Source organism: Cryptomeria japonica, chromosome 9 (assembly GCF_030272615.1).
Source record: "Cryptomeria japonica chromosome 9, Sugi_1.0, whole genome shotgun sequence".
In the NCBI taxonomy this organism is placed as follows: Eukaryota; Viridiplantae; Streptophyta; class Pinopsida; order Cupressales; family Cupressaceae; genus Cryptomeria; species Cryptomeria japonica.
The window spans coordinates 194060870-194205048 of NC_081413.1; positions in this window are offsets into that span (position 1 = coordinate 194060870).

Sequence of the window (144179 nt, forward strand, 5' to 3'; positions counted from 1 at the left end):
CATGAAGCAAATCTAAAAAATGATGAGAATCAAGCATTGAAACTTGAAGTATCAAGGTTGACCGATGAACTTGAAACAGAGAAGAAATCCAAAGAAACACTGAAGAAAAGTTATGAAGCATCAAAGATGTTGGTTGAGCAACTTAATACAAAAAGACCCAACAAAGTTGCAGGACTCGGTTACAAAGGAAAAGACTCTACCAAGAAGGGAATCCACACTATCGAGAGAGGAGAATCATTAAAGCAAGCTGAAAAAAAAAGAACATCAAAGGAAGGAAGCTTATTTGCAATTATTGTGGAAAACAAGGACATATTGCCAACATGTGCCAAATCAGAAAAGGTAAGAAACCAAATGTCATAAGGTCTAATGGTTATTGTTATAATTGCAATAAATATGGTCACACATCTAACCAATATAGGACAAAGTCTGCTAGCAATTATCAGAAGGCAAAATTCAAAGGGTTTTGTAAAAACTACAATAGATACGAACATGGTAGTGAGAAGTGTTGGTTTAAGCAGAAGAACTATATGTGGTCTACACACCAAGAAAATACTAGAAGCTACCGAACTCACACAGATCTTAACCGATAGTATACTGCAATACCATGGGATTACAATACAAGGATATGATGTAAATGTTGTGGAAGATATGGACATAAAAGTGCCAACTGCTCTATAAGGTTTGGAATGAACAACCAAAGATCATGGAGAAATCCTAGTATGACATGTTTTCATTGTCACAAAGTTGGACACTTGGCTAGAGATTGCAGAGATCAACCTAGAGGAGACATTGAGGAAATAAGAAGCAAATTACAGATGATTTGGAAAAAGAAGGAAATTGTGTCAAATGAAGAAAGCACCTTACCTACCGAGTTAGGTGCACCTATTCCAAATTAACTGGTGAAGGTATGAAGGGACTGCATTCTCTCAAGGTTAAATCTTAACAATTCCTATTTTAACATGTACTTAATTCGAAATCTGCATAGCTAAAGATGCATTAGGAAATTTGAAATTTTATCAAGTCTTTTGGAAGCCTGTTTAGTTGGTAAATACAAGAAGTCTCGCTACTTGGTAAAAGCATAAAAAGTAAGTGGAATTGAGTGCATTTAATGTTTTCTTACCTAACTGCACGGAGCCCGATAAGGTAAAATTGTGTACTTAAAGCTTTTACGCGGTCATTTTACACTCACCAAGTTTTCAAGAAAGCAGAGCGAAGCAATTCAAAGGTGATCAAACCTCTTCTGAAGTGAAATTCAAGGTATTTACATCAATCACAATGCATTGTCAAGCTATTTTACCGATCATATCAATTGTGAATATCTGTTTACTAAGTGGAAAGCATCTGCCGTTTAAAAGTTTTCAAACCCTAAGGATCTTTTGTTAAGTGATTATCCAAAATTTGAAATGACACCTAAGATCTAGAAGCTCGTTGTTGTTGAGAACATTAACAAGCCCTCACTAAAATACTCTCTAACTCCCAAAGTAGCATCTGAATCAGATGATAAAATTGCATTTTCACTCATTCTGGATAGGGTTTTACTAGTTGAGGATGTCAGATTCTTCACTAAGTGTCCTATTGAGGAACTAGGTCATATTGAGATCAAGGACTCATATGATGAATTGTGTACCGATGGAAAACTAGATAACAAGTTTGAACACATTAAAGTCAAGGGATTGACCAAAGCCCTAACCTAATCGCGAGTCTTCAAACCCTAGTGGGTTAAATTTTTTTTGAGTAGAGTTCATAATGACTTCATGTGGTTAGAGGAGCAACCATTCAAGATCACCAAGGAAATCATCCACTTGATCACCGGTTACCCTATTTATGACCATACCCGAGCTCAGAAAATGATTTCACAGAAGGAATTGATCACTTTAACCAGAGTTGAATCTGATTGCAGAGGTCTAAAACTGAATAATGTCATAGATGCAGAGCTGAAGTTTTCCATTAGAGTCATAGGCTATTGTTTCTTTCAATCGGCAAGGGAAAATAGTGTACCATGTACAACTATCGATTTAGCCTATAAAATTGTGAAGAAAGGTATGAAGACTTATCTATGTGAAGTGTTGTTTAAAAATTTGTTTGAAAATCTCAACACCATAAGGAAGCCAAAGAAGAACAACTCGGCAAACACATTGTAGTTTGGATCACTTTTGGTCTGCATGCTTTTCTATTTTGAGAAATTCTCTCCATCAGTCAGTAATGTAGTTTGGGAGCTACACCGACCAATCACCCATCAAATCAATGACTTCATCAAACAGCTAGGTGATAACTTCAATGAAATTATGGATGCTTATTTTAGCAAGTTTCAATAAAAGATGCATAACAGGTATAGGATTCCACCCAAGTTAGTGGAGAAATACAAGGATGATATATGCTTTGAAGTAGACACCGACTACTGCTATGTCAATGCGGTGGAATTGAGAACTCAATCTTTGCCACCTATGGGTTATGAGATTGATTTTGACATTACACAGCAACAGATAGATGCTTTTCTTGCACTACCAAGGCATGCTACCGAGATGAGATATGGTACATATGATGAAGTTAAAGAGAAAGTTAAAATGAGCATTGTAGTACCAAAGGCTACAAGAAAATCAACAAAAATGATTAAGGCATTAATAGAGAAATTTGGAGAAGGTTCTTCCTCCACACCTGTCAAGAGTGTTCAAGTCATCACCGAGGAAGAATCTGAAGCCCAAGAAGCAGCTATTACATTGAGCACCGAGTTGCCAAAAGGGAAAATTTTGTAAAGGAAGAAACGGGATACATCAAAGGTATCACTGACTCCTTCAGTAAAGTGCCCAAACACAAGATCATCTGCAGTGTCACTGAGTAAGAAACCAAAGAATGTTGCAATACCAAAGGTAACAAAAACTTATAAGAAATCTACTCGGAGACTCATTTTGACTAAAGAGTCCAGTGACACCGAATCTAAAGATGCAAGCAAATTTTAGATTGTTAAGAGTCAAAAGAAAGATGTACATAGCATTGATAATTTCTGTGCTGATCTAAAACAATATGGTGGATTTGGAGCATTTAGATATGTTAAGTATGAATCCAAAAATGATGAAGAAAAGAGACAAATAGAAGAAGTTGTAATCTGCACACTTCTGAAATTCTGATTGGTCCCATTGGAAGTAACTAATTCTCTTCCAAAAGAATTATATTTGCATATTGATAATAGGTGGAAATATGCTATGGACTTGGAAAAATAGATGAGAGAAAGAAGTTTGGTACATCTCTTCTCAGACATGTCGGTAGATGAGATCAATGAACAGCTAAAAAACTACTAGACAAACTTCCTAGTCAAACAAAGAGCCTTGAAATTGATGAATGGGCTTTATCTTGAAGTAGAGAATGAGACAAAGGAAAAGTGGCAGGAAATCTTTCAAATCAAAAATGCTGGTGAGCAAGTTGAAATTGAAATAGTTGATGTCACCGAGAAAGATCCTGATATCACCAAGAAAGACCCCGCTAATACTATACAAATTGATGAGGATATCATGGACACCGAGGTACAAGAATAGGAAATGATTGAATGGAATGCTTATGTCAAATTGGTATCTAGTGAGTCAGTTTTGGAACAAGTTCAGCCGTATCCTTTGGTCACTCAGCATCTTTCAACTAAGACACCTCAGGATATTGAACAAGGAAAAGAGGGTCACAAGTCTATAGATGGAGAAGCTACTTCTCAGGCCACCGAGGAACAGACTTCTCAAGCCCCTTTTAGCACTGAAAATGTTACAACTGAGACCCAGAGCAAGGATTCACTGAAGGCTACATCTGAGGTTAAAGAAATTGACAAAAGTGTTGCCTCTACCGAGCAACCTACCGAGGGTCAACAAGCCTCTCAAGCCATTGTATTAGTTCAACTGGTGAAAACCTCCTCATCTAAAGAAAAGAAAATGAAAAATCATAGTTTCAAGTTAGATTTGTCAAAACCAATAGTGTTTCCGAATGTAGACATATCCAAATTAAAAGGGCAAGCACTTATTGAATTTGGTGAACTATGTAAAGCCAAAGTAGAACAAGAGAAGCAAATGGCTATACAAAAGAAAAATAGAGTACTTCAGAAGGTGAAAGCACTATTAACAAATATGCTACTTGAAGCTATAGTGAAAAAAGATGTAGCCATCCATGTTCAACTGGATGAACTCCTAACTAAAATCGAGACATCTGGAGTAGACGCATCTGAATACTTGAGAAAATTGAAGGACAAAGAGCTCACTGCAAAAATGATTGAAGAGGTACAAAAAGCCATTGCTATTGGCAAAGTAAAACTTGTCAAATTTACTGTTGAGTTGTCCCCTCAACTCAAGCACATTCTTTCTTTATTTCAGAAACTCTGTAAATTTTCTTTATTCATTAAAGACATCAAAAATAAAATAGACGTGATTGAGAAAGAAATCACTGATCTCTCCCATACATTGACCACTAAGCCAAATTCTATTCAAAATTTCTGTACCAAGTTACAAAAGCTCGTGGCTCAACAATTGGAACTTAGGAATGAAGAGCACAAAATAAGGATGGACATTATGACTCTTCAAACCTTATTCATTCCACACTTGTCCTTCATCCAATAACAGATCAACAAGGCTACCTCTTTATCCACTCAGCCAGAGGGAAGCACTTTAGATGGACTAATTTCACTGTTAGCCGACATTACAACTTAGAATTCACTCATGGATAGTGTCAAGGATGCCCTCTCTACCACTCTCACTGATGCAAGGACAAAGTATAAATCCATTTTTGACCAGTTGCCTCCACCGAATGGTAACTAAGTTTTGATGTTTGTTAAAAAGGGAGAGTATAGTATATAGTGTATATAAGATAACTTTGACAGGGGGAGCAGTGAATCGAGCAGTGAACCGAGCAGTTAATACAGAATATTGATCACAGCGCATGCAATTAGAGTTTTGTATAGTATATTGATAAGGGGAGTATATCTGAGTATACTATTTATTGACAATTGTATATACTGTCAGTTTAATCAAATTTTGTAAGTATATAGATTTTTGAGTTATGACTTTGAAAGAAGTTTTGTCAAACATCTCAACTAATGTCAAAAGGGGAGATTATTACTATTTACTAAGTTGCCATTAGTTTTGTCCAAAGTCATTTTATATACTCTAGTCGGTTATTACTACCAAATCATGCATTCGGCAAGCACAAAGCAGTCAGTTATAGAAGAAAGTAGTCACAGAGCTTAGTATACACCGAGCTGTCTACCGAGCAACAAAAATGATATACCGAGTGAACACACACCAAGTAAAACGTGTTACAAGATTGAGGAACAGGGAATAATTTTCACTTAGGAAATTGCACCTTAAAGATTTTGTATGATCTTGAGTCATCTATCCAATGAAATATTTTGTATAGTTATTCATTCAATGAATCATGTTTGTAAGATCAAAGCATGAACAGATCACTGACATAAGAGATCTATTTATACAACATGAATTAAGGATCAGATATAGAGGTGTATGAAGCAAGACACATGTAATAGATAAGGAAGCACTGAGTATTGTGATTGTTAGAGACATAGAAGGTCACCGAGAAGGATTTTAGAGAGCAGTCAAGGAACAGAGTAAACATAAGGGTTTACCGAGTTAATATATGGATTACCAAGGTATGCTATAAGCAAGGTAGTCTCATTTTGAGCACATAGAATCTGCTATAACATTTCAGATGTGAAGTTGCAGATATTTTGTGATATTGTGTTGTAATATTTTGAGTTGTAAGAGAAACCTTTAATAGGGTAAAAGACTCTAACAAAGTCTATAAATTGTAAAGCCTTTAACTAGGTGCAACATTTAGAATAAGTGTTATAAAATCCTTTAGCAAGGTAGATCTAACAATCTTGATACTCCTAATAGGGTAAGCTATCAGAAATAGCTAAACATGTAACTCTAACTAAGCAACCTTTATTATTGCAGTAGTGAAGTTGTGGGTGCCATCCCCACCACAGTTTTTCTCTCTAACCAAGAGTTTTTACGTAACCAAAATATATGTGTTATGGAGTGAATCATGTATGATTGTTATTTATTTGTTTTAGCATTATATTATGTTACAACAATTTTTGGTTTATGCTTAATAGTAAAGTTATTGTTGAAGAAAAGATTTGAAGTACTGATTCACCCCTCCCCTCTCAGTACATTAGCTTTCCATATTGGGCCTAACACTTGTTTCTAGTGAAATCAACCGAAGTAAGTTTAGAACACATTACCAACATATATATGAAAGCAAAGACATCTGAGAAAGCCACATATAACTATTCTTTATATGCAAAACATATATAACCCTATAACAAATTGAAGAGGTACATATCACCTTGTTCAACCATTCATCATACAAGATGTGTAGAAAAGCCACATATAACCATTCAGAAAGCATGAAAAAGTGTACAAGAAAGAAGTCATTAACCATTCAAGTTGTTTAAGTGAAGTCAATCACATTTATTGAAAATAACCATTCATGAAGCATACAAAGTGTTTTCTTAAATGAAAGAATTGTATTTAATTCCAATATGTCTGATTACAAACAGTCTGCACCATTGCTAACATTTTATTCAACAGAGGTCAACAATATACATGTAGAAAAATTTCGTAACAATACAAGCCTCTTATAGAGGTAGAGGTTGAGTATTTAAATAAATTTTCATTCCCCCAATGGTCAGAGTAAGGGGATGCACATCCTTCTCGTCATCTTCATCGGTTATGAAGGCAGACACCTCCTCGAACCTCCATTTCCAGTACTAAGCGCGTTGCGCACAAAAATCTAGCATGCTCTGCATCTGGTCACTTATGATTTTGTTTTTTTTAGCACATGCCTCATGCACTATCTCTTGTCTCTCTTTCACCATCTATAATCTACACACTTCTAGCTCAAGGTCTGTATTCTTATCCTTGAATTCCATGACCTTGTTATTGAGTTCCATGCATTTCTTACTCAGTTCACTACATCTCCTTTTCATTTTAGTGCATCTCTATTCAAGGTCAAAAACAATCCCCTTCAACCTTTCATTTTCAACATGGGCCATTTTGACCTTCTGCATTAGCATTTCTACATGCATGGTGTCAAACTTCATTATGTCCATCCCATCGTTCCAGTTTGCAAAGGGTGGTGGTGGTTGTCTTGCAGACTTCCCTAAACCACCATCAGAGGTGAGAACATCAGGCATCTCATTCACCTGTGAAGTCATAGCAGGCGTTCTGTTCTCCAGAATAGATGTTTTAACACCCTTTCTTTTTCCTATCCCTGGTCATCCCATTGCCATCCCTGCAAACAATGCCAAAAAAGAAGTATTAGTACATAAATAGGCAAGACAACATGAAAAATGTAGGAAACAATAGTTTATGCCAACACGAAATGAACAGGTATCTATTGCAATTTTACATGAATAACATTATGTAGAATACAAAAGTTAACATGTTCACTAAACTGACAAGTGGGAGAGTACTTGGGTGACAGGTTTGTTGGCATTTGCATGAAGATTGAATTAATGTTATGTTATGTTGTCATTGATGTCAATTGAATCGATAATGATATTGCTAATATTGTTGTTATTGTTGATATTGTCTTACAATTGGTAGGAAGAGCTTTGTGAAGGTTATTATAAACTAGTATGTAAGTTTGTGAGTTGAACTGGTAGCCGGAGTAAAAGGTTAAACCCTTTCTATGTTATGTAACCGATAAACCCTACCAGTTATTTTTGTTAAACCCTAACCGACTAAGGTTGTTGAATTGGTTATGTTGGTTTATGATCTGATGTTGAGAGGTAATGATGGTGACATGTAAGGTCATTGTATGAAGACAAGTTCAAAATTTTTTGGCGCGATTGTTTGTCTAGGGAATGAGAAAAGTGTATTGCATCTAATGTAAAGTGCGTGATGTGTTACTGAGCTTGATGAAGCGGTAATCAAGGAGCAGTTGAGGTTTTCTTGAATGATGTGTAGAGATTGCTATCAAATCGAATGGTCATGCTTGAACCGACTTGTTTGTAATCTCGATGAGAGGATTAGATTTTTTGTTGTGTTACCGACCTAATTGATTTGTATTTAAGGTCGATGAAGTTGTTTTGTTAAGAGTTGGCAAGAGCTGGAAAAAATCAATTAAGTGTGTGGTTGCTGAACCAAAGAATGAGTCTGCAGTTTGAGTAAAGGCAGATAGAAAATATTAAATGGATCTGATCAAGCAAGTGTAGTGTTATTCAGACAGATCAAGAACCTCTTGTTGTTTTCTAACAATTACAACAAAATTGAAATCCCCTAACCGGGTAAGCTCTAACAAGCTTGGTTACTTATTAAATCCTCTAACAAGGTAGTCCGTTAGATTGGATTTTCAAATCCTCTACCGAGGTTACTCCTTATAGGGTATTTGCTTCTAACAAGGCATTTGTAGTCAATCCCTTAACTGGGTGATTCCTAACAAGATCAGTTCTTAACAAGACTTTTGTAAAAGCTTTAACAGACTTGGCTCCTAATAGGGAGAACTTCAAAAGAGTTCAGATATTATCTTGTGAGTCTATCTCACCGTGGTTTTTACCTATTTGGGTTTTCCACGTATAAATACTTGTGTCATGTGGTGAATCTTTTTGTAGTTATGATCTTATGGTTGATTTGATTAACTATTTAATTATTTTTGATAAGGTATGATAACCGGAAGCATTGAGAAATGAAGCATTGGCATATGATAAAGCATTTGGATGTTTACAAGTTAAATGTTGTTTACTGTTAAGTTGTTGTAATAGTCAACTTGTATTCTTATGAGTATTGATCTTGATAGTGGTATTTCATTGATAAGTTTATTTGTATGTTTGAATTTGAGTTTTAGAAGTTTGTATCAGTTTTTCTATTTACTGATTCACCCCCCATTCTCAGTAATCTACCAGATACTTATTCTTTCATCATACCATCAATTGGTATCAGAGAGTCTTAGGTCCTCTAAGGTCTAAGCCTAACAACTTGAGGAAAAGATCTGCTAGATCATGATGAAGAAGGAAGGTTTGAAGTTCAACAGAGAAAAATATAGGATATGGAGCGACAAAATGAAGATTTACATCAAGAGTCAGGGAAGTCAGTATTGGGATCATATAGATACTAAGTATATTGCACTTACTAGAATTCTGACTGATGATCAGAAGAAAGAACAACAAGATAATCATCAAGCATTGGAGGCTATTATCAGTTCCCTATCTGATGTTGAATATGTAGATGTTCATGGTCTTGAAACTACATATGAATTATGGAAAAAACTTGAAGAGATTTATAGCGGTGATGAACATGTTAAGATTGCTAAAGAGGAGAGTCTAAGAGGAAAGTTTGATGACATGAGGATGTCTGAAGGTGAGAATATCCAGCAGTATGGTCAAAGGATAAAAGAGATAGTCGGTGAAATTAAGAGTGTAGGAGGGAAAGTGGAAGATACCACAGTAATCAGTAAGGTACTGAGAACCCTAATACTGGTCTATGTTATTCGAGTTGAATCTATTTAGGAACTGAAATCCATTGACAAAACTAAGGTAACTCTTGACTCCATCATTGGCAAGCTTACTACTTTTGAATTAATGATCATGATGGTTATGAATCTGGATCCAACAAAGATGTTGATGATGAAGATATTTTAGTGGAGCTTGAAGCATTATTGGCAAAGCGATTTCCTAGAGGCTCTGGTAAATACATAGGTAAATTACCTTTAAAATGTTTTGCATGCAACAAGATTGGTCACATAGCAGCTAATTGTCCTAATGGTGAAAATGAAAACATGAGAGATAAATTCAAGAAGTATAAGGGTAAAGGCAAAAGAGATTGTCTTATTGCTATTGATAGCCAACCTTAACCACTAAACATGTGCTTTCTTTATAGACATAAACTCACATAAATAAAAACATGTGGTAAAATAAAACCATGTGACTCAAAACCATGAGTTCAGTCTTCACTTAATTAATTATCTTTCCCCAAATATTAAATAATCATCCTATATCCACCACACAAAGTAATTAACCTAATGTTGCAATAAAAATTAACAAGTGGCCCCAAATAATTACCCTAGTGTGGCCTAATTACATCTCTTAGATGTATCACAACTAAATAATTATTTAATTAAACTATAATAAATCATTTTATGCAATGGTGTACAACATCAAATCCTAAAAAAGGTTGACTATCATCACAGGGTTTTGTGAGTGGAATGGTGACCATGTTGGGTTTGACCAATTGATAAAACACTAATTCAATATGATCTCTTAGGTGTGTGATTTTTTTATCCTCTTACATTTGAGAGGTGTGGATGGAAAGAAAATAGATAAAGGTTGTTGGATGATTTGTATATATTTTGAGTTAGTGACCCCATCATCAAATACATTATTGTTCTTGCTAAAGAAACTGGGTTTAGCATTGGAAAATTTTGATTTGTCATTACAAATTTTTATTACCCATTTAATGAGCTCATAAAAAGAAGTGACACAATTCCCTTATAAATGAAATACCAATTCCATGTTGAGATTAGTGAAAAATATGTAAATGAGATAATTTTTCACTATCGACCATGGGAATATACTAGTCAAAGCCCTCCATCATTGAAGAAAAAATAAAAAATATAGATCTCTTTATTTGATATTACATATATGTACATTATGGTTAACCCATATTCCATGTTATAAGACAAGTGTTTAATACAATTTCCAACTAGGTATTCACTGGATACATGATGGACCCCTTAGGTTGGTGCAAGAACCATTTGAGTGCTACAAGTGCAATAATGTTTCTATAGGATCAATCTCCAAGTGGAAGATTTTTGGTATGTAGTGAATGATGATGTTGTTGAGCTTAAATTTTGGAGACTTTGTTAGATATTTTTTCCCCCTAGATCAATTACGAGAGAGTGCAAGGGGGTAGAGCCCCTCCTATGGGGCTCAGGGAGTCTATCCCCCAATCGGTGCTTGGATATGAAGCCCACAATAGGGGGTCAAGGGGCAACACCTTACATGGAGGTTGTTGGGGTAGCTCCCTTGAAGTAAAAATTGACAATTATTTAATAAAGGAGTGGACTAGTAATTTGGTATGTAAATTGACCTTTGTAAACCACCAAAAAGAGCTTGATAAATAAGTAGTTATGCAAAGTGAAATATCATTAGATTGTAATTTTATTTTTGTTGGATAAGAAAAAGAAAGTGGATGATTGTTTCTCTATGGATGTAGCCCTTATTGGGTGAACCATGTTAAATTTATGTGTTATTATGGATTATTATTTTTGCCTAGATTTTATTCTATATTATATTTAATATTATTTATTACTTCGGTATGCCAAACCCTAAAAAAAATGTCCAATAATTTATTTTGAGGATGATAGAATTTTTGGAGTATGATGATTTGCCACACCTTTTGCATCCTAAGGATGTTGTGTTTTTATTGACAAATTCTAGAATATACAAGCGGTTGTAGAGTTTCAAGCATAGAATTATGGTTCGTAGGATAGTTAAGGATCCTAGATGATATATTGGATGATTTTTTATCAAAAGAGATCCAACAAAAATGTTTAAAATTATCCAAGGATTATCTTTTAGGTTGATATAATTTCTTGATTATGAAGAAATGTATGGGGTATGGATTCGTTGGAATGAGGTGAATTAATGCTCAAGGACAACCTAAGGCTTACAAATGTTTTAATTTTTTTTGAAGATGACTAAGGTTGGACCAATTTGGGTAGTAGATGAGCATGATATTTGGATTAGAAATGTGATTCGTGATGAATTAATAACAAATGGGCAATCCTCTTGAACCCAAAGGTTTTATATTAATTATTTCAAAATGGAGTTGAGTTAGTATTGGGGCAATGGATAAAATACTAATGTTCCAAGGTTATGGTTAATTATTTGGGATGGAATAAAAGTTATTTTAGATGAGGGATGACTAAAAGGTCGATGGAATAAGGTAAATTTGGATAGATGAGTAGGACCAAAGTATTAAAGGTTAGGCTAATTTAATATGATGGGTAGGAATTAAGATTTAGAAGGGGTTGCCTTTGATATGGTTTAAGTGATGAAATAAAGTTTTTTTTTGGTTTGGTTTGGATGAAATAAGGATAAACCACTAGTAGAAAATATGGAAAATAAATGACCAAATTCTAGTCATTTTTTGCAACATAGCTATAGACAACTAAATAAATGACTAATTTGGTCATTGAGTAAGAAACACAACTAATTAGTCACACAAATAAAAGTGACTAAATAAATGACTATTACTTCTCTATTACAACTAAACATCAGGTTTATGCTTGGACAACAATTATATATATATATATATATATATATATATGTGTGTGTGTGTGTTTGTATGTATGTATGTATGTATATGTGTGTGTATATATGTGTGTATATATGTGTACACACACACACACATATATATGTATATGTATGTATACATATACATATACATATACACATACACACACACACATATATGTATATGTATTTATACATATACATATACATATACATATACATATACACATACACACACACACATATGTGTATACATATATATACATATATGTATGTATGTATGCATACATACATACATACATACATACACACACACACATATATATGTATATAGATATATGTATGTGTATGTGTATGTGTATGTGTATGTGTATGTGCATACATAAATATACATATACATATACATACACACACACACAGACATATACATATATGTATATGTGTATGTGTATGTGTATGTACACATACACATACACATACACATGAAGGGGTTAATTTGGAAATGGAGAAATTAAGAGTTAATGAAGGTATTACTTTTCCTTGGTAGTTTCCCTAACGAACTATTTATTTTCCTTGCTATTATAATTGGGGTTATTGAGGCATGATTTATGAGATCTTTTGGTTTGAGAGAAGTGTAAATCAACATTGGTTACTTCGAAAGAATGACATGGCTTCACATGGAACTACAATTGCATTCTATAAGATTGCAAATCTCCATTTTGGTGGTAGAGTCTGCCATCCATAAGGCCACAGAAAGGATAAAACAAAGATTACATTGGATCTCAATGTGAGCTCAATGAGTTGATTTATTGCTATAACTGAAAAGTAATTGATCAAATTCTCCAATCATATATATTTTTTTAGTCAAAGGTACAAAATGTAGGTTTGAGCATAACAGGTAGCAGATGGATGAAAGGGTTTTATCCTTTTCAACAAAATACTAAAGATCTAAAACAAACTGAAGATCTGGGTGCACATTTTAGAAACAAATCCAAAAATGTTTTGTTTGTGATTAGTTTCCATTATTAGGATATGAAGGCTATAAAGTAGTGGTTGCTTCATCAAGTCTGTGTACATAAAATGGAAAACTCCTTCGGTGTTAAGTGTTTGTGTGTATGCATGAACAATCTTAGAGATTCCCCAGAGGAGCAGATTGCCTGCCTATTCAATAAAGGGAATGAGGAGGAGAAGATGTTTGTGATAAGAAATTTAGGGATGTATTTTCGGGTTAATAGGCATGTACATGATGAAATTATTTATGAGAATATTTTCTCCCCCATCGTCCAGATTTTGGGATACGCCCTTAACGCCTATGGTATTGTACATCGCATAATAAAGGAGGATAATGTTGAAGGCGTCAAGAATGCACTGGAGACCCTTGAGATTGTGCCATAGTCAAATATCATGCTTGGTTTTTTAAATCTTAATTCAAAAGGTAGAAAGAACAAAATGGCTAAAGCATGAAAGTTATTCAAACTTGGTGTAGGCCAGAAATACAACTTGGATGAATTTGAGGCCTTCATGAGTGATAATGGTGATTTATTCCCTGAAGAGATCATAGAAAGGTTGAAAGTGATTGAAAAAGGATTGGTTATCTATATCACTAATCCCAATTGTGTCCCCCCTCTTATCATTGATCCCCCCTATATCCCAGTGGTGTCCCCCCCTCTTAATATCTATGTACTTGTAATTTATTTTTTAACAAATGGGAGCTGCCCCATATGGTAGTACTTATGTAAATTTTTTTTTATAGTTTTTTAATATATTATATTGTTGTTATAGTTCATTTTTCTCTAGTTGAGGTTTGGACATACTTGATCATGGGTATTTTTTCCAGTGTTTTTCTATTGGTATTGTTAGATATTGTAAACCATAATCAGTCTTCACTAGCTCTTGATTACTAATCAGATGATGGTTCCTCATGTGTTTTTCACCCTAGTTTACTAATTATTTTCATAGATAGAATCGTGATTTCCATGGTCGACATTACTAAGTGAAAACAAATGAATGAGAGTAATACTTCTTTTGAGGGGACAAAATTTTTCTAAATACCTGATTAAGTATTGTTCCTCAGTCCTCTTTGACTGTAAATCTTGATAATGGCTTGAAGTTGTAGGTTTCCATGAGGTTTCCTTCCACTTCACTACTTAGCCACTTCCCACCTTCTAAATGAACACTACTTGACTCGAAATGAATATTATCTGAATTAAAATATGCATTTAGTGCATCCAACTTGTCCTTTATCGTACCAATTCGTGGATATGTTGAAATTGTTCTCACTTTTTGCCCCTACTTCTGAGTGAAATATACTCAACAAAATGAATCTCATCAATGAAATTCTAAGTTCTTGCAAATTTTAAATCTCATCTTGTTGACTTGACAATGCATACGTGGATGCACACATCAGAAGGGATGGTCATTGACAAATCTTTTGTTATAGCTAAAGCTTTTAAAATACCTTAACGACCCATTGAGAAGGTTTCAAGTGACTTGGTTGTAGAAAGGGAATCTCATATGGATGTACGCATGCACAAAGTAGATGGTGAAGATGATGCTTCTCGCATGTCCCAATGGCTCAGCCATGGACGATGTTGCCTAACGATGATAGACATATGAGATCGTTATAAGAAATTTTTGACTCTCGTGACCCATCGATGATGACACATGTGGAATTCCTGTGTCTGAACCCTATTTCTTGCATTTGACAAATAAAAAATACCTTTGAATGTCCATATTTGGGATAGAAATTTATAAAGCCCCTACATCCTTAATATATCTGCAATATATTTATTTGGATTTTTGAGATATTAAACCTCCCAATATGAACACACGTGATATCATATTGCCTAGTGAGTGAAGCCCCCATGGCTCCAAATAATTTAGAGATAACTAAAAAACTAATTTCTATCAAGAACTTTTTAAGAAGTCAAGTTATAAAAAATAAAGGCTTTAAAGTGAGAGAAAAAGTGAATCGGTTAGTAATGGAGATAAATGTTCAAAATTCTTCTTTAGATAAATCAAAGAAAAATGTATAAGGAAATAGTTGGTAATATATGGTGTGATAACAAGTTTATAAGACACCTAGAGGAAGCAATAGAACAATTTTTCCTTTTGTACAAAAATATTTTTACCTCTAAAGGAAATTCAATAGAAACAAACAATTATAGAGAATTATGTAGAACCCTTATTCCATAAATAATTTTCAATGAACATGCAAAAATGTTGAGAAAAGATGTTAGAGATAGAGCTCATTATTGCTTGTTGCAAATCTAATCCATTAAAGTTGGCGTGATAAAATTCTAAAGAAATCTCATTTTGGATTGAAATTATTAAGTCTCTGTATTTTTTATCTTCTTAATAACATACTTCTAGATGTTAACAAAAATATGTGCAATAAATCTTGTAGAAATGAAAAATAGATGTCCATCCTTAATCTTTGCACGTGTTAGAAAAACTAATATCACTTGATTATTATGTGTTAACTAGAGATATGGGTATATTGTGAGGGAAGGCAAGCAACCCTCTATCTTTGTCTAATGAAATATTATTGAAAAATACTAGAGTGATGCTCCAATAAGATTATTGCATTGATTTTTTTGTACTTAAGTCTCTTTTAATATTTATAGAATATGCAAGAAAATTTGCAATTGCATCAATGGAAGTCCTTACCCTAAAAGTATTATCGATTTAATTGTTGGGTCAATGTTACCTTTGTTGCTTGAAAATTTTGCAAACTAGGAGAGTTTACAAAATTATGGTTTCAACCACAACGAATGAGATTAAATCTCTCCTAATTTCTAAGGGAAGGCTCCCCCTTTCAATTCACTGCTCTACTTTTCTAAAATATGATACAAGTTTCAACTTCTAATCTAACTTGGGTGATGCATCATCCTATCCTCTTTTTTAGGATAGATGTTATTCTCTCCTCTCTTTTTTAATGAAAGAATTTATAATATAGAGAAACAATAATTCTTACAATTCCATTGTTACAAATTAACTTAGAATGCAAGAATGATCAAAAGATTGATAAACTAAGAAGCAAAGTCTCTATAAAGGCCCAAAGTCCTTCGTTGCTTCTCCGGGACGAGAAAGAGTGCTTAAGATCAAAGTCTTAAAACTCATTGTTGTCCTATCAAGCTTTTATAATTTCTTTTGTAACCCAATGTGTTAACTAAGAAAATCAAATAAAAGGAAAAAGTCTTTAATTTGATTCCTTATTGTAAAAAGCTCAAATTCTTCAAGTTAAGGTTTTGTTTTACAAGATGGTATAATAAATCACAAAGTCTTAAAGGTGTTATCTTACTATATTTCAGCTAACTTTTATCTTGAAAACACCAAAATGAAGTACAAAGTCTTCAAAATGATATCACATTCACTAATTTCTAATTCTATTAACAAAAGATGAAATATGACACAAAGTTCACAAACCAACAATTGCCTCTACTCTTTAACAATATCTTCTCAACCACACCTTTACTTGAGCAAAATAAGAATTTACAATAAGAATGACATAAGAACAATATCACCGTAAACCACAAATGAATCCAACACAAAGTTTGGATGCCAAAGCTTTCTTCTTATTTCATCAAATTTGTAAAATAGAAATAGGAACACAAAGTCTAACTTTTTCTCTTCACTTGGGCAGAGTTTTGTTGCATATACATTAAAGATTCTAGATATAAATTACAATAAGAAACCTCATATATATAGGTGAGGTGCATTGAGAACATCTAAGAAAAACTATGACTAATTCAAATAAGAATCCTATTTGATTTTGGACTCGTGCATTGCCTAGATGCAAAAACGTAAATACAAAATGACACTTGAAGTGTCGAAGTCTTATTAAAAAATGCATCTACAAAATATAAACTATGAAAAATACTAAGTGTCACCAGACACTCCATTTTGATCCTATTTCATAAACTCTTCAAACTTTTGTAGAACTGTTTTCATCTATTCTTGATCAAGTCCTTTAGTGTGACTTGTGATGACCTTGACCTGGGTTATAGAGTCTCTGACCTCTTCACCAATTAGCAAATTGAATTCTTTGATAATGGAATATTCATGAAGAGGCTTCTAATTCTCATCAAGGAAAGTGCAAGGGAACACTGGTATCTTATCAATGATGTTTTTCCCTTTGTCATTACATTCTTTTTGTGCTTTCCTCATATCCTTGATAAGTATCTCTAGTGTGTTTATTTGATGTTCTAGTATTTCTCTATGTTCAATATACATATCCCTTGAAGAGAGCACTCCATTATCAACTAGAACATCTAATTGTAAATCTTCCAACTTCAACCAAGAGTCAAATTTATTTTCATATGTATCCAATTCCTATGAAAAAAGAATTAAAGTATTGTCAACTTTAGACCTAACACCTTCTAAATTACTTACCAAAGTAACAACAAAACCTATCAGATGAGTCCCTTGACTCAAAATCCTATCCATCCACTCACCAACTGATCCTCCACGTGAATTGATGTATTTACCTTATTGAATGATTTGTTCATCCACTAAAGAGGTGACAGACTCAACTACCTCTGAAGATTCAATTATTTTAATCAAAACTTATGTGAGTTGATCTAAATGTTTCTTCAATTTGTCTTTCTTATCCTTCTCTTCATTAAACATTACCACAAGATGTTGGAAATATGTTTGAGCATTATCCATTGTACCTTGATTTTTTTCATTACCTAAATCAATCCTATTGATAACATAATCAGAGGGTTGCACTTTATTCAAATCAGTGTCTGAAGGAGGTATTTCCATTTCTACATATGTGTGCTTTGATTTGTCTACCTTCATCGTAGATAATATTTTGACCTTCTTTGTACCCTTGGGCTAAATAGGCACCAACTAACTGAAAACAAAGTCATCTAGATAAATGACTTGCTTATTTCTCTTAGGAGTGTTAGATATTAGTCATGGTGGCAAAAATGTATCATCCTCCACTCTCATAGTCAACACTTGTGTTGCCAACTCCGGAGTCTGAATACTAGTAGTAACAATTGATGGGGTCGAGGTGACAATGGCGGGTGGATTTGGAGCACTAGAAATCCTAGGAGAAACTTGGGCTTCTGACATAAATTTATCAAAATCTTACAAAATGGAAGAAGTAACCTCAAACAAATTAGGGAGGAATATAATATCAAGATTTTCACAAGTTGTATCAAGGGTAAATTCACTAGTGGACATGGAAGGAATGATAAGAATTTTGGGAGCTTGTGATGAAAATGAAACAATGGAACCTCAAGGAATAGTGTTAGAAACTGGAACTAAAGTGGTACTGTAACATCACATGATGCAGGAGGAATACCTTCTTTCTTCTCTTAAGACTAGGAAGTACTTGGGATTTTAAGGAATCCCTCCTCATCAAATTATCCTTCTTCTTGTTCCTCTTCATTTTCAGTTTCATCTTCTTCTTCATCTTGTTTGCCATCATTTTCTTCATCCTCTTCATCAACCTCATCATGAGTTTGTGTCCCTTGAGTAGAAGACTCACCTTGATTCTTACCTTTTCCAAATTTGAACTTGAACTTTAGACCTTTAAGAGCCATAGGATCTTGTCTATTCTTGGTCCTCAATTCAGAAGTCTTTCCCTTAGGCCCTACAGTATTATCTCCAAATGATTCAGTCTAAAAAGGCTACAATTGAACACCTTGCAGATTCAACCTAACATTGGTATTATTAAGGATGTTTTGTAATTAGCTTTGATTGAATTTTTCTCCTTTTGAGACCACAGGATAAGAGGCAAAGGTGATCCAACAACTTTGTTATTCTCATACATAGTATAGAGGATGTCTCCATCCTCTTCAATATCCTCAAGAACATCAGCAAGAGCAAAACTCTCAATTTTCTCTATCGTTAGGTGATAGTGGTCAAGTCTTCGGATGTCCTCTTCAATTATACAATCAATCCATACATCTTCAATCTGATGAACATGAGTGTAGTTCTTCTTTATCTTATTCTTCATGCCCCTATAATCAAAATATTTTGTCTCCTTGAATAATTTCATGGTCACTCTCCTTGTTTCTTCCTCCATGGCACGAGCCTTGTAGATAGAGTTAATTGAGTATCTCCCTATGGTAATGGAGAACTTGAGACCTATTTTATGGGCTCTAGATTGTTTCTCATGGATTGAAATCATTTGGCGAGCCATATCCATAAGAATGATTTTATCTGATGGATACCTTGGAAGAATAAAGGGCTCTCCATCAAAGCATCCAATCTTGATATATGTAAATGTAGGAAATTGTAAGAAAATACAACCATATTCACTAACTACTTTCTAGGCCTCATTTGACACCCTCTTGTTCTGAATATCTTTATCAAACAAGAACATATAGTGGGCGAAGAAAGTGTCATTGACTCTCTTGAAATGATATAAACTCTCCTTGAGAGTTAACTAGGTGAAGTACTTATAAACAGGAACTTGGATCCTGTCACCTATGGTAGATAAACATAGAAAATGCTTGACTGAAGTGGCTACATAGAAAATATATGAAATCATATAAAATTTCAAGGTGGTGGGAACCTTGGTCAATTTCTCACACAAAGCATTCGTAATCTGCTTACCTCAATAAATTTGCTTCTTTTTTTTCTTGATGATGTGAATGTACTGATACATCCACTTGTAGTAAGTGTTAGAAGTTGGAAGGCCTTTTACTCTACTGAGAAGAGTAATGAGATCATTAACCTCCTCAATGAAGTCACTGTAAAGAAGAGTTTTAGGCCACTTTGAAATTGTAGGCCTAGAAGTTTTTAACCAATTATCATTGATGTTCCTCCTACACTTATCTGAATTGTTGTGATAATAGGTCACAACTTATTGCATATCAATATTGGTATACTAATCTATGGGTGAGAACTTGAAAATTGTGTCAAAGAAGTCCTCATCAAGCTTGACAAGCGTCTTCTTTCCATCTGTATCATTCACTGATTTGGTTGTAGGGTCATACCTATTAGCCAAGGCTAACACAAATACCAAATTTTGTGCGGACATGGGAAATGTTGCCACTAGATGAACTCCACTACTGATGGCGGGCTCCATTTTATATGACACTAATAGCTCTCTAACTCTTTTCAAGAATTATTCAAGGTCTACATGTCTAATCTCTGTATCCCTGATATTGTCAATATTGGATGATACAAAAGGAGGAAAGATTGGATGGAATTCTTTCTTTTTGAGCTTCATTGTTCTCTTACTTGGTGAGGGCTCAATCATTTGCAATAAGTACACTGCAACATGAAAAGGCTATCACCACATTAAGATGATTAGCCTCGATAGGAATCTCATTTGGTATAAAAAAACCATCAACCAATCACAAATTTGTTATAAATCACTAATTTATGAGTGTGTGTATTAGGTGCAAATTGGACTTACAAGTCTGATTTGCACTAATATAAGTGAAATCAACAAGTGCACATCAATCTTGTAAGTACAATTTGCACTTAAGAGAGGCCAAAAACAAACTAAGTGTATATCAAGTTTATATCCCTGATATACACCAAGGGAAGACCAAAAACTATCAAAAGGTGCATATCGGGTTTACAACCCCGACATGCACTTAGCAAAAAGAACCATAAGAAGGTGCGTATCGAGGTTGTAACCCTGATATATACTACATCATATTAAAAACAAAAACTTTGACTAAGTGCATATCAAACTTGTATGTCCAATTTGCTCTATTCAAAGAATAAAATTACATAAGGTGTGGATCAGGATTGTTACCCCAATTTACACCTTAAGGGACCAATTTGGTGTAAGTCCCAGATACAACCTCGATCCACACCTAAAGAAAGGAACTTAGAAAAAATTGGTGTCAGGTAGACTTATAAACTCGACCGACATTGTAGTGAATAAAGGCAATGGTGATGGTGGGCGGTGAGTTTGTAACCCCACCATGCACCATTGATCAAGGCTCTTGTGTATGGCAGGGTTACATCCCTGCCATGCACCAAGGAATGCACAAAGTGGAAAGTGTTGAAATGATGTGAGTCGGGTTTTAATTTGACACACATCGTATCCATTTGCTTGTGTGTGTTAGGTTAAAAACATAACTTCACACCATACAAAGCCACGATAAAATAAGTGGAAGGAAATAGTGATGTGGGTTAGGTTTGAAGGCCTGACACACATCAAAGTCAAAGCTTTGGTGTGTGTTGAGTCTTAAACCTAACCTTACACCAAAACTAGGGTTTCAATGCAATCAATAAAAATGATAATGTAAGCTCTAATATCAACAATATTCATCAAAGTAAAAATTTAATGTATATTATTGACGTTAAAACTTTGACAGAGATCAAGGTTGTAATAAAATATGAGGATAGGGAAAAATTATACATGTCACGGGTTGAGAAAATCGAACTTCAAAAGAAATTGCAATGCCTTATGTGTCTCCTTATGAATAATGAAAACAAATAAGGGCAAAATTTGGTAATATAGGAGGAAAGAAACACAATATGAATCGAACTCTGAAAAAATTAAATGCCAATACGTGATACATAATGATGTTGTACCATCCTAAAATTGCACCCTTTACAATTTTTTATCACTTTTGGGTCTTCACCTTAGTGTTTGTATCCCTTGACCTAATTGGAGACTTGATTATGCTCATACAAGTCAAAAACATCATCTAACTCAAAGTGTACTTCACATGCCACCTTGATCCTACCCCAAAATAGGGCAGGTTCAGGGTGTGGCTCCCTAGTCCACACTAGGAATAGGGTGTGGTGCCCTGGTCCTCCTTAATGGGGGCCCATTTTGGACCCCCTGACCTATCTCAAATTTGAGCAGGAAAAACCCCTCCATGTCGGCTCATGTCGGAGAATTAATCCGATAGGCAAGTATATAAAGAGGATTTTCCCTCTCATTTGAAGAGACACAATAATTAAACAACATTCATGAGAATGCATCAATCATCCAAGAGATCAAGCATTCAAGTGTTCAAGCATTCAAGTGTTCAAGATAAATTGAACATTTTAAGTCTTCCTTCAAGCTTTGGAGCAACAATAGAGTCAATATTTCAAGCATTGAAGAGGAGATCATCATTCTAAATCAGGAAGTCCTAATTCCATGTGGAGGCAAGTAAAACTTCAAAAGGAGGTATAAGCATTTCATTTTTAGTCAATTCAACATCCCCTCAAAGAGGAGGATATCTACTTTCACTCATTTCAGTTACATTTTTTTCAACCATTTGGTTAATTACAAAACTGAGGTTTGACCTAAAGGAAAGCCCCTATTCCCAACACATTAGCCTTTCCTTCTGTGTGCAGAAAAATGGGAGTGCACCTATAACTCTTGAGATAAGCTTCAGACACGGAGATGGAAAAACCCTTTTCAGCGCTCAAAAATCTCAGAGGACCAAGAGGGGGCGCCCTAGTCCCTGCTACTTATGGCAATTTTCACAGGGCAGTTCTGAATCATCTCATACTTCTCAGATCCAGGTGCACGATGAAATCCTGACTTTACAACTCACCGTTTTCTCAAATTTGGCTTCATTTCTTGCATTTAATGTTAATTCAACTAGTCAACTTACAAAAGAGGGTCAAACACATTCCATTTTAGTCAATCTACTTAGTATTCAGTCCTAATATTATTAGTGATTGAATCTAGTGGATTTTCCCCCTCTTTTGAATGTAAAGTCCTCCAAGTGAAAATTGACTTAGTGATTTCTCCCTTCCATGTGGTGAATTTGGTAAGCCCAAAATTTTCCACTTTATATTTTGGTTAACCCAACATGTCTTATCCTTACTCCTGATTTTCATTTTCAGATATGAGTGTTATGCAATTTACAATTCAAATTTTCAATTACTAGTTTAGTTTTCTTGCAATTTTTCAAAAATTTAGAGGTTAAATTCACAAAAACCCTAATTTTTAGATTCAAGCTTGTGATTTGTCTAAATTGGATTAATTGTTTTAGATCTGTGAACTCTTTAATTTTGACAATTCAAGTTTTCATTTACATATTTCATTTTCCACAAAATTTCAAAAACTAAGTGGTTAAATAAAAAAACCCTAGTTTTTAATTTTAAAATTGAACTTGTGGATTGTGTAGATCTTGAAGTAATTTTCATATTTGAGTTCTTGCTTCAAATTCAAAATTCACATTACTACCTTACAACATTCAAATTTTCAAATTTAAATTTTTAAAATTAGGCGGTTAATGTAACAAACCCTAATTGTTAAATTTAAATTAATCTTGTGCAATTTCCAATTTTTCTTTAAGCATTTAATTAAATCTAAAGCTCATAAAATTTGGCCCTTAGCCATAAGTGTGCCCTTTTTTTTGTCTCCTTCCTTCAATTAATCATTTCATTGCATATCCTAAGTTTGTCCTATTTTGACCTTCAAGGCTTGATTTTGCTTATCTAGACATCTCCAATTTTCATATACTTCTGGAATTTGCGTTAAAATCACAATATATTGCTTCCCCAAAAAATTGGTGAAAAGTTGGTTGAAGCAAGAGGGGGCTACCTAGTCCCTACACATGGTCCCGAACTTTTTTCCCAAAATTTTTGGAGCCCAATTTGACTGTATTTTACTGTTCAATTCAAGAGATTTGTGAAATTTTATTAGTTTTAGGTCACACTAAGGTTGAAAGCAAACCTAAATTTTAACATTTCAATTATCAATAAAATTAAGTGGTTAATTACATACACCCTAATTTTAAAATTAATTTCCTCAATATTTCAACATTTTAAAATTTTAAAATTAAGAGGTTAATTTTGGACAACCCTAATTTTAAATTTAAACCTTCCCTCCTTTCAATTTTCTATTTTAAAATTAAGGGGTTATATACATTAGGCCCTAATTTTAAAATTCAGTCAACTTTGGATAATTCTCAAATTCCTAGGAGATTGCAGTATTGCTCTTTATTCTTTCAATCAATTTGTTCATCTAATTGGGCAATCATTTTTCTGATAATTTTGCATTATTTAATTTTGCAACTTAGATTCCTAAATTCAAATCTCACCATACAAAATTCAAATTTCCTTCCCTTAGTGCATGAGTTTTACTACTAATAGTCCTACCTATAGTATCCCTGTGAGAATAAGTTGTAGAATTAAGGCTGCCCAAGGTTTAATTACCGAGGAGATAGAGCCTAATTTGGCTAGCTTTTTCAATGAGGATATTGGTGGTTCTTCTAATCCTACAGATATCCCTGTTTATCCTCTTGATAATTCTCATGATGAGGAGGAATCACTAACTAGGGTATCCATTGACCAATTGGCAAAGATGGACAATAAATTTGACAATCTACAACAATGGATGAGTCAAGAATACCTAGACAATGAAGCTCTCCCATTGATTGAAGGATTAAAAAGAATGATTCAAAGTGATAAACATGGTGTTGATATCTTGCGTGGTATTGCTCATATTGTTGATTATAATATTATGCCCATGAAAATTTGTGCTAAAGCCCTACATTTTACACAACCTCCTAGTCAAGTTAATCATTCCATTCCTTTGACAACTCCTATAGCTAGTATTCCGATCTTCACATCAAACATCATGGCTACCTCTACACAAGATGTCATACCTATGAGTGTTAGTCATGGGTTGGCAATCCCTCTTCCTTTATTCCTCCTACCATGAGTGTTCCCCTTGTTACATGATCACCTACACCATCTATAAATGTTAGTCAAGGGGGGAACTCCTTAAATCATTATTCCTCTCCAATACCTACCTACCATACTATCCCACCTCCTTATTCTCAATCTCTTCCTTCATTTAACAATGTTACTCCTCCCTCTCAATCTAACATGTCTAATTTCAATCCTTATACCAAAGCTACCATCAATAGTTTAGCTCAAAGAGTGTCCTCCCTACAACAACAAATAGCTTCTATGAATAAAACTAAGTATAATGTACCCACATTTGATGTAGCGAGCCCATTATCCAATGAAATTGTTAGAGTTGTCCCTCCCAAACATGTAGAAGTCCCTCAATTGGAAATTTATAATGAAAAAGATGATCCCTTAACTCATGTTTAAATATTCCAAACTTTGTGTAGTGACTTTGTTCATGATCAAATATTGTTAGGGAAATTGTTTACTAGAATGTTAAGGGATAAAGCTTTGCAATGGTATTGTTCTTTGCCCCCTTATTCTATTACCTCTTTTCAACAATTGGCTAATTCTTTTATTCAACAATTTTGATGAGCTGAGACATTAGCTCTTTTTTATTCTTGAAACTCATAAGTTTTTACCATGTTTTAATTTGTATAATGGGATAGTAATGATGTATTAGAGTTTGACTATATGCATTACAAATGTTAACTAAACTCATTAAATCATGTTTTGTCTTGACCAATTATTCTTGTTGTCATACCAATTATTCCTATTGCCATGCAGATTATCATAGGTGATATCATGTGTAAAATGTATGTGTTTTGATTAATTAAAATAGATATATGTGTATTTTTGTAAGCTCTATCTTTTTAATTGCAGGAAAAAATAAGATGTTGTGGTGGTTTTTCTATCACATCAGTAAAACATTAAATCTTGTAATACCGCCATGATGTATTTGTGGTTGCGGTTTAGTAGTGATCCACGTTTTCAGTGGCTTAACTCTGCTTGTTCTTTGTCATAAATATTCTCCTCCTTGTTTCATTGGTGTGACCTAGATTGTAGGGAGTTGTTGTAGTTGTTTTTTAAATAAATGTTTGTGCCTCCTCTCTGAGGTGAAAAAAGAAGAGAAGGGGAAGAGATACAAAAGATTTAGAAATAAAGTTGCAAAGTATTTTTAGCTTTCTTTCATTTTGTATGTTGTACCGACTTTTGAAGGATAATGAATAAAGTGATGATATTCTAAGTATTTAGAGTTATCTCTGTAAGCCTAGATACACTCATCCAAGGGGGCCCACTTGGTGAGTATTCCTATGAATTTGTTAACTTAGTTTCCCTTTCTGCTGCAGTAGTCGTTCTAGCAATTAACTATTCCTGCAGCCACTGGAAATAGATCCCGTGACTGTTTCTGCAGCCAAAGCAAATAGAGTAATTCCTATTTGTTAGCTTTGGACTTAGTTAACAAGTTCTTTAATTGGGTTTTATGTTAATGTAGATTTTTCCTGTAGCCATTTAGTTGTTTCAATTCTTGCTTACTTATTTTAAATAGGTTTAGTTGTTGCAGTAATGCAAAATAGCTATTGCAGGAACTTAGTGCAAATATAGTGCAGACCCATTTCAAGTAATACATCCCTGGGCTGATAAACAAATGACCTTCAGTTATGGAGATAATAACTTCATAAAGTGAATGTCCAAACTTTGGGTTGAGACTTTGGCTATAGTTATTTTTCCTATTGGTGAAGCAAACATTTTTGGCATCATTGTCGGGGATGGTGTCAAGCTAAAAACTTGTTATGGTTATTAATTTTTAGCTTTCAGTATAGTTGTTTTTGATAAAATTATTTTGTTTAAAGTAATTCTCATGAATCTTCATGCATAGACGAAGAAGAGATTCTCAAGGTAGATTCATTCCCATCCATCCTAACCATACAAGACTCAAACCATATGACCCCCCAGATGTAAATCCTTTTGTTGCACTATACCAAACACCAGATAATTTGAACCCTCTTGAATTTGAACTTTCAGAGAACAACCTCCATTTCCTCTTTGGACCTCCTGAAGAGGAACTTCATTTGGTAACTCCTCCTCAAAGCCCAATGCAAAGAAGTCCACCCCCTGGTGGGTATAACCCATCTCCACCTGTGACTCCAACATTTGATTTTCATATTTCTGATCAGCATGATAATGCTAATCTTAAGAACATTTCAACTTCTTCCCTTCCTAAATTCTATGGATTAGTGACAGAAGACCCTGACACTTTCTTGTTTAAGTTTGATGTCCTTTGTAGGAGTTTTGATTATACTAAAGATCCCCATAGACTCAAAATATTCCCTGCCACTTTCAAAGAGTTAGCTTTGAGATGGTTTATGAGTCTAGGGAGTAGCACAGTCACTACATGGGATGAGATGAAACAATTGTTTCTTTTGAAATAAAAGGATTGTTGTAGAGGGACTGACCGCCATGGGGATGATATTTTTAGAATGACACAGAAAGAAGATGACAGACTAGAGGATTATCTGGAGAGATTTTCATTTAGTGTCAAAAAGTCCAAGCATAGTACTCTAAATGAAGAGTCTCTTAAGTTAATATTTTTAAGAGGAATCAGTGATGAATGCACAAATGCATTGGATCTTATGGGAGGAGGTGACATAACATAATCAAGATGGAATGACATTGGACAAATTTGTCAGAAATATTCTAGATCTTCTTCTAAGAAGAGTAGGCATTTCAGGCTAGGGGTTTCTTCATCAACATCCAGTAATGGAGTTTCTCGAATGGAGTTATCCATATGCTAAAGGATTTTAAGGAGGATATCATAAACAATATGGCTACTCAATTGGACACACTTTCAACTAAGAAGAAGCATGAGGAAGCTGATGCAGTTCTTGCATAATTCTGCCCACATTGTAAACAAAGGAAAAGAGACTGTAGATGTAAAATGGTTGCAAATCTTGAAGTTCCTAATTTCAACACAATACAATGTGATGATGAACAAGTTTTCTATGTTTCTAAAAGAAGGCCAAATTTCCCAAGACAAGGTATTCCTCCCAATCCACTTTCTTTTTCTGGTTATAGTGGAAATTCTATGCACAAAATAATCAATGGCAAACTCCATATGCTCAAAATTTTGGAAATTATCAAAATTGGTATAATCCTCAAAGTCAAGGGCAGCATTTTTCCAATCAAACTCCATAGTGGCAGCAACCACAAGGAAATTGGTCCCAACCTCAGGGACCATGGCAACAATTCCAAGGGATTTGGCAACCTGCTCCTTAATGGAGAGGAGGTCAGCCATGGGCAAATTAGTCATCTGGTTATCAGCAACCTATTTCGTAGCCACAACCACCTACAATAATGCCTCCTCCTGCAACCAATATTGTTCCACCTAAACCTACACGACTGCCCACTCAACCAATGCCAAATCCTAATAAGAAGCCTCAGCAACAACAACAAGTTTATTAAGCTGATCCTAATCAATACCCGACTTATTCTCTTTCTATAAGTGATATTCACCTTAGGTCTGGGACAACTTTACCCAACCCATCTCCAACAGTTATAACTGAGATACAAAAGGAACAAGAAATCTCTAGTCCAACAACTCAAATACCCCCATTTCCTCAAATGTTGCAAGCTAAAGAGACTCTACAGGAAGAGGAAATAATTTTTGATATCATAGATTAGCTGAAACACATATGTATTAAAATTCCATTGTTACAAGTTGTTAAGAATGTCCCTATTTATGGTAAGGTACTTAAGGAGGCATGTTTGAAGAAGCCTGGTAGAAAGAAAAAGGATCTGTAAACAATGCATTTAATGGGTCAATTGGCTAATATCATGTTAGGAAAGGTTTCAATTCCAAAATATATTGATCCTGGTAGCCCTGTTGTGAAAATAGTCATCAATGGCACTCAGATAAAGAATACTTTAATAGATTTGGGAGCAACCATCAATGTAATGACAAGAGATGTAATGCAAAAACTTGACATAACCAATCTTAGACCTACACCTATAGTCGTACAACTTGCTGACAGTTCCACAGTTTGGCCTGATGGTATGATTGAAGATGTGGTTGTTACTTTGGATTATTGGGAATGTCTTGTAGATTTTATGATCTTCTCCTAAAGCTACATTGGGAGGATATCCAAATATCTTGGGAAGACCTTGGCTTGCTACATCTAATGTATATATTGGATATCAGTAAGGAGATATGACTATTTCAGATGGAAATACAACCCAAACTTTGGCTCTACATTCTCCTACTCAGGCCCAACTTGATCAACAACAAGTCATTTGGCCTAATGTGGGAGAAGAATTTGAGGAAGGAGTTGACTCTATCAATCATCTTATGATGATTAATAGAGAACCATTCATACAACTTTATGATGATTCAATTCTATATAAAATTATGACAAATTAGTTGAGACAAGGGCAACAGTCGCAAGAGTTAGTATCAAATATTCCAGCATCAGATTTTCCTGCAGCCATTGATATTCTGCATACCCTATTGCTGCAGGAAGTCTGCACTTCTCATCTTTTTGAGGCATCTCAATTTGATCTTATTGTCAAAGTGGAAGTTGATATAAAAAAATATTTGAATATCAACAATCAACTCACAGGGATTCAAAGAATAACACTGGTTGACTTGCTTAAATATCATCAACACACTTTTGCATGGGATTACAAAGACATGCATGGCATTGATCCTATAATTTGTACCCACCGTATCTACATAAAAGAGGACTATAGACCACTTAGAAAACCTCAGAGAAGAGTTAATCCTGCATTAAGAGAAATAGTATTAGAGGAATTGCAGAAATTATTAAATGTTGGATTTATCCATCCTATCTCGGATAGTCAATGGGTGTCACCTTTAGTGATAGTTCCAAAGAAAGGAGGTAAATGGTGGGTATGTGTGGATTACAGAGCTTTCAATTTAGCAACCAGGAAGGTTCATTTCCCATTATCATTTGTGGATCAGGTATTAGACTTCTTGTTGGGGAAGCAACACTTCTCATTCTTGGATGCATTTAATGGCTACAACCAGATTCAAATTCCTCCTGAAGATCAGGAAAAGACTACATTTACTTGTCCTTGGGGAACATATGCATATTATGTCCTTCCCTTTGGATTATGTAATGCTCCAACTACTTTTCAAAGGGCAGTGATAAGCATATTTTCAGATATCTCTCAGGACAACATGGAGATCTATATGGATGATTTTACCACGTATGGTTCAGAATTTGAAGAGGTATTGAAGAATCTAAAGAAAATGTTGTAGTGTTGTGAAGACTATAATTTATCATTAAACAGTGAAAAGTGCTTCATGATGATACAGGAAGGCATAGTTCTTGGTGTTGGCATTTTCAGTAGAAAGAAAGATTGTTGATATCCATTAAGGATATTGAGAAGGTTGTTGAAGACTATTTGATATAACTGAAAAAGGATGATAACTATCTTTATAACATTATTTTGTCATTGATGTCAATAAATTGATTTTCTAATTCAGTATGATGTTACCATATCTTGAGGAGATTGATTTGAAGAGAATTAAGATGTCGGTAAAAGACATAGAAAGAATGTGATAAGAAAGGGGAGAAATAAGTTATTCAATGGGAAACTATTACTGAGTTAGACAATGATGAGATCATGATGTTTAGATTGTTTTGATATCCTACATATGTTTTTAATTGTAAGCTTAATACTATACTATGTCACCGAGCAAGGAACCTAGTCGGTAAACCCTAAGGAACCTAGTTGGTAAACCATAAGGTTATCGATATCGGTTAATGAAGGTGGAATGTCTACTGAGTAAAGTTTAGTATTTATCAAGTTGCAACCGAGTTATGACATAGCGCATTGGATGAATACAAGCATTATTTAATGAAGGACAATGATGAGCTGGAGATGTATAAATGATTGGAATGCCGCGCATGAAGTTTGTTAAGGATCTATGGCAATGAAAAATTGGTAGGAAGATCTACAACGCAGATTGAACCACAATAATCTTGCACAAGTTCCAAGAAAGGACTGCAAGTACCAAGGCAAGGTAAAACGTTTTCAGATCAAAAGATGCATTGAACCTAGTCAAGAATGAAGATGTGATGGCTAAGATTGATCATGGGAAATGTGATCAAGGAGATTAAGCTATTAGAAAATTGTTTATAAATAAGAAATTATTGGTAAATAATGAATGCGGGAAAGTGTAAGCATAGAGATGCTACATAGTGATTACCGAGCACAAAAGCTTGAAGACCTGTTTGAATAACAGAGTAGGAAGCCTAGCAGAAGGACAAGATAAGTCCTATGACTAGATTGTTTTGAGCAAATAAGAATCTGCTTTAGCATTTTAGATGTGAAGTTGCAAATAGATATTTATTACTGTTATTTTGTAAGTGATAGAAAATCTCTTAATTGAGTGGACTTAACAGTCTTATTTGTAAACCCTCTAGCAAGGTAGCATTCTAAATGAGTGTTTGAAATCCTTTGACAATTTCATTTCTAACAAAGTGAAGATCCTAACAGATCTGAGGGAAATCCCTTAACCGGGTCACATCTAGCAATGTGTTTGTAATCTTTAATAGGATTTGCTTTTAACCAAGCATACTCTAGAAGAGTATATTTCTTAGTGGGTCTGAAATCCCATAGTGGTTTTTTCCCTATTTGGGTTTCCATGTTAAATTTGGTGTTATATGTGTTGTGATGAATATGTGTTAATGAGTTTGCATGTTTAGCAATTTTTGGTTATATTTCTGAAGCATATGTTACCGAGGTTGAATCTGTTGATTTTATGGAAGTTTAAGTTTGTATGATTCAACCCCCCCCCTCTCATCTTGTTAGCTATTAGCATCAGTACTTTACATTAAGTATCAGAACTATCACTTGGTCATCATATCTCTATCAAAGGAAAACAAGTTGACCTAGTAAAAATAGAATTCATTAGGTAAGTGCACCAATATGGTGAACAAAAGGGGGGGTATAAGTGGCCACTTTTTTTTTCTTCTGAAAATAGGTAAACCTGAACTTCAAAGAGTTATTTGAAGATCATGCACTCAAAACTAGGAGTTGAGAAAAGAATAAGAATTGTAGTAATCTGAATCTAGTTTCTAAACTACTAATTTTTTTAAAAATTGGATAAGATTAAGAGGGTGAAACCTTTCACGCATGAAAAATTGTTCCTGATTTTTTTAGAAAAATATAACATAGCTATTTTCATGCATTGCACAAAATATATAGTTAGATTTAGTATTTTTCAAAACCCTTTGGTAGGATGATAGGTAAGAGTGAGATCTATAAGTTGTGTATTGTTTTGTAATTTTCCTTTGAGTATTTTATTTTTTATGATTTTTGGAAGTGACCGCATCCTGAAAATTAGGTACTTGTTCGTGCACTGGGCATAACTTGCATCAAAATAATAAAAAATGCAAATTTTTTTTAGAAGTGTATAGAATCTAGTGTAGAACAATAATATATAATTTATTTTAAATTTGGTCAAGTATATCAAAAGTTATTAAAAAAATGGTAGACATATGTCTGTGAGGACTGTCAAGGCACTGATAAAGAAAATTAAAGTTTACTATGCTAATGTTGTCCAAAAATTAAAACATTTATATGGTCAGAAAACTAAAAATATGTGTCAGACTGTGGTGGTAATTTTAGAGATACCCACTTCATCATTTATAAACCTGATGACAATGAAGTCAAGAAATCATGGTGGAGGATGAAAAACCATGTAAAGGAACAAAAAAATGGGGGAAAATGGGCTTGCAAGCCTTAGGGTTCTTTTCCAACCCTCTTACCAAGCCAAAACCTGCACGGGTTTTGAAGAACCAAAAGTACTATTTGTAGTTATAAATAACTCCTACGGGTTATGAAGAACTAGAAATATTTTTTTCATTTCACAAAACCCGTACGGGTTATGAAGAACTAAAACCATTTTTTTTTGTTTTACAAAACCCATAGGGGGTTATGAAGAAATAATAATGTATGCTTGTAAACTTAGCATTTACTACACATGTTTTAGACATACCTAGATAATATGTGTTTATGTATGTATATATGCATATCTATAGTTATATATACATATATTTATATAAATATATGTATATATATTTGTATACATCCATGTACCTCTTCTTTTCGTCTCTCTCTCTCATCTTACTTCCCCCATCATTGTCTTTGTCTATTCTGAGCCCTAATTATCTTCCTTGAGTTCTATCTCATCTCTCTCCCCCTCACACTTCTCTATTTTTTGATTCTCTCACCCTTTTCTCCTTCTTGCTCTCTCTCTACCCCACGTCTCTCACCCTCTCTTCCTCCTTCTCCTTCTCTCTCTCTCTCTCTCTCTCTCTCTCTCTCTCTCTCATTATCCTATCCTATTCTCACCTTCTCCTCCTTCTCTCTCTTTCTCCCCCCTCCCTCTCCCTCTCCCCACTCTCCCTCCCCCTTTCTTTATCTTAAATCTCTCTTTCTCTCCCTCTCTTTTCCCTCTCTTTATCCTATTCTTCCAATCTCTACCCTCCCTCTCCCTTCCTCTCTCCCTCTCCCCCTCTCCTTTTCCCAATCTCCCTCTCTCTCCCTCTCTCCCCTCTCCTTTTCTAGATCTCCTTCTCTCTCCCTCTCCCCCTCTCCCTTCCCCAATCTCCCTCTCTCCCTCCCCCTCTCCTTCTCTCCCTCTCTCCCTCTCCTTTTCCCCATCTCCCTCTCTCTCCCTCTCTCTCTCCCCCTCCTTTTCCCAATCTCCCTCTCTCTCCCCTCCCTCCCTCTCTCCCTCTCCCCATATCCTTTTCCCAATCTCCCTCTCTCTCCCTCTCCCCCTCTCCTTTGCCCAATCTCCCTCTCTCCATCCCCCTCTCCTTCTCTCCCTCTCTCCCTCTCTCTCCCTCTCTCTCTCTCTCTCTCCCTCCCCCTCTCCTTCTCTCCCTGTCCCCCTCTCCTTTCCCAAATCTCTCATTTTCCCAATCTCCCTCTCTTTCCCTCTCCCTCCCCCTCTCCTTCTCTCCATCTCTCCCTCTCCTTTTCCCAATCTCCCTCTCCCTTCCTTTGTCCCTACCCCATTCTCCTATCCCCTCCCTCTCCCTCCCTCTCTTCATCTTCCCCTCTCCTTTTCCCAATCTCACTTTCTCACCCTCTCCCCCTCTCCTTTCCCTAATCTCCCTCTCTCTCTCCCTCCCTCTGCCTCTCCCACTCTCCTTTTCTCAATATTGATCTCTCCCTCTCCCTCTCTCTAGCTTCCCCTCTCCTTTCCTCAATCTCCCTCTCTCCCTCCCCCTCTCCTTCTCTCCCTCTCCCCCTCTCCCCCTCTCCTTTCCCCAATATCTCCTTTTCCCAATCTCCCTCTCTCTCCCTCTCCCTCCCCCTCTCATTTTCCCAATCTCTCTCTCTCCCTCTCTCTCTCTCCCTCCCCCTCTCCTTCTCTTCCTCTCTCCCTCTCCCCCTCTCCTTTTCCCAATATCCCTCTCTCTCCCTCTTCCCCTCTCCTTTCCCAAATCTCCCTCTCTCCCTCCCCCTCTCCTTCTCTCCCTCTCTCCCTCTCCTTTTCCCAATCTCTCTCTCTCTCCCTCTCCCTCTCCCTTCCTCTCTCCCTATCCCACTCTCCTTTTCCCTCCCTCTCCCTCCCTCTCTTCATCTCCCCCTCTCCTTTTCCCAATCTTTCTTTCTCTCCCTCTCCCCCTCTCCTCTCCCCAATCTCCCTCTCTCTCCCTCTCCTTTTCCCTATACTCTCTCTCTCTCTCTCTCTCCCTCTGTCCCTCTCCCCCTCTTCTTCTCTCCCTTTCTCCCTCTCCCCATCTCCTTTCCCAAATCTCTCCTTTTCCAAATCTCCCTCTCTCTTCCTCTCCCTCTCTTTATCCTATTCTCCTAATCTCCTCCCTCCCTCTACCTTCCTCTCTCCCTCTCCCCCTCTACTTTTCCCAATCTCCCTCTCTCTCCCTCTCCCTTCCTCTCTCCCTCTCTCCCTCTCCCCCTCTCCTTTTCTAGATCTCCCTCTCTCTCCCTCTCCCCCTCTCCTTTCCCTAATCTCCCTCTCTCCCTCCCCCTCTCCTTCTCTCCCTCTCTCCCACTCCTTTTCCCAATCTCCCTCTCTCTCCCCTCCCCTCCCTCTCATCCCGCTCCCCATCTCCTTTTCCAAATCTCCCTCTCCCTTCCTCTCCCCCTCTCCTTTCAACAATATCCCTCTCTCCCTCTCCTTTTCCCAATCTCCCTCTCTCTTCCTCTCTCTCTCTCGTTCCCCCTTTCCTTCTCTCCTTCTCCCCCTCTCCCCCTCTCCTTTCCCAAATCTCTCCTTTTCCAAATCTCCCTCTCTTTCCCTCTCCCTCCCCCTCTCCTTTTCCCAATCTCACTCTCTCCCTCTCCCTCTCTCCCTCCCCCTCTCCTTCTCTCCCTCTCTCCCTCTCCTTTTCCCAATCTCCCTCTCTCTCCTCTCTCTCCCCTCCCTCTCCCTTCCTGTCTCCCTACCCCCCTCTCCTTTTCCCTCCCTCTCTCTCTCTCTCTCCCTCTCTTCATCTCCCCCTCTCCTTTTCCCAATCTCAATTTCTCACCCTCTCCCCCCTCTCCTTTCCCCAATATCCCTCTTTCTCCCTCTCCCTCTCCCTCTCCTTGTCTTTGTCTATTCTGAGCCCTAATTATCTTCCTTGAGTTCTATCTCATCTCTCTCCCCCTCACACTTCTCTATTTTTGGATTCTCTCATTGTTTTCTCCTTCTTGTTCTCTCTCTCTACCTCATGTCTCTCACCCTCTCTCTCTCTCTCTTTCTCTCTCTCTCTCTCTCTCTCTCTCTCTCTCTCACACACACACACACACACACACACACACATTATCCTATCCTATTCTCACCCTCTCCCCCTTCTTTCTCTTTCTCCCCCCCTCCTCTCCCTCTCCCCACTCTCCCTCCCCCTTTCATTATCTTAAATCTCTCTTTCTCTCCCCTCTCTCTCTCTCTCCCTCTCCCTCTCTTTATCCTATTCTCCAATCTCTACCCTCCCTCTCCTTCCTCTCTCCCTCTTCCCCCTCTCCTTTTCCCAATCTCCCTCTCTCTCCCTCTCCCTTCCTCTCTCCCTATCCCCTCTCATTTTCCAGATCACCCTCTCTCTCCCTCTCCCCCTCTCCTTTCCCAAATCTCCCTCTCTCCCTCCCTCTCTCCTTCTCTCCTTCTCTCCCTCTCCTTTTTCCAATCTCCCTCTCTCTCCCCTCCCTCCCTCCCTCCCTCTCCCCATCTCCTCTTCCCAATTTCCCTCTGTCCTCCATCTCCCCCTCTCCTTTCCCCAATCTCCCTCCCCTCTCCTTCAATCCCTCTCTCCCTCTCCTTTTCCACATCTCCCTCTCTCTCCCTCTCTCTCTGTGTCTCCCTCCCCCTCTCCTTCTCTCCTTCTCTCCCTCTCCCTCTCTCCTTTCCCAAATCTCTCCTTTTCCCAATCTCCCTCTCTTTCCCTCTCCCTCCACCTCTCCTTTTCCAAATCTCGCTCTCTCCCTCTCCCTCTCTCCACCCTCCTCTCCTTATCTCCCTCTCTCCTCTCCTTTTCCCAATCTCCCTCTCTTTCCCTCTCCCTCCCCGACTCCTTTTCCCAATATTTCTCTCTCCCTCTCCCTCTCTCCCTCCCCCTCTCCTTCTCTCCCTCTCTCCCTCTCCTTTTCCCAGTCTCCCTCTCTCCTTCTCTCCCTCTCCCTTCCTCTCTCCCTAACCCCCTCTCCTTTTCCTGATCTCACTTTCTCACCCTCTCTCCCTCTCCTTTCCCCAATCTCCCTCTCTCTCCCTCCCTCTCCCTCTTCCCCTCTCATTTTCCCAATATTTCTCTCTCCCTCTCCCTCTCTCCTCTCCCTCTCTCCCTCTCCCCCTCTCCTTTCCCCAATCTTCCTCTCTCCCTCCCCCTCTCCTTCTCTCCCTCTCCCCCTCTCCCCCTCTCCACCTCTCCTTTCCCCAATCTCTCCTTTTCCCAATTTTCCTCTCTCTCCCCTCTCTCTCCCCCTTCCTTTTCCCAATCTCCCCCTCCTTCTCTCCCTCTCTCCTTCTCCCCCTCTCTCCCTCTCTCCCTCTCCCCCTCTCCTTCTCTCCTTCTCTCCTTCTCTTCCTCTCTCCTTCCCAAATCTCTCCTTTTCCCAATCTCCCTCTCTCTCCCTCTCCCTCTCTTTATCCTATTCTCCCAATCTCCACCCTCCCTCTCCCCCTCTCCTTTTCCCAATCTCCCTCTCTTTCCCTCTCCCTTCCTCTCTCCCTCTTGCCCTCTCCTTTTCCAGATCTCCCTCTCTCTCCCTCTCCCCCTCTCCTTTCCCCAATCTCCCTCTCTCCCTCCCCCCTCTACTTCTCTCCCTCTCTCCCTCTCCTTTTCCCAATCTCCCTCTCTCTCCCTCCCTCCCTCTCTCCCTCTCCCCATCTCCTTTCCCAATCTCCCTCTCCCTTCCTCTTCCCCTCTCCTTTCCCCAATCTCCCTTTCACCCTCCCCCTCTCCTTCTCTCCCTTTCTCCCTCTCCTTTTCCCAATCTCCCTCTCTCTCCCTCTCGCTCTCTCCCTCCCCCTCTCCTTCTCTCTTTCTCCACCTCTCCCCCTCTCCTTTCCCAAATCTCTCCTTTTCCCAATCTCCCTCTCTTTTCCTCTCCTTCCCCCTCTCTTTTTCCTAGTCTTGCTCTCTCCCCTCTCCCTCTCTCCCTCCCTCTCTCCTTCTCTCCCTCTCTCCCTCTGCTTTTCCCAATCTCCCTCTCTCTCCCTCTCCCTCTCCCTTCCTCTCTCCCTACGCCCCTCTCCTTTTCCCTCCCTCTCTCTCCCTCTCTTCATCTCCCCCTCTCCTTTTCCCAATCTCACTTTCTCACTCTCTCCCCTCTTCTTTCCCTAATCACCCTCTTTCCTCCCTCTCCCTCTCCCTCTCCTCATCTTTGTCTATTCTGAGCCCTAATTATCTTCCTTGAGTTCTATCCCATCTCTGTCCCCCTCACACTTCTCTATTTTTTGATTCTCTCACCCTTTTCTCCTTCTTGTTCTCTCTTTACTCATGTCTCTAACCCTTTCCTCCTCCTTGTCTCTCTCTCTCACACACACACACACATTATCCTATCCTATTCTCACCCTCTCCCCCTTCTCTCTCTTTGTCCCCCCCTCCCTCTCCCTCTCCCCACTCTCCCTCCCCCTTTCGTTATCTTAAATCTCTCCCTCTCCCTCTCTCTCTCTCCATCTCCCTCTCTTTATCCTATTCTCCCAATCTCCGCCCTCCCTCTCCCTTCCTCTCTCCCTCCTTCCTCTCCTTTTCCCAATCTCCCTCTCTCTCCCTCTCCCTTCCTCTCTCCCTCTCCCTTCCTCTCTCCCTCTCCCTTCCTCTCTCCCTCTCCCCCTCTCTTTTTCTAGATCCCCCTCTCTCTCCCTCTCTCCTTCTCCTTTCCCCAATCTCCCTCTCTCCCTCCCCCTCTCCTTCTCTCCCTCTCTCCCTCTCCTTTTCCCCAATATCCCTCTCTCTCCCCCTCTCCTTTTCCCAATCTCCCTCTCTCCTCCCCTCCCTCCCTCTCTCCCTCTCACCATCTCCTTTTCCCAATCTCCCTCTCTCTCCCACTCCCCCTCTCCTTTCCCCAATCTCCCACTCTCCCTCCCCCTCTCCTTCTCTCCCTCTCTCCCTCTCCTTTTCCACATTTCCCTCTCTCTCCCTCTCCCTCTCTCTCTCTCTCTCTACCCCTCTCCTTTTCCCAATCTCCCTCTCTCTCCCCTCCCTCCCTCTCTCCCTCTCCCCATCTCCTTTTCCCAATCTCCCTCTCTCTCCCTCTCCCCCCTCTCCTTTCACCAATCTCCCTCTCTCCCTCCCCCTCTCTCCTTCTCTCCCTCTCTCCCTCTCCTTTTCCCAATCTCCCTCTCTCCCCCTCTCCTCTCTCACCCTCCCCCTCTCATTCTCTCATTCTCTCCCTCTCCCCCTCTCCTTTCCCCAACCTCTCCTTTTCCCAATCTCCCTCTCTTTCCCTCTTCCCTCCCCCTCTCCTTTTCCCAAATCTTGCTCTCTCCCTCTCCCTCTCTCCCTCCCCCTCTCCTTCTCTCCCTCTCTCCCTCTCCTTTTCCCAATCTCCCTCTCTCTCCCTCTCCCTCTCCCTTCCTCTTTCCCTACCCCCCCTCTTATTTTCCCTCCCTCTCTCTCTCTCCCTATTTTCATCTCTCCCTCTCCTTTTCCCAATCTCAATTTCTCACCCTCTTCCCCTCTCCTTTCCCCAATCTCCCTCTTTCTCCCTCTCCCTCTCCCTCTCCTTGTATTTTTCTATTCTGAGCCCTAATTATCTTCCTTGAGTTCTATCTAATCTCTCTCCCCCTCACACTTCTCTATTTTTTTGATTCTCTCACCGTTTTCTCCCTTCATGTGCTCTCTCTTCCTCATGTCTCTCGCCCTCATCCTCCTCTCTCTCTCTCTCTCTCTCTCTCTCACACACACACACACATTATCCAATCCTATTCTCACCCTCTCCCCCTTCTCTCTTTCTCCCCCCTCCCTCTCCCTCTCCTCACTCTCCCTCCCCCTTTCGTTATCTTAAATCTCTCTTTCTCTCCCTCTCTCTCTCTCTCCCTCTCCCTATCTTTAACCTATTCTCTCAATCTCCACCCTCCCTCTCCCTTCCTCTCTCCCTCTCCACCTCTCCTTTATCCAATCTCCCTCTCTCTGCCTCTCCCTTCCTCTCTCCCTCTCCCCTCTCCTTTTCAATATCTCCCTCTCTCTCCCTCCCTCTCCCCCTCTCCTTTCCCCAATCTCCCTCTCTCCCTCCCCCCTCCCCCTCCCCTTCTCTCCCTCTCTCCCTCTCCTTTTCCCAATCTCCCTCTCTCCTCTCCTCCCTCCCTCTCACCCTCTCCCTATCTCCTTTTCCCAATCTCCCTCTCTCTCCCTCTCCCCCCTCTCCTTCTCTCCCTCTCTCCCTCTCCTTTTCACAATCTCTCTCTCTCTCTCTCTCTCATCTCTCTCTCTCTCTCTCTCTCTCTCTCCTCTCTCTCTCTCTCTCTCTCTCTCTCTCTCTCTCTCTCTCCCCCTCCCCCTCTCCTTCTCTCCTTCTCTCCCTCTCCCCCTCTCCTTTACCAAATCTCTCTCTTTTCCCAATCTCCCTCTCTTTCCCTCTCCCTCCCCCTCTCCTTTTCCCAATCTCTCTCTCTCCCTCTCCCTCTCTCCCTCCCCCTCTCCTTCTCTCCCTCTCTCCCTCTCCTTTTCCCAATCTCCCTCTCTTTCCCTCTCCCTCCCCCACTCCTTTTCCCAATCTTGTTCTCTCCCTCTCCCTCTCTCCCTCCCCCTCTCCTTCTCTCCTTCTCTCCCTCTCCTTTTCCCAATCTCCCTCTCTCTCCCTCTCCCTCTCCCTTCCTCTCTCCCTACCCCCCTCTCATTTTCCCTCCCTCTCCCTCCCTCTCTTCATCTCCCCCTCTCATTTGCTCAATCTCACTTTCTCATGCCCTCCCTGGTGCAGGGCACCTAGACTTGATTTTTTATTTTCTTGTTTTATGCAATGTGATAAGGATTTTCTTGTTTTATGCAATGTAATAAGGATTAATGTCAATCATCCATAGGTGTAATTGATCCTTTTTGTGTGGTCAAGGAATTCTAAGGTCATTCTATAAACCTGGAGTTAGCCTTAGTCCACTAGGATCCTTCTAGGTCCAATAGGGCATTTTCTCATATTAATGAGTTTTGGAATTAGGAGGTATATTTCTAATGTTTGGTAGTCATTTTAGACATGTTGGAACCATTTAGAAGTCTGAAATCATTTTGGAGTCTTAAAATGCAAAAAAAATTGTAAAAGTTGCAAAAAGTTGCTTTGACAACATTTAGCAACTTTGACAACTTTTTGAAAAAGTTGTTAAATGATGGTTCTAACTACCCCAGCCCCCTCAATTCAGTTTAAAATTATGTAGGATGACTATTTAAGCCCTCACATCGATACCCAAGGGGTTGGATGAAGTTGGAAGCCATTCGTATGGAGAAGACACTTGAAATTTTTGAAAAAAAACCAGTTTTCTGAGCAAAAGCATGATTGTACGGATTTGTACGGACTATAAAATCAAAAAAAAGGTCCATGGTTGCATAGAAATGTGAGATACATTTCATTTGGGTCTGATTTGAGTGAATTTGGAGTTTTATTGTGAAAGTTATTGAATTTTTTCTAAAACTATTGTAGAAACCTAGGTTTTAAGGGTTTTGTGACTAAATGGACAATATCTTGCAATTCAGAGGTATTAATTCAAACCCCTTTGGAATTTGCAAGGTATGATGATTTATTTTAATATCCCAAATTATTAGGATCTGGTGAAGGCATTTTTCATGGTGTGCTTGCAAGCCCTAGGTTGAATATCCTCATGTATTCAACTAAGCAAATCGGTTTGTATGGAAGAAATGGTTTAGGACAGCAATAAGAAAGGTCCTAAAAAACCTTTGGAAATTGTCTTAGAAGGGTGAATACACCTTCCCAAATCACTTCCCTAGTCTTATGTACCCATCCTTAGACTTTATGCTTGTGCTCCATGCCTAGTTTGGCCAATTAGGCTTGTGAACCGTGTAGGGTTTGGTGGTGCAGGAGTGGATTGAGGCTCTACCCTTTTGGGAGTTGTGTTGTCACCTTGAAGAGGTCCCAAATCAGTCAAAACAGCAGCATGTTGTTTGAGAAATTAATCTTTTGTTACCCAATTTCCAGTTGTGAGACCTAGTAGCCTAGTAAGCCTAAAAAGTGAAGTTGGCATTGTAGGGTTTGGGGAGTCAAACCAGTTGTTGGATTTTGGTTGTTTAGGATAATAGAAGGTGTCCCTACTATTGTTTATCATCAGAGAGTGGATTGAGGCATTTTCCTTGTTTGAACCTCATTAGGGGATTGAGTCTCTGAAGCACCTTTTGTGTCAAAGTTGAGTAAACCCATAAGGGAATGGGTTTGGCCTTGGATAGGTCTTAGGGTTGTGTGAGGGTGGTCTTCACACTTCCTTGCCAAGTGTGGGTAAGGTAGACTAGGTTGGAATAGTCACCTTTTGAGTTTGAAAGACTGTGAGCCTATTTGACACTTCTTGTTGTGTGCACTCTGCATCAAGTGGTATCAGAGCACTACTAAGATCCCAGGTGGTGGAAGATGTCAGAAAATGAAGGCAACGATGGGGATGAATTCCCTCAAAATGTTACCAATAAGGAGTTAGCCAAAATTCTCAAGGAGCACCTTGCAAAGAGCAAGAAGATGGAGATGGAGTTGGAGAGACTCAAGCAGAGACAAGAAGGAAGTAGGGAAGAAGAGGAGTATGAGGAAGAAGAAGAAGAAGAGATACCTGTATCTCAGTTGGAGAGGTTGAACATACTAGAAGACCAAACACATTTCTTGGAGGCTCTTGAAAGAGTAGGAAGACAGGATAGTGAACTCAATGTCCCTATGTTCATGGGAAATATTAATGTAGAAGAACACATGGATTGGGTGGGAAGCCCTTGAAAACTACTTTGAGTGTGATGATACACCTGAGAGTTCAAAGGTGAAGATAGCCAAATCAAAGATGAAGGGGTCCAACATTGAGTTGGTGGAACTTCTTGTAGAATGAGAGGGTTGAGAACAACAAAGGCACCCAATACCACGTGGAAGAGGATGTTGGCTAAGATAAAGAAGCAATTTGTACTAGAAGACTATGAAGTTTCCCTCCACAAGAAGCTACATAACTTGAAACAAAAGGATATGGATGTCAATACCTATACAGAGGAATTTCACAAACTCACCTTAAGACTAAAATATTTGAAATTGAAAATCAGAAGTTGGCTAGGTACTTGAACGGACTGAAATACAGTAGTCAAGATGAATTAAGCCTGTTTAACCCTAAATCAGTCCATAGGTGTCATCAAATGGCATTGAAATAGAAGACAAACAAAGAAAGAGAGGTGAGCAAAGCAACAGGGGTGGCAGAGGGTAATTAGAACTTTAGGGGCAGAGGCAGATTTCAAGGCAAAAGTTCGTCATCAAGACCTCAAGATGAGAGCAGCCAGCAAGATGTTGAGAAAGATTCTAGTTATAGAAGCAATCCTAGAGGTGGAAGAGGAAGATTTGGAGGTAGAGGCCCTAATGTATTCACTGGGAGATGTTTCACATGTAACCAAGTAGGTCACAAGTCATTTAGGTGTCCTAAGAAAGCAAGCAGCAGTTCAGGCCAGCAAGGAGAAAGAAGGGTGCAGCTAGCCCAAGATGATGACCAGCAAAGTACCACTCTTCATATCCACACCTCCTCATCAAGACCTACTGATCCAATAAATGGAGAATGTATTATGTTTAATAGAACCACTTTTGACAGCAATCAATAAGGAGCCACCACAAAGAAAGTCCTGTTCCGAACCAAATGTTTGGTGAATGGCAAAGTATGTAGAGTAATAGTTGATCTTGGTTCTACTGAGAACTTGGCTTTTACTGAGATGATTGAGAAGTTAGGATTGAAGAAAATACCCCATCCTAACCCCTATAAAGTATCATGGTTGAATAAGGAGCAACAAACACTAGTTGATGAGCAATGTTGGGTTAGTTTTTCAATCAGTGGTTATGAAGACAAAGTTTTGTGTGAAGTAGTGACTATGGATGCCTGCCATATTCTTCTAGGGAGACCTTGGTAGTATGACATGAGTGCACAACATTATGGCAAGAAGAATGTGTATCACATTAAGAAGAATGGTGAAAATTTCACCATGACTTCCTTACCGGTTGATGGATAGGAAAATAACTTGACTGGCAGTGTGATGCTGGTTGGACAAAAGGAGTTCATGAAAGGCCTAAAGGAGGACCAGACCATGTGTTTTGCTATTGTGGTGAAGCCTAAGGACATCAAACCCAAGCAAGAGAAAAATCAGAATTTGTTGAAGAATGTAGGCCCCAAGGAGATTGCTAATCTGTTGGATCAGTATAAAGGAATTGTTGCAGATGGTACCAATGATACCTTACCCCCTGAAAGGATGATCAGTCATTGTATAGATCTGATCCTAGGAGCCACTTTGCCTAATAAGGTTGCTTACAAACTCACCCTTGAACAAAATGCAGAAATAGCAAGGTAGATTCAAGAATTGTTGGAGAAGGGTTTCATAAGGAAAAGTGTTAGTCCCTGTGTTGTACCAACATTCCTTGCACCTAAGAAAGAAGGAACATGGAGATTATGTGTTGACTCTAGAGCAATCAACAAGATAACCATCAAATACCATTTTCCTATGCCTAGATTGGAAGATCTCATGGATTGTTTAGGAGGAGCTAAGTACTACTCAAAGATTGATCTCAAAAGTGGATACCATCAGATAAAGATTAGACAAGGAGATGTATGGAAAACAACTTTCAAGACCAATGAAGGTTTGTTTGATTGGGTTGTAATGCCTTTTAGTTTATCTAATGCTCCTAGCACTTTTATGCGCTTGATGAATGAAGTCCTAGAACCTTTCATTAACAAGTTTGTTTTAGTCTATATGGATGATATTTTGGTGTTTAGTAGAAGCAAGGAAGAGCACCTCAAACACCTAGACATGGTCCTCAAGAAACTCCATGAAGAGCAACTGAAAATCAACCTTGAGAAGTGTTCATTTAGGCAAGAAGAGTTGGTTTTCCTAGGATTTGTCATCTCAAAAGGAAATTTGAAAATGGATCCATCCAAAGTTGAAGCCATCCTTAGTTGGCCAACACCTACCAATGCAACTGAGGTAAAAAAATTTCATGGCTTGTGTAGTTTCTATAGAAAGTTCATTAGAAACTTTAGTGGAATTTGTGCTCCACTCATAGATACCATAAAAGGTGGAAGGAAATGTGTGTTTGTATGGACCAATGAAGCCAGTAGGTCATTTGAGATGTTGAAAAGGAAGATTGCAGCACTTCCCACCCTTGTACTTCTAGATTTTCATAAAGTCTTTGTGGTAGAATGTGATGCTAGCAATAGAGCTATTGGAGGAGTCCTAAGCCAAGAAGGGAGGCCAGTAGCCTTCTTTAGTGAAAAGTTGAATGAGGCTAAACAAAAGTACTCTACCTATGACCTTGAACTCTATGCTATGGTCCAAGCCTTGAGAAAATGGAGGCACTACCTACTCCCTAAGGAATTTATTATGTTCACAGACAATCATGCTTTGAGTTTTCTAAATAGGCAGGAGAAACTTCATCATAGACATGTTAAATGGATGGAATTCTTGCAATCTTATACTTTTACCATAAAACATAAGAAAGGTGTTGCTAATAAAGTTGTTGATGCTTTAAGCAGGAGGAGTTTAACCATCCAAGAAGTTCAATTGGAAAGTGCAGGTATACACACAATAAAGGACATGTATGCTACGGATGATGATTTCATGGAAATCTATAAGGTATGCATGGATAGGACAGCAAGGTATCATACTGATTTTTCTGAGTTTCTAATACAAGATGGACTTTTGTTCAAAGGTAGTTTGATTTGTATACCTAAAGGATCAATAAAGGAGAATATAATCAAGATAAAGCATTGTGGGAGTCTAGTAGGTCACTTTGGGATAGATAGAACATGGGAGTTGGTAAGAAGATTTTATTATTGGCCTAAACTTCAGACTGATGTAAGAAAGTTTGTTGAGACTTATTTTATTTGTCAGAGGGCCAAGGGACAAACATCTAATGCAAGATTATATACACCATTACCTATCCCTTCAAAGCCATGGGAATCAGTAAGTATGGACTTTGTGCTTGGTCTTCCAAGAACCAAATCTGGTTATGACAGTGTGTATGTGGTTGTGGATAGATTTTCCAAGATGGCTCACTTTATTCCTTGAAAAACCACTCATGATGCTTCACATGTTGCAGGTTTATTCTTTAAAGAGGTAGTTAGACTTCATGGATTACCTATGCCAATCATATCAGATAGGGATCCTAAGTTTATAGGTCACTTTTGGAGGACCTTATGGAAAAATCTTGGCACCAATGTTGCCTTATCTTTAGCATATCACCCTCAATAAGATGGACAGACTGAGGTTATTAATAGGTCACTTGGAAACCTCTTGAGATGCCTAACACAAGAATATGATTCAAGTTGGGATTCTATCTTGGCACAAGCTGAATTTTCTTACAATGATTCCATTAACAGGAGTACAGGTATGACACCTTTTCAAGTTGTTTATGGTGTACACCCTAGAGGGATAATGGAACTCAGAGATGTTAGTCATTTGGAGAAGAAGAGTTCTTTGGCTGAAGATTTTGCAGAGGTAATGAAGGATGTGTATGATCAAGTTAAGAACCGGCTGCACCATACCACAAAAAAGTATAAGGCAGCAGCAGATAAGAAGAGAAGAGATTTGCAATTCAAAGTGGGTGATCTAGTGATGGTACATTTGAAAAAGGAGAGGTTACCTAAGGAGAAATATACTAAGTTGCTGATGAAGAAGCTTGGTCCTTGCAAGATCCTCAAGAAGTGTGGCAACAATGCCTACAAAGTGGACTTACCTTCTTCTATTGGTTTGTCACCTATTTTTAATGTTGCTAACTTGTATCCTTATAAAGGATTTGTAGATGATGTTTTTGTTGCAAGTGAATCAGATTTCCAGCAAGATGAGTCATTCAAAAAGATATCCCAACCATCCATGTTAGAGATTGAGAGCATTCTTGACAAGCGGGTGACTCAACAAATAAGGAGGAAAGTGTATTATGAGTACTTGGTCAAATGGAAACACCAACCCATGGAGGAAGCCACATGGATGAATAAGGAGGCCATTGGAAAGGCAAGGTTTTAGTTTGAGTCCATTCCCACTCAAGGGACTTGAGTTTTTTGAACTTGTGGAGTATGGTGTAGGGCACCTAGACTTGATTTTTGATTTTCTTGTTTTATGCAATGTAGTAAGGATTTTCTTGTTTTATGCAATGTAATAAGGATGAATTTAAATCATCCATAGGTGTAATTGATCCTTTTTGTGTGGTAAAGGAACTCTAAGGTCATTCTATAAACCTGGAGTTAGCCTTAGTCCACTAGGATCCTTCTAGGTCCAATAGGGCATTTTCTCATATTAATGAGTTTTGGCATTAGGAGGTAGATTTCTAATGTTTAGTAGTCATTTTAGACATGTTGGAACCATTTAGAAGTCTGAAATCATTTTGGAGTTTTAAAATGCAAAAAAAATGTAAAAGTTGCAAAAAGTTGCTTTGACAACATTTAGCAACTTTGACAACTTTTTGAAAAGTTGTTAAATGATGGTTCTAACTGCCCCAACCCCCTCAATTCGGTTTAAACTGATTTAGGATGACTATTTAGGCCCTCAAATTGATGCCAAAGGGGTTGGATGAAGTTGGAGCAATTTGTATGGAGAAGACACTTGAAATTTTTGAATAAAAACCAGTTTTCTGAGCAAAAACATGATTGTACTGACTATGAAATCAAAAAAAAGGTCCATGGTTGCGTAGAAATGTGAGATACCTTTCATTTGGGTCTAATTTGAGAGAATTTGGAGTTGTATTGTGAAAGTTATTGAATTTTTTCTAAAACTACTATAGAAACCTAGGTTTTTAAGGGTTTTGTGACTAAATGGACAATATCTTGCAATTCCAGCGGTATTAATTCAAACCCCTTTGGAATTTGCAAGGTTTGATGATGTATTTTAATATCCCAAATGATCAGGATCTGGTGAAGGCATTTTAAAGGTGTACTTGCAAGCCCTAGGTTGAATATCCTCGTGTATTCAACCAAGCAAATCGGTTTGTATGGAAGAAATGGTTTAGGACAAAAGTAAGAAAGGTCCTAAAAACCATTGGAACTTGTCTTAGAAGGGTGAATACACCTTCCCAAATCACTTCCCTGGTCTTATGTTCCCATCATTAGACTTTATACTTGTGTTCCATGCCTAGTCTGGCCAATTAGGCTTGTGAACCGTGTAGGGTTTGGTGGTACAGGAGTGGATTGAGGCTCTGCCCTTTTGGGAGTTGTGTTGTCACCTTGAAGAGGTCCCAAATCAGTCAAAACAGCAGCAAGTTGTTTGAGAAATTAATCTTTTGTTACCCGATTTCCAGTTGTGAGACCTAGTAGCCTAGTAAGCCTAAAAAGTGAAGTTGGCATTGTAGGGTTTGGGGAGTCAAACCAGTTGTTGGATTTTGGTTGTTTACCATCATAGAAGGTGTCCCTATTTTTGTTTATCATCAGAGAGTGGATTTGAGTGATTTTCCTTATTTGAGCCTCATTAGGGGATTGAGTCTCTGAATAACCTTTTGTGTCAAAGTTGAGTAACCCATAAGGGAATGGGTTTGGCCTTGGATAGGTCTTAGGGTTGTGTGAGGGTGGTCTTACACTTCCTTTCCAAGTGTGGGTAAGGTAGACTAGGTTGGAATATTCACCTTTTGAGTCTGAAAGACTATGAGCCTATTTGACACTTCCTGTTGTGTGCACTCTGCATCAAGTGGTATCAGAGCACTACTAAGATCCCAGGTGGTGGAAGATGTCAAAAAATGAAGGCAATGATGGGGATGAATTCCCTCAAAAAGTTACCAAAAGGGAGTTAGCCAAAATGCTCAAGGAGCACCTTGCAAAGAGCAAGAAGATGGATATGGAGTTGGAGAGACTCAAGCAAAGACAAGAAGGAAGTAGGGAAGAAGAGGAGTATGAGGAAGAAGAAGAAGAGATACCTATATCTTGGTTAGAGAGGTTAAACATACCAGCAGACCAAAGACATTTCTTAGAGGCTCTTGAAAGAGTTGGAAGAAAGGATAGCAGACTAGATGTCCCTATGTTCATGGGAAAGATGAATGTAGAATAATGCATGGATTGGGTGGAAGCCCTTGAAAACTACTTTGAGTGTGATGATACACCTGAGAGTTCAAAGGTGAAGATAGCTAAATCAAAGATGAAGGGTCCAGCATTGAGTTGGTGGAACTTCCTGCAGAATGAGAGGGTTGAGAACAACAAGGCACCCATCACCATGTGGAAGACGATGTTGGCTGAGATAAAGAAGCAATTTGTACCAGAAGACTATGAAGTTGCCCTCCACAAGAAGCTACATAACTTGAAACAAAAGGATATGGGTCAATACCTATACAGAGGAATTTCACAAACTCACCTTGAAGACTAAAATACTTGAAACTAAAAATCAGAAGTTGGCTAGGTACTTGAACGCACTAAAATACAGTATTCAAGATGAATTAAGCTTGTTTAACCCTGAATCAGTCCATAGGTGTAATCAGAACTTCTCTTGAGTTCTATCAAATAGACCTAATTATCTTCCTTGAGTTCTATCTCATCTCTCTCCCCCTCACACTTCTCTATTTTTTTATTCTCTCACCCTTTTCTCCTTCTTTTTCTCTTTCTACCTCATGTCTCTCGCCCTCTCCTCCTCCTTCTCTCTCTCTCTCTCACACACACACACACATTATCCTATCCTATTCTCACCCTCTCCCCCTTCTCTCTCTTTCTCCCCCCCTCCCTCTCCCTCGCCCTTCTCTCCCTCCCCCTTTCATTATCTTAAATCTCTCTTTCTCTCCCTCTCTTTATCCTATTCTCCCAATCTCCACCCTCCCTCTCCCTTCCTCTCTCCCTCCCCCCTCTCATTTTCCCAATCTCCCTCTCTCTCCCTCTCCCTTCCTCTCTCCCTCTCCCCCTCTCCTTTTCTAGATCTCCCTCTCTCTCCCTCTCCCCTTCTCCTTTCCCCAATCTCCCTCTCTCCCTCCCCCTCTCCTTCTCTCCCTCTCTCCCTCTCCTTTTCCCAATCTCCCTCTCTCTCCCTCTCTCTCTCATCCTCTCCTTTTCCCAATCTCCCTCTCTCTCCCCTCCCTCCCTCTCTCCCTCTCCCCATCTCCTTTTCCCAATATCCCTCTCTCTCTCTCTCCCCCTCTCCTTTCACCAATCTCCCTCTCTCCCTCCCCTGCTCCTTCTCTCCCTCTCTCCCTCTCCTTTTCCCAATCTCCCTCTCTCTCTCTCTCTCCCCCTCCCCCTCTTGTTCTCTCATTCTCTCCCTCTCCCCCTCTACTTTCCCTAATCTCTCCTTTTCCCAATCTCCATCTCTTTCCCTTTCCCTCCCCCTCTCCTTTTCCCAATCTCGCTCTCTCCCTCTCCCTCTCTCCCTCCCCCTCTCCTTCTCTCCCTCTCTCCCTCTCCTTTCTTCAATCTCCCTCTCTCTCCCTCTCCCTCTCCCTTCCTCTCTCCCTACCCCCCTCTCATTTTCCCTCCCTCTCTCTCTCTCCCTCTCTTCATCTCCCCCTCTCCTTTTCCCAATCTCACTTTCTCACCCTCTCCCCCTCTCCTTTCCCCAATCTGCCTCTTTATCCTTCTCCCTCTCCCTCTCCTTGTCTTTGTCTAATTTGAGCCCTAATTATCTTCCATGAGTTCTATCTCATCTCTCTCCCAATCACACTTCTCCATTTTTTGTTTGTCTCACCCTTTTCTCCTTCTTGTTCTCTCTCTACCTTATGTCTCTCACCCTCTCCTCCTCCCTCTCTCTCTCTCTCTCTCTCACACACACACACACACACACACACACACACACATTATCCTATCCTATTCTCACCCTCTTCCCCTTTTCTCTCTTTCTCCCCCCTCCCTCTCCCTCTCCCCACTCTCCCTCCCCCTTTCATTATCTTAAATCTCTCTTTCTCTCCCTCTCTCTCTCTCTCCATCTCCCTCTCTTTATCCTATTCTCCCAATCTCCACCCTCTCTCTCCCTTCCTCTCTCCCTCTCCCCCTCTCCTTTTCCCAATCTCCCTCTCTATCCCTCTCCCTTCCTTGCTTCCTCTCCCCCTCTCCTTTTCTAGATCTCCCTCTCTCTCCCTCTCCCCTTCTCATTTCCCCAATCTCCCTCTCTCCCTCCCCCTCTCCTTCTCTCCCTCTCTCCCTCTCCTTTTCCCAATCTCCCTCTCTCTCCCTCTCTCTCTCTCCCGCTCTCCTTTTCCCAATCTCCCTCTGTCTCCCCTCACTCCCTCTCTCCCTCTCACCATCTCCTTTTCCCAATCTCCCTCTCTCTCCCACTCCCCCTCTCCTTTCCCCAGTCTCCCAGTCTCCCTCCCCCTCTCCTTCTTTCCCTCTCTCCCTCTCATTTTCCACATTTCCCTCTCTCTCCCTCTCCCTCTCTCTCTCTCACTCTTCCCCTCTCGTTCTCTCCCTCTCCCCCTCTCCTTTCCCAAATCTCTCCTTTTCCCAATCTCCCTCTCTTTCCCTCTCCCTCCCCCTCTCCTTTTCCCAATCTCACTCTCTCCCTCTCCCTCTCTCCCTCCCCCTCTCCTTCTCTCCCTCTCTCCCTCTCCTTTTCCCAATCTCCCTCTCTTTCCCTCTCCCTCCCACTCTCATTTTCCCAATCTCGCTCTGTCCCTCTCCATATCTCCCTCCTCCTCTCCTTCTCTCCCTCTCTCCCTCTCCTTTTCCCAATCTCCCTCTCTCTTCCTCTCCCTCTCCCTTCCTCTCTCCCTACCCCCTCTCCATTTCCCTCCCTCTCCCTCCCTCTCTTCATCTCCCCCTCTCCTTTTCCCAATCTCACTTTCTGACCCTCTCCCCCTCTCCTTTCCCAAATCTCACTCTCTCTCCCTCCCTCTCCCTCTCCCCCTCTCCTTTTCCCAATATTTCTCTCTCCCTCTCCCCCTCTACTTTCCCCAATCTCCCTCTCTCCCTCTCCCTCTCCTTCTCTCCTTCTCTCCCCCTCTCCCCCTCTCCTTTCCCCAATCTCTCCTTTTCCCAATCTCCCTCTCTCTCCCTCTCCCTCCCCCTCTCCTTTTCCCAATCTCTCTCTCTCCCCCTCTCCCTCTCTCCCTCCCCCTCTCCTTCTCTCCCTCTCTCCCTCTCCCCCTCTCCTTTTCCCAATCTCCCTCTCTATCCCTCTTCCCCTCTCCTTTCCCCAATCTCCCTCTCTCTCTCTCCTTCTCTCCCTCTCTCCCTCTCCTTTTCCCAATCTCCCTCTCTCTTCCTCTCCCTCTCCCTTCCTCTCTCCCTACCCCCCTCTCCATTTCCCTCCCTCTCCCTCCCTCTCTTCATCTCCCCCTCTCCTTTTCCCAATCTCACTTTCTCACCCTCTCCCCCTCTCCTTTCCCGAATCTCGCTCTCTCTCCCTCCCTCTCCCTCTCCCCCTCTCCTTTTCCCAATATTTCTCTCCTCTCTCACCCCCTCCTTCCCCAATCCCCTCTCTCCCTCCCATCCTCCCTCACCTCCTCCCACTCCCCCCACCCACCCCCTCATCCATTCCCCCAACTCCTCCCATTTCCCTATCTCCCTCTCTCTCCCTCTCCCTCCCCCTCTCCTTTTCCCAATCTCTCTCTCTCCCCCCCCTCTCCCTCTCACCCTCCCCCCTCTCCTCTCTCCCTCTCTCCCTCTCCCCCTCTCCTTTTCCCAATCTCCCTCTCTATCCCTCTTCCCCTCTCCTTTCCCCAATCTCCCTCTCTCCCTCTCCTTTTCCCAATCACCCTCTCTCTCCCTCTCCCTCTCCCTTCCTATCTCCATATCCCCATCTCCTTTTCCCTCCCTCTCCCTCCCTCTCTTCATCTCCCACTCTCCTTTTCACAATCTCTCTTTCTCTCCCTCTCCCCCTCTCCTCTCCCCAATCTACCTCTCTCTCACTCTCCTTTTCCCTATACTCTCTCTCTCTCTCTCCCTATCCCCCTCTCCTTCTCTCCCTCTCCCCCTCTCCTTTCCCAAATCTCTCTTTTTCCCAATCTCCCTCTCTCTCCCTTTCCCTCTCTTTATCCTATTCTCCCAATCTCTGCCCTCCCTCTCCCTTCCTCTCTCCCTCTCCCCCTCTCCTTTTCCCAATCTCCCTCTCTCTCCCTCTCCCTTCCTCTCTCCCTCTCCCCCTCTCCTTTTCCAAATCTCCCTCTCTCTCCCTCTCCCCCTCTCCTTTCCCCAATCTCCCTCTCTTCCCCCCCCTCTCCTTCTCTCCCTCTCTCTCGCCTCCCTCCCTCTCTCCCTCTCCCCATCTTCTTTGGCCAATCTCCCTCTCGCTTCCTCTCCCCCTCTCCTTTCCCCAATCTCCATCTCTCCCTCCCCCTCTCCTTCTCTCCCTCTCTCCCTCTCCTTTTCCCAATCTCCCTCTCTCACCCTCTCTCTCTCTCTCTCCCTCCCCCTATCCTTCTCTCCTTCTCCCCCTCTCCCCCTCTCCTTTCCCAAATCTCTCCTTTTCCTAATCTCCCTCTCTTTCCCTCTCCCTCTCCCTCTCCTTTTCCCAATCTCTCTCTCTCCCTCTCCCTCTCCCCCTCCCCCTCTCCTTCTCTCCCTCTCTCCCTCTCCTTTTCCCAATCTCCCTCTCTCTCCCTCTCTCTCTCCCTTCCTCTCTCCCTACCCCACTCTCCTTTTCCCTCCCTCTCTCTCCCTCTCTTCATCTCCCCCTCTCCTTCTCCCAATCTCACTTTCTCACCCTCTCCCCCTCTCCTTTCCCCAATCTCCCTCTTTCTCTCTCTGCCTCTACCTCTCCCCCTCTCCTTTTCCCAATCTTTCTTTCTCCCTCTCCCTCTCTCCCTCTCCCCCTCTCCTTTCCCCAATCTCCCTCTCTCCCTCCCCCTCTCCTTCTCTCCCTCTCCACGTCTCCCCCTCTCCTTTCCCCAATCTCTCCTTTTCCCAATCTCCCTCTCTCTCCCTCTCCCTCCCCCTCTCCTTTTCCCAATCTCTCTCTCTCCCTCTCCCTCTTTCCCTCCCCCTCTCCTTCTCTTCCTCTCTCCCTCTCCCCCTCTCATTTTCCCAATCTCCCTCTTTCTCCCTCTTCCCCTCTCCTTTCTTCAATCTCCCTCTCTCCCTCCCCCTATACTTCTCTCCCTCTCTCCCTCTCTCCCTCTCTCCCTCTCCTTTTCTCAATCTCCCTCTCTCTCTATCTCCATCTCCCTTCCTCTCTCCCTATCCCCCTCTCCTTTACCCTCCCTCTCCCTCCCTCTCTTCATTGCCCCCTCTCCTTTTCCCAATCTTTATTTCTCTACCTCTCCCCCTCTCCTCTCCCCAATCTCCCTCTCTCTCCCAATCCTTTTCCCTATACTCTCCCTCTCTCCCTCTCCTTTCCCAAATCTCTCCTTTTCCAAATCTCCCTCCCCCTCTCCTTATCCCAATGTTTCTCTATCCCTCTCCATCTCTCCCTCCCCCTCTCCTTCTCTCCCTCTCCCCCTCTCCTTTTCCCAATCTCTCTCTCTCTCTCTCTCTCTCTCTCTCTCTCTACACCTCTCCTTTCCCCAATCTCCCTCTCTCCCTCCCACTCTCCTTCTCTCCCTCTCTCCCTCTCCTTTTCCCAATCTCCCTCTCTCTCCCTCTCCCTCGCCCTTCCTCTCTCCCTATCCCCCTCTCCTTTTCCCTCCCTCTCCCTCACTTTCTTAATCTCCCCCTCTCCTTTTCCCAATATCGCTTTCTCTCCCTCTCCCCCTCTCCTTTCTCCAATCTCCCTCTCTCTCCCTCTCCCTCTCCCCCTCTCCTTTTCCCAATCTTCCTCTCTCCCTCTTCCTCTCCCTCTCTCCCTCTCCCCCTCTCCTTTCCCCAATCTCTCCTTTTCCCAATCTCCCTCTCTCTCCCTCTCCCCCTCTCCTTTCCCCAATCTCCCTCTCTCCCTCCCCCTCTTCTTCTCTCTCTCTTGCCCTCTCTCCCTCTCCCCCTCTCCTTTCCCTAATCCCCCTCTCTCCCTCCCCCTCTCCTTCTCTCCCTCTCTCCCTCTCCCCCTCTCCTTTCCCCAATCCCCCTCTCTCCCTCCCCCTCTCCTTCTCTCCCTCTCTCCCTCTCCCCCTCTCCTTTCCCAAATCTCCCTCTCTCCCTCCCCATCTCCTTCTCTCCCTCTCTCCCTCCCTCCCTCCCCCCCTCTCCTTTTCCCTCCCTCTCCCTCCCTCTCTCTCCCTCTCCCTACCTCTCTCTCCCTCTCCCTCCCTCCCTCCCTCTTTCTCTCTCCCTCTCTCTCTCCCTCTCCCCCTCTCCTTTTCCTAGTTCTACATAGCATGTATGGGTTATGGGCTATTTGATTGTGGATTGTCATCATGATGTTAGGTGTAGGACAATGGGAAAGAATAAGAGAGGAACAAATGAACAAAGAGAGGCAACAAAGGAAAGACAAAGGGAGTGTATGAAGAGATTACATGAAGGTACATCATCTAATGCACCTAATGAAATTGATTTGATTAATGCACCAAATCAAAATTCTCAACATACACCAATTCAAATACATATGATGAATGCACCTAATGAATGCAATGAACATACATCATTTGAAAATGATTCGGTGAATGCCCATGTTAATGAAATTGAAGAAGATATACCATTTGATTTTGATGTGATCAATGCACATAATGCACCCAATGAAAATGAAGAGCATGCACCAATCTTAACACCTCTTAGAATAATTCATAGAAAACCAAAGTTTCTAATATATATTGATGAAAATATTGTGAAGCCAATGCATGATAAAATTTTCGAAAGAACTTGTAGAAGAACGGTTAGAAGAATTTGGAATAACTATTTTGAAAACTTAAATCAAAGTGGAAGATGCCAATTAGTTGTTGAAATGATTAAAAATCTGAAATTTAGAGAGACAATGAAAATTTTGGGGTTAAGAACATCCGAAAATAATAGTGAAAGAACCATTGGTTCAAAATCTTTTTGATGCATACCAAGCCATTGGTTCAAAATCACACACTAAAGATGCTAATGTTACTCATCGTGTCCTCACATCAACCATAATGGGAAAGGAAATGAAAAAATATCGTTTAATAAGCAAAACAAGCAAGTCATTAAGGATAAGTAGAACCACATTACACTATGCCTTAGAGAGGCAAGAGAAAATCGAGAATCCTACCAATAATTCTCTTTGGGAATTCTCGGGTAGACTCCCACGCAAGGACAAGGTTGTTGTTGATGCACTAAGAACATTAATTGAGAGATATTAGAATGACAACATAAGGGTTTCACCCAACCAAAGAGATGTTGTTAGAAGGCGAATTGGAATTAGTAATCATGAGCGACATCCAAAACACTATTTAGATACAACTCAAACACAATTTTATGAAAGGTTTCTTCAAAGCTTTCCTCAGATTAAAATTAGTCAAAGATTTTTTTGAGATGACAAAACTATTCTATGTTAAGATTAATCATGCACGTACTACATTTTGTTGTAGGGTCCATGTTGAATTTTCCATGCATTATGATATTTATCACTATATCTGTGTACTTTGCACACTAATGATGTTTTGCAGGAATGTGGTCTACAAGCACCTCCTAAGTCACTAAGAGAATTTATTTCAAGTGTACTATGTAGATGAGATGACGGGTGCATTTATTATAAGATGATGTGTTTGAGAGGTTTTTGTCCTACATGTGATGGTTTGCAACAGTTGCATAGATGCCTACATCTGGATAGCACACATGAAATTGGTAAGGAACTAGTTTCTATTGGAAAATATAAGTTAGTAACATATGGTGTCAAAGATGGAAAAGAATTAAAGAGGTGTGAGTTAGTGAAAAGGGATATATGCGTACCTGATTTTATGAAGATATTTCAAGAGAAACTAGTATATGAGTACATAGGTCACACACATAGAGCTAGATGGTTAGATGAGCAATTCAAGTTGTGTAAGGACACTTTCCCCCTTGGCACTATTGTCTCTATCATTGATTTTGCTAAGAATTATACACTAAATCTGCAAAATGAAGTACAATCTATGTATTACCACTCTACACAAGTTACAATTTTTGTACACATAGCATTCATGCATGCACATGATAGCACCGAGGAGGAAAAAAAGGTTATAAGAGAATATCACTTCTATATCAGTGATGATCATACTCATTCCTCAGAGTTTGTGCAAGGATGCTTTACAGTCTTCTATGATAGTTTAAGGGAAAGAGATATAAGATACAACCAACACTTAATATGGTCTGACAATTGCACCACACAATTCAAGAATGCAAGGATGTTCTACTGGTTGACTAGGATGCATGTGACAAGTGGTGTGCAAAATTTTTGGAATTTCATTGAGGTAGGGCATGGAAAGGGAGAGCATGATGGTGCAGGAGCATGTGTGAAAAGAGCTCTTACCAGAGAGGAATTGAAGTACAAAGGCGGTGCAATGTTAATAGATGCAAAAACAATTGTGCAATGGTGTAGCTCTATGATGGGACCAGGTAATGCAGATAAGTCTATGGTTTCTAGATATTTTGGTTAATAAGTGAATCTAACATTGAAAACTATCTAGATTGTTGTACACTTACTGGATCAAGTGACATGCATTCACTTAGAAGTTCAAATGCAACATCACTAGTTATTTATTCTAGACATATTGCATGCTTTTGCTCTTTGTGTATGCATTTTTTGTGGGATGAATGTGAATCAAAAGAGTGGGTTGACCAATGGTCTTGTAGACCTTTGCAAACCCTAGATACACATTAACTTCCTCAAGCACTACAAATGAACCCGATTGAAGCATCAGTGGATTTTGACCATGTATCAAACATAGTTGAACCAGGTAAAGGGTTGAAATTTGGTATAATTTTAAGCTTAATTTATTAGTATTAACTTATGCTGATTTTGGTATTAACTTATATCCTTCTATTAAATGCAGGTCATGTATATGCAGTTATTGTGGATGAGAACAATGAAGAAGGAACACATTACTTTTTGTGTCATTGTATTGAGGCTTAAAATAAATTGACTTCTACAATGGTTGATCGAGAGGGTATTGAGTACCCAATAGGATCCGTTGTTGTGATAGGGACATGGCTTAGAAGGTACCGTTGTTGTGTCAAATTTTATTGAGACCTCTTAAACTTATTTATTTAGCATTCATTGTATTGATTTTGTCATTAGCCTTCTATAAAATGCAGGTACCCTATAAAAAATTCTAATGCCTGGTTGCTTGAGGACTTTGAGACACAGACATATTCTTCATTACTCAAACCTTCTTGTTGCAACAAATATTCATTTGATTAAATATCGTGGTAGACCTCTTAACAAGGATTTGTGGAAAGTTCATGAATCAGACCATGAGGCAATACTTGAGACACTAAGGGTTAGAGTTGACCGAGAAGGTTCACTTGATTGATTTTGGGCCATCTAGAAGAATAATTCTACAATATGGTAGAATAATTTTGACAATTTTGTATATATCTTTTGTGAAACGTTGTAAATTCACTTTTTTGGATGTGCTCTACATGCATATGAGCTATAATATGCATATGTAGATGCCAAATTTTGTATATAAAAACATCAATAAGTTGTAATGTGCATACCTAGATGCTAAATTTTGTATTAAAAAACAACAATGAGTTGTAATGTGCATATCTAGATGCTAAGTTTTGTATAAAAAAATAACAATGAGTTGTAATTTGCATATTTAGATGCAAAATTTTGTAAATATAAACAGTAATGAGCTTGATCATTTATATAAGATGCCAAAATTTATATATGAAAGTGTCCATGGGGCTGATTTGCAAATTTTGAGAGCCCAAATTTGTACCATTTGATTATAAATACATTTGTAATAAAATTGTACCATTTGATTATAAATAACTAAGTTTGATTCTGACATATGTTAAATAACTTGCAAATGGGTATCTGAATATGCAAAAAAAAATTCAAGTGTTTTGGGAAAGTTTTGAGTTATTATTGAATTACCTAATTTGAAGGGATAGTAGGAATAGTCTGAATCCGAGATAGGATTTTGGTAGGCAGCGACAACACAACCCCATAGGTTCAAACGGATCGTCCATAAGTACCACGGTCTCCGAGTTATGCTATGTCAAAGTTTGACTATTTTTTTCGCTTTGAGCACTCAAGGGAAAATGTCGCTACGAGGTGGCTTGTAATGATTGGACACCTTGGGGAGCAAGACAAGGGAACACCTAGTGTAAACCCGGCCACCCGGATGTGCTCACGCTGATGGTTCGTTCCCATGACATGCAGAACTAAAGATGCACTATTTTGCCACCTCTCACTGACGGTTTTCGATGCGATAGAAAAATCTCACGACAGGAAAATGGAATTGAGTTGCCCAAAATCGAGATAGGATTTTGTAGGCAGCAATAACATGACCCCATAGTTTCAAACAGATTGTCCATAAGTGCCACGGTCTCCGAGTTACGCTATGTCAAAGTTTGACCATTTTTTTTGCTTTGAGCGCTCAAGGGAAAACATCGCTACGAGGTGGCTCGTAATGATCAAACGCCTTGGGGAGCAAGACAAGGACACACATAGCATAAAACTAACCACCTGGATGCACTCGCACTAATGGTTCATTTCCACAACAAGGAGAATGAAAGATGTACTATTTTGTCAGCTCTCATTGATGGTTTTTGATGCAACAAAAAAAATCTCACCACAAGAAAATGGAATCGAGTTGCCCAAAACCCAGATAGGATTTTGTAGGCAGCGATAACATGACCCCATAGGTTCAAACGGATCATCCATAAGTGCCACAATCTCTGAGTTACGCTACGTCAAAGGTTGACCATTTTTTCCACTTTGAGCGCTCAAGGGAAAACATCGCTATGAGGTGGCTCATAACGATTGGATGTCTTGGGGAGTGAGACAAGGGCACACCTAGCGTAAACCTGGCCACCCAAACACACTTGTGCTGACTATTCATTCCCATGATAAGCAGAATGAAAGATGCACTATTTTGCCACCTCTCACTGACAGTTTTTGACAGTTTTTGATGCAACAGAAAAATCTCACCACAAGAAAATAGAATCGAGTTGCCCAAAACTAAGATATTATTTTTTAGGCATTGAAAACACAACCCCATAGGTTCAAATGGATCGTCCATAAGTGCCACAATCTCTGAGTTACACTACGTCAAAGTTTGACCCTTTTTTTCTGCTTTGAGTGCTCAAGGGAAAACGTCGCTACGAGGTGGCTCATAATGATCAGACATCTTGGGGAGTGAGACAAGGGTACACCAAGTGTAAACCTAGCCACCCAAATGCGCTTGCACTAACGGTTTGTTCCCACGACAAGCAGAACAAAAGATACACTATTTTGCCACCTCTCACTAATAGTTTTTGATGGTTTTTGATGGGACAGAAAGTTTCTCACCACAAGAAAATGGAATTGAGTTGCCCAAAACTAAGATAGGATTTTTTAGGCAGCGATAACACAACCCCATAGGTTCAAATGGATCATCCATAAGTGTCACAGTCTCCGAGTTATGCTATGTCAAAGTTTGACCATTTTTTTCGCTTTGAGGGCTCAAGGGAAAACATCACTACGAGGTGGCTTGTAATGATCAGACATCTTGGGGAGTGATACAAGGGAACACCTTGCATGACCCAGCCACCCAAATGCACTTGCACTGATGGTTCATTCCCATGACAAATAGACCAAAAGATGCACTATTTTGCCACCTCTCATTGACAGTTTTTAACAGTTTTTGATGCGATAGAAAAAATCTCACCACAAGAAAACATAATTGAGTTACCCGAAACCAAGATAGGATTTTTTAGGTAGTGACAATAAAACCCCATAGGTTCAAATGGATCATCTATAAGTGTCACGATCTTTGAGTTACGCCATGTCAAAGTTTGAGCATTTTTTCCACTTTGAGCGCTCAAGGGAAAACGTCGCTACGAGGTGGCTCGTAACGATAAGATGTCTTAGGGAGTGAGACAAGGACACACCTAGCATAAACCTGGCCACCTGAATGTGCTCATGTTGATAGTTCATTCCCACGACAAGCAGAACGAAAGATGCACTATTTTGCCACCTCTCATTGACAGTTTTTGACGATTTTTGATGCGACAGAAAAAATATCACCACAAGAAAATGGAATTGAGTTTCCCAAAACCGAGATAGAATTTTATAGGTAGTGACAATAAGACCCTATAGGTTCAAATAGATCATCCATAAGTGCCACAGTCTTTGATTTAGGGGATGTCAAAGTTTGACCATTTTTTCCACTTTGAGCACTCAAAGGAAAATGTCGCTATGAGGTGGCTCGTAATGATCAGACATCTTGGGGAGCAAGGCAAGGGCACACTTAGCATAAACCCAACCACCCAGATGTTCTTGCACTGACAGTTCATTCCCATGACAAGCAGAATGAAAGATACACTATTTTGCCACCTCTCACTAACAGTTTTTGATGGTTTTTTATGCAATAGAAAAAACCTCACCACAAGAAAATGGAATCAAGTTGCCCAAAATTGAGATGAGATTTTTTAGGCAGTGACAACATGACCCCATAGGTTCAAATAGATCACCTATAAGTTCCACGGTCTCTGAGTTATGGGACATCAAAGTTTGACCTTTTTTCCACTTTGAGAGCTCAAGGGAAAACGTCACTATGAGGTGGCTCGTAACAATCGGATGCCTTGGGGAGGGAGACAAGGGAAAACCTAGCATAAAACCAACCACCTAGATGTGCTCGTTCTAACGATTCATTCCCACGACAAGCAAAATGAAAGATGCACTATTTTGCCACCTCTCACTGATAGTTTTGACGGTTTCCGATGCGACAAAAAAAATCTAACCACAAGAAAATGGAATCGAGTTGCCCAAAACCGAGATAGGATTTTTTAGGTTGTGACAACATGACCCCATAGGTTCAAACAGATTGTCCATAAGTGATTCAACTCTTCTTTTATAGGTGATGAAATGATGAACTTCACTCCATAAGCATGAAATGATGAACTTAAGCATGAAATGTCTTAATTGGTTCTTGAAATGATGAACTTCACTCTATAAGCATGAGTTTATGAAATAATAACTTCACTCCAATCTCTTTATGCACAAAGGACTCAAAGCAAATTCACTCAATCAAAATATAGAATATCAACATTACCAGTATCAGTACTTGGGTATACACAATATGAGCAATAGATAGTTTAAAAGTATACGCCATATGAGTTACAAGTAATGAAAAAATTGGATCACATTTCAAGACATAACCAACTAACAAATTTGATCACATTTCAATAGCAAATAACTAAGTTTTAGGAATATCATGTTTCATATATATCAATGAGCAAATTGGATTGAATATCAAGTTTCATATATATCAAAATGAACAATAATCGTGTACATATATCAAAAAATGGCATAGATACCAAATCAATAATAGTTACAAAATTGTGGCATGTGCCATGTCTATCAAAGTCGATATATACATATACAAATGTCAAATATATAAAAAATTGGTCCTTCAATGACCACAAATATAACTACATGTCTCTATCGATATCTATGACTGTGGTGGATCATCAAAATCAAGCCTCTTCGAAGTAGTACGTGGCTCTGCAGGTGGCTGCACAAGGACAATTCAAATGTCTAATCAGATATATTTTCTCAATATAACATCAAAATAACTAAATACTAAACTCTAAATTGTTTGAAGTTTAAATGTTGATTACCTCATCTCTATCTTTTGCAATTCGGAGAGGCTGAGGATCCATGGGATGTCCTGCAGGAGGCTGTAACTGGTAAAACAACATTAATGCATGTTAATGACATATATGTCAAATAACACATAATAACTAAAAATGAATAGACTAAAAAACTAAAGCATACCGGAGCCTCAGATGGATTTGTTGTGGCCATAGGAGGCAAAGTCATAGATGAATCAGTTATGACCATTTCCTATATCCATGGTAAGTGATCCAAAAGGAGTTAACTAGACGGTTTCAACTCCGTTGTGCACTTAGTGAAAAGGAGTTGATCTAAGACAAACATACCTTTTTCCTTGGTCGTGTTGGATCTCATAATATACGTGTAGGACTTCTACTGAAATGGAATGGTAGAATAATAGTAGGAAGTTTGGAAGGGGCCTGTAATAGTTTAAAGACAATCATACAAGTTAATAACCCAAAGTTGTTGACAAACTAGATAAAACAAATATTTTTAACATATGTAGAAAAAATGCACACCGAAGCCTCGTATAGTTCTCCTGTAACCTTAGGAGGCCTAGTCAAATCTGATGCAGCTATTACCATTTCCTGTATGAAAAATGATAACATATGATATAGACATAAAAGGATTTAGTTATTTCAAACAAGCAAGAATGCAATCCAAAGTGAATATAAAGATATCACCTCTTCCCTTTGTTGAACCTCATCGACATTAGGTGCATTCATTAATTCCATAAACCCCATATGTTTCTGTATATAGAACAAATAAATTAAGTGCATTTATCAATATCTACATATACATGTTTAATCATAATACATTTCAACAATTGAATTTAAATTGTAGTGAATTACCTTTTGTCGTTTGGGTGTCCAAGAGGATATCTTTTCCTGCCTCGGAGTGCTAGAGGATGGCTTTCTCACACGAGATGTCCTCGAGGCAGGTGGGGTAAACTAATGGAAAAAAATTAACATAAGGGAAAAGAACATGTATTTAATATATCACTTAAGTAAAAAATATATAAATCTAAATGGTACCACTTAGCTATCTTGGCCAAAGTCAATGGCTAAAAGCATGATATCATCAAGTTGGGACATCTCAGCCACTGATAAGCCCTACAAAATATCAAGTAGTGATACATATAATTAACAAAATATATTTTGAATCCAATTTATTATTATATTTTTAACAAATTTACAAATCTTTACCTCCGGTGGCGAAACTACTCATGACCGTGGAGTCGACTGAACAGTATGTGGTGTAATCCCACCACCTATTGCACCCTGCAATGCATTTTATTTATATGCCACTTTAAATTGTTCTAAAAATAAAAATTCATTTCTTCTTATAAGATTTAGTCACTTAATTGATAACATGTCATAAATAGAATTAAACGCACCTGTATCTGATAGAGAGGGTACAACATATTGAGCAGTTCATCGGTGAGGGCCACATCCTCTGTAGTGGAAGCATGGCATCTACTCCCACAACATGTGCATGAATGAGATGTCTCACCATCCTCATCCACGTCAATGTCTACACCAGAACATACACACTGACAAGTGGAGCACATATACTGAATGGGCTGGCTCATGCCAAATGATGCATGAGGTGTTGTTGATGAAGGAGGTGCCACTGAGGAAGGAGGTGTTGCTGATGAAGGAGGTGTCGCTGATGAAAGAGGTTCTGCAGGTGCTAGTACATCCTTTGCTCTAACCAGCTGTGTGCCATGCTGAACAATGACATCAGTCAATGATGTAGCTACTTGAAGAGTCTGTAATTCCATAGACCCCTTCAAGGATATAGGGACAGTGACATGAACCATGGTTTTAGGAGTTGTACACCTCATATGCTGTGGATCTACCACCCTATGGGCCCCAAGTCTATCCTACATAGAGCCTCTCCCTCTACCCTAAAATTGTTCGATGTCAAAGTAATTCGGCTTCTCATCGAGGATAAACTCACAATACAACTTTCTCAAAAAATATAGAGGCACCTCCCAATTATTACAAGGTGGTTGGTCAAAGACCATATACCACCTATCCCAAAAAGCATCTTTCAACCTAGCATGAACACACTAATGTATAGGAAACCGAGTCATATTTCATTCTAGGTTGTTACTAGTAACAAGATTAGTGAAAAGAGCACATATGTCATCTTTAACTATGCCCTTTTTCTTCACTTGATCATATGACAACCCATCTGCATAAAATGTTTGACATCTATCCCTCCATGAACCCCATTTTGTAACCTCCCTAGATACCTCATTTGCACTATTAGCCATTGTTTCTAGTGTTCTGGCAAGGGTTGAGTGGTGCTCAAGCCTAGAGGTCCTCAACCTATTCACCAATATAGAAATTTGGTCACTATTTTGTGTAAGGCGATTGATGAGATCCTCTTGTGTGGCATCTACATGATCTAATGGAGGACGTGGAGGGTTTCGGGGTCATGGTGATTGTTGAGGAGTAGCATTTTTTAGAATTTTGAGGGTTTTCTTGTTGCTCTTGTACAATGTTAACAAGGTTTTCTTGTGTTGCTTGTGCAGGAGGAGGTCTTTGTTGTCTATTTTGTTTTTGGGGATTGCTTGAAGAATCTGACATCAAATTAATAAAAACAAAATTTAAATCAATTAAAAAACTCTAATTTAATTAAAATGCAAAGAAAAATAATCAAACAAATCAAATCTTACCTGTTCGACGGGGTGCCATTGTTGAAAATTGCTTTCAATGATGGGAAAATAAAAAATAGTTGCAAACCTATGCGGGTTCGATGCTTTTTTGGCTTCTCCTTGCTGCTATTCCATGGGTTTTGGCATTGAAAATGGCCAAAATCCATGGCCTACACAAAATAATATGTTTCTCAAAACCCGTACGGGTTTTGAGAAACTTTAAATTTTTTTATTTAAAAAAAATGTTCCTCAAACCCATACGGGTTTTGAGGAACTTTTGATTTTTTAAATTGTTTTTTCTCTAGGCTTGGTGTTACCAAGCCTAGCACATTTTTAAAATTTTAGAACCCGCACAGGTTATGAAAAATTTTGTTCTTTTTTGGCATGTGGCCACTTTTCTGTTCACCATCTTGGTGCACTTACCCCATTCAAAACCTCCCTGCACCTATAAAGAAAAAGGATGTCAGAAGTTTCCTTAGTCATGTTGGATATTATAGGAGGTTTATCAAAGATTTCAATAAAATTGTAGCCCCTTTATATTCTCTTTTGACCAAGGCTATAGAATTTAAGCAGACTTCATCATGCAATGAAGCTTTCTTGAAGCTCAACTATGCATTGACTCAAGCACTAGTGCTCAAGGGTCCGAACTAGTCCTTACCTTTTCATATTCATATAGATGCATCAGATTATTCCATAGGACCAGTTTTGGGACAAAAGATTGATAGATTGGAGAATGCAATTTATTTTATCAGCAAGAACATGCAAGGGCCTGGGTTGAATTACACTGTCACTAAAAATGAGATGTTAGCAGTTATATATGCACTTAACAAATTCAGGCATTATATAACAAGATATCCAATATTTGTGCACACTGATCATACAACAATTAGATATCTCATGAACAAACCTTCAATTATAGGAAGATTGGCTTGCTGGTTACTATTGATGCAGGAATTTGACATTACATTTGTTGATAAACTAGGTAAACCCAATGTAGTTTCTGATTATCTTTCTAGGCTTCATTTATAGGGTGATCATGCAGCCATAGATGATGCTTTTCCAGATGAACATGTGTTCCTTATAAAAGAACACACACCCTAGTATGCTGATATTGCAAATTTTCTAGCTGCAAATAAGATGCCAATTCATTTTTCTCTTAAGGAAAGAAGATTGTTCATTGACAAAAGCTTTAATTTCTCATGGATTGTTGATTGTTTATTTTATACTGAACCTGACCAAGTCATGAGAATATGTGTAAGAGAGGATGAAACATATGATATCCTTCATGTGTGTCATGATGAACCATGTGGAGGACATTTTGCTACTAAAAGAACAACACTTAAAATACTTAGTACAGGATATTATTGGCCAACATTATATAAGGATGCAACACAATATACTAGAAAATGTGATAGATGCCAGCACATGGGTAGACCTACTAGATTTGATGAAATGTCATTATATCCCTAGATATTAGTTGCACCATTTGATAAATGGGGATTAGATTTTGTTGAGCCACTTGATCCTCCTTCAAATGGGAAATCTTATATTAATGTATGCATTGATTATGTCACCAAATGGGTGGAAGCATGAGCTATGACACATGCAAGAGATAATAAAGTGGCTAAATTTCTCTATGAAGAAATATTTACCAGGTATGGATTTCCAAGAGAGATTATTTTAGACCAAGGACCATAGTTTACTTCCACATTGATTGTAGCATTGGTCAATGAATACAATATCAGGCACAATAAGTCTACCCCATATCATCCACAAGCAAATGGTCAAGTAGAAGTCACCAACGGGGATTTAGAAGCCATTCTTACTAAGATAATAACTCTTCATAAGAAATATTGGTCACATAGACTTCCTGAAGCCATTTGGGCATATAGAACAACATGGAAGACACAAATTGGTTTTACACCTTTTGAAATGGTGTATGAAAAAACAACAATGATGCCCATTGAGTTTGAGCACAAAACTCTTAGAACAACTCTACAATTGAATACGACTCTCTCTGAAGCACAAACAGACCGCATTCTGCAATTAAATGCTTTGGATGAGCTGAGGAAGATGGCCATCCAACATACAAAAAATATTCAAAATCAAAGAGCTAAGTGGCATGATAAGTACATAAAGGAGAGAAAATTTAAAATAGGTGATTGATCATTGTTGTATGATTCAAGATATAAAGATACTACGGGCAAGTTGCAAACAAGGTGGTTAGGCCCATTTGAAATAGATGAAGTTTTTACAAATGGGGTAGTCCATTTGACCACTATAGATCCAGTTAGATTCAAGCTTCTAGTCAATGGTCATCGACTACGTCTGTATCATAAGATTGCAACCAAAGAACAGTTCCTGCAGCAATTCACCAACCAGGAAAAAACATTAGTTCCTGTAGCAACTGAAGAAGTTCCTTCAGCATCTGAAAGAGTTCCTGCAACAACTAGAGAAGACATTAAGGGTGCAGTTCCTGTAGCTTCTGCAGGGAACGTTCTTAGCATTCAATAAATTCTTTAAGCATGCTTTCATAAAAATATTTCCATGTCTTATGGAAATATTATTCTCTAATAATAATTTATTCCATCCATGTCATCCCATTCCATCTCTCTATCTATCACTTCATTCATGTCACATCATCTCATTTCATCCCTTTTTATTAGCTAATCGTTTCATGCAACATTTATTGGTATGACTGCAGGTATGTACATATTATGCATTTATTATTTTGCTATGATTAATACCTATTTTAAATCTGCGTACCCTTCCCTTTGTCCTTTTTGCATGTGTGGACATGTGCCATCATAAGTTGGGGGTGTTTTATAGTCTTCTTTTCCAAGTTGAGTAATTATCTGTCCTTGTCACTAATCTACTTTGATTTTTCTAACATCAATTTTGAATAAGACATTCTTTGCCATGAGTGATCATTTCATCCTGCTGCCAAAATCATTGAGAGAAACTAGAAGTAAGGTATGTTCAAGCAAAATATTTTCAGCTCTGTAGGTTATTTCAGTTCCCCATTCTCTGTTGTGGAAATTATTTTGAGAGACGAAATAGTCATGGGTGGAGATCCTAACCGCCATGAACCTATAGTTCATGACATGTTGTTACAGGATGTGTTGTGTGATCATTATTTCCGTATGCATGGGTGGATTTATTATTTTCTAAAAATAACAGATTACAATGAAGAAATTGCTTCTGAATTCATGCATACATTCAATGAAGGAGAGGCCTGTGTCAAGGGATTGAGAGTTATTGCCACAGAGTAGCGAATAGCTGAATTTACTAGGTTTTTGCAGGAAGGAGAGTTGTTTCCTGAATCTAAGGATGCGAGAAGCGCTAGGGAAAAATTTACACACCCAGTAGATGGACCCCTAAGGGTGGACAAACAAGGAACTCAATAGATATCTCTTCTAGTGAAATGGCCCCAGGTGGCATTGCATGTGATGAAATACATTACCTACAATGGAAGGTACCCAAACATGCATTCAGTCCATTTTAAACTGCTTAGTCATTTACGGCATGGCCGAAGGGTAAATGTTCCCAATTTTCTATATCACCTTATTTTCATAAGTGCAAAAGAAACATGAAAGGGAGGAAATCGTTCTGTCAGTCATCATGGCCTGATGAAATTGTTAGTAGAATGTTCTCTTAGGGATGTTTCTCAAATGGCATGGGGGGTATTTAAAGATATACTTTAATTTAGGGAGGAAAATGCTCCTGTTGTAGAAGAATTAGCAGCTCGAGAAGAGGATATCGAAGAACCCTCATCCCCTAGGGTTTTTGTAGAGGATGAACCTCCTGTTGCCAATGAAGCTTTGAAAATTGCAAAAGAAATGGTGATGGAAACAAATATTGAGCAGACCTCCATTCATCAAAGTGGAGCGGAATCTTCTAAAGGAAAAGGGAAAGAAGTAGAGACAATTGACACAAAAGGAGAAACCATAGTACAACCTCAAGCAGCAGAGGTTTCTTCTGCAACCAAGAAGCATAGGCTAAAAGAAAGTTCTCCTGTAGCAATGCCTCTTGCAAGAACCGTTCCTATAACCACTCTAAAAATGTATGCAAGAAGGACTCAGCGGAGTAAGAAGAAATTTTGAACAGTAGGGGAAGCCGTGGAAATCACTTCAGTAGAAACATCAGAAGAAGGGCATGAGAGTCAAATGGAGATTAAATCACAGGAAGAACATGGTGCCGACAGACTCAAAAATCTGGCACAAGTAGCAGAACAATTTGGAGAACATGTTGACGAAATCTCATGCCCTCAGGTAACAACTAATAGACCTCCTTCATCTCTCACTAGTTTGTCTATTGCACTTACATTTTATAGGCAGTGGGAGATAGAGAGGGATAGGTTACATGGGATTATTGGTAAACAACAAAAAGAAATTGAAAAGAGGGATAATCAGATTGAGGAATTAAAAGCTAAAGTTGACACAATTTCCAATATGGCTCCCGAGTTCATACAATGTAGGGCTCCTCCAAGGGTTTATGCTTTGCATCTAAAAGAGAAGTATTTAAGTTTTAAGATAAACTGCATTGTTAGAGACCTTAGTCCTTCTTTAGATACCCCAAAAGAATTTTATAGTGTTTATCAAACCTCTCCAACAACTATTAAGAATTTTTTATGTGAATTTTATTTGCATAACTATGTTGTAACTTCTGACAGTGAATGAAATCCCTTGTTATACATTGGTGACATTCACATAAAAGCATTAATATCATGGGTGCAAAATGAGATCAACATGGGGACTTAGGCCAAAACATATAGAAATTTGGAATTTGACTATCCATTACCACTCAGAGCTAAAGCCAAGAATCCATGGCTTCTTTATTATGATTGGAAGAAATTGTTAGCAAGATCTGATGTGAGGAGCCAAGTGTTAGCAATAAGAGAGGAAACATACCAGTTTATGAAAATTTGATTAAAAATGAAAATGTAGCTACAATGGACTATCTAGTTCAGCATTCGAATAATCTTCCAAAAGACTTAAAATAGGGTGAACCTCATTCATTGCCTAATTTTCATGCAGCTATACAAAGAGCCCCTAAATACATCCATTTGGGTAGGGTGAAGAGCAATAACTGGCTACCCTCAATATTTCAGCCACCTATCCTTATGTGGCCATTATTGGGATGGAGGGTTGCAGATAAGCCATATGAGGAGGCCATCGAAGAAGCCAGATGGGCCAAAATAGAAAAAATGAAAGGATTTTATTGGACTTTGGCTATAGGAAGGACAAGACAAGGAACTATTGGTGATTTGCGAGTAAGTGCCCAAATCAAAAAAATTCCTCTTGCTCAGGATCAGCAAGACACTAAGTTGGGAGGCATGATGAGCTAAGATATTAGCTCTTTTTATTCTTGAAGCTCATAAGTTTTTACCATGTTTTAATTGTATAATGGGATAGTAATGATGTATTAGAGTTTGACTATATGCATTACAGATTTTAACTGAACTCATTAAATCTTGTTTTGTCTTGACCAATTATTCCTATTGCCATACCAATTATTCTTGTTGCCATACCAATTATTTGTGTTGCCTTACCAATTATTATTATTTCCATGTAGATTATCATAGGTGATATCATGTGTAAAATGTATAAGTGTTTTGATTAATTAAAATAGATATATGTGCATGCTTGTATGTTTTATCTTTTTAATTGTAGGAATAATAAGATGTTGTTGTAGCGGTTTTTCTATCATGTCAGTAAGGCAGTTGGAGATATTCAAGGGGCGGTTAAAAATTCAAAACAACAAAGAGAATAATGGGTGTAAGGAGCGGCAAAGGAGTAGTAGGGCGCGCAAGACTTATTTATGTTTTTCTTCAATAAACATTAAATCTTGTAATACCACCATGCTTAACTCCGCTTGTTCTCTACCATAAATATTCTTCGCCTTGTTTCATTGGCGTGACCTAGATTGTAGGGAGTTGTTGTAGTTTTATTTTAAATAAATGTATGCACCTCCTCTCTAAGATGAAAAAAAAAGAGAAGGGGAAGAGATACAAAAGATTTAGAAATAAAGTTGCAGAGTATTTTTAGCTTTCTTTCATTCTGTATGTTGTATCAACTTTTCAAGGATAATGAATAAAGTGATGCTATTCTAAGTATTTAGAGTTATCTATATAAGCCTGGATACACTCATCCAAGGGATCCCACTTGGTGAGTATTCTTGTGCATTTTTTAACTTAGTTTCCCTTTCTATTGCAGTAGTCGTTCTAGCAATTGATTGTTCTTGCAGCCACTGGAAACAGATCCTGTGACTGCTCTTGTAGCCAAAGAAAATATAGTAATTCTTGTTTGTCAGCTTTGCACTTAGTTAACAAGATCTTTAATTGGATTTTATGTCAATGTAGATTTTTCCTATAGCCATTTAGTTGTTACAATTCCTGCTTACTTATTTCAAATAGGTTTAGTTGTTGTGGTAATGCAAAATATCTATTGCAGGAACTTAGTGCATATATAGTGCAGACCCATTTTAAGTAATACGTCCCTAGGTTGATAAACAAATGAACTTCAGTTATGGAGATAATAACTTCACAGAGTGAATGTCCAAACTTTGGGTTGAGACTTTAGCTATAGTTATTATTCCTATTGGTGAAGCAAACAAATTTCACCATAACATTGATCCTAAAATTACTTTGACTGATTTGATGCATTATAAACAAGGTGTTAAAGAAAAAGTGGCTTATTTTATTGGTAGATATAAGCATTTGTATTCTTAGATTTCTTTTCCTATGCGTGATCAAGATATTCAAAGAATTTTTATTGCTAATTTGCAAAAATAAATTAGGGATAAACTTCTCTTATCAGATTTTACTTCCTTTCCTCAGTTGTGTGTAGTACTTCACAATTATCAAATCACTATGATTCAACTGGAGCAATCTCCTTCCATGGCTTTGAGTGATAAGGGTGATAATGCTCAACAACTATTTATGAAGTTGAAACTAAACAAAGGATTCATCAAATTCAATGACAACAACAACAATACTCATGTAGCAACCACTAGAGGTGTGCCTCCTTTGTCTAAATACTTTAAAAGAGAAAAAGAATTTACTCATTTGAATGAATATTTTTATAGAATTATGTCTCAGTTATTACAAAGGAATATGTTAAAAATTCCCCTAATCAAACCAATTGATCCATCTAAGACAAATTTACCTTACTTTGATGATAAATCCTTTTGTCAATATCATTGTCAACCTAGCCATGACACTGAAAAGTGTTTTTCATTGAGAAGTAATATTCAAGATTTGATTGATAAAAATACCATATCTATGGCAAGTGTGAATGATAAAGGAAACAAATCCATAGCTCCTCCTAATTAAAATATTCACATCCTTTATCGTCTCATTCCACTAATATGATTGAGACTAGTCATCTTGCTTTCTCTCCCAATGGTGTTTGCCTTGAATCTAATAATGTGGTGAACCTTGTAGATCAACAAGAGCCTCCTAAGGACTTGTGCATCACATTTAATCCTAGTGAGACCATTAAAGAACTTGATGGCCCATTATATATAAGTGCAAAAACCAAAGGTATACCTTCTAGAGGAGTACTCATTGATCCCACTTGCATGGTTAATGTGGTAACTAAAGAATTTCTTTATACTTTACAATTGCATCAAGTGATATATGATGATACTGATGTGGTTGTTAAAGTTTTTGATGACTTCTCTTGTCCTGTTATTCATTCAATAACACTTCCTATTGATGTTGACACTAAATGTTTAGATATTAATTTTTATATCATTCCTATATCCGATCAATTTCGTGTGAAGTTGGGGCATCCTTGTCTCTCTTCCATGAAAGCAATCGCTTATACTATTCATAACTGTTTGAAATTTCCTCATAATGATAAAATCATAACTATTAATCATAGCATTTATCAACCTACAATGAGTCATGGAGATATTTGTCTTGATTATTTTTGGTCCGAACAATTTCAACCTCTTCAGCCTAGAAGTGTTGCTCTCTTTAGATCATATCAAAATAGGATAATTGAGATGATTTTGTCATTGAGTAAACCTATAAAGCCAACACTTATAATTCCTCTTGATTATCATATACCACTTCTTGAGGATAAGATTATTCATTCTCTTAAGGAAAGAAATAATCTTCTTCCCAAAGAGGCACCTATTCCTTCTCCTAAAGAGAAGAGTATCCTTTTTGTTAAGAAAAGAGATGTTCTTCTTCCTAAGGAAAATCTATTCCTTCTTCTAAAGATGAGTCCATTTTTCCTCCCAAGGATAAAAACGCTCTTCCTCCCAAGTGCCAAGCTATTCCTCCTAAGGGTAGACCTATTCCTCCTCCTCATGATGGACCCGGTCTCCTTCCTATGCCTCACATTCCTCCTTTATATAGTGTGGTTCCTCCTTGTTCATCTTAAAAAGAGAAGCAACCAACCTCTCCTATTGTCCAACCTAAAAGACCTCAAACCATTCATCCTTCCCTAAAAGAAGAGCGGAAGCTAATACCTGATGAACCTAAACCTCCTCATCTTTCAACCAAAGATAGAAGAAACCGTTGTGTGAGAGAAAACTGACAAAGACATTGTGCTAGAGCTCGTGAAGTTGAATCCCAAACCATTTCTTCTCCTAAAACACCAACTCTTGACATGATTCCATTTTCTCCTATACAATATATTCAACCTAATTCTCCAAGACGCAAAATGCTTAAGACAAATGATGCTTCAAGTTCTATTCCTATTAGAGATCCTATTTTTATGAATCTTGATGAATAAATAGGTGAAAATATTGTTAATGATGAAAATGTTGATCCTAATATTTTTGATGATGAATATGAATATGTTGATGTTGACAATGATTTATCTGCAAAATTTTCAAAATCACTAATCCTAGATCCTAGTAATGAACAAAGTGACTCATCCTTAGAGCATGGTCCTTGTTTGGAACTTGTAATAGCTCCATCTATTGTGCTTGATGTGGCTCCTCTAGCGTGTTGTCCACCTTCCCAAAATCATGATCAAAAAGATTGAGGAGAGGATGATGTGCTTGATTAGCTTCATTAGCACTGTAGATTTTATTTCTTGTTTGTGATCCTTCTTCTATTTGTTTCCCTATTCTTCTATTTATTGTCCCTAGTGTTGTCTACTTCAGAATGATGCAAAGCATTGAGATCCCTTTTGGTCTCTCCCATGTTGACTCAAAAGATACATGTGTTCCCTTCTTCCATGTTGGTTTCCTTTCTTTGGGGGATGAGGACAATTCTATGCGCGCGCGCACACACACACACACACACACACACACACACACACACACACATCAGTTATCATAAAAACCATATTAACTCCAAAGTTAGGTGAAACCACCCCATGCTTTGTGTTTTGTGTAAATTATTGTGATTACGTGCTTGTGTTTTTGGGTGTATTCTACCTTCAATCTCTTTTGTTAAGATCTGATTACTAAGTGAAAAGTACAGATGCCAAGCTATCAAGATGAGAGGGGGGTGGTGAATCATACAAACTTAATCTTCCATAAAATCAACAGATTCAACCTTGGTAGCTTTAATAGATATATGTAACCAAAACTGTAAAACATGCAAACTCATAAACAGATAATATCATAACATATTCAACACCAGATTTGACGTGGAAACCCAAAAAGGGAAAAATCACTATGGGATTTTGGACCCACTAAGAAATATACTCTTCTAGAGTATGCTCGGTTAAAAGAAAATCCTGTTAAAGATTACAAACACATTGCTAGATGTGACCCGGTTAAGGGATTCACTTAGATCTGTTAGGATCTTCACTTTGTTAGAAGTGACTTTGTCAAAGGATTTCAAACACTCAACTAGAATGTTACCTTGCTAGAGGGTTTTACAAATAAGACTGTTAAGTCCACTCGGTTAAGAGATTTTCTGTCACTTTACAAAATAACAGTAATAAGAATATATCTGCAACTTTACATCTAAAATGCTAAAGCAGATTCTTATTTGCTCACTACTTCTTAGTCATAGGACTTATCTTGTCCCTATGTTGGGCTCTATACTCTATTAATCAAACAAGTCTTCAAGATTCTATGCTCGGTAATCACTATGTAGCATCCTTGTGCTTACATTTGCCCGCATACATTGTTTACCAACAATTTCTTATTTATAAATAATTTTCTAACCACTGAATCTCCTTGATCACATTTTTCATGATCAATCTTAGCCATTAGATCTCCAAACTTGACCAGGTTCAATGCATCTTTCGATTTGAAAACATTTTACTTCACCTAGGAACTTGCATACATTTCTTGGAACTTGTGCTAGGGTATTGCGGTTCAATCTGAATTGTAGATCTTCCTGTCGATCTTTCAATGCCATAGATTCTTAACAGTCTTTATGCACGGCATACCAATTATTTAATCAACTCCATCTCATCAGCTTCCTTCATTAAATAATGCTTTTAATCATCGAATGCAATCTGTTACTGCTTGGTTGCAACTCGGTAAATACTAAACTTCACTCGGTAGACATTCCGCCTTCATTAACCGATAGCGATAACCTTAGGGTTTACTGACTAGGTTCTTTGCTCGGTGACATAGTATAGTATTAACCTTACAATTAACAACATATGTAGGATATCAAAACAATATAAACATCATGATCTCATCATTTTCTAACTCATTAATAGTTGCTCATTGAATAACTTATTCCTCCCCTTATTCATCATATTCTTTCTGTGTCTTTTATCGACATCTTAATTCTCTTCAAATCAATCTTCTCAAGATATGGCAACATCATACTGAATCAAAAAATCAATTTCTTGACATCAATGACAAAATAATGTTATTAAGACAGTAAACATCCTTAATCAGTTATATCCATAATCATCAACAACCTTCTCAATATCCTCATTGAAATGCCAACAATCTCCCCCTTTGGCATTGATGGCAAAACCAATTGATTTGACCTAATTGATTTGGATTCAAATTGCTATGAGATACTGAAATGCTCTCCTCCTATCATCAGACTTATCCCCCATACAATAGTCTTCTCCCCCTTTGACAATAATGCCAAAAAGTAAAAGAACTAAAACATGATTTCTTCCTCTGAGAATTTATTTCCTTGCTTATATGTATCAACTCAGTCTTGGTCAGAGCATTGTCTACAATTCTTGTTCCCTGTATTGTTTTCTGTACACCTTTAGAAAACCTCCTAAAGTGTGTAAAACAACATCAACTCATAAAAAGTATTCTGTAGAGTCATTGAATTGATGCTTTCACCGAACTCAGTCAGTGAGTAGAAGATAGGGGTAGGACACCTAACTTGCTTCTGAGATACTCAAAAGTATCCCTTGGTAGTGGCTTGGTGAAGATATATGCTATTTGTTCCTTTGCACTAACATACTCCAACACCACTTTCTTCTCTTGAACTTCTTCTCTAAGATAATGATATTTGATAGAGATGTGCTTTGTCTTAGAGTGCATTACATGATTCTTTGAAATGTTAATGGTACTAGTATTATCACAAAATATAGTTACTGGCTTGGTAACTTCCTCATTTATGCCTTCCAATAGTTGTTTGATCCATGGTATATTAGTGTAGTTCAATGTTGCAGCAACATATTCAGCTTCTATTGTTGACTGTGAAACACATCCTTGTTTCTTGCTAAGCCAAATTACTAGTCTTTCTCCTAAAAAGAAAGCTCCTCCACTTGTGCTTTTCTTGTCATCAATGTTGCCTGCCCAATCAGTATCAGTATTGTAGGATTTTGCCAAGATCAAGGGCACAATGAAAAGCATAAAAAGAGAGACAATAGAATGACAAGAACAAAACTGTATTCTCATCAATATGCAAATGATCAACTAGATTAACCAATATAATAAATATAGGCCTTCTTATATAGGGAAGGCCATATGGATGTACGAGAACACAATTATGACATGTGGCTCAATGAGAAACAAGGGTATGTAAGAAATACTAGGGGTAGGTAGGAAAAATAATATAATATTCCACAAGAGGTGGATGACCCACCAAATGTGGAGTGTAACAGCAAAATAAGACCACAAAAGGTGGAATTTCTCCTACAAGCTTTATCCCTATGTGCACACTTCCCTAAGTGTCTCAAATCCAAACTACGAAGAGATGCATTATCCTAAGTTAACTTAAGTAAAGTGTAATAATATCCATAATGAATATTTATTTACACCAACACCCCCGCTTAAGTGCAACTTAGGGGAATGAAGACTCAAGTCAACAATACAAGATGGGTCCCGGCTACTAGGCCATGATAGGTACCCATGTACAATATGCAAATGCAAGAAAAACCATGCAATGCAATCTCTCACAAATGAAGAAAAGGAGAAAACCCAGTGGGAAAAAACTCCCCCCCAAAAGAGAGATGAAAGTACAAAAGACTCTTAAAGAAGAAGGACAAAACCTCAAAAAGGAAAAAGTCCCCCCCATAAAAGAGGAAGGAGAAGTCAGCTGACCCCCCCTAATGACACATCCCGTACCCCCAAGAGAGCTCGCAACTACTAGAACTTACTCAGGATGAAAGGTTGGGTGAATATGTCAGCAACTTGCTCTACTGTAGGACTATACTGCAAATCAATGACTTGCTCCTGAATCAGCTCTCGGATATAGTGCATATGAATCTCGATGTGTTTGGTCCGCTGGTGCTGGATCGGGTTCTTTGAGATTACAATAGCACTCTAATTATCACAATGTAGAACTGTCAGTCGTGGAGTGGTGAATCCAAGCTCTATGAGAATCTATTGGAGCCAAATGGTCTCAGTCACTGCGTTAACATCACCTCGATACTCAGCCTCAGTCAAAGAGAGAGCAATAATATGTTGCTTCTTGCTCTACCAACAAATGGGGCCTAAACCAAGGTGAAAATTGTAACCGAAAGTAGACTTACGATCATCAAGATTGCCAGTGAAATCAAAGTTTGTGTAACCAACCAAGCAAAGTCCTATGTCTGCTACATAGTGAATCCCATAGTGATGTGTACCCTAGATGTAATGAAGGATGCATTTGGCAGCTTTCCAATGAAGCTCATGTGGTTCCTGCATGAAGCGGGAAACCATGCCAACTGCAAATGAAATATCAGGGCGTGTATGGGTCAAGTAGATGAGACTACCCACAAGCTAACGATACAAAGTGGCATCAACTAGTGGAGAAGAACACTGAGCCTCAAGCTTGACTCCTGAAAGAAAGGGAGTCAGGGCAAGCTTACAATTAGCCATATGAAAGCATGCAAGTAGATCAAGAGCATACTTGGGTTGCGATAGTGTAATCCTGGAAGGTGACTGTGAAATCTTGATCCCGATAAAGTAGTGCAAAAGACCCAAGTCAGTCATAGCAAATTTGTCATGCAAAGTAGATTTGACCCTACTAATGATGGATGTGGTACTCCCTGTAATGATCAAATCATCAACATAGAGCACAAGTATCAAGTGAGAGTCAACCTGTTGCAAAATATAGACATTCAGATCAGAATGACACCTAGTAAACCCTGCGAAGAGAAGAAAAGAATCCATCTTGGCATACCAAGCCCTAGGGGCCTGCTTAAGGCCATAGAGAGATTTCCTTAGTCTGCAAACCAAGGAAGTGTCCTGGATGAAACCCTATGGCTGCTCCATATAAATCTCCTCATCAAGATCACCATGAAGAAAAACACTCTTCACATCCATCTGATGTACAACCCAACCATGAGCTGCAGCAATAGCAAGTGTCAAGCAAATGGAGTTCATCTTGGCTATGGGTGCAAAGGTCTCAGTATAGTCAACACCTACAACCTGAGAGAAACCTTTTGCAACAAGTCGAGCCTTATACTTATCCACACTACCATCCACTGCAAACTTGGTCCGATAGATCCACTTACATCAAACCATCTTTCTCCCCTTAGGGAGATGGACTAAATCCCATGTGTTGTTCCTCATCAAGGAACTATACTCTTCCTCCATAGCTTGGTCCCACTCAGAAAACCCTGATGCTTCCCAAAATGTCTGTGGATCAGAAGCGGTAGCAATGAATGCATTTGGTAGATCCTGATGTTGTGATCAAGTTCTCTGTGTATCTAAAGGATCCCCAACAAGAGAACCTGCTGACTCAAGTGTCTGTCGATCCCAAAAAGGTCTAGGTGGAGGTGGAGAATGAGGCTCCTCAACTACAAGTGGACCCTGCGGAGGTGTAACCCTACGAGTCGGAGTTGAAGGAGTCTCATTATCTGAATCACTAGCATCACTATCCACAATGGAGGAAGGTGGAGGAGGTAGAGAGGCTAAGCTAGGAGAGCTTTCCTCAAAGTGAACACTTCTCTCAATGAACACCTCATGTGTCTCAGTATCCATCAATTTATATGCCTTAACACCCTCAGGATATCCAACAAATATGCAAGGCTGACTCTGAGGTTCCAATGCCTTGCATTTTTGTGGAGGTATACGAGCCCATGCTAGACACCCAAAGACTCTAAAATGTCTCACAATCGATTTCCTACTAGCCCAAGCCTCAAAAGGAGTAATACCTTGCAAAGCTTTGTGAGAAACCCGATTCTAGATGTGTGTGGCACAACTGATAGCCTCTGCCCAAAAAGCGGGATCAAGAGAACATGCATGTATCATACAGCTAGCCATTTCTTTGAGAGTTCTATTCTTCTGTTCTGCAACTCTGTTCTATTATGGAGTGTAAGCGACAGAATGCTGGAGATCAATCCCCTCACATGTACAAAAATCCTCAAGTCTTTTGTTCACATATTCTCTTCCATTATCTGTGCAAAGAATCTTGACCACTTTCCTGGATTGCTTCTCCACACAAGTCTTGAAGTCCTAAAATCTATCAAATACTTCACTCTTATGAATGAGAAAGTAGACCCAAGTGAAGCGGGAGTAGTCATCAATGAAGGTGAGGACATAGCGGACCTTGCTAAATGAAGGTGCTGGAAATGGACCTACTACATCGTTGTGAACAAGTTGAAGAACTTCCAAAGCTCTCCAAGCTTTCCCTTTATCAAACTTCTCTTCAGGATGCTTGCCCATGGAACAACTTGAACATACACCCTCTGAAAAATTGATTCAAGGTAGACCTATGACCATGTCTTTAGTACTTAGCTGCTGAAGATAGCAGTAGTTGAGGCGACCAAACCGCTTATGCCATAGCTTACTTTCAGAATTTGAATGAGTAAGCAAGGCCCTAGAAGGTGAACTTGGCACAAAGTGGAAGAATGAATAAACCCTTGAGTTGTCATTGACTTGTCCCATTGCTACCAAGGCATCATCATCAAGTTCCTTTACCACAACTGAATTTGGTGTAAACTCAACCTTTTTCCCATTCCCATAGTGAGTGATTTGGTAGATAGAGAGAAGGTTGGTAGACAAGTTAGGAACATAGAGAACATTCTCAAATGTTCCATCATCCAAGTCAACTAAACCTTTCCCTTCAACCTCTACTTGTGTATCATCACCTATGTAAATGTGAGGTACCTTAGATGGCTCCAATAAAGAAAACTTCTCCTTTATAGAACCCATGTGATATGAGGCACCCGAGTCAAGTATCCATTGCTGTGAAGAACCTGTTGTAGCCAAAAATGCTTGCCCTTTTCCCTTAGAATGTGAGGAAGAGGAAGGAGATGAATCCTTCTTTGTGTAGGTGGATGGCAAGTTGATGTTGTTTTTCTTAAGAAGATTAGTTAACTCATCAACTTGCTTCGTGTGGCAATGATGCTCATCATGACCATACTTCTTGCAATATGCACAAGTTGGTTTATTCTTCTTAGGTGGTGTCCCCTTCTTGGAAGAGGATGAAAAATTGACTTGTGATGGAGAGCATGATTGTCCTTTTTCCTGTTGTGGCTTAGACTTAGAGTGCTTCTTCTTTTTATTGGAATCTTTGCCTTGACTTCCTTGATTCCCTTGATTAGCCACCAAAGCCTTGGACTTTGAAGACTTGAGAAGTCCCATGTTCAACAACTTAGATTATTCCAATATCAAAATTTCTGTGAAAGCATCAAATGAAGGCATAACATAGGAACTCCCCACTGTCAAATGATGAGTTTGGAAGCTAGACACAAATGCTACATATTCTGGTGCAAGCTTGCCCAACAAGTTGAATATCAACTGAGCATCCTTTTTGTCAATTCCACAATCCTTAAGCTTTGCTCTTAGCTCATTTTCTTTGGTGACATAATCTTGGATTGTATCAAAACTCTTGGGATCCAAGTTGGTGAGCTCATTGTCAATTTTGTAACCTTTGATTTCATCAACTTGACCATACAATTTCTGAAACATATTCCAAGCCTCTTTGATTGCTGTACACTTCTCAATGTGAAAAATGAGGTCATCTGATACATACTTGCGCCAAGTTCCAAGAGCCATGCAATTCTTTGTGAGCCATTCTAACTAAGCATTAGGATCAGCATTAGGATCAGGTGGTGCTGCTATTGTTCCATCTATGTAATGAATGAGACCCTTTTCCATTAATTTGCTCCATACTTTAATTTTCCATGATGCATAATTATGTGGAGTTAAAGGTGGAAATTTATGAGGACTCATTGCAACAAAAATGAAAGAGCACAAAGAGAGGTACAATCACACAAGACACCCCCCAAAATTCACTCAATCAAAGAACCCCCCCAAAAGTGATGATTTGGCACTTTATACTTAGTGCATATCCAATGGGCCACTTGCAAAAAATGGCAAAGTGGGCTTCTGATTTCAATTTTACAACTTCCTCAAAAAGGCCAAAAGAGACTCAAACTAATAATGCAAGAGATCTAAACTAAGATCCAAGCACTTTACAAGTACCTAATAGGCCAAATAAGACCAATATCTGAAAGTACAACTTCCACTCAAAATCTCTAAAATTTGATCATAGATTATGAAAGTAGATGAAAAAACTTGCACTTTCAAAAAAAATGACACCTGAAAAGGAGGTCGTATGAGCTCAAACAAGGCCTTTGAAGTTGCAGAATTAGGGATTGGACAGGTACAGTTGAGAGAATCCAAAAATTTCGAAAACCCTATGCACCAAAACTAGATAATAACCACACCACTATGAAGAACACAAAATTTTAGCCCATTTCAAAAAAAATTGCACCAAAAAAGGAGCAAAAATGAGCAAGATATGGCCTTTCAAAGTTGAACTGCAAAACTAAAAAGCTCAATGAAGAGGGGGTCAAAAAATTTCAAAATACTGCTGATGTGGTGTTGATGTCAGCAAATGACAGGCTTAAGTTTGATGCCCTTCTGGCCATCACAAAAATGTCATCTCCCCCCTGCGTGGCATCCGTATCGTACAGACATGTTGATGTGGCACTGTGTGACTAGGCGATGAGCTGGCATACGGATGTTGACCATGGGCCAGTGGCCACCTGCCATGTGGTGGGTGCAAGTCCGCCAGTTTAAATAACTACTGGGGCTAGTGGGTCTGTGGGGCAGTGTCGGCAGCAGTCGCGGCGGTGTCGGACAGTGGTCCCGAGCAGAGATCTATGGGGCCGAAACTCGTCGAAAAGGGAGCAGTGGCCGGCAGAGGGGCCGGTCCGAAGGGGAGCTGGGCTGATAGTGAAGGGGCCGGTGTCGGTGGGACTAGAGAAGATGGGGGACCTGGAAGAGCAGGCCGACAGTGAAGTGTCAGGAGCTACCAGAGCAGGGTGTCGGGAGATGCGTAGGGGTCGAGCCGGAAGTCAGGGTCATGGGAAGGAAGACCTGCAAGCAATGCTGAGAGGAGCTAGAGAAGATCTGTGGGAAGGACAGTGGCAATAGCAGCAGGGTACGGCCCTGCAACCTGCAACCTGCAGAGTACTACGGGGTCATGGGGGGGGGATCAAAATAGGTCGACTTTATAGTCGAAATTCATGGAAACAGCCTCCTGGATTCAACCGTGATGTCCAAATCACTGTATGACGCCCCAAAAAATGAAGATCCCCAAATCCAAAAATTGAAGCCTCCAAAATGTCTCCAAAAGACTAATCAATGAAGCCCTATAGGCTCTGATACCATCTAGGATTTTGCCAAGATCAAGGGCATAATGAAAAGCATAAAAAGAGAGACAATAGAATGACAAGAACAAAACTGTATTCTCATCAATATGCAAATGATCAACTGGATTAACCAATACAATGAATATAGGCTTGCTTATATAGGCAAGGCCATATGGATGTACGAGCACACAATTATGACATGTGGCTCAATGAGAAACAAGGGTAGGTAAGAAATACTAGGGGTAGGTAGGAGAAATAATATAATATTCCACAAGAGGTGGATGACCCACCGAATGTGGAGTGTAACAACAAAATAAGACCACAAAAGGTGGAATTTCTCCTACAAGATCTATCCCTATGTGCACACCTCCCTAAGTGTCTCAAATCCAAACTACGAAGAGATGCATTATCCTAAGTTAACTTAAGTAAAGTGTAATAATATCCATAATGAATATTTATTTACACCAACAAGTATAAAATTTTAAATCAAAATCATTTCTCTTGTCATATACTAAGCCATAATCTTCAGTGCCTCTCAGGTATCTGAAAATTCTTTTGATTGTTGTCATATGTGTTTCTTTGGGATCTGTAGAGAATCTTGCAACTATACCTACTGCATGTGTTATATCTGGTCTGTTGTGAACAACATATTGCAACTTTCCAATCATAGATCGGTAAAGTGTCTCATCAACAGATGCAGATTCATCATTATTTGATAGTTTACAGTTGGTAGTCATAGGAGTACTTACTGGTTTTGAGTCCTCCAATCCAAATTTATTCAAGATTTCCTTTATGTACATGGATTGAGTAATGAAAATCTCATCTTTTATTTGCAGTATCTTTAAACCTATAAAATACTTTATCTCACCGATTAGTGAAATCTCAAATTCTTTGCACATTTCATTACCAAAGCTTTTGCATAGAGAATCATTTCCATAAAATATAATGTCATCAACAAATATGGCTGAGATCAGTATTCCATTGTTTTCATCATTCTTCATGTACATATTGTTGTTTTCACTTGTTCTTATAAAACCAATCTTGATTAAATAAGAGTGCAATCTCTCATACCATGCTCTGGGTGCTTGTTTCAAATCGTATAAAGATTTGTTCAATTTACATACCTAATCTTTATTCTTGTTTTCAACAAATCCTTCAGGTTGTTTAGTGTAAACTTCTTCTTCTAATATACCATTCAAAAATACAGATTTGACATCCATTTGATATACCTTGAAATTTTTTAAAGTAGCATATGCCAATAATGTTTTTACTCCTTCAAGTCTTGCCACAGGTGCAAAGGTATCACCATAATCTATTCCTTCTTCTTGAGGATATCCTTTGCAAACTAGTCTTGCTTTATTTCAAATGACCTCACCTTTTTCATTTAGCTTGTTTCTGAAAATCCACTTTGTACCGATTACATTTTTGTCCTTTGGTCTTGGGACCAGTGTCCATGTGTCATTCTTCTTGATTCTATCAATCTCTTCTGTCATAGCATTTACCCAATGTCTACTGTTAAATGCCTCTTTTACTATTCTTGGTTCAAATTCAGAAATCAGACATGTGTTTTGTCTTAGTTTGTTCCTTGTCATCACTAGATCATCCTTATCTCCTATAATTTGACTTGATGCATGATTCCTTCTAACATACTTGGCTAATATAGGCTTGGTAGGCTCTGTATGATCTTCTTCATCACTCGGTAATTGGATATCCTCTTTATTTTCTTCAGTAATTCCCTCAGTAGGACTTGTCAGTTGAACATAGACAAATTCTTTATAATCTTCTGGTTCCTTGGAATCTCCTTCATCATTTCTTTCTGCAAATTCATCAATTTTCACATTTGCACTTTCTACTATTTTGTTAGATGATTTGATCAGACATTTATATGCTTTGCTTCTAGAAGAATAACCTAGAAATGTTCCTTCTTCACTTTTCTAATCAAACTTTCCATTTCTATCATCTTTGTGTACATAGCATCTACTTCCAAAGATTTTAAAATAACTTACATTAGGTTTCTTGTCATACCAAATTTCATATGGTGTCTTCAAAGTTCCTTTCTTCAGTTGTACTCAATTCAGGATGTAAACTGTTGTGCTTATTGCTTCTCTCCAAAATGTTTGTGGCACTTTCTTTTCAATCATTAGGGTTCTGGAACAATCCACAATAGATCTATTTCTTCTCTCCGCTATCCCATTTTGTTGTGGAGTTCTTGGTGCAAAGACTTGTCTTTTTATACCATGATCATTGCAGAATAAGTTGAACTCATTAGAGGTGAACTCTCCTCCTCTATTAGATCTAAGACACTTTAGTTGTCTTCCTGTTTCATTTTCAACTCTTGCCTTGTACCATTTAAACATTTGAAAAGCTTCTGATTTTTCTTTTAAAAACATAACTGACATCATCCTTGAATAATCATCTACAAGTAATATGAAATACTTATCACCATAATAACTTTGAACTTTCATAGGACCACAAAGATTAGTATGTACTAGGTCTAAAATTCCTTTAGAAGTGTAGGTCTTACTTTTAAAGCTTGATATTGTCATCTTACCCATCTGGCATCCTTGGCATATAGCATTCTCTCATTTTTCAAGACTCGGTAGACCTCTTACTCGGTGCTTCTTACTTATTTTGATTAGATTATCAAAATTTACATGACAAAACCTTTTATGCAATAACTAGGTATCATCTATCTTTGCATAAAGACACTTGTTCCGAGTTGAGTCAAGATGAAATGTATTACCTTTTGTTTGTGTCCCAGTAGCAGCTAACTTTCCATGCTTGTCATGAACTTTGACAATTCCTTTCTGAAATTCTATTTGGTATCCTGTATTGTTTAGCTGTGCTACACTCAACAAATTATATTCCAAACCTTCAACCCAATAGACATCATTACATTTAGCATTATCAAGAAGTGTTATAGATCCTTTACCTTTTACTGGACATGGTGCATCATTACCAAATCTTACATAACCTCCATCATAATCTTCTAATTTAGAAAGCTTGAGCTTGTCATGTGTCATGTGATGTGAGCATCCATTGTCTATGATCCAAGAATAATTATTATTTATGTGAGATATTAGGGCTTTTTCTTCATACCTTTCTTCATCTAATCCATCTTTGATAGCCACATAAACTACTTCCTCTGTATCAGTTTCATCAGATTTATCATCATTGGATTCCTCATTAGCTATTAGGCATGACTTTCTATCTCTTCTTCTGAAATCTCGGTATCCTTTGTAATGATTATCTTTCTATCTGTCATCTTGGTAATCTCTCTTTTTAGTAGAATCTTTGTCAGGACAGTTAGAAGCCATATGTCCTATTTTATCACAATTGAAACATTTCAAAGGTAGTTTTCCTTTATACTTACTTTTGCCTCTCGGTAACCTTCTAGCCAATAGTGCTTCAAACTCTTCTTGCTTTCTGATTTCCTCATACAGCTTGTGTACTTCTTCCATATTCTTACAAAATCTTTCACTTGCTCCACTATGATTCCCTTTAGAATACTTACTCATTCTATCATTGTAATCATTAGATTCACTAAGATGAAAAGAACTTAATGTAGATTCAACTTTATTTACCGAAGACCCACTGTTATCAAAATTACTTAACTCAAATGCATGTAGCTTACCGATAGTAGCATCTAAAGAAACTAGAATATTGGGTACAGACCTCAATTCATTGATTGTAGAAACTCAGATTGCATAAGCTGGTAGAAGGGTTCTCAACAACTTACTTGTGACATCCTTTTCTTCAATAGTTCCACTTGCTCCTTTGATTTGATTGACAATTTCCTTTAGTCTTGTACTATACTGGGTTATATTCTCACCTTCATCCATCCTCATAGATTCAAGTTGTCCTCTTAGACTATCCACTTTTGCTCTTTGAACATGTTCATCACCACCATACACAGATATGAGTTTGTCCCACATTGCTTTTGCATCACTACAGCCTTCTAGATCATTAAACTCTAAGTCGGTCAATGCTAATGATATTTCAATCATTGCTTGAGTGTGTTCTTGCTTTGCCTTTATCTCTTCCATTGTCAATGGATAGGTGCTTGGTGTAATGAAATCATTCTCCAGATAATATGTTGCGTATTCTCCAACTCCTGATAAGTACAGCTTCATCCTTTTCTGCCATGTAGAGAAACTAGACTTGTTCAGCTTCGGTGCATCCCTCCTATACATCTTTGGATCTTTGCCTCAAGTACCTTTAAACTTTTCTTCCGGAGTCCAAAGCTCTGATACCAATTGTTAAGATCTGATTACTAAGTGAAAAGTACATATGCCAAGCTATCAAGATGAGAGGGGGGGGGGGTGAATCATACAAACTTAATCTTCCATAAAATCAACAGATTCAACCTCGGTAGCTTTAATAGATATATGTAACCAAAATTGTAAAACATGCAAACTCATAAACAAATAACTTCGCAACATATTCAACACCAGATTTAACGTGGAAACCCAAATAGGGAAAAACCACTATGGGATTTCGGACCCACTAAGAAATATACTCTTCTAGAGTATGCTCGGTTAAAAGCAAATCCTGTTAAAGATTACAAACACATTGCTAGATGTGACCCGGTTAAGGGATTTCCCTAAGATCTATTAGGATCTTCACTTTGTTAGAAGTGACCTTGTCAAAGGATTTCAAACACTCAACTAGAATGTTACCTTGCTAGAGGGTTTTACAAATAAGACTATTAAGTCCACTCGGTTAAGAGATTTTCTGTCACTTTACAAAATAATAGTAATAAGAATATATCTGCAACTTTACATCTAAAATGCTAAAGCAGGTTCTTATTTGCTCAATACTTCTTAGTCATAGGACTTATCTTGTCCCTCTGCTAGGCTCTATACTCTGTTAATCAAATAGGTCTTCAAGCTTCTGTGCTTGGTAATCACTATGTAGCATCCTTGTGCTTACATTTGCCCGCATGCATTGTTTACCAACAATTTCTTATTTATAAATAATTTGCTAACCGCTGAATCTCCTTGATCACATTTCCCATGATCAATCTTAGCCATCAGATCTCCAAACTTGACCAGGTTCAATGTATCTTTCGATCTGAAAATGTTTTACTTCGCCTTGGAACTTGCATACATTACTTGGAACTTGTGCTAGGGTATTACAGTTCAATATGAGTTGTAGATCTTCCTGCCAATCTTTCAATGCCATAGATTCTTAACAGACTTTATGCATGACATACCAATCATTTAATCAACTCCAACTCATCAACTTCCTTCATTAAATAACACTTTTAATCATCCAATGCATTTTGTTACTGCTCAGTTGCAACTCGGTAAATACTAAACTTCAGTCGGTAGACATTCTACCTTCATTAACCGATAGTGATAACCTTAGGGTTTACCGACTAGGTTCCTTAGGGTTTATCGACTAGGTTCTTTGCTTGGTGACATAGTATAGTATTAACCTTACAATTAACAACATATGTAGGATATCAAAACAATCTAAACATCATGATCTCATCATTGTCTAACTCAGTAATAGTTGCCCATTGAATAACTTATTCCTCCCCTTATTCATCATATTCTTTTTGTGTCTTTTACCGACATCTTAATTCTTTTCAAATCAATCTTTTCAAGATATGGCAACATCATACTGAATCAGAAAATCAATTTCTTGACATCAATGACAAAATAATATTATTAAGACAGTAAACATCCTTAATCAGTTATATCCATAATCATCAACAACCTTCTCAATATCCTCATTGAAATGCCAACAATCTCTCACTGTAATTGGAATGCCAACATCTTTAACATGGGGGTATACACTCCGCTCATTATTCTCTCTTTTGATACTTAAAGTTACTTAGCAAACTTTATCTTTGCTTTGTAATTTTTGGTATTTTTCTTTTCATGACTCATAGTAAGAGAAGCTTACAAGTTGTAGTCATGGTTCTCTCTTTCTCTCTCATGATCTTCCCTTTTACCTTATCAATGAAGTCGTAAGATCCTAAAGTCCATTGGGGGCTTGGTGTATCTTGCCTCTTTGACATGGTGAAACTCTTTCAATTTGAAATCCTTGTACTTTACCATGAGTATTTGCGTAAGCTCATATTCCTGCTAAAGTGGGGGCTTAATGGAGCATCCTAAAATTGTACCCCTGGCAATTTTTTATCATATTTGGGTCTTCACCTTAGTGTTTGTGCCCCTTGCCCTGATCAGAGACCCAATTATGCTCATACAAGTCAAGAACATCATGTAACTCAAAGTGCACTTCACATGCCACCTTGATCCTACCCCAAAATAGGGCAAGACTAGGGCTTGGCACCCTGGTCTTCTTTAATGGGGACTCATTTTGGACCCCCTGACCCATCTCAAATTTAAGCAAGAAAAACCCCTCCATGTCGGCTCATGTCAAAAAATTAGTCAATTAATCCAACAAGAAAGTATATAAAGAGGATTTCCCCTCTCATTTGAAGAGACACAATAATTAGATGGTATTCATGAGCAATCATCAAGCATCCAAGAGATCAAGCATTCAATCATTCATGAGTAATTGAGCATTTTCAGTCTTCATTCAAGCTTTGGAGCAACAATAGAGTCAAGATTTCAAGCATTGAAGAGGAGATCATCATTCTAAATCATGAAGTCCTAATTCCATGTGGAGGCAAGTAAAAATTCACAAGGAGGTATAAGCATTTCATTTTAAGTCAATTCAACATCCCCTAAAAGAGGAGGATTTATACTTTCAATCATTTCAATTACATTTTTTTCAACCACTTGGTTAATTATAAAACTGAGGTTTGACCTAAAGGCAAGCCCCTATTCCCAACACATTAGCCTTTCCTTTTGTGTGCAAAAAAATGGGAGCACACCTATAACTCTCAGGAGAAGCTTCATACATAGAGATAGAAAAACCCCTTTGGGCATTTGGAAATGTTGGAGGACCAAGAGTGGGTGCCCTGCTCCCTGCACATGGTTCGTGCTACTTTTGGCAATTTTCATAGGGCAGCTCTGAATCATCTCATACTTCTTAGATCCAAGTGCACGACAAAATACCAACTTTACAACTCACTGTTTTCTCAGATTTGGCTTCATTTCTTGCATTTAATATTAATTCAACTAATCAACTTACAAAAGAGGGTCAAACACATTCCATTTCAATCAATCTACTTAGTATTCAGTCCTAATCTAATTAGTCACTGAATCTAGTGGATTTTCCCCCTCTTTTGAATGTAATGTCCTCCAAGTGAAAATTGACTTAGTGATTTCTCCCTTCCACGTGGTGAATTTTCTAAGCCCAAATTTTTCCACTTTACAAATGTAAAATGGACTTGTAAGTCTGATTTGCATAAAAAAGGACTTAAAGTGCATTTTTTGGGTTTAGAACTTGATTTTATACCTAAAGACTCAAAATTATTTAGAGTCGGATTTAAACCCCGACTTTGCACAAAACAAGAAAAACTCACTCTTAAGTTAAAATTTGAATTTTAAATAAGAAGATGATATTTTCAAGATCGAACACAAAGTGTTTAATGACAAGTGGAGCAATAAAAATGCTTCAAAACTCACAACTTAGAGGAAAAGAGGAGGAATTTAAGAAAAAATCGTAGGGGGTTACATTGTTTTCACACAAAACAAAAACAAGGATAACAACTAGCTCTAACTTGGGAACATATTTTTAATTATTCAAGAGAATAATTTTAAAGGTGTAGAACCTCAAATCTCCAAGTGCCTTCCTTTGATCTATTGGGCCACAAAGTCAAGTGACTAAAAATAGAAAACAAAGAAAAAGAAAAGAAAAGAGAAAAATAAAAGACCACTATTCAAGAATTTACCAAATAGCTTAAAACTTCATTAAGTGAACAATTTGAGATTTTGTCCACTATGAGGTAATGCAAATGGAGTATCATCTTGATATGCCAAAAGATAACTGGATTCTCCACATACTTGAAGGATTGTAAAAGGACCAGTCCACAAGGAATCAAACTTTCCATGCATTCCCGTTGGATCATGTCTCTTATCCCAGAGAAGGATGAGATCACCAACCTTGAAATCTCTTGGTCTTGTACTCTTATCAAATAGAGTCTTAACTCTCTTTTGATGTTATGCAATATGATCAACAAATTGTTCTCATTTCTCCTTTAACTAAGTGAGAAACATGATTCTTTTCTCCAAAGCATTAGCATAGGTCTCATCTTCAAACTCTCTTGCCAATTTCAAAGCGGCTAACTCTAAATTAATGGGAATTTCAGTATTGAGACCATACAATAAAAAAAAAAGAGACATACCAATGGCTCTCTTTGGAGTGATACAATTATCCCACAAAGCATCAAACAAAGTCTTGTGTCATAATTGCTAGTTATCATCAACCAACTTCCTAATGATATTCACTAGGTTCTTGTTACTGGATTCAACCTGACCATTACCTTGAGGATAATAATCAGACAAATGTGCAAGAGTAATTCCATACTCAAAGCAAAATTGAGTCACTTCATATGAGGAAAATGCAGCTGCATTGTCTGCTACAATTTTATTGGGAACACCAAATCTATAGATTATATTTTCTTTCAAATACCAACACACCACTTCTGAAGTAGCATGCATTACTAGAATAGCTTCAACCCACCTAGTGAAATAATTTATAGCTGTGAGAACATAAGTACGTCCTACATTGGAAGATGGGTTAATAATGCCAATAAAATCAATACCTCATTATTTGAAAGGCTCATCAATTACAACTGGCTTGAGAAGGAGAGTAGCTATATTTTATTTCCCAACAAATTGTTGGCAAAGATCACATTTGCGTACCCATTTGTACACATCCTTGAAAAGTGTAGGCCAATAGTACCTAGCCCTCCAAATTTTATGAGCTTTCATAGGTTTAGAGAAGTTTCCACCACAAGACAAGTTATGGAAATACTCCAATAACTTCATCTGTTGTACTTTATCAACACACCTTATGAAGATACCATCAATATTCTTTTTATACAAACAATTATCTCAAATGACAAAAATTGCAGCCTTGAGCTTGATGTTTCTTTTTTTTTGTAACTCAAATATGAAGGACATTCACCATATGTAATAAAATGAGATATATTTGAGTACCACTCCTCTGTAGTGTTGACAAACAATAGAGTAGGTAAACACTCTAGAATTTCATCAGATTCCTTACCTGTATGGGATGAATCACTTTCAGCTATTAGCTGACACAAACCTTTTCCACGAATAAGCTTCATAGGTTTGATATCAAGATCATACTCTTCAATTTTGGCAATCCAATTGCCTCTCTTGGTAGCAAATTCTTGTTGAGTAAGAATTGACTTAATTGTAGTATCAAGAACCAAAACAAGTGTATGAGAATTCAAGATGTAAAATTTAAAAAACTTAACTACTTTAACCACAAAATAAGCATCTTTTTCCATTTGGGAGTACTTCAACTCATGATATTTCAAAGGAAAACTCATAAAAGCAATAGGAGATTCTATCCCCTCTTGATTTTTCTGTATTAGGATAGTGGACATCGTATGCTCTGAAGCATTAATGTAAATAATTAAACCTTGAGTATAGCTAGGATGAACTAAAAATAGAGCATGAGCAATGGCCTCTTTGATTTCATTAAAGGCAACTTCCCCTTCAGCATTCCAATGGAAAACAACTTTTCCTTTCATCATATCAACTATATGATGAGTCTTCTCAGCAAAGTCTAGAATGAATCTTCGGAGAAAATTTACCTTTCCAAAGAATGAGTAAACTGATGTAATGTGACCAAGAATCTTAATACCTTCTTTGGATGTAATGTGACCAAGAATCTTCCCTTCAGTAACGCCCAAAACTGACTTCTTGGGATTCAAAGAGATTCCATGTTCACGGTATCTTCTTTAAACATCTTCTAAATGAAAAAGATGATTGTTGTGATCTTTTGAAAAAATTGTTAAGTCATCAAGATACATGACAAGACATATTCCAATGATACATCCAAAAAGCCATGTCCATAACCCTCTGAAAGGTTGCACCTGCATTAATCAAACCAAAAGGAATCATTCAATAATCAAAGGTACTTCAAGGAATTGTGAAGGCATTCTTGTGTTGATCATCCTCATTGACCTCAATTTGGGTGTAGCCTAAGAACCCATCAAGCATGGATAACCTATGTGAACCAATGACTATTTGTAAGACTTGATCCATCACTAGTGAAGGATAATTATCCTTTAAGGAAGATTGCTTAAGATTGTGGAAATCCACACAAATTTGAATTCCCCCATTCTTCTTTCTTACTAGTATAATATTAGCAATCCAAGTTGAATGATGAATTGGAAATAATATTCGTGCATTTAGTATCTTTTGTATCTTTGAAAGAATGGTACCTGGAATCTTTGGGTTGTATTGCCACTACTTTTTCCTAAAAGGAGTTGTACCAGCTTTGAGTGGAATATCATGTTGTACTTCCTTGGGTTTGATAAAGTTTAAATTATCATATGAATATGCCATCACATCAAAGTACTGACGTAACAATTGAATGTATTGCTCTCTTTCAGCTAGAGTACAATTGTTGCCAATATTAACAAATTTTGGATCACTCTCTGATCCAATATTGTATCTATCATATCCCATGGCATCATCTGATGACACTTGTTGTTGCTTGATATATCTATCATGTTTGTCAAACAACTTCTCAAGTGAGATGAGTCCTCTAGGAATTTTATTTCCTTTTGTAGGATTCCTTCTTCTTGTTCAAATTCCTTATCAAAAGCCAAGTCTAAAGAAGAGCAATTACTACCCTCAAAATAAAGACTGTTAAAATAATCTTTTAATTCAAGTAAATTAATAACGTGCTTGGCATCATTAAAAAATTGCCAGTGATCCCAATTATCAAGAACACTTGGCTTTAAAACCAATTCAATAGTGTACCTCTCTTGCCTGAAATCCTTATGTGGAATCAAAAGAGTGGCAGAGGTAGCTAGGGAATCTACCCTATTATTGAAATCCCTTGAAACCACAGAAATATTGAAAGCATCAAATCCTTCAATATTATCCCAAACAAGGTCACGATAGTGCTTAAGCCTGTCATTTCTTGTTTGATAAATATTTCTCGCCTGTCACACTACTAGCTCGACATCACCTTGTGCATGAAGATTTTTGAATTCCCCTCTTGTGTGCAACTTCCATAACCAACAACAAAGACTCATATTAACCATGTTATTAGTATTAGTAATCTACAACTTGAAGGAATAAGGGAAAACTTCTCCTTGAGGAGAAATTAGAACTACACCAGAACTAGAACCAACTGAGGCACAAATACCATCCAATTCCAAGGTCCAAACATTATTGGAAGTATCATCAATAGGACTCATGGATATATCTTCATCACATAGAAAATGAATTTCACCTTTATTGGAAGAAACTTTCACCTTTTTCAATGATGACAAAGGACTTAGAAGAAGAACCTGTAACTGATTCTTGATCTTCATTGTTGGCAACAAGACAACAAACTAAGAGGCGGGGGGTGGTGGTGAATCAGTTTGCTCACAAAATTTATTCAACTCAAACATAATTTCAAATCTGATAGTCAACAGTGAAATCATAAATCAACACCACATCAATAACAACATAACACCAAGATTTTTGACATGGAAAACCCGATTCAAGGGAAAGACCACGATGGGAACCTACCCACAATATGATGATACCCTATTAGAAGTGTATGAAATATTACAATGGGGAATGCACATGCATTCAAGCACACTACCTAGAGCTCACTGTTCAAAACACATAACAAGGAGGGCTAAAACCCTTGGAAAGACTCATTGTCTTACAAAAACATTCGGATTACATCCAGAAAATCATGAACTGATAGAATATCATCTCCTCATGATTGGTTATAGTTTTGGTTAAGCACATAATCTGATCTTCTCTACCACATTTCTTCACACTTCCAAAAGATCAAAACATTTCTTCATACACTTATCTAATCACACACATTCGGATACACTCACAGATACATCTCTCACATGAGTATTACATTTATTTATACATATCATCAACCTATATTTCAAGGTCGGATCAACCCACATCACAAATTACAAGAAGATAACCACACATGCTATAAGATTACATGTGGACCAAAATAATGTCAGATAAGACATAGCATGAACCTAAATCAACACTTCAAACATGAAACACCTCCAAGAATTATGCCTCGAACATCCGTAACACCCTAAAATCATCATGTTGGCCAAGAACATGAAGAACACCACCGGATCAAGAGAAATCATCAATAATGTGTACAACAATCAATATGGACCATCAACACGGATAGGAAATGATCTAGAAACATACACAAGCATCATGAATTACTATAGAAACAACCACAACATCACCACTTACTAGAATCTTCATCATCATTATATCGAGCTTCAAGAATACTAACTGAACTAATTGTCAAACTGAAAGATTCACTTGCAGACCTCCAAACCACAAACCATCTGAATTGAGGACACATATGAATGTCCCAAACATTCTTCCAAATCCGCATGCTAGAATTTGCATGAAGATTGCATTAATTAAATGTTATGTTGTCATTGATGTCAATTAAATGGTAATGATATTGTTGTAATGTTGTTTTGTAACCAGTAGGAAGAGCTAGTGAAAGGAAACTGTAACAGGTGGGTAAGTTTGTGGAAAGAACCCATATTTCCAAGTATTGGAGAGTTGAACTAGTAAACCCTAACTGATTAAGTTTGGTGAATTGGTTATATTGGTTTATGATCTGATGGTGAGCGGTACTGATTATGACACGTATGCATATTGTATGAAGAGAGTTTCAAAGTATTTTTGGCACGTTGAGGTAATGGTTTTTGTCTTGGGAATGAGCAAGTATATTGCATGTAATGCAAAGAATGTGATGAGTTACTAATTTTGATGAAGTGGTGATCAAGGAGTGGTCGAGGCTTTCTTAAATGATGTGTAGAGATTGTTATGTAATCCAACGGTCATACTTGAACCAACTTGTTTGTAATCTCTATGTGAATTAGGTTTTTGTTGTGTTACCGACCTAGTTGATTTGTTTATAAGGTTGATGAGTTGTTTAGTTTTAGAGTTGGAAAAGTTTTATTTGAGTGTGTGGTTGCCAAACCGGATGATGTATCTGCAGTTTGAGTAAAGGCAGATAGGAGCATGACAAGTATCTGAACAAGCAAGTGTAGTGCTATTTAAACAGATCAACAAACTCTTGTTGTTTTCTAACAATTATAGCAAATTGAAATCCCCTAACTGAGTAAGCTCTAACAAGCTTGGTGCTATTAAAATCCTCTAACCAGGTGGTCCATTAGCTTGGATTTCAAATCCTCTATCGAGGTTACTCCTCACAAGGCATTGCTTCTAACAAGGCATTATAGTCAATCCCTTAACCAAGTGGTCCCTAACAGGATTTGTTCTTAACAAGAATTTTTGTAAAGCTTTAACAGGCTTGGCTCCTAACAGGGTGAACATCAAAAGAGTTTAGATAGTTATCTTGTGAGTCTCATCTCACTGTGGTTTTTCCCATTTGGGTTTCCACATCAAAAATATTGTGTCAAGTGGTGAATATTTTTTATGGTTGATTTGCTTAACTACTTAATCCACTTTGATAACTCATTATAACTAGCAGCAATATGAAATGAAGTTTTACTTATGTTAGTAAAAGTATTTGGATGTTTGTGAGTTTCAATTTGTTTATTGTTAAACTATTGTAAGAGTCAACCAATTTAACTTGACAATTTTATCTTGACAGTGATATTGCATTGATAGTTCTAAGTTTAGTTTGAGAGATTGATTTTGAGATTGGTGAAGTTTATCAGTTTTTCTATCTACTGATTCACCCCACCCTCTCAATAGTTGACCGAATCCTTGTTCTTTCATCATACCATCAATTGGTATCAAAGCATCTCAGGTCCTCTAAGGTCTAAGCCTAACAGCTTGAGGTAAACATCTTGTAGAACATGATGAAGAAGGAAGGTCCAAAGTTTAATAGAGAGAACTATAGGATATGGAGTGATAGAATGAAAATTTATATCAAGAGTCTTGGAAATCAATACTGGGAATATGTTGGTACTCAATATGTTGCACCTAGTGGGATTATGACTGATGGTCAAAAGAAAGAGCAACAAGAAAACAATCAAGCACTGGAGGCTATTGTTAGTTCTTTGTCTAATGTAGAGTATGTAGATTTCCATAGTTTGGAGACTGCATATGAGGTATGGAAGAAACTTGAAGAGATTTATAGTGGTGATGAACATGTGAAGATTTCCAAGGAAGAGAGTCTAAGAGGAAAGTTTGATGACATGCAGATGGATGAAGGTGAGAATATCCAACAGTATGGTCAGAGGATAAAAGAGATAGTTGGTGAGATCAAGAGTGAAGGTGGTAAAGTGGAAGATTCCATAGTGGTTAGTAAGGTATTGAGAACTCTACTACTAGTTTATGTTATCCGAGTTGTAGCCATTCAGGAGTTGAAATCCATTGACAAAACTAAGGTAACCCTTGAGTCCATCATTGGTAAGCTTACTGCTTTTGAATTAAATGGTTATGATGGTAGTATTTAGAAATATGATTCTGGATTTAGAGCTTTTGTTTCTAACCCATCTATGAGGAAAAGAAGAGATGTCAGTCACAGTTATGAATCTAGATCCAGCAGAGAAGTTGATGATGAAGACAGTTTGGTTGAACTTGAAGCATTGTTGGCCAAGTGGTTTCCTAGAGGTATCGGTAAATATAGAGGTAAATTACCTTTGAAATGTTTTGCATGCAACAAGATTGGACATGTAGCTGCTAACTGTCCTAATGGTGATAATGAGGACAAGAGAGAGAAATTCAAGAAGTACAATGGAAAAGGTAAAAGAGATTATCTTATTACAGTTGATGGTGGTATCACTGATGAGGAATCTGATGGTGATGCTAATGAAGACATTGTGTTTGTAACCATTAAAGAATAAATATCTAATTAGAAGGCTTCAGTTTCACAAATGGATAATTATGATGATTGGATCATTGATAGTGGTTGTTCACATCATATGATCGGTGACCAGAGCAAATTTCTTTCCTTGAAGGAATTTGATGGCGGAGTTGTAAGATTTGGTAATGACTCACCCTACATGGTTAAAGGTAAGGGAACTATTTCTCTTAATGGAAAGAGAAGTGCAGATGATGTCTACTAGGTTGAAGGTCTAAAGCACAATCTTTTGAGTGTTTCTCAACTCAATGACAGAGGATATCCATTGGAGTTTAAGAACGGTATGTGCAAAATCTATGGGAGCAAAGGTGGACTGATTGCAACTGGCAAGAAGAATAAAGGTAACTTGTTTCACTTGAATCCTAAAGTCAATAACTGTTTAATTGCTAAAGTAGATGATAGTTGGCTTTGGCATAGGATATTTTGTCATATAAATTTTGATAACATTGTTAAAGTGAGTAAGTCAAAGACAGTGAGAGGTTTGCCTTAGTTGGACAAACCAGTTAATGCTCTATGTAAGGAATGTCAGTTAGGAAAGATGACATCCTCAACTTTCAAGAACAAATCTTTTTCAGTGAAACATTTGTTAGATTTGGTTCATATAGACCTTTGTGGACCAATAAGGACTAAAAGTATTCAAGGTGACAGATATTTCATGATCTTCACTAATGATTTCTCAAGAATGATGTGGGTCACATTATTGAAAGATAAAACAAAGGCATTTAGTAAGTTCAAGGAATTCAGGGCCTTAGTTGAAAAGGAGAGTGGTAAGAAGATAAAGTGTCTGAGGATTGATCAAGGTGGTGAATTTACTTCTGAGGAATTCACTAGATATTGTGAAGAAAATGATATCAAATGGAAGCTTTGTGCATCAAGGATACCATATTAGAATGGTATTATAGAGAGAAACAACCAGTTAGTTGTTGAAGCAGCTAGGACAATGTTGATACAAGGAGGTGTAGCAAAAACTTTCTGGAGAGAAGCTGTCAACATAGCTGTCTACACTATGAACCGAATTTTGGTAAAAAGAGGTAAGGACAAGACTCCTTATGAATACTGGTATGGTAGATCACCTAATGTTAGTTATTTCAAGATATTTGGAAGCAATTTTTTTATTAAGAGAGGTGACTATGTTAGCAAGTTTGAGGCTAAAAGTGATGAAGGTATATTTCTTGGTTATTCTACCAAGAGTAAGGCCTATAAATCTTATAACTACCAAACACAGAGAATCATTGAGAGTGTTGATGTTTGAGTGGATGAGTATCCTAAAGTCTCAAGGGAAACTAGTATGGAGAAAAAGGATGAAGATCCTTGCATTTTATTTTTGGAACCAGAACCTGTGAAACCTAAAACCAGTAAAGAGAATGTTATTGTACTAGTTCAACTAGAACAGGTAGATTCAGAAGAAGATGATGTTAATAATGAAGAAGAACCTGAAGATAATGATCATGTTATTCTGAGGTATGTGAGACTCAATCACAATCCTGAATAGATTTTTGGAGATAAGGATGCTGGAGTATTAACCAGAAGAAGAATTGTAGATAATTCTTGCATGATCTCAACTATTGAGCCTATAACTGCACAGGAAGCATTCAGAGATTATCATTGGGTTAAAGCTATGGAGGAGGAGATTGAACAAATTGAGAAGAATAACACATGGACCCTAGTACCCTGACCAGTAAATAAAAATGTGATAGGTACAAAGTGGGTTTTCAGGAACAAGCTGAATGAAGATGGTGTTGTAGTTTGCAACAAAGATAGATTGGTTTGCAAAGGTTATGCACAAGAAGAAGGAGAAGATTATGGTGAGACTTTTGCACCAGTGGCTAGACTGGAAGGTGTTAGAACTTTACTTGCATTTATAGCACACAAGGGATTCAAAGTATATCAGATGGATGTAATGTCAGCATTTTTGAATGGAATACTAGAAGAAGTATACATTAAGCAGCTAGATGGTTATGCTTTGACTGATGAGAAAGACATGGTATGTAAGTTGCACAAAGCATTATATGGATTAAAGCAAGCACCGAGAGCATGGTATGAAAGGCTTCATTCACACTTGATGAAGATAGATTTTCAGAGAACCAGTGAAGATAGCAATATATATCTCAAATCTAAAGGAGATAAGATATTGGTTAGTGAAGTGTTTGTAGATGATATTTGTTAGGTCCCGGAGACAACTGAGAGGGGGGGGGTTGAATCAGTTGTCTAAAATATTAAACCAAAAACATCTTAATCAAATTACTGCATAATACCAGTGAAACAGTCTGCTATACCGGTGGACAAATTTAATAGATAAATGCAATACCGGTAAAGATTAATGCATGAAACTAAAGGACAAAATCATCCACAACACATAACACCAATGTTTGTACGTGGAAACCCTGTAAGGGGAAAAACCATGGTGGGAAACCTTACCCACAATCAGATGATACTACTACAGATAGTAAGTGTACATAAATGGGGTCTGCACATGTAGAAAGGCCAAGTGCCTAGAGCTCACTGCTCAAACACAAATGGGAGTCACACTGACTACAATTGGATGGTTAATCCAATAAAATTGTATTGCTCAAAATAGCATCTTCATATGCTAGATTCAGTACCAGTGTAGTTCTGATATGCTTTCACAAAAACCTAGCTTCACCTTCAAATGATGTCTACGTGTATAGCTCTGCTTAATCTCACATATACCTTCGCACAAATCCCTTTTTCACATTCCTCCATCAATCCTACAATTAAGACCTTACATTTATACCATAACCTAAGACCAATTTTAGTAGGTTGGCTCTACAAGATATTACAATAAAATAATCATTTTACAAATAATACAATATTTGATGCAATAACCGATTGAACATGTCATCTTGATGCATTTACAATAATAATTAATCAACTTCATAATATGTCATGCTGATCTGGAAAAGATAAACCTGCCGGTGTAACCCTAGACCTATTTGTCGGTAACAAGCAAATAATTACGAATATGCCAATAAGCAATTCTCCAAAATAAGATGTCCAAACAATGTCTTTGACATTTCAAAGTGTTTTCTATGCTATTCCAAGTGTTGGTGATCATTATATCCTGCCGGTGTATCATATACCGGTGACTGTGCAAAAGTCACTTGCTTATCGGTGAATGTTGTTGGATCTCCAAAGTGCTAGAATTTTAGTAGGTGTTGACATCAATGACAAAACCATACCAAAATACCAACAATCTCCCCCTTTGGTATTGATGGCAACACAAGATGGAAAAACCATCAAAGTGCCAAAACAGAAATGCCAAGTATAAAAACCAATCTTCCCAAAGTAACAATCTCTCCCCCTGAGAGTAACATGTGCTTTCATTATGTTTTCCCTGTACCAATCTCTTCTCAAAAGATAATGTGTTTTTCCATAGATATCTCTCCCCCTTTGACATCAAATGCCAAAGTTACAATAAAATACCAATTGTTAGATTCATAAACAAAATACCAACCAATTACAATATACCAACTACTCTCCCTGAGAAGTAGCTTCCTCATCAAAGCCCGAGTAAGAATATATCTCTGTTAATTTTGTCGATTGATGATAGACATCAACTCTCTAAGTATCTACCGGTGGGGGTATGACCGCAAGATGTTCTCTAAGATATTCAAAGGTCTCCTTAGGCAAAGGTTTAGTGAAAATATCTGCAAGTTGTTCTTTAGTATTCACATAAACCAGTTTTATTTCTTTTGCTTCAACTTTTTCCCTTAGAAAATTCAGTTTGATTGAAACATGTTTTGTTTTAGAATGTAGTACCAGATTCTTAGATATATCAATTGTTGTTGTGTTATCACAATAGATAGTTATAGGTTCCTTACATTTTACCTTTAAGTCTTTCAACATTTGTTTAAGCCAAAGTACCTGTGTATAGTTAGTTGCTACTGCAACATATTATGATTCTACTATTGATAAAGATGTACAAGTCTGTTTCTTACTTAACCAAGAAACTAGTTTGCTTCCAAGAAAAAATACTCCGCCAGTGGTGCTTTTCCTATCATCCACATCTCCTACCCAATTTGCATCTGTGTATGACATAGGTCAAATTTTTCATCTCTAGGATACCATAATCCAAGATTTGTAGTGCCTTGTAAGTACCAAAAAATCCTTTTTACTGTTGATTCATGATTTTCTCTAGGATTACTCTAAAATCTTGAAACAATACATATTGCATTCATGATATCAGGTCTTGTTTGTGTTAAATACAATAAACCTCCTATCATAGATTTGTACCTTGTTGGATTAACAGATGTAGATTCATCCCTTAAAGATAGTTTGTCATTTGTAGTCATAGGTGTACCTCCTAGTTTAGAGTTCTCCATCCCAAATTTCTTAAGTAACTCTTTTAAATATTTTGATTGACTCAAGAATATACCTTTTTCGGTCTGAGATATCTGCAATCCTAAAAAGAATCTTATTTCACCAATCATAGACATTTCAAATTCTTGTTGTATTTTAATAGAAAAGTCTTTACACAATCCATCTTCTCCTCCAAATACTATATCATCAACAAAAACTTCTATAGCCAAGACGTCATCATTAGTCACTTTATAGTATAGATTACTATCAGCATTACCTTTAGAAAAACCAATCTTTAAAAGATACTTATCTAGTCTTGCATACCAAGCTCTTGGAGCTTGCTTCAATCCATACAAAGCTTTTCTTAACCTGCAAACCATATCTTTGTCATCTATCAAAGAAAATCTATTAGGTTGTTCAATGTAAACTTCCTCCTCAAGATCTCCATTCAGAAATGCACATTTAATATCCATCTGATATACTTTATAGTTTTTATGTACTGAAAAGGCCAAAAACAATCTAACTACCTCAACTCTAGCTATCGGTGCAAAGGTTTCATTAGAGTCAACTCATTATTTTTGAGAATATCCCTTACACACTAGTCTTGCTTTATTTCTGATAACCTTACCATCTTCATTAAGTTTATTTCTGAATACCCATTTTGTTCCAATTACATTTTTATCTTTAGGCCGGGGGACTAATGTCCAAGTGTTATTTTTCTCAATTTGCTCTAATTCTTCTTCCATAGCTTTAGTCCAATATTTATCTTCACATGCCTCATTAATTGATGATGGTTCAATTTGAGAAATAAGACATACCTCTTCATTTGCCAATCTTCCTCTTGTCATAACTCCTTTGTATTTGTTTCCAATTATCTCATCTTCAGAATGATTCAGTCTTACATACCGGGGTGTCTTTGTTTGTTGTAGTTCTTTAGTCAAGGTGGAATTTTCAGATGATACCGATGTAACTGGATCTTCACTCTGTACTGGTGGATTCAGTGTAGGTTCATTTGTTAGAATTTCTATTGCTGGTTTATAATCCATATACCTTGAAGTTCCTCTAAATTATTCATCAATCTTTACATTTGTACTCTTAACAATTTTCTGCAATATCTTGTTAAAACATCTATATCCTTTACTTTTAGATGAATAACCAAGAAATATTCCTTCATCACTTCTAGGATCAAATTTCCCAATATATTCATCTCTTCTAATGTAGCACTTACTTCCAAATATTCTGAAATATTTAAGAGTAGGAGTAATACCAAACCATAGTTCATGAGGGGTCTTACCAGTTTCACCTTTGATGTGAACTTTGTTGAATGTATAGACCGCTATACTTACTACTTCTCTCCAATATACATATGGTAGATTTTCTTCTGATAACATACTTCTAGCTGCATCCAAGATAGTTATGTTTTTTCTTTCAACAATTCCATTTTGTTGTGGTGTCCGAGGTGCTGATACTTGTCTTCTAATTTCATTCACTTCACAGAATGCATTAAACACCTTAGATGTAAATTCTCCTCCTTGATCTGATCTTAAACATTTGATTTTCTTACCAGTTCCATTTTCAACCATTGCTTTGAACAATTTAAACTTTCCAAGTGCTTCTGATTTTTCTCTGAGAAAAGTAACCCAACACATTCTAGAATAATCAACAATGATTAGCATGAAATATCTATCACCTTGTAAGCTTTTAGTTCTAGCTGGACCACATAAATCAGTATGAATTAAACCAAGAGCATTATTATATTTCTCTAGAATACTTTTGAAACTAGCTTTAACCTCTTTTCCAAATTGACGTTCCTTACATACTGTGTTGTGAGGTTTGACAATTTTAGGTAAATCTCTAACTGCCTTAGTAGTACTGATTTTTACCATGCAATCAAAGTTTACATGACAGGGTCTCTTATGCCATAGCCAACTTTCATCAATGTGTGCAATCAAGCATGTCTTTTCACTATTATTCAAATGAAAGATATTAACTCTAGTCTGATTACCGGTTGCAATTTCTAAACCAGTTCTATTCATGATTTTACATTTTCCATTTTTGAATTGTAACTGAAATCCTTTCTCAACTAATTGACCAACACTCAAAAGATTATGCTTTAAACCTTCAACATAGTAGACATTGTTAGTGTTATGCTGACCATCAAAAGATATTGAACCCTTACCTTTGATCTGACAAGCTTTGTCATCTCCAAATCTTACTAGGCCTCCATTATATTCTTGGAAGTTAAAGAATTTACCTTTATCTCCTATCATATGATGTGACCATCTAGAATCAATGATCCATTCATCCTTTACTTCAACTTTAGCTACCAAGGCCTATTCTACCGATTGCACTATAGGTGTCGGTTGATCTTCTGTTATAGCAACAAAAACCCATCCATTGTCTGCAGGATCTTCATCAGCTACATAACAAGATTTGTCCTTATTCTTCTTAAATTTGTATCTCTAATATTCAAGATTAGGCTTGTATGTCCTTCTAGCTTCTTCTCTTAGTCTAGCATGTCTATCAGGGCATCTTGAAGCCATATGACCAATCTTATTACAATTAAAACATTTAAAGGGTGCTTTACCTTCATACTTACTTCCAATTGGACCTTTAGGCATTTTTCTTGGAAATAGTGCTTCAATCTCTTCAAGTTCTTCATTTTCTTTCCTTCTTTCCTCAAGTTCTCTTGCATAAAAGGTTTTCCAGTCAAATTTGTCAAATGATGATGTTGATGCTTTAAAGGCCAAATCTGTCTTTATAGTAGCAACAGGACCAAATTCCTCAATTTCAAAGGCTGAAAGTTTTCCAATCAATGTATCCCTAGTTACTGATGTATTAGGCATTGTTATTAGCTCATTTATAGTAATAACCTTCATTTTATATGCCGGTGGCAATCCTCTTAAAAATTTTGAAACAATTTCATCTTCACTTAAAGTTCCTCCACAACATTTTATACCCAAAACAATTTCATTAACTCTTTCCATAAAAGCAGAAATTCTTTCATCTTCTTCCATTTTCATATTTTCATACCTGACCCGGAAGCTTTCAAGTTTTGCAATTTTGACTATAGAATCTCCTTCATTCGGTGTTTCCAAATTATCCCAAATAGCTTTAGTAGTTGATCTATCAAATAATCCCATGATTTGTTGATCTATTAATGCGCTCAAAAATGCTTCTCTTGCTTTGCAGTCATTTTCCTCATCTTTAGTCAAGTTAGGTGGATTAGGCTGAGTGGTAGTAGCAATAGTATAACCATTCTTTGTAACTTCCCAGATGTCCTTACCAATGCAATTCAGATGTGACTCCATTCTGATCTTCCATATGCTATAGTTGGTTCCATCAAGTTTAGGACTGTCCTTCCTGAAATAGTTAGTAGACATTGGATCTCCTCAAGTTGTTAAACTTCTGCAAAAGAGGACCTTACTCTAATACCAATTGTTAGGTCTCGAAGACAACTAAGATATTAAACCAAAAACAACTTAATCAAATTACTGCATAATACCGGTGAAATAGTCTACTATACTGATGGACAAATTTAATAGATAAATGCAATACCAGTAAAGATTAATGCATGAAACTAAAGGAAAAAATCATCCACAACACATAACACCAATGTTTGTATGTGGAAACCTTGTAAGGGGAAAAACCACGATGGGAAACCTTACCTACAATCAGATGATACTACTGTAGATAGTAAGTGTACATAAATGGGGTTTGCACATGCAGAAAGGCCAAGCGCCTAGAGCTCACTGCTCAAACACAAATGGGAGTCACACTGACTACAATTGGATGGTTAATCCAATAAAATTGTACTGCTCAAAATAGCATCTTCATGTGCTAGATTCAGTACCGGTGTAGTTTTGATATGCTTTCACAAAAACCTAGCTTCACCTTCAAATGATGTCTACATGTATAGCTCTACTTAATCTCGCATATACCTTCACACAAATCCCTTTTTCACATTCCTCCATCGATCTTACAATTAAGACCTTACATTTATACGATAACCTAAGACCAATTTTAGTAGGTCGGCTCTACAAGATATTACAATAAAATCATTTTACAAATAATACAATATCCGATGCAATAACCGATTGAACATGTTGGCTTGATGCATTTACAATAATAATTAATCAACTTCATAATATGCCATGCTGATCTAGAAAAGATAAACCTGCTAGTGTAACCCTAGACCTATTTGCTGGTAACAGGCAAATAATTACGAATATGCCAATAAGAAATTCTCCAAAATAAGATGTCCAAACAATGTCTTCGACATTTCAAAGTGTTTTCTATGCTATTCCAAGTGCTGGTGATCATTATATCCTGTCGGTGTATCATATACCGGTGACTGTGCAAAAGTCACTTGCTTACCGATAAATGTTGTTGGATCTCCAAAGTGCTAGAATTTTAGTAGGTGTTGACATCAATGACAAAAACATACCAAAATACCAACAATATCATATTTGGAGGTAATGATGACATGAGAAATGAATTTGCAAATGAAATGAAAAGCGAGTTTGAAATGTCTCTAGTTGGAGAGAAAAAATTTCATAGGTTGGCAAATACAGCAAATGAAGAGTGGTATTTTCATTATACAGTCTAAGTATGTGAAGGAGGTATTAAAGACATTTGGTATGAGTGACTGTAAACCAGTTGGGACACCAATGGTTAAATGTTGTAAGTTGTCTAAGGAATATGAGGCCACATCTATTAATGAGAAGTAGTACAGGTCAATGATTGGAAAATTGCACTATGTTGATCACAGTAGACCGGGTATAGCCCATGTAGTTGGTCTAGTTGCTAGATTTTAGAAGAATCCAAATGAAACATATTTTATAGTAATGAAGAGGATATTTAGATATTTGAAAGGTACTATTGACTATGGATTATGGTATCCATATGAAGAAAACTTTGACTTGAAGGTGTACATAGATGCAGACTAGGCAGGTAATGTTGATGATAGGAAAAGCACAACCAGTGGAGCATTCTTTCTTGGAGGAAGACTTGTTTCATGGAGTAGAAAGAAGTAGAGTTGTATATCACAGTCTACTGCTGAAGTTGAGTATGTTGCAGCTTACATAAATTGTACCTAGGTTATCTGGATGAGGTACATTTTAGAAGGTTTCAAGATGAAGTTTACAGAACCTGTAAAGATCTTGTGTGACAATACTAGTGCTATAAATATTTCAAACAACCCTATCTTGCATGCATGAACCAAGCATGTTGAATTGAAGTATCATTTCCTAAGGGAAAAAGTGCAGAGTAAAGATGTGATATTGGAGGATGTTTCTACCTAGGAGAATCTTGCAGATATCTTTACTAGACCTCTGCCTAAGACTACTTTTGAGTATCTTAGAAGTCAGCTAGGGATTGTACCCCTTCATGAGGTGAATTGAGCATGATGTAGAGTACATTAATCCCAGAGCTACTTGCAGCATTTTATAGCAGGATTGATGTAGAAGTGGAGTTATTCCATAGGGAGAGAATCAAGTTGCAGGTTGCTGATATTGAACAATGAAGTCTTACATTGCATGTTTTACTTTCAATTTGGCATTATTGTCAAAGGGGGAGAAGAACTATGTGATTATGGGAGAGGAACCAGTGACAAGCTGAAGATAAGGAGAGTAAATGGTAAAATGTAAACCAAGATTCCTATTCACAATCACAACAATCAATGGTATTGATATTTGTATTGCCATCAATGCCAAAGGGGGAGATTGTTGGCATTTGCATAAAGATTGCATTAATAAAATGTTATGTTGTCATTTATGTCAATTAACTGCTAATGATATTGTTGCAATATTGTTTTGTAACTGATAGGAAGAGCTAGTGAAAGGAAACTGTATCTAGTAGGTAAGTTTGTGGAGTGAACCGATATTGCTAAGTATTGGAGAGTTGAAGCAGTAAACCCTACCTGTTGATTTGATAAAACCTAACTGATTAAGTTTGGTGAATTGGTTATATTGGTTAATGATCTGATGGTGAGCGGTAATTATTATGACACATATGCATATTATATGAAGAGAATTTCAAAGTGTTTTTGGCACATTGAGGTAATGGTTTTTGTCTTGGGAATGAGCAAGTAAATTTCATGTAATGAAAAGTGTGTGATGAGTTACTAAGTTTGATGAAGTGGTGATCAAGGAGCGGTTGAGGCTTTCTTGAATGATGTGTAGAGATTGTTATGTAATCCAATGGTCATACTTGAACTGACTTGTTTGTAATCTCTATGTGAATTGGGTTTTTGTTGTGTTACCGACCTAGTTGATTTGCTAATAAGGTTGATGAGTTATTTAGTTTCAAATTTGGCAAAGTTTTAGTTGAGTGTGTGGTTGTCGAACCAGATGATGTATCTACATTTTGAGTTAAGGCAAATAGGAGCATGAAAAGGATCTGAACAAGTAAGTGTAGTGCTATTCAAATATATCAGCAAAGTCTTGTTGTTTTCTAAAAATTACAGCAGATTGAAATCCCCTAACCGGGTAAGCTCTAACAAGATTTGTGTTGTTCAAATCCTCTAACCAAGTGGTCCATTAGCTTGGATTTCAAATCCTCTATTGAGGTTACTCATAGGGTATTGCTTCTAACAAGGCATTATAGTCAATCCTTTAACTAGGTGGTCCCTAATAGGATCTGATCTTAACAGGACTTTTGTAAATCTTTAACAGGCTTGGCTCCTAATAGGGCAAACTTCAGAAGAGTTCAGATAGTTATCTTGTGAGTCTCATCTCACCGTGGTTTTTCCCATTTGGGTTTCCACGTCAAAAATATTGTGTCAAGTGGTGAATGTTTTTATGTTTGATTTGCTTAACTACTTAATCCACTTTGATAAGTCATGATAACCGACAACAATATGAAACGAATTTTTACTTATGTTAGTAAAAGTATTTGGATGTTTGTGATTTTCAAGTTGTTTACTATTAATCTTTTGTAACACTTAACTGGTTTAACTTGACAGTTTTATCTTGACAGTGATATTGCATTCATAGTTCTAAGTTTACTTTGAGAGATTGATTTTGAGATTGGTGAAGTTTATTAGTTTTTCTATCTACTGTTTCACTCCCCCTCTTAGTATTTTATCGAATCCTTGTTCTTTCATCATACCATCACAACAAACCAAGATATTTCAATGTGGAGAAATGCACAAAAAAATTCAAAACACTAGTTAACACTGAGCACTGAAAAACCAAACGCAATATTGGATCTCATAACTCAATCAAATATTTATGCAAACCTCTAAAACTTTAGCTCAATCAACTAGAGATACTTATCTAAAAACCCTTTAATCTGCGACAACTCATCTGCAACGCACTGGCCAAACCAACTTACTTAATCTGACTGCAACACTAGAACACAAAGAGAAATATGTTGACATCAATGACAACACATCATTTCTCTGAACAATATGATGAATAATGATGAACAGAAGATACCCTAACCAGTACTGAGAGGGGGGGTGAATTAGTATAGGCAAAAACTTTCTCCACAACTTATCAAGTTAAAGTAATACCAATTGGTTGTCACCATTACTAAACTTAACCTTGGCAATACCGGTTAAACACAGTAAGACATCAGATACCATAAATTGATAAGTGTGAACACTTCAAATACAATCAATCCTTGATATCAATTTCACCCATAAACATATGCATGTGGTATACTAGTAATACCATAACCTATTAACTCTGCATGCATAATCTTTCAACCAAATACTTCATAAACATCACATGAAAAATGCATAACACATAACACACAGATTTTTCACATGGAAACCCAAATGGGAAAAACCACGATGGGGATGAATACCCACAAGCTTGTTTTTGAACTCTTTTGAAGCTCGCCCTATTAGGAGCCTAGTCCAGTTAAAGACTTTAAATTAAGGTTCTTCTAGGAACCGATCCTGTTAGAGATCACCCAGTTAAGGGATGGCTATATACCCTATTAAAGGTTGAAACCCTGTTAGAGGTTACCTCGCTAGAGGATTTGAAGAACTCAATGATCTTGAGTCACTTGGTTAAAGGTTTTACAAATAAGCCTGTTAAAGCTACCCGGTAAAGGGATTTTCCAACTATTGAAATGATTAGAAGACAATAGGTAAAACTTCTGATTTGATAACAACACTACATGCCAAGGTAGATCCTTTTCATTTCCTCTACTCTGCAATCACACTCTGTAGTTTTCCTCTTACTAGTCTAGCAAGTATCTCATCACTCAAATACACACACAACTTTTGCCAACAACTTTACAATAATAAAAATCATTGACCTTATAGACAATAGTTAGGTCAGTAGCATAAACCCTAAACCCTAAGCATCTTAGTTTTACAACACAGGCAGTCCAATCCTGACTATCCAAACACATTGCATAGTATTAAAATTTCAAACAGATCACAAGACAATCTACATCGTTCATTCATCACCGCAGATGGGAATCAGTAACCCATCACACTTTCTTCTCATATCACTAAGAAGAATGATCATTCCTGAGGTAGACTTCAAACACAGTCGATCTTCTCATACCTCAATCCTTCACACACACAAGGCTAACGTGGCACCTTGATCTTACTCATATCTCTTAGCTAACTCATCATAGAGTATCACTAGTTGCATCACACAAGTTGGATCGCCAAACCGATAACCATAGAGTTGAGACTACCAACCGGTAGTCACACTTAGTGAAACCCTAACACCAGTTCACTACATCTCTTCATGCCTCTTCATGCCTCTTCATACCGGTTCACCAACTTCTTTCAATCTACATACCAGTTCACTTACACTTATTGACATCAATGAAAACATACATTATCATCATATCAACATGTCGGTTCATCATATGCCAATGATATCCAACACAATATCCAACAATCTCCCCCTTTGTCATTGATGACAACGTATGAATATGAAAAACAATCAATGCAAAGAAAGAATTCAACTGCCAACAATCTCCCACATGATATGGTAGTTTTTCACATGATTCTCTCCCCCTTTGACATCAATGCAAAAGGAACATATGCAAATCATGATTCTATCCCCCTTTATAACTAACTCACAAATCTAAACATCTTTAACCACAACATTGACTAATCCTCCTGAGTAGAAGCCTCACTCATCAATCTAGATCACAAGATTTCTTTGTGAAGTCCACCAGACTGATGCAAATCCATGCATCTTAGTTCTCATCGGGAGGGGCAATCACCCCTATCTTCTCTCTGAGATACTCAAAAGTATCTTTAAGCAAAGGCTTCATGAAGATATCTACAATTTGTTCCTTTGTAGATACATACTCCAATTTGATTTCCTTCTCATTCATGTTTTCTCTCAAGAAATGAAACTTGATTGATATATGCTTAGTCTTAGAATGCAACATTGTATTCTTAGAAATGATGATAGCACTTGGATTATCACAGTATATAGCAATAGGTTCATCATAAACAAATTTGATACCCTTCAACATTTACTTCATCCATACCACCTAAGTACAATTGTTGACAAGAACAATGTATTTTGCCTATGCAGTAGATAAAGAAATAACATTCTACTTCTTACTTGTCCATGAAACCAATCTCTTTCCCAAAAAAAATGCACCACCACTAGTACTCTTTTGATCATCCACATCACCTACCCAATCAAAATCAGTAAAGGCACTCAAAGTAAAACCATCATCTTTAGGATACCACAAATCAAAATCAACTATCCCTTTCAAATATCTGAAAATTTTCTTCACAACAGTAACATGAGATTCCTTAGGATCGGCTTGAAATCTAGCAACAAGACAAACAACATTCATAATACCTGATCTAGTCTGATTCAAATACAACAATCCACCAATCATAGATCTGTATCTAGTCCGATTTTCTTTCAAAGAATCATCATCCTTTGTCAGCTTACATCTGGTCACCATAGGGGTACCAATTGGCTTTGAATCATCTAAACCAAACTTCTTCAACAATTCCTTTACATACTTGGACTAAGATATAAAAATACCTTTATTCAACTGATTAACTTGCAATCCCAAAAAGAATTTCATCTCACCAATCATTGATATTTCAAACTCATTCTACATGTCATCAACAAACTTCTTTCACAAACCATCATCTCCTCCAAAAATAATGTCATCAACATAAACTTCAACAATTAAGATGTTATCATTATCAATCTTGAAGTACAGATTACTATCAACAATACCTTTATTGAATCCAAGCTTCATCAAATAGTTATCCAATCTAGCATACCAACCTCTTGGGGCTTGCTTCAATCCATACAGTACTTTCTTCAATCTGCAAACCATATCTTTTTGATATGTCAACTGAAATCCATTTGGTTGCTCTATATAAACTTCCTCTTCCAACTCTCCATTAAGAAAGGTTGAGTTGACATCCATCTAATAAACTTTTAAATCTTTGTAAGAAGCATAAGCAAGAAATAATCTAACAACTTCAATTCTTGCCACCAGAGCAAAAGTCTCCTCAAAGTCAATTCCTTTCATCTGAGAATGCCCCTTACAAACATTTTTTTCTTAATTCCTAACAACTTCACCTTTTTTATCCAATTTATTCTAGAAGACCCATTTAGTTCCAATTATATTTTTATCCTTAGGCCTGGGAACAAGAAGCCATGTATTATTCTTTTCAATCTAGTTCAATTCTTCTTCCATTACTTTAACCCAATTTTCATCTTTGCATGCTTCACTAACATTTTTAGGTTCAGTCTTAGAAATCAAGCAATACTCTTCAATAATTATTCTCCTAGTCATCACACCTTTATTCTTATCACCTATTATCTGATTCTCTGAATGATTCAGTCTCATATACTTTGGAGACATAGGATTTTCTTGATTTTCAAACTCTTGATCTCTTCCTTCCGCACTAGAACTTGTACCTTCTCCTTCATTCTAAGGCTTCTCTAAAACAATCAGAATTAGATTCTGCATTTGCACTTGCTTTCCTTTATCTGAACTGACATCTTGATCATTTGAATCATATTCACAAGATCTTATATGTCTCTCATTGCTTTCATCAACTTTCACATTAACACTTTCAACTATCTTTCTCAATCTCTTATTATAACATCTGTAGGATTTTCTCTTAGTATAATAACCAAGAAAAATACCATCATCACATCTAGCATCAAACTTCCCTAAATCTTCATCTCTTTTGATATAGCATTTACTTCCAAAAATTTTGAAATATCTAATTGTAGGAACATGACCAAACCATAACTCATAAGGAGTCTTACCAGTATCACCTTTGATATGCACCTAATTAAGAGTGTATACAATAGTACTCACAACTTCTCTCCAATAGATATGTGGAATATTTCCTTCAATCATCATCGTTCTAGCAGCTTCCTGAATTGTTCTGTTCTTCCTCTCTACAACACCATTCTGTTGAGGGGTTCCAGGTGCATATAATTGTCTCTTCACTCCATGCTCTTCACAAAAAGCATTGAACTCACTAGAAGTGAATTCATCACCCCTGTCAGATCTTAGACACTTTATCTTTAGTCCAGTCTCAGTCTCAGGCATGGCTTTGAAAATATTGAACTTCTCCAATGCTTCAGACTTCTCCCTTAAGAAAGTAACCCACATCATCCTTGAATAGTCATCAATCCACAACATGAAATATTTGTCACCCTGAAAGATTCTTATTCTAGAAGGATCACACAAATCAATATGCACAAGATCCAATAATCAGGTTTAGAACTATATTGTTTTCTTTTAAAATAAACTCTTGTTTTCTTTCCTAAATGACATTCCTTGCATACTGGATTAGTAGGCTTTACCAACTTAGGAAGATCTCTCATTGTTTGAGTATAAATTATCTTAACCATACAATCAAAATTTACATGACACATCCTTCTATGCCATAACCAACTTTCATCAATCTAAGAAATCAAACAACTTTTACCACCAACATTCAAGTGAAATATATTATCTTACTTTTTGTACTTGGTGCAATCTCAATTCTGGAACCACTTAAGATTTAAAACTTTAAATTCTTGAATTGCAAATCATATCCCTTATCAACCATCTGTCCAACACTAAATATTATGCTTTAGACCTTCTACATACAAGACATCATCACTATTATGCTTACCATCAAAAGAAATGGAACCTCTACCACAAATTATACCAGCTTTGTAGTCACCAAATCTTACTACACCACCATCATACTTTTCCATACAAAAACTTACTCTTATCACCTATCATATGATGAGAACAACTAGTGTGAATAACCCATTCATCTTTCTCTTCAACTTTAGCAGCCAAAGCTTTCTCCTCATTAATGTAGCTAGTAGAATCAGTAGGCATTGGATCATCTTCCTTGATAGAACTAAACACCCATTCATCTCCTAAATTTACCTTGCCAAATTCATCATTTGACATACCTTCATCAACAACAGAATAATATTTCTTCTTATATTTAGGCTTATAGGTTTTCTTAGGAACTCTTTCTAGACACCTTGAGGCAAAATGTCCTATCTTATTGCATGAAAAACATTTAAGAGTTAACTTCCCTTCATACTTATCAGCTCCTTTAGGAAATCTTATGGCAATACGGGCTTCAAGCTCCTCAAGATCTCTTTCTTCTTCTTCAAGTTCTCTCATCTCCTTCTCATATCTGGACACCCTTGTAGAAATTTCTCCCAGATCATATTTCTGCTTCTCGAAAATAGTAGCTTTGAATGCAAATTCTATGTTAGGAAGATATTCACCAAATTCGCTCAACTCAAAGGCAACAAGCTTTCCAATCAGCATGTCACTAGTCACATTCGTCATAGTCTAGATCTCCTCAATAGAAATAGCTTTGTTCTTGTCAGCAAGAGGCAATGATCTCGACACTTTATCTACAATCTCTAATTCTTCCAACACTCCACCGACACATCTGATATTCAACACAAGCTCATTCACTTTTTGCATAAAGAAGGTAATGTTCTCATCTTCACCCATCTTCAACAAATCATACTTTCCCTTCAAGCTCTACAACTTGGAAATATTCACATGAATATCACCTTCATACAAAGTCTCCAACTTCTTCCAAATCTCATGAGCAGTCTACAAATCCATAACATTAATCATTTCAGAATCAGTTAGGGCACTCAACAATATTTCCTTAGCTCTAATATTGAATTCATCTTCCTTTATCTCATACAGAGTTGTAGGACCATTCGAAGGAATATTATACACATTCTTAGTAATCTTCATCGATGCATCTCAAGTGACACTCCATCCAGTTTTTCCAAAGAGTGTAGTTCATTCCATCAAATCTCAGACTATCCTTCTTGTAAGAATAGGTTGCCATCCCAGATCACCTCAAGTGGTCAAGCTTCTTTTGGAGGGTCTATCTCTAATACCAATTGTTGGCAACAAGGCAACAAACTGAGAGGGAGGTGAATCAATCTTCTCACAAACTTTAGTCAACTCAAAGACAATTTTAGATTTAATAATCAATAGTGAAAGCATAAATCAATAGGGCCACATCAATAACATACATAACACCAAGATTTTTGATGTGGAAAACCTAATTAAGGGAAAAACCATGGTGAAATCCTACCCACAATATGATGATACCCTTTTAGAAGTATATTAAATATTACAATGGGGAATGCACATGCATTCAGGCACACTGCCTAGAGCTCACTACTAAAAACACATAACAAGGAGAGCTACAACCCTTGGGAAGACTCAATGTCTTACAAAAACATCTGGATTACATCTGAAAGATCATGAATAGATAGAATAGCATCTCCTCATGCCTAGTTATTGTTCTAGTTAAGCACATAATCTGATATGCTCTGCCACACTTCTTCACACTTCTGAAAGATCAAAAAATTTGTTTACACACTTATCCGATCATACACATTCACATACACTCGTAGATACATCTATCACATGAGTATTATATTTATTTATACATATCATCAACCTATATTTCAAGGTCGGCTCAACCCACATCAAAAATTACAAGAATATAACCACACACACTATAATATTACATGCACACCAAAACAATATTGGCTAAGACATAGTATGAACCTAAATCAATACTTCAAACATGAAACACCTCCAATAATTATGCCTTGAACATTTGCAACATGCTACAATCATCATGCCGGCCAAGAATATGAAGAATATCGTCGGATAAAGAAAATCATCAATAATGTGCACAACAATCAATACAGACCATCAATATAGATAGGACATGATCTAGAAACATCCACAAGCATCATGAATTACTACAGAAACAACCACAACATCACCACTTACAAGAATCTTCATCATCATTATACCAAACTTCAAGAACACTAATTGAACTGGTTGTCAAACTGAAAGATTCACTTGTAAACCTCCAAATCATGAACCATCTGAATTGAGGATAGATATGAACATCCCAAACATTCTAACAAATCTGAAAACCAAGATATTTCAATGTGGAGCAATGCGGAGAAAAATCTAGAGCACTGATTAACACTGAGCATTGAAAATCCAACCGCAATATGGGATCTCATACCTCGATCAAATCTTCATGCGAACCTCTAAAACTTTAGCTAAATCAACTAGAGATACTTATCTAAAAACCCTTTAATCCACAATAGCTCATCTACAACACACTAGCCAAACCAACTTACTTAATCAGATTGCAATACTAGAATACACAGAGGAATATGTTGACATCAATGACAACACATCATTCCAGAAGACTTATCAACATTGTTGCAAGGTGTGTGCCCTTGGTCTCCTTGTGTTGTGCAGTGCAACGCTCAGGTTTGTGACATGGCTTAACCTCCTCCTGTGGATTCTATAATTCTAATGGTTGTATTAGGCATTAACAGGTCGATCTTTTGGGGCTATGATAACCACACTTGTAACAAGTGGTATCAGAGCTACATCATAGGTTCAGAACCCTTGCTTGCACTTGGGGGGGATTGTTGAAAGGTGTGCACCCTTGGCCTCCCTATGTTATGGAGCTCAAAGCTTGAGTTTGTGGCATGACTTAACCACCTCCTGTGGATTCTATAAGTCTACTAGTTGTATCGGGCATTAATAGGTCGATCTTTTGGTGCAACAACAACCACACTTGTAACACTTCACATGCATCAGCAAACTTGTTAGAATTTGATATGAATGAATAAATAGACCCTTCACTATCATCATTACAGGATAATTCTGATACCTTAGATTCTGAAACTTCTACCTAATCCTTAGCAAATTCAGAAACTTCATCTATGTGTAGATAGTAGTTTCCCATACTTGCAGACTCGAACAAAATTTGAGCATGAGGATCATTCGATTTCACCACTATGCACTTGGTTTCTCATTCAAGAATAAGATTTTGTGTGACTCCCTTAATTGGAATTTTATCTTGATTCATGTCCATAGGTATCTCACCACCTACATCTTTACAAAAGTTGCATCCCAGAAACATATCATATGAAGCAAGAACATCAACAACTAGAATAGTCATTTTGTTTTTCTTTTCAGGGAAGGACACGAATGCAAATTGTGAATCCTTAATTTTCCACACAAGAGGCACTTTCTTGTTCTCCATGGAATAATAGTGACCAAAAGTTTTGGTCAATGTCAAACCAAGTACATTATCTACCTTGAGAGGCATAACATTATCTGAGGCTCCAGAATCAATAACACAATTACTTAACTTGAAACCATTTATTAACAAGGAAATATAGAAAGGATCTATTTTTCTTAGCACTGATGAAGGAATGGTGACAAGGTTATTGGGAATTTTCCTAGGCTTAGATAACATAAGATTATTTTGGGAAGAATTCACAATAGGCTGAGAATCTCTATCCTTTACAAATTTGACCAACCTATCAAACTGATTAGGATTAGATTGTGGATATTCAACCTCTAACATCAAGATCTTAGTCTTTTTTGCATGGTCAATTATATCACAGGGATGATATGCACTTGACAAAAGAAAATAGGCATATCATGGGATTTGGGATTATTGACACTAGTCTTTGATACATTTGAAACAACGGGAGGTTGAGTAGGCATACTTACTTGGTTATCACTCGAAGTACTTTTTAGAAAAATAGGAAGAGGAGTTCCCCTCTTTGCAATAGTAACCATCAACTGAGTATCCTTCTTCTTTGCCTCATTATTTTTAGAATAATCAGGCTGATTATGAGAACCAGTGAGAAATACATTTATACTGGCATCAACCACCTCTAGAGATTCTTCAAAATGCATGTAACTAATTGTAGAGTTGTCAACAACTTCTTCATCATGCTCTTGGAAAAGAGATGCAACATCTTCCTCAGAAGATTCAAAATTACATTGCTATGCTTTAAATAATCCCACTGCTAAGTTAAAAGGCGGAGCTTCAAGAGCCAACCTCTCTTGAAGAGGAGTTAATTTAGCTTGGTTCTTCGCAGCATAATTACTGGCATTGTTCAGATAAATTCTCTGTGGAATATCTTTATATGGAGTAGGGTAAGATGTCTATGAAACTTGATTCTTCAAGGCAAGCACTTCATTTGTAGTCCTCTGTAACATATGATCAATGGTATTAGAAGAAGGATAACTAGAAGTTTCTAGAACAAAGAAACTTACTTTAGCCTTGTTAGGATCTTTCTTGATCTTTCCACCAAGAATCAAGTGATCTTCAATTTCCACTGCTTGAGCTTGCGCAACTGCCAAATTAGCAGGAGGTGTTCTTCTTAACAAGAAGCTAACTTCCTATAGCTGAGCATTCACAAAGAAACATTTGAGATTTTCAGCAATTGGCTAAGAATCGGTAGGAATTCTATTTTTCAGTTTGTTGAACTTAGCCACGAAATATCTCATAGGTTCATGTGGTTCCTTCTTCATGGAAGTTAATTGAGCCAAAAGAGCATGAGCATCTTTTGTTGTTTTGAAGCATGCCTCAAACGAAGTTTTGAGAGTATCCCAAGAAGTAATAGTCCGAGGTGCCAAATGGTAGAACCAGTCAGCTGCAACACCTTGCAATTTCTCAACAAAGAGACGAATATCTACATCTTCAAACTCAACCCCAATAATTCCACATGCAAGGTGAAATCCTACAATATGTTCATCAAGATGTTGTTTTCCATTTCTGAAAAACTTAAGAACGTTCTTTGTGAACCTTGCAGAAGGGGATGGAGAGGTGGAGTCAAGTTAAGAGGACTAAAATTTTGACCCTAAGGTCCTTGAACCACCATTGAGACTAGTTGTAAAGGTTGATACGAAGGTATCACAAACCTTTGAACTTGAGGTATTACCAAAGATCTTGAAGCACTAGATGCTTCACTAGGAATGGGTGATCTTTCACTTCTAAGAAGATAACTTCTTTTACTCTACAAAGGAGAAACTATTCTGGAAGGAAAATAATCAAAATTGTTCCTTTGTAACAACTTGAAAACAAGATCAACAAAACCTTTATTTCATCTTCCATGAGTGTATATTTGACCAACTAGACTAACAACCTTTGAAACTTAACACAAGAAGAAATAATAAAATATATGGATACAAAAAACAAGAGCACTACACCATTGCAATAAAAAAGAAGTACTTGATTGTGTGTGATCCCTAGTAGAGTCACCAAAAAATTGTTGGTTGAAAATTTTGCAAACTAGGAGAGCTTACAAAATTGTGGTTTCAACCACATAGAGTGAGATTAAATCTCTAATAATTTCTACGACAAGGCTCCCTCTTTCAATTCACTACTCTACTTTTCTAAAACAAGATACAAGTTTCAACTTCTAATCTAATTTGGGTGATGCATCATCCTATCCTCTTTTTAAGGATAAATGTTATTCTCTCCTCTCTTTTTATAGGAAAAAATTTACAATATAGAGAAACAATAATTCCTACAATTTCACTATTACAAATTAACTTATAATGAAAGAACAATCTAAATATAAATAGACTATGAAGCAAAGTTTCTATAAGGCCCAAAGTCCTTCATTGCTTCTCTGGGATGGGAAATAGTGCTTCAACTCAAAGTCTTAAAACTCACTTCTATCTTATCAACCTTTTATAAATTCTTTTGTAATCCAATGTGTTAACTAAGAAAATCAAAGCAAAGCACAAAATCTTTAATCTAATTCCTTATTATAAATTTTGATAATATTTCTCTGAAACAATGACATAAAGCTCAAAGTCTTCAAATTAATGTTTCCTTTTCCAAGATGGCACAATAAAGCACAAAGTCTTTGCGGTACTATCTTATTACATTTCAGCTAACTTTTATCTTTAAAACACCAAAATAAAACACAAAGTCTTCAAAATGATATCACATTCACTAATTTCTAATTCTATTAACAAAAGTTGAAATATGACAAAAAGTTCACAAACCAATAATTGCCTCTACTCTTTAACTATATCTCCTCAACCACACCTTTACTTGAGAAAAATAAGAATTTACAAAAAGAATGACATAAGAACAATCAAAGTGTCATAAACCACAAATGAATCGAACACAAAGTTTGGATGCCAAAGCTTTCTTCTTATTTGATCAAATTTGTAAAATAGAAATAGGAACACAAAGTTTCACTTTTGCTCTTAATTTGGGTAGAGTTTTGTTGCATATAGATTAAAGATTCTAGATATAAATTACAATAAGAAACCTTATATATATATATATATATATATAGGTGACGTGCATTGAGAAAATCTAGGAAAAAATATGACTAATTCAAATAAGAGCCCTATTTGATTTTGGAGTCATGCATTACCTAGGTGCAAAAACCTAAATACAAAATGACACTTGAAGTGTTGAAGTCTTATTCAAAAATGCATCTACAAAATATAAACTATGAAAAATACTAAGTGTCACGAAACACTCTAATTTGATCTTGTTTCATGAACTCTTTGAATTTTTGTATAACTACTTTTATCTATTCTTGATCAGGTCCTTTAGTGTGACTTGTGATGGCCTTGACCCAGGTCATAGAGTCTCTGAGGTTTATGAAACATTTCTTGTGCCTTTTCAAAAGAGAGGCTAGATCATCCATATTTACTTGGATATCTATCAACTTATCAATTGAAGATAATGAGAAAACTTGTTTATCAACCTCTTAACCAATTAGCGAACTGAATTCTTTAATAATGACATCTTCATGAAGAGGCTTTTGATTATCATCGAGAAAAGTGCAAGAAAACGTTGATATCTTATTAATTATGTTCTTCCCTTTTTAATTAAATTATTTTTGTGCTTTCCTCATATCCTTGATAAGTACCTCTAGTGTGTTCATTTGATGTTCCAATATTTCTCTTTGTTCAATATATATCCCTTGAAGGGAGCACTCCATTATTAACTAGAACATCCAATTGGAAATCTTCTAACTTCAACCAAAAGTTAAAGTCTTTTTCATATGTGTCCAATTCTTGTGAGAAAATATCTAAAGGTTTATCAACTTTAGACATAACACCTTCTAAATTATTTACTAAAACAGTCACCGATGAGGAAGGACCTCAAAGAGATCAATCTAGACTGGCCAGCGAGAGTAAATACAATGGAAACACAAAGATATGATGGAGGAAATGTAGAACAAATTATTTTATTGCATGAAAATTGGTTACAACCAGACGGTAACAACCGGGTTACAACATACCGGCTCATAGGCTTGGTAGAACATACAGAATAGGTCACAACCGAGACCTTGAATCTTGAGATCTATCTTGTACGCACAATCTAGCTACTTGATTCTATAATTGATTACATTCTAATCCGCAATTATAATTATATGTATTGATCCAAAGGATCCAGTCATCCCAAAAGGGATCAAAACCCGAAGATCAAGACTTAAGGTGTAAAATAACAAGGTCGGCCTCTGCCTAGAGATTCCTCTGAAAAATCCAAAGGATGAAATGCAGATCATGGGAAAAGGTCGGCCACATGCCAAGGAAAATTGAAATCAATGCCCAAGGCTCTGCAATTTTCGAAAGGGGTTCTGGTAGATCACAAAAATAGGTCCAGGCAACTAGTAACAAGAACTGCCAACCGGTAATAGGAAACTATCAAGGAAACTGATAGTGATATCTTGCCAAAAAATGATCCAAATGCAATGCGGTCTGGAAGCAAGAAATATAATCAAGTCTTCAAGTAGAATCCAACTCCTCAAGATCTAGTGAGTCAAAACTGGGACACATAGAAAAGAAAACTGAAACTGCAAACAGAAAGAAAAATAGAAAGAAAACGCTTTTGGTTGATGCAAGATTTCTATGAACCGGGGATGCTCCTGCATCAAACATTTGAGGTTATTGAAAAAGTGAGCCTCTCACTTTGCCGAGGTCAAAGGAAAACCAAGGCGGTCTACCTCTACTTGAGAAATCCAAGATGAATCTTCAACTAGTTTGTCCTTCCACTTCACAAGATATTCCTTATATTGACTACTCCGGGTACTACAACCAATTCTACTGTCCAAAATCTCTTCAATCTGATATGGTTCCTTCCAAGGCAACTCTTTCTCCAATCTACAACACTATCCTCACTGAATTCTGGTTCATGATACTCATGAAGATATGCAATGTTAAACACAGGTGAAATACTCAGACTATCTGGTAACTCCACTTCATATGCATTTCCAGAACTGAACTTCCTCAAAATCCTGCAAGGTCCAAACTTCTTCATCTGCAACTTGTTATAAGTTCCAACCGGGAATCTCTCTTTTCTCATATTACCATCACTTGATCACCAACTTCAAATTCCTTATGTCTTGTCTTCTCATCTTCCTTCCCCTTATATTTGTTGTTCATGTCTTCCAAATGTTGCTTAACTTTAATATGCAATGTTGCCATGTGATCTGCAAAGTCTTCTGCTTCTGAACTTCTTCGGTCTTCATTGCTAATGTCTCTCAATTCTGATATACCTCTAGGATGCACTCTGGTAACAATCTCAAAAGGTGTTTTTCTGGTACTACTATCAAATGAATTATTGTAGGCAAACTCTTCTTATGCAAGGATCAAAACCCAACTTTTGATTTTATCTCCCACTAAACATCTCAACAAGCTTCCCAAACTCTGGTTAGCAACTTCTATCTATCCATCAATCTATGGATGAAAATTAGAACTGAACTTCAAATCTGGCTTATGTTGGTTTGATGATGATTGTAATGAATTCATCATATGTTGTCATTGATGAAACACATACACACACATATATATTCATATTGTCTACCGATGTAACTTCAAAGTTGTTTATACTACAACCAGTATACTAGAGGTTTATTTATAACTGGTACTTGGTGACAACTAGTATATATATATATATATGGAGACAACCAGTGGATATACATAACTCAACAGCAACATGAAGATCTAGCAGAGATTATCACAGGACCATCAAGGATAATGGTTTATATGTTTAACTCCAACCAGTATTGATTGTTCCAACCGGTATTCACTAATTATGTGATAAGTTATCACAAGTCGTGATGAGTTATCATCACCGACAAGATTTGGTAGTATTTTTGTGATGAGTTATGATCACTTGACTAGATTCATTGCACCTAGGTAATTGTGTTATGATTTCTAGAGGCTGACATGAAATCTAAAATGTCTATATATTTACATCACAATGAATTATTTTGTATGAGCGAAAGTGATATGCTATGTGTAAAGGCAAAAGTGTTAAGTTGCAGAGTATGTTGGTAAAGAGGAGTTAAGTGAACAGAAGAGGATCTATACAAGCAATTTGTGCTACTACTAGATCACATCACCTATTTTTTTCTAATCACTGCAACAATCAAATCCCCTAACTAGGTAAGATCTAACAAGATTCATTGTTCAAATCCTCTAATCGGGTGATCCATTAGTTTGGATTTAGAAATCCTCCACCGAGGTTACTCCTTATATGGTACTACCTTTTATAGGGTATAGCTTTTAACTAAGCTTTGGGATCTTTAAAAATATTTTCTCCTAGTAGAGCATTTGTAGACCCTAACTGGTCAGTTATCTATTACTGCAAATAGTTAACTTGTGAGTCCCATCTCACTGTGGTTTTTACCTATTTTGGTTTTCCATGTATAAGCACTTGTGTTATGGTGGATGTTGTTATATCATTTTAGATTGCATGCATATTGTTTAACAAACTTGTCAAGTTTATCTACCGGACAGTGTTTAAGTAGTAGTATTTTTGGTGTCACTGATTCACCCCCCCTCTTAGTGCTTTACAAGTCCATCAATTGGTATCAAATCATAACTTCCTTAAAGCCTAATCGCTTGGAAGAAAAACATAAATCTATCATGGGGGATATGAGCTACTTTGAGATGGATATAGAGCTTGAGGCTAGTAGGAATGAGCTTGAAACCCTAAGGGTCAAACTGAAAGCTTCTCAAGTCAAAAGAAGAGAGCTAATTGAACAATTATTAGAAATATCTAATAATAGTTCTTCAGATGAGGCCAATATTGATGCTTTAGCTAAGGAAGTTGAAAAAATAAACAGTGAAAAGCGAAATATGAGGAGAGAGCTAGAAGGTCTTACAATCCGTATGAGTCAGGAACTGGACGCTAGGAGAACTGCTGAAGATCTCACCAAAGAAAGAGATCATGAGATTTCCAAGATCAAGCGAGAGAATACTACCTTGTATGAGCATTTGAATGCAGAAAGAGAAGAAAAAGAGAACCTGCAGCTAGATCTTGAATTAGCATCATTCTAAGAGAGAACATATCAAAACATAATGAAGATCTCACCAGATAACTCACTGAAGCAAATGGGAAATTGGAAAAGTTCAACAGAAGTTTTATCTTGCTGGAAGAAAAAATTCAATCATAAAGGATGAATGGTGATACCTCTCGACTTGGTTTTCACACATCTGAAAAAGGTGAATCCTCTGGTACCAAGAGCAACACACTTAAGAATAAATCTGCTCCTAAGGTCAAAAAGCCTACTAGTAAGAAGGTCTTTAAACCTACTTGTTTTGTTTGCCATAAACCTAGTCACACTGCAAATGTTTCTAGAGACAAACCTAATAGAAATACAAACTACAATACTAATGTTAGGTATGTGTCCAAGAAATTTGAAGGTCATTGCTTCACATGTAAAATGTATGGACATAGACCAATTGAATGCAGATATGGAGTGAATAATCCTATACCACATATGCTTTCAAGACTAAATGGCAACTAGATAAGAAATTTTGACAACCAGGTCAACATGAACTGGCAAAGACCCTACAGCAACTGGTTTAGTCCATTTGAGATGGAAAAGGTAACAAATGTCATTTGCGCCATCTGTAACAACTTTGGTCATGTGGCTATGAATTGTAGAAGAATAACCATGAGAGGTAATGCAAGACCTTGGAAATCATCTAGTATGGCCTACTATCACTATCACAAACTGGGACACTTGGCAAAATTTTGTAGATCCAAAAAGAGCAAACCGGTCAACCCTTCTAAAGATCAGAAAGGAAAGCAGAAAGTTAATGTTGAAGGAACCAGAGAAGAAATGAATCAAATATGGAAGAAGAAGAGCAATGACTCACATGGAGAAGAAAATGTTCCTTCACCAAATGTGGAGAATCTTGCACCGGTGAATTAAGACTTTTAATATGGCTAAGGGGAACTTAACGGTAAAACCACCTCTAGACCCCTTGAGATAAATGAGCAGTAAGAGAATTTAAATGCATGAAATTTTGATCTTTTTGTCAATCGGTTATCAGCTGGTTTTGCATCTATGCATCATTAAGCGGTGTAATTAGGGTTTGTAACCCCAATGGGTGAGCATTTAATGCAGTAGGTAAAAATGATAAAAGCAAGTTTTCACTTTGTTATTTTTACCCTAACGCATTCGAGAAAGAATTTTTGAGTGCTCGTAGAGCTGAGAAAGGATTGTTGGCTGAAATTTGTCGAAGCTGCATTGTGATTTGAGCAATCAAGAATATTTGAAGGTTGGAGAAGACTAAACTAGTGTGCAGTTGAGCATTCAACTAGTTAAAGAGGTAGGGTGTGTGAAATAAGGTATTTCTTTGAAAAATCCTATTTCAAATCTAGTTTATCTGGAATGGCATCATCTTCTAAATCAATAGAGAGATTAATGATTACATCTGAACCTATGGAAGTTGTTGAAGTGAAACAAATTGTTTCTTATAATGCTTTATCACAAGTTCCTAGTGGTGTTGTAGTGAAAGGAGATTTGTCCAGCTATATTGATTGCGAGATTGAGGATTTAGGATCATTGTCGATATATTCTTAGTTAAAATCCCTTTGTGATGAGAATGAAAAGATTCAAACATAATATATTAGGGTTTATGAAAAAGGTTTTCATAACGCAGCTTACTTTCTTGAAGATTTTGAAGAACATATCTGTATTATTTTGAGTTGAGTTCATGGAGAAAACATGTATTTAGAAAGAACTCATACTATAACCAAGGAAGCTATTCAAGTTGTAAATAGTTTTTACTCAACCGATGATGTACTTGTGCTGAGGCGTATTTCAAAAGAGATAGTATACACTCTAACTAGATCAACATCTGATAAGCGTGCTTTTTTTGTCAATAACATCAGGGACCCAGTAGTAAAGTTGGCAGCTATGGTTATAGGCTACCGGGTATTTTATTCTAGTAGATTAAATAGTGTTCCATCAGCAGTGATGCATACTGCTTACAAGATGATAACAAAAAATGCTAATTATGACCTATGTGAGGCCATAAGGAGCCAATTAATGTAAATCTTCAGTCTATCAAGAAGGACAGTGGTCTAAAGTTTAAATTTGGATAGTTATTGATCGGTCTATTCTTTCATTTCTAGAATTTCCTATTGGGAATAGGTGATCTTGAATGGTCTAAGGATCTACCAGTATCTACCCATATTAAGAACAATATCAAGGTTGTGAAGAACACCTTTTCTACTGCAATGAACAAATACTTCAATGAGTTTCAGAAGAAAATGAGCATGAGAGTAAGATTGCCTGAGGATGTGGTAAAACATTTTGCTAAGGACATTGTTTTCACAATTACCACTAATTTGTGTTTAATCGAGGCAATTGAGCCTAGAGAAGGAGAAATGGAAGATATGAGTTATGAGGTAAACTATGACTTATTGATTGGTTATGCTAATAAACTGTTGGCATCTCCAAAGGATAAAAGGAAGGAAAAATTGAATATTGTTGAAGATCAGACTGCACAAGCTAGAACCAGTATTGTTTCTACCACAAGTGGCAAAGGTAAGAAAAAGAAGGTTGAACAAGCACCTTCAGTGATGAAAAATACAAGAGTGACACAAAGTGTCCAAACCAAAAAGGAACCAGCACCTAAAGTTTATGCAAAGAAGGAGAATGCATCTAAGAAAAGAGGTCGAAAACTAATTCTCCAAGCAGAATCTAGAGGTACTGACACTGAGGAAAAGAAGATGAAAGCAACCAGTAGAGTAGAAAAGAAAGTGTCGAAGGTAACTGTTCCTTTTGATATTTCAACTTACAAGCCTGAGACTACCTTTGAGAGGACAGTGAACACATTAGAGAGAAATAGATTTGACAATATCAAAGAACATTTTGATTCTTTCACTGAAGATGAAAAGGAGAAAATCATTCAACAAGTAATCAATCATTTGTGTCATTACAATAGATTACCACATGATCTTGAAAAGGATATCTCTAATTCCTTGTATACTATTCTTTTGAATAAATGGGAGGAAACAATAAAGAAAGAAAAAGGAATCATGGATGATGTATTTGTACAATATTTTCTTGAGTTGTCAAAGGATGAGTTGAATGAATTGGTTGATAAATATAAAGTTCATTTTACTTACAAATAGACAAGATTGAAGCTAATTAATGGAAAAGTGCAAACTATTGAGACTGAGACTCATCATATTGCTCATAGTATCAAACACTCGGAAGATCTTATACATTATTCTAAGGATGAACAAGATAGTGTTGATCAACTTGAAATGGATGAAGAAGAAATTGTGCAAGCTAATGTAGTCTATCTTGTCAAGAAGAAGGATGACACTATCATCCAAGTTGTTGATGATATTCAGGATACAATTGATCTATCTGGAGACATCATTGTACCAGATATGCAGCCACCTGAAATCAATGACTTACAAGTTACTTCAGTTGAGAAATTGACAACTCAACCAAGAGTGGATATTCCACCAGCAAAGGAACAACCTGAGAAACCTCGATCCCCACCGGTTTCATAGAATATTCAGAAGGAATCTAATGAAAATGTTGAAACAAAGATTTCTGAATAGGAAATGGAGAAAGGTCAAGAGAAAGCAATTGTTAAGGTAACATCTTCTAAACCAGCAAAAACATTAGTCATTCAATAGACTAATGAAGATGATGATGACTCATTAGGCATATAAGGGCCTATAATTGTTGATAATATGAGTGCATTTGAAATGATGAAGATTGCAACTTTCATGCAATCTAGACAACATAAGAAGAGACTTAAAGAGAAAAGAATGGAAGCTGAAACAATTCAGAATGCAGTAGATATTTTATCAAGTCTACTACCAAAAAATTCTACAGGACATTTGACAACCCCTATTAGCAAACTTGGTCAATTGGTTGTTGATGCATCTGACAAAATTAAGTCACTTGAAGAAGCAACACAAACTTATGCTAAGAAGAGTTATAGGAAGAGGCATGGAGAGCAGCTTATGAAAGCAATTGATACAGGGAAACTTGCTCTATCTTTGAATAAGGATTTGTTAAGTAAAGCTATTGAAACAGGAGGCAAATATCTTGCTTCTACTTCTAATGTTTTATTCTTTTATTATGATTTTAATAAAAGGCAAACTGAAATACAGCAAGAGCTAGAAAAGATATGCAATGCATATGTACCACTTCAAGACTCTATTTTTGCTTTTAGCAAATTTGTGGATGATTCACACAAAAGGTTGGATACTTGTGATCTTGAGAAAGAAAAAAGACTCCGGCCACTGAAGGAATTGAACAATCTACTCACATCCTAAGTGGACATACTACAGAGAGCATACAAGAATGCAAAAGCTATTTTAGCTACTCTAGAAACTTGTACACTTGATTCCATGGAAGAGTTCCATACATAGATAATGTCTACACTTGAGTACACTAAGAACATGCTGGAAACATGGAAACATGCCTTATCACAGTTGAAGAAAAACTTTAATGTTATTTTCATGAGACTTGCGAATGCATGAATCCTAATTGAGTTTTTCAAATTTTTGTATATGTAAAACATCTTGATACAAACTTTTCTATATATATATAATTTGCTTTTCAATTTGGCATTGTTGTCAAAGGGGGAGTAGAAATATATATGTGCGTTTTTGAAAATTTTGTATGATGTATGTAGTAAGGGGGAGTATGTGTATATGTGTAATTTTTTTTGTAAGCACACTTAGCGGTATTACTGTAAAAAAAATTTAAGTGTTTCCATCAATGCCAAAGGGAGAGATTGTTGGCTTGATAATGATTGTAATGAATTCATCATATGTTGTCATTTATGAAACACATACACATACACATATATTCATATTGTCTACCGGTGTAACTTCAAAGTTGTTTATACTACAACCGGTATACTAGAGGTTTATTTCTAACTAGTACTTGGTAACAACTAGTATATATATATGTATATATATGTATATATATATATATGTATGTATATATATGTATATATATATATGTATGTATATATATGTATATATATATGTATGTATATATATGTATATATATATATATATATATATGGAGACAACCAGTGGATATACATAACTCGGAAGCAACATGAAGATCTAGTGGAGATTATTGCAGGACCATCGAGGATAACAATTTATATGTTTAACTCCAACCAGTATTGATTGTTCCAACCGATATTCACTAATTATGTGATGAGTTATCACAAGTCATGATGAGTTATCCTTACCAACAAGATTTGGCAGTATTTTTGTGATGAGTTATGGTCACTTGACCAGATTCAGTGCACCTAGGTAATTGTGTTATGATTTCTAGAGGCTGACATGAAATCTAAAATGTCTATATATTGACATCATAATGAATTATTTTATATGAGTAAAAGTGATATTCTATGTGTAAAGGCATAAGTGTTAAGTTGTAGAGTATGTTGGTAAAGAGGAGTTAAGTATGCAAATGAGGATCTATACAAGCAATTTGTGCTACTACTAGATCACATCACCTGTTGTTTTCTAATCACTGCAACAATCAAATCCCCTAATCGAGTAAGTCTAACAAGATTCATGTTCAAATCCTCTAATCAGGTGATCCATTAGTTTGGATTTAGAAATCCTCCATCAAGGTTACTCCTTATAGGGTACTAACTTTTATAGGGTATAGCTTTTAACTAAGCTTTGGGATCTTTACAGGATTTTCTCCTAGTAGAGCATTTGTAGACCCTAACTATTTAGTTATCTATTACTGTATATAGTTAACTTGTGAGTTCCATCTCACGTGGTTTTTACCTATTTAGGTTTTCCACGTATAAACACTTGTGTTATGGTGGATGTTTTACTAATTATGGATGTTGTTATATCATTTTTTATTGCATGCATATTGTTTAACAAACTTGTCAAGTTTATCTACCAGTCAATGTTTAAAGTAGTAGTATTTTTGGTGTCACTGATTCACCCCCCCCCCCTCTCAGTGCTTTACAAGTCCATCATCTTCATCTTCTTCCAAATTTTTCTCCAAAAATAGCCAATGAACTTAGTCTCTTTTTGAAACTATGCTCTTAGGTAATCCATGCAACCTTACCACTTCGTTGAAAAATAGGTTTTCCACATGCAATGATTTCATATGTCTTCTTACAAGGTATGAAATGAGCCATCTTTGAGAATCTATCCACTACCAAAAATATAGAATCATGCCCTCTTGGTGTCTTAGACAATCCAAGTATAAAATCCAGGCTTATATCCTCCCAAGTTCTTACTGGTACTGTCAAAGGTTTATACAATCCTACATTCTGACTACTACCCTTTGCAACTTGACAAACTCTACAACTCCACACATATTTCTTAACATCCTTATGAATCGAGGGCCAAAAACACTGCTCACTCACCAATGCTATTGTTTTGTCAATGCCAAAATGTCCAGCTAGTCCTCCACTGTGTTTGTCATTTATCAAATTCTCCCTCATAGAACTCTTAGGTATGCACAACTAAACTCCTCTGAATAACATCCCATCATGGATGAAGTAATCCAAACACTTGTTTCTATCTACCATAATCAGTTCTATACATGCTTTCCAAGGTTTTGCAAAATCTGGGTCATCATCATACAAGGTCTTAAAATATTAAAATCCTAATACTGTCACTCTCATCTATGTCAGCAATTTTCTTCTCTGACTCAATGCATCAATAACTTTGTTCTATTTCCCACTTCTATGCTTCAACACAAAGGTGTAACTCTGCAAGAATTCTAGCCATCTCATATGTCTCTGATTCAACTTACTCTGACTGTTCAAATATTGCAAAGCTTGGTGATCTATATACAACATAAACTCCTTAGGCAACAAGTAATGTCTCCACTTCTTCAAGCCTTGAACTATGGCATAAAACTCTTGATCATACATTGAATATCTTCTTTGGGCATTATTCAATTCCTCACTGAAGTAGTCACTGGTGAGGAGGGACCTCAAAGAGATCAATCTAGACTGGTCAGCAAGAGTAAACACAACAAAAAAAAAACATATGATGGAAGCAATGCAAAACAAATTGTTTTATTACATGAAAATTGATTACAACCATCTGGTAACAACTGGGTTACAACATACCGGCTCACAGGCCTAGTAGAACATACATAATAGGTCACAACTGAGACCTTGAATCTTGAGATCTATTTTCTATGCATAATCTAGCTACTTGATTCTCTGATTTATTACATTCTAGTGCGCAATTAAAATTATATATATTGATCCAAAGGATCCAGTCAGCCCAAAAGGGATCAAAACCCGAAGAACAAGACCTAACGTGTAAAATAACAAGGTCGGCCTCCGCCAAGAGATTCCTCTAGAAAATCCAAAGGATGAAACATAGATTACGGGAAAATGTTAGCCACATGCCAAGGAACATCAGAATCAATGCCTAAGGCTTCGCAAGCTTCAAAAGGGGTTCTGGTAGATCACCAAAATAGGTCTAGGCAACCAGTAACAAGAACTTCCAACTAATAACAAGAAACTGTCAAGGAAACCAATAGCGATATTTTGCCAAAAAATGATCCAAATGCAATGCCATCTGGAAGCAAGAAAGATGATCAAGTCTTCAAGTAGAATCCAACTCCTCAAGATCAGGTGAGCCAAAACCAAGACACATAGAAAATAAAACTGAAACTGCAAATAGAAAGCAAAACAAAAAGAAAATGTTTTTGGTTGATGCAAGATTGTTATGAACCGGGGATGCTCTTGCATCATTTACCAAATTAACAACAAAACATATCAAATGAGTCCCTTGACTCAAAATCATATCCATCCACTAACCAATTGATATTCCATGAGAATTGATTTATTCAACTTGTTTAATGATTTGTTCATCCACTGAAGAGGTGACAGGCTCAGCTACCTTTGACGATTTGGTTATTTTGATTAAAAAATTATGTGAGCTAATTTACTTATTTCTTCAATTTCTCTTTCTTATCCTTCTCTTCATTAAACGTTGCCACAAGATGTTGAAAAGATGTTTGAGCATCTTCCACTATACCTTGATGTGTTTTCTTACCTAAATCAATCTTTTTAATAACATAATCAGAGGGTTGCACTTTAATTAAATCAGTGTCCACAAGAGGAATTGCCATGTCCACATATTTGTGCTTTGATTTGTCTACCTTCACCCTGGATAATGTTTTGGCCTTCTTTGTAACCTTAGGCTTAACAAGCACCAACTGACTAAAATCAAAGTCATCTGGAGAGATGGCTTTCTTATTTCTCTTAGGAGTGTTAGATATTAGCCATGGTGGCAGAAATGTATCATCCTCCACTCTTGCACTCAACACTTGTGTTGCCAACTCCTAAGTTTGAATAATAGTAGTAACAATTGATTGGGTAGAGGTGACAATGGAAGACATATTTGGACCACTAGAAACCCTAGGAGGAACTTGGGCTTCAGACATAAATTTATCAAAATCTTCCAACATGGAAGAAGTAAACTCAGATAAGTTGGGGAAAAATACAGTATCAAGATTGTCATGAGGTGTATCAAGAGCAGATTCACTAGTGGACGTGGAAAGAATGATAAAAAAATTAGGAGCTTGTGATGAAAATGAAATAGTGGAACCTACAGGAATAGTGTTAGAAACTGGAACTGGAGTGGTACCTATAACATCACATGATGCAGGAGGAATACGTTATTGCATCTCTTGAGATTGGTAAGCACTTGGAATTTCAAGTAATCCCTCCTCATCTAATTCTCCTTCCTCTTATTCTTGTTCATTTGCAAGTTCATCTTCTTCTTGTTGTTTGCCATCATTGTCTTCATCCTATTCATCAACCTCATCATGAGTTTTTATCCCTTGAGTAGAAGACTCACCTTGATTCTTACCTTTTCCAACTATGAACTTTAACTTTGGACCTTTAAGAGCCATAGGATCCTATCTATTCTTGGTTCTCAATTTATAAGTCTTTCCCTTAGGCTCTATAATATCATCTTCAAATGATTCAGTCTAAATAGGCTTCAACAAAACACCATGCAGATTCAACCAAACACTGGTATTATCAAGTATGTTTTGGAATCTAGCTTTGATTGAGGTATTCTCCTTTTGAGAACACTAGATAAGAGGTAAAGATTATCTAACAACCTTGTTCTTCTCATACATAGGATCTAGGATATCTCCATCCTCCTCAAGATCCTCAAGAACATCAGCAAGGTCAAAATTCTCAATTTGTTATACCGTCAGGTGATAGTACTCAAGCTTTTGGATGTCCTCTTCAATTCTACAATCAATCCATACATCTTCAATCTGGTGAACATGAGTGTAGTTCTTCTTTATCTTCTTCTTCATTCCCCTATAATCAAAACATTTTTTGGCCTTGAAGAATTCCATCGTCACCTTCCTCATTTCTTCCTCCATGGAATGAGCCTTGTAGATAGAGTTGATAGAGTATCTCCCTATGGTAATGGAGAACTTGATACATGTCTTATGATCTCCATATTGACGCTCATGGATTGAAATCATCTAACGAGCCATCTCCATAAGAATGATTTTATCTGACAGATAGCTTGGAAGCATAAAGGGCTCTCCATCAAAGCATCCAATCCTGATATATATAAATATAATAAATTGTAAGAAAATACAACCATATTCACTTACTACTTTTTGTTAGACAGTTTAGATAACCAGTGAACAACTGAGAGGGGGGTGAATCATTTGTTAACAGATTATAGAAATTTAAATATTAAAACCTTATTACTGAAATACATAAACCAAATACCAGAATAGAAAATATAACAGTTAAGTACACATATAATCCATAGAACAATTACCAACCATCCACAAAATATAACACCAATATTTGCACGTGGAAAACTCGGTAAAGGGAAAAACCATGGTTGGAAGCATACCCACAGTCAAATAATACTTCTGCAGTAAGTATGTAATTACAGAAATAGGGGCATGCACATGCAGGAAGGCCAACAACCTAAAGTGCACTGCTCATCCCAAAAGGAGCCTCACTGACTACAAAATAAATCCAAACTACTATCTGGAAAGAAGAATGAACTGCAAGAACAACATCTCCTATGCCTGAATATAGTTCTAGTTAAGCTCAGTACCGAAGGTCTTAAACCTCTTTCACCAACCCAATTCAATCACCTATGATCGACCAAAACCTCTGCTCTGATCTTCAGTTATTGTTGAATTTTTTGATACTGTCGAAGTAACTGGTTCAACATTATGTTCCAATGTAGGTTCTACTGGTTCAATTATGATCATTTCCACTATGGGTTCTCTCTCATATGTTCTTAATTGACTTTTTTCAGCTCATCCACCTTGACATTAGTGCTCTCCACAATTCTCTACAATCCTTTGTTGTAACATCTATATGCTTTGATTTCATTAGAATAACCAAGAAATATCCCTTCGTCACATCTAGGATCAAACTTTCCAATGGAATCATCTCTTTTGATATAGCATTTACTACCAAAGATTTTGAAATACTTAACTATAGGTGTTTGACCAAACCATAACTCATAAGGTGTCTTAACGGTGTCTCCTTTGATATGAACTTTGTTGAATGTGTATACCATCATTCTCATAGCTTCTCTCCAGTAGATATGAGGCAGATTAGCTTCCATCATCATAGTTCTAGCCACATCCAAGATAGTTTTGTTCTTCCTTTCCACAACTCCATTTTGCTAAGGTGTCCGAGGTGCAGATAACTATCTCCTTATTCCGTTTTTCTCATAATAATTGTTAAATTCACCAGATATGAATTCTCCACCCTGATAAGACCTTAATCATTTAATCTTCAATCTTATCTCTATCTCAACTTTAGCTTTAAAGATTTTAAAAATTTGAATACTTTAGATTTCTCCCTTAGAAAAGTAACCCACATCATTCTAGAATAGTTATCAATGATTAGCATAAAAAATATATCACCCTGAAAACTCTTGATTATAGGGCTTATATGGCTTCACAATCTTAGATATATCTCTAACTACCTTAGTAGAACTGATCCTTACAATGCAATAAAAATTCACATGACACTTGACCTCTTATTCCATAGCCAACTCTCATCAATTTGTGTAATCAAACATGTCTTCTCACTGGAGTTCAAATTAAAGATGTTACCTTTAGTATGAGTACCGGTTGCAATCTCCAATCCAAATCTGTTGATAATCTTGGATTTTCTATCCTTGAACTATAACTAAAATCCCTTATCCACCAACTGTCCTACACTCAACAGATTATGCCTTAAACCTTCAACATAATAAATATTATCAGTATCATTCTTACCATCCAATGATATAGTTCCTGTTCCCTTGATCATGCATGCTTTGTCATCTCCAAATCTAACCAAACCACCATCAAATTCTTGCAAAGATAGAAACTTCCTTTTATCTCTAGTCATATGATGTGAACATCCATTGTCTATCACCCATTCATCCTTTTCTTCAACTTTAGTAGCAAGGGCCTTTTCTTTAGGTACCAGATCATGTTCCTTGATAGCCAAGAATACCCATTCCTTTCCATTGTCAAATCCACTAGCTGAATCTTGTGTCGATTCATCATCAGAATCAGTCACACCTTCCTCATCCACATAGTAGAATGATGTGTCTTTGTTCCTCTTGTACTTATGCTTGTTCTAATAATCATGGTTAGGCCTAAAATATCTTCTAACTCTTTCCTCAAATCTTAAATTCCTTTCAGGACATCTAGATACAAAATGATCTATCTTATTACATGCAAAATATTGAAAAGGTGATTTTCCTTCATACTTACTTCCTATCGGACCTTTAGGTACTCTTCTAGAAAATAGGGCTTCAAGTTGCTCAAACTCTTCATCTTCTTTTCATTTCCTCATATTCCTTAGCATATAAGGCTTTCCAATCACTCTTTCCAGTAGATGATATAGATGCATGAAAAGCATGTTCAGATTTTGCAACTCTAAAAGAACCAAATTCTTTGAGCTCAAAATCAGATAACTTCCCAACCAAGGTATCTCTATTAACAGAGGTGTTTGCCATTGTCCACAAATGATAACACTAATATTTGTATGTGGAAACCCCAATAAAGGGAAAAACCACAGTGGGAAGCCTACCCATAGTCGAATAATACTTTTGCAGTAAGTATGTGATTACATAAAGAGGGGCTTGCATATGCAGGAAGGCAAATAGCCTAGAGTGCACTTCTCATCACAAAAGGAGCCTCACTGACTACAAAATAAATCTATACTACAATCTGAAAAGAAGAATGAACTACAAGAATAACATCTCCTATGCCTGAATATAGTTTTGGTTAAGCTCAGTACTAGAGGTCTTAAACCTCTTTCACCAACCTAATTTGATCACCTATGATCGACCAAAACCTCTGCATATGATTACAACCTTATTCACACACAGATAAACCTATAACCCACATACCATGATCTACAAAGAGATATTACATCATATTTATACCAACCCATGACCTAAACAATTAGGTCGACCACCTAAAAGATAATACAATAAATTCATAACATAAACCCACAATCCAATGATCAACCAAGTCATCCTAAGACTAAAATAACATAATCCAATCAATAGATCCAACTAGAAATGCATCGGGATCATCCACAAACACATTGCATAAACTGGTCCATAACCTAGCCAAATAAGATAGCATTACGTCTAGACCCAAATCCAACACCACCAATCAATAGGAATACGAACAAGATAACCATCAGCATCCCAAAAGCCATCTAGAAGTCATTCTAGCACCACTTATCACGTGCATCAAAAGATATTCAACAAAGCTTTATCGGTAGAAACCTTGCTGGTGACCAAAAGGATTAGTAGAACAAATGATAGCTCCTGAGTCATCAAATCCTAAACCAACTGATCGTGATTTACATTTGAATAGAATGAATGATAGATCCAAACCAATTCCATAAACTGAAGCATACCAGAGCATATCGGAACAATATCATAATCCAACCACTCTACCGAAACCTACCAAAAACTAGTAAACAACCAAAACAGTCGGTGTTTCCATCAATGAAAAAACATCAATGCAACACATAATCAATTCCTCCAATTGCCAACACTTTCTAGGCCTCATCTAACAACCTCTTGTTATGAAGATCTTTATCAAACAAGAACATATAAAATTTCAAGGTGGTGGGTGCATTGATCAATTGCTCACACAAAGCATCCACAATCTGCTTCTTGTTTTGTCTGATGATGTGAATATACTGATACATTGACTTGTAGTAAGTGTTATAAGTTGGAAGAGGTAGGAAAGGTCGTTGATGTCACAACTTGCACCATTTAATTTCTTTTAATATTGATCTGGGTGTCTTAAAGCTAACTGTGATAAGGGTTTGGTTAAAGTTGGGGATTTTTGTACCCTAAAATAGTGACTTAGGTTCAGTCATACTCCGTCGGGAGCTTTTAGGATCTCTTTTCTATGGCTAAATTTGAAATCTAAAGATGTTCTACAAGTCTATGTTAAATAAGTTGGAACTAACCTAAGGAAGATTTCAGCTTTTGTATCAAGAGTTAGACAGGACATGATCATGACTAATTCAAGTAATTATCTACTTTAAAACTAAAACAAACTTTAACTTACTATGAATTCAAATTCTAAGTTACATGCTGAAAAGTAAATCTATTTTATGTTTTCATGAAACATAGTCTATTTTATGCTTTGCAAGAAATAAAATCTATTTAATGCTTGTAGAATTCAAAACCTATTCTATCAAACATTTCAAACAACTAAGCTCCATGAGTCAGTCCGATCAAATCTTTGTTCCAATCTTAATTCCAAATTACCTCATCTGCATCAATTACTATGAAATAAAAATACATGACCGAATTAAATTAAGGAAAGCTACAAAACTAATATTTTTAACAATACATCATTTCAGTAAGGTACTTCAGCATGAAAATGAATAATTATGATTTCTTTTGCAATCAATTTCATCTACTCAAACTCATCACAATTGAATAGAACAAAATGTAATGACATCAATGCACATAACGTAAATAAAATTTAAACAAATATCACCTCCCTTCGATCGAGCGGGTGCTTCTCTTCCTCTGGTGGGATTCGTAGCACAACTATTCTTGAATCAACTTCAAATATTCATTGAAATAAACTTCCAAAAGGAAGTAGAACAAATTTGCGGATTACAAAATATGAGACTCTAAACTATTGGCTAAGTTATAGACTATCCAACTAAATAGCTAGCTTTCACAAGAAAGCAATGGGATATTTATACATATCCTTATTTTGATTCAAATGCAAAGTTACCTGCTTAAAACAAAGTAACAACTAAGAATTGAATTGAAGAAGACTTAACACTAAATTAATAACTTTAGATAGAAGTTAAAGTTCATTGGAAACATCTGATGGAAACAGACTCGGAGGAGATCAAGGAAATCTCTCCATCTGGAACAATCAAGGGTGTTCATCATTTGCACGGTGGTTGAACTAAACTTCAAAACTCTCTGTCTTCTTTTTACATTAAAACACATTTGAAAATGTATATGGAAAAATAGAATAGAACACAAAGGAAATAATTCTAAACATTCAACCATTCATCCATATTAATAAGCAAAAAGTGAAATATTTAATCACAAGATATTACTTCTAATATACTTCCTAATTAGTAAAATATAATAGTAGAAAAGAGTAAATATGCATCCATTATATCTGCCGCTAGGCATAATACTTCACAAAATATTAAAAGTTTTAAGTAGAAAGTATAATTAAAATTAACATCATTAATTCTCATCATTTCCTCCCACTCCTACTATGAACCATGTCCTCATGGTTGATCTAGAATATCTTTGTTATGTCTCTCAATCCAAAGGACCAAGTCTAGACGATTGTGTTGGTATTGTGTTGTCATTGATGTCAACTAGTATAGCAGGTTACCGATATAGCTTTTCTACCATAAGAAGAGGATGTCAACCGATAAGTGATGTGTTGACAATGTATGGCTGCCAACCTGTAAGCATGTTCTCGGTAAGCTAGCAAAGGTTGAACTAATGAAGAAGTACAGACACCGGTATGCAATTGGATGTCAATCAGAAGGACTCCCACAGGATGAAGAGAAGACTCACAGAGAGTGTGATCAACAGGATTATATGTGCCTAGCTAAAGTTGTGTCTACTCAAACAGGGAGGTCATATTTGTACAATGTTGGAAGCAAAATGAGTGACAAGGATCCACTTCCACTGATAAGTGGTAATATTGAGCTTATCCCCAATATGGATGGAATCCATCATAACCTTCTAGGATAAGATAGAGAAGTATATGGCAGTTGATTGAAGGCTCACACCGAATGAACTGGTGAAACACTGTTGGCATTTGCATGAAGATTGCATTAATAAAATGTTATGTTATCATTGATGTCAATTAAACGGTAATGATGTTGTAATAATGTTATTTTATAAATTATGGTGGAACCAATGAAGGGAATTGTAACCGGTAAATGAGCTTGTGAAGGAAACTGGTATTACCTTGTGAAGGGAATTGTAACCAGTAAATGAGTTGTATTGGTTTATGATCTAATGATGAATGGTAATGATTATGCCATGTATGCATGTTGTATGAGAAGAGTTTCAAAATATTTTTGGCGCATAGAGATAATGGTTTTTGTCTTGGGAATGAGAAATTTCATTGCATGTAATGTAAATTGCGTGATGAGTTATAGTGTTTGATGAAGTGGTGATCAAGGAGTGGTCAAGGTTATCTTGAATGTTGTGCAATGATTGTTATGTAATCCAATGGTCATACTTGAACCAATTTGTTTGTAATCATCTATGAGATCTTAGGTTTGTGATGTGTTACCAACATATTGATTTGTTTTTAAGGTCGATGAGTTGTTTTGTTGAAGAGTTGGAAATTTATGGTTGAGAGTAAGAGAGTGTGGTTGCTGAGCCAGATGATATATCTGCAGTATGTGTAAAGGCAGATAGGAGCATGAAAAGGATCTGAACAAGCAAGTGTAGTGCTATTCAAACATATCAGCAAACCCCTATTGTTTTCTAACAATTACAATAGTCAAATCCCTTAACCGGGTAAGCTCTAACAAGCTTAGTGTTATTTAAATCCTCTAACTAGGTGGTCCATTAGCTTGGATTCCAAATCCTCTACCGAGGTTACTCCTAACAGGGTATTTCTTCTAATAGGGCATTATAGTCAATCCCTTAACTGGGTGGTACCTAACAGGATTTGTTCTTAACAGGACTTATTGTAAAGCTTTAACATGCTTGGCTCCTAATAGGGAAAACTTCAGAAGAGTTCAAAATACTTGTGGGTATTCATCCCCATCATGGTTTTTCCCATTTAGGTTTCCACATCAAAAATATTGTGTCAAGTAGTGAATTTTTTTGTGGTTATGTTTGATATGGTTAATTTGCTTAACTGCTAAATCCACTTTGATATGTTATGTTAACCGACATCAATCTGAAATATGTTTTAACTACTGTCAGTAAAGTATTTGAATGATTTGGTTAAAAGTTTTTTGTGAGTTTCATATTTGTCTTAATGTTATTATGCTATGATAGTCAACCGGTTTAACTTGTCAATATTATTGCATTTGAAGATCAGTGTTTAAACCAGTCAATTTAGAGTTTTCTTTGAGAGGTTGATTTTGAGTTTGGTGAAAGTCTATATAGTTTTCTATCTACTGATTCACCCCCCCCCCTCTCATTAGTTGATTAGATCCTTATTAATTCATCATACCATCAATTGGTATCAGAGCTATTCAGGTCCTCTAAGGTCTAAGCCTAACAACTTGAGGTAAAGATCTTGAAGAACATTATGAAGAAAGAAGGTTCGAAGTTTAATAGAGAGAACTATAGGATATGGAGTGATAGAATGAAAATTTATATCAAGAGTCTAGAAAGTCAATATTGGGAACATGTTGGTACTTAATACATTGCATCTAGTGGGATTATGACTAATGATCAAAAGAAAGAGCAACAAGAAAACAATCAAGCATTGGAGGCCATTATCAGTTCTTTTTCTGATGCAGAGTATGTAGATGTCCATGGTTTGGAGACTACATATGAGGTATGGAAGAAACTTGAAGAGATCTATAGTGATAATGACCATGTGAAGATTGCTAAAGAAGACAGTCTAAGAGGAAAATTTGATGACATGCGGATGGATGAAGGTGAGAATATACAATAGTACGGTCAGAGGATCAAAGAGATAGATGATGAGATCAAGAGTGTTGTTGGTAAAGTGGAAGATGCCATAGTGGTTAGCAAGGTGTTGAGAACCCTTCTACTAGTCTATGCTATCCGAGTTGCTGCCATTTAGGAGCTAAAATCTATTGATAAAACTAAGGTAGCCCTTGACTCCATCATTGGTAAGCTTACTGCTTTTGAATTAAACGGTTTTGATGGTAGTGTTCAGAAATCTGAATCTGCATTTAGAGCTTCATTTTCTAACCCATCTATGAGGAAAAGTAGAGATGTCAATCATAGTTATGAATGTAGATCCAGCAGAGAAGTTGATGATGAAGACAGTTTGGTTGAGCTTGAAGCATTGTTGGCCACACGGTTGCCGAGAGGTACCGGTAAGTATAGAGGTAAATTACCTTTGAAATGTTTTGCATGCAACAAGATTGGACATGTTTCAGCTAACTGTCCTAATGGTGACAATGAGGACAAGTGTAAGAAGTATAAGAAGTACAAGGGAAAAGGCAAAAGAGATTGTCTCATTGCAGTTTATGGTGGTATCAGTGATGAGGAATATAAGGGAGATGATAATGAAGACATTGTTTTTGTAGTCATTAAAGAGGAGACATCTGATTGAAAAGCATTAGTTTCTTATATGGATAATTCTTATGATTGGATCATTGATAGTGGTTGTTCACACCACATGATCGGTGACTAGAGCAAATTTCTTACTTTAAAGGAATTTGATGGAGGAGCTATGAAATTTGGTAATGAATCACCCTACATGGTAAAAGGTAAGGGAACTAATTCTCTTAATGGAGAGAGTAGTGTAGATGATGTCTACTGGGTTGAAGGATTAAAGCACAATCTTTTGAGTGTTGATCAACTCAATGATAGAGGTTATCCACTGTAGTTTAAGAATGGAATGTGCAAAATCTATGGGAGCAAAGGTGAACTAATTTCAACTAGCAAGCAGACTAAAGATAAACTGTTTTACCTGAATCCTAAAGTCAACAACTGTTTAATTGTTAAAATAGATGATAGTTGGCTTTGGCATATGAGATTTTGTCATATAAATTTTGATAACATTGTTAAGATCAGTAAGTCCAAGTCAGTGAGAGGTATACTTCAGTTGGATAAACCAGTTAATGCTCTATGTAAGGAATGTCAGTTGGGAAAGATGACATCCTCAACTTTTAAGAGCAAATCTTTTTCAGCAGAACATTTGTTAGATCTGGTTCATACAGATCTCTATGGACCCATAAGGACTAAAAGTATTAAAGGTGACAGATATTTTATGATCTTTACTAATGATTGCTCAAGAATGATGTGGGTCACGTTCTTGAAGGATAAAATAGAAGAGTTTAGTAAGTTCAAGGCATTCAGGGCCTTAGCTGAAAAGGAAAGTGGTAAGAAGATAAAGTGTCTGAGGACTGATCAAGGTGGTGAATTTACTTCAGTAGAATTCACTAGATATTGTGAAGAAAATGGTATCAAAAGGCAGCTTCTTGCACTGAAGACACCACAGCATAATGGTATTGCAAAGAGAAACAACCGGTCAGTTGTTGAAGTTGCTACAATGATGTTGATACAAGGAGGTGTAGTAAAAACTTTCTAGAGAGAAGCTGTCAGCATAACTATCTATACTATAAACTGGATATTGGTAAAAAGAGGTAAGGATAAAACTCCTTATGAATACTGGTATGGTAGATCACCTAATGTCAGTTATTTTAAGATATTTGGCAGTAAATGTTTTATTAAGAGAGGTGACTATGTTAGCAAGTTTGAGGCTAAAAGTGATGAAGGCATATTCCTTGGTTATTCCACCAAGAGTACGGCCTACAAATATTACAAAAACCAAACACAAAGAATCATTGAGAGTACTGATGTTCAAGTAGATGAGTATCCTGAAGCCTCAGGGAAAACCACTATGGAGAAAAAGGAAGAAGATCCTTGCATTCTGTTTTTGGAACCAAAACCATTAAAACCTGAAACTGGTAAAGAGAATATTGTTGTACCAGTTCAACCAAAATAGGTAGATTTAGAAGAAGAAGATGACAATGGAGAAGAAGAACCTGAAGATAATGATCATGTCATTCTAAGGTAAGTGAGACTCAATCATAATCCTGACCAGATTATTGGAGATAAAGATGCTAGAGTGTTAACCAGAAGAAGAATTAGAGAGAATTCTTGCATGATCTCCACCATTGAGCCTAGAAATGCTAAGGAAGCATTTGGAGATGATCACTGGATCAAAGCTATGGAGGAGGAGCTTGATCAAATTGAGAAGAACAACACATGGACCCTAGTACCTAGACTAGTGAATAAAAATGTGATAGGTACTAAGTGGGTATTCAAGAATAAATTGAATGAAGATGGAGTAGTAATCCGAAACAGAGCTAGATTGGTATGCAAAGGTTATGCATATGAAGAAGGAGAAGACTATGGTGAGACTTTTGCACCAGTTTCTAGATTGGAAGGTGTTAGGACTCTACTTTCATTTGTAGAACATAAGGGACTCAAAGTATATCGG